The 103,677-nt window shown below is 40.7% G+C and overlaps 6 protein-coding genes and 1 long non-coding RNA gene across 15 annotated transcripts in view; 3 read left to right on the forward strand and 4 right to left on the reverse strand.

The window, feature by feature from the left end:
* The window catches only part of LOC124414636, a 17,543-nt gene extending 13,299 nt beyond the window's left edge, over window positions 1-4,244 (forward strand). The window contains exon 3 of the long non-coding RNA XR_006930048.1: window positions 3,964-4,244. This is a non-coding gene — a long non-coding RNA (uncharacterized LOC124414636). The remainder of the gene's footprint in view (window positions 1-3,963) is intronic.
* A 26,651-nt stretch (window positions 4,245-30,895) lies between these two features.
* On the forward strand, window positions 30,896-68,254 carry LOC124414909 (cilia- and flagella-associated protein 298). Of its 5 annotated transcripts, none has more exons than XM_046896074.1 (6): window positions 30,896-31,034; window positions 31,160-31,309; window positions 31,391-31,476; window positions 31,550-31,720; window positions 31,838-32,053; window positions 67,795-68,254. In XM_046896074.1, the coding sequence occupies exons 1-6, from the start codon at window positions 30,896-30,898 to the stop codon at window positions 67,903-67,905; spliced, it is 873 nt and encodes a 290-aa protein (XP_046752030.1). In that variant the 3' UTR covers window positions 67,906-68,254. The 5 variants fall into 5 exon arrangements, with proteins under 5 accessions (XP_046752030.1, XP_046752027.1, XP_046752028.1 ...); XM_046896071.1 differs by lacking the exons at window positions 30,896-31,034; window positions 31,160-31,309; window positions 31,391-31,476; window positions 31,550-31,720; window positions 31,838-32,053 and adding exons at window positions 60,515-61,010; window positions 61,455-61,800; window positions 62,903-63,196; window positions 63,322-63,515; window positions 63,608-63,927 and having other exon boundaries at window positions 67,776-68,254; XM_046896072.1 differs by lacking the exons at window positions 30,896-31,034; window positions 31,160-31,309; window positions 31,391-31,476; window positions 31,550-31,720; window positions 31,838-32,053 and adding exons at window positions 60,515-61,010; window positions 61,509-61,800; window positions 62,903-63,196; window positions 63,322-63,515; window positions 63,608-63,927 and having other exon boundaries at window positions 67,776-68,254.
* On the reverse strand, window positions 36,619-43,431 carry LOC124414907. Its single transcript, XM_046896067.1, has 5 exons — window positions 43,256-43,431; window positions 42,421-42,631; window positions 39,259-39,713; window positions 38,766-39,063; window positions 36,619-36,982 (listed from the first exon to the last, which is right to left on the reverse strand). Exons 1-5 carry the CDS (start codon window positions 43,396-43,398, stop codon window positions 36,704-36,706), a joined length of 1,386 nt encoding a protein of 461 aa, XP_046752023.1. The 5' UTR covers window positions 43,399-43,431; the 3' UTR covers window positions 36,619-36,703.
* Window positions 48,937-51,336, reverse strand: LOC124414912 (protein tipE). Of its 2 annotated transcripts, none has more exons than XM_046896078.1 (4): window positions 50,886-51,336; window positions 50,179-50,437; window positions 49,914-50,092; window positions 48,937-49,262 (listed from the first exon to the last, which is right to left on the reverse strand). In XM_046896078.1, exons 1-3 carry the CDS (start codon window positions 51,172-51,174, stop codon window positions 49,921-49,923), a joined length of 720 nt encoding a protein of 239 aa, XP_046752034.1. In that variant the 5' UTR covers window positions 51,175-51,336; the 3' UTR covers window positions 48,937-49,262; window positions 49,914-49,920. The 2 variants fall into 2 exon arrangements, with proteins under 2 accessions (XP_046752034.1, XP_046752033.1); XM_046896077.1 differs by having other exon boundaries at window positions 48,938-49,262; window positions 49,925-50,092; window positions 50,886-51,335.
* LOC124414908 lies at window positions 52,160-54,428 on the reverse strand. Of its 2 annotated transcripts, none has more exons than XM_046896069.1 (2): window positions 52,698-54,428; window positions 52,160-52,390 (listed from the first exon to the last, which is right to left on the reverse strand). In XM_046896069.1, exon 1 carries the CDS (start codon window positions 54,045-54,047, stop codon window positions 52,704-52,706), a length of 1,344 nt encoding a protein of 447 aa, XP_046752025.1. In that variant the 5' UTR covers window positions 54,048-54,428; the 3' UTR covers window positions 52,160-52,390; window positions 52,698-52,703. The 2 variants fall into 2 exon arrangements, with proteins under 2 accessions (XP_046752025.1, XP_046752024.1); XM_046896068.1 differs by having other exon boundaries at window positions 52,694-54,428.
* Window positions 68,255-72,918: 4,664 nt separating the features above from the next.
* Window positions 72,919-85,608, reverse strand: LOC124414904 (hrp65 protein-like). Of its 3 annotated transcripts, XR_006930082.1 has the most exons (11): window positions 85,257-85,607; window positions 84,388-84,525; window positions 83,861-84,079; window positions 83,346-83,647; window positions 82,962-83,257; window positions 82,569-82,759; window positions 82,342-82,468; window positions 81,920-81,939; window positions 73,481-73,529; window positions 73,164-73,257; window positions 72,919-72,941 (listed from the first exon to the last, which is right to left on the reverse strand). XR_006930082.1 is itself a non-coding variant. In XM_046896060.1 (9 exons), the coding sequence occupies exons 1-9, from the start codon at window positions 85,470-85,472 to the stop codon at window positions 78,708-78,710; spliced, it is 1,776 nt and encodes a 591-aa protein (XP_046752016.1). In that variant the 5' UTR covers window positions 85,473-85,608; the 3' UTR covers window positions 77,241-78,707. The 3 variants fall into 3 exon arrangements, 2 of the variants coding, with proteins under 2 accessions (XP_046752016.1, XP_046752017.1); XM_046896060.1 differs by lacking the exons at window positions 72,919-72,941; window positions 73,164-73,257; window positions 73,481-73,529 and adding an exon at window positions 77,241-78,974 and having other exon boundaries at window positions 85,257-85,608; XM_046896061.1 differs by lacking the exons at window positions 72,919-72,941; window positions 73,164-73,257; window positions 73,481-73,529; window positions 81,920-81,939 and adding an exon at window positions 77,241-78,810 and having other exon boundaries at window positions 82,452-82,468.
* A 4,421-nt stretch (window positions 85,609-90,029) lies between these two features.
* LOC124414911 (protein tipE) lies at window positions 90,030-102,188 on the forward strand. Its single transcript, XM_046896076.1, has 3 exons — window positions 90,030-90,597; window positions 91,592-91,928; window positions 101,864-102,188. Exons 1-3 carry the CDS (start codon window positions 90,105-90,107, stop codon window positions 101,943-101,945), a joined length of 912 nt encoding a protein of 303 aa, XP_046752032.1. The 5' UTR covers window positions 90,030-90,104; the 3' UTR covers window positions 101,946-102,188.
* The last annotated feature ends 1,489 nt before the right edge of the window (window positions 102,189-103,677 follow it).

Here is a 103,677-nt window from a genome sequence, read left to right on the forward strand (position 1 = left end):
CGTCGTCGTCGAAAATCCGTCACCTGAAATATTCTAATCAGCATCCCTCAGTTGTTAATTCGACTTGAAAGTCTTGAGGAGTGACAGCTCGTGAGGAAATTCATCCTTACGAATATTGTCGGTGCTGTTTCCCTTCTTCTATCCATCCTAGCAACGACTCGAATGACTCTTAATTATACACTCGGGATATAGAGGAGGAGGATAAGATGGAAGAGACAGGTGGTGGGCACCTAGCCCCAAGCATACGACTCTGAACCGAAATACGCGCATGACTTTTCACATCGCCACTGTGCAACGCTCTTAAGAGGGCGTGGATGCATGAGAGTGAGTCGATACATCATTAGCGTTTCGATAATTAAAGGAAGGGTAAAAGAACCCCCGGGTCGAAACGATGCGAAGGCTAGATGTGTGGCTGAAACTCCGAGGTGCCCTCAAGAGCGAAGAATCACGAGTACCTACCTACCCACCTACCGCCTCGGCGACTCTTCATCACCGCGCGTTGCCTTCCCTGATTATTATGTCGTTACTATTATTATTATTATCCTCGTCATTTTTATTATTATCTTCATTCTCATACGGTGCGGCGTGTCGTCGTAAGCTTCACTCGGGAAAACTCAAGCCTTGCTTCCAATAACTGCAAGATTTCAAATGCTCTCGGAAATCCTTCGTTCCATGCAGATTTTATAAAAGTATAACCGTATGTAGGACTTTTTATAATGAGACTGTGGGAAACTTCACCCTCATAATTACGATATTTCATACGATATAAAAGTATCAGCGCGCATTGATTAGAACGTCTATCAATTGCCTGATGATAATATTTTTCCTACATTTTACACCGTAATTTCTCAGCTCACAAAGAACACTGAAATACATACGATTCGAAATTTTCGTTAAAAACAATCGTTTTGAATCGAATAGAAAAAAAGTAAAAATGGAAAAACAACCGCTGGATCCATCAGGGGAATATACCTACGAGCTCAGCTTGAACCGGAATTCCATGGGACGAGAAGCACACGGCGACGGATTGAGCTTTTTGCAAGGCTATGCACATATGCGTTTTAAGCCGGGGAACATAATAGACTAGCGTACCGCGAATTGTGCCGGTTTGGTACATAGCCGTGGACCCACACAGAGGGGATGCTGAACGGCGCTGAGAGCCGTTGGGGGTGATGTGTGTGGATGGGTGGACGGGGGTGCGGAGAGCAGCCCGGGAGTTAACAACTCATTTTAATGGCGTTTACTAATTTGAATTTATCCCCCGGCGACCCCCGCCCTTCCCACTCGGTGTTCCTGCCAACGACGTGGTCATAGTTGTGTACAGGTGCGCACTACCCGGGCTGGCCCGTCGACCCGATGCAGGATTATTGTTGGTACACCTCGACCCCCGACAAACTGCACCGGCATCAAACTTCCCTCGAGGTCGCAGAATGGAAATTTCGAGTGCGACAAAAAACTGTGTGGAGAAAAAAAATCCACCCTCCGCAGACAACGTGGAGCACCGATATTGGCAGAGATTTTGAGAATGTTGGTAAGTCTTGGAAATCAATACTTTTTGTCGATTCGATGTCGAGATGGTAGCTTGAAAGTAAGATTCGAGGAAGATCGATGTTTGTAATCTTGATACTTTTTTTAATAAAATCGTCATAGCTCATCCACGTGACAATTTTATGTTGCGACTAACTCGTTAAGAAATAAACGGAACAGTATATTGACAAAAAATAAGCTTGGAAGTAAAACCGGCGAGGAACGGGAGGACACAGATTTTTTAAATCATATTTTTTGTGGAAAAAAGTAATCTATATTTGCTAACAAACATTGGAAAAACCAATTGGATTAGCTTTAATCAAAAGAGAAGGATTTGTATATGAAATTGACTCGATAAATCGAGTCTCTTCTCTGTGCGATCTGCGTGCAGAGTAAATATACCTATTTTGTTTATTCACAGAATATAATTTTATAACTTGCGTTTCATCGTCCTCGTGAACGTAGAAAATTATTTTATGCTTTCAAAAAGTGAATTTCTGCATTTGCCAACGATAAAATTTAAGGCAGACGCGTCAGAACCCAGGACGAGACCGACTCGGCGCCACGCAGCTGATTCCTACGTTTTACTACTTTTACGAGGACTCCCTTTATTTTACGATACACGAGTGCCCAGTCCGTATAAATATCGATGTTGACCTCGAGACACGCGTGTCGCCTCATACCTCCCCTATTTTGGCCAGGGAAAAGAACGTTTAGATCGTAAGATTAGACATGGCCGGTTCTTCCGCACGATCTACACCCTTATATTCGTCCCTTCGTGCCGGTCAAGTACTCGACCATACTTTAATAACAATTTCACCGCATTCAGAGATCTCGTTCTGTGAGTTATTATGTCGCTACAACTCCGTGTAGCCACTCCAATGCTTATCATACAATATCCGATCACCTGTTCCGGCTGTGTTCGGTCTCTATATTAATGATCAAATGTCACAGTAATTACTCTGAATGAAACCGATCGAAAAATATACACGGAATGGGAACGACTCGATTATCTATGCTTGGCTAACCAAACGACCGAAATACGTGTGCAAGATGGCGTTCGAGAATCGAACGTTCCTCCACATTTAAATGTAACTACGCTTCGTAATTATTGTAATTACAATCCGAGCTGCAACGCATCGGTTCTGAATTGAGAAATGAAACAAACTTTATCGAAACTAGAAAAATTCTCAACATTCTCTTGGGATCGGTGGAAAGGTTTGAGAATAATGACGTAGTCGACAGTCGCATCTCTCAAGGGTGGTTTTTGGGTTGGTTCATTTGAGTTCGTTTTCCACGGGAGAAACTCTTCGTAAAAATTGTGCCACCCTGTGCAGATCGGAAAAAAAAGGAAAAAAGATTAACCCTCGCCTCGAGCTCACGACAACTGCAGGGGTGTAAAAGCTAGGAATGGGGCTGTGACGTTGCGATGAACCTCCGGCTCCTTCGTCTTCTTCGTTAGCGGTTTTCGGGGTTAAACGGGAGTCGGCTAATTGGTTGAACGCCTCGGGCAGCCACTTTGCGATATCTGCTCTGGTTCCTCTGTCTCCTTATCTGCAGTCTCATCCCCTGGTCGGATACAGAGAACTTTCCAGAAATATCGACGACAGGGAAATATTACTCTCGCATTTTCATAGTGGCTTTTGTTTTTTTCTTCAAGAAATTCGCGTCGAGTTCCTGTGTATCCGTGTCTCATTCTCAGTAGATCTACGATGTCCGTATGGTTAGCGAGAAACAGTTGTTGAATGAATCATTCTTCCAACTTTTATGTTTTAACGAGACTTACGCTGCGCGTGCCGGCTGGTCGGAACGGAAGGCAACAAAACTGAACGGATGTACAACATTGGAGGAAAGTTCTTTCGGCATTACTCACTGTAATTTGAACAAAGCGATATTAATTCTCATTTCTGCTCTCTTGATGGGGAAGTTTCGCTGTGTTTGGGGTAAAAATCCAACCTTGTGGCACCGAGGCTGTGCCTGTTTGCAAAATGTGAGTGATTATATTCCCGTGCTTTGGTGGATGAATTTTCGCAAGGGAAAACAGGCACTAGTTGTTGTTGCCAAGTTTAATTTGAAAATCATGATCGTGATGATTGCACGAGGCAATTATCCATGGAATGACATCGCGATGTATGGTTTTTATTGATCGTATTAGGACGTACCTACGGTTTACCCCCCTTCCAACAATTATGCTGCTGCTGTAGCTACGGATAAATAAATACGCATATAACTTGCGATGTTATTGCGTATGGTAATAATGATTTCTGAATGAGGATATTGCAATATTCCACGTTATATTATTTGTGAACGACAAATTCTATTTCCCTTTGATGATATTCCATCAACGGCTCTTATTAGCAGCCTGTTCATACCTCCAAACATGATTCACATACGATTATACAAAATTATTACCGAAATATATCTGTGTTGTTTCAGGCCACGATAATATGCGGAATGGATTTGAGGACCTTTGTCATGTTTGCCAATGGACGAATCACTTATTGCGCACAACTGCACAAACAATCATCCCTGGAGCAAGAAGAATGAAACCTGCTTGGACTCAAAAAAATCCACTCAGCTACAGTGAGAGCCTTCGCAGGTCATTCCAACTCTCAAGATAACAGAACAAGTGTCCCTTAAAAGTCTCGCAAAGTGTTCGTGTACAAACATTAACGTTACATAAATCGTATTAAAACGATAGTATTGTTCCACCTTATACAACGCCATGTTTTGAATATTATATATATTATAACGACATATATTGACTATCTGTACATCCGTTAACTGTGAAATAAAGTACCGGATTGCAATACATCCGTGATATTGAATATCGCAATTCTATACTTACTGTACTCTTGAGTTTTTACTACTGTACACACACGTGAAACGATCAACTTGATAGAAGTTGATGGTTCACTGAGTAATTGAACAGAGTTATGATCTGTTGACAATTTCAAACGCCCAAGCTGGCGCTTGACAGAGATCAAGCTATAGCACGTTCCAAAAGGGTGCTGAGGGTAGTACTGGTGGCACCATCCATAGGGGATCCTGAGAGACACCATCCTGATCCTCTTTCTGTCCATGAAGTAGACACGTCGATAATTGGCGGCATTTGCCACCAAGTGAGCAGTAGGTAATCCGAAGTATATTTACTATGGCGAATTGCTACTCTTGAGGTTTACGATGAAGGCATCATGAAATTTGGCTAAAATGAAGCACAGTACCACAAGTGGTACGTGCATGTGATGATATCTGTTTCTGTGGGTAACCTCATAACCAAATCGGTAGAGACAGGGTTCTGCTGGAATTGTTACAGTTTTAACTATCACGCAAGAGCTTCGCACGCTGATAAACATTATCTACAGGAAGTTTGAGTTCCTTTCAGGTCGGTAATTACAGGAAATTCAAAATATCTCAGAATTCGATTGAAAACAAGGACGAACGAGTATAGTCAGACTAATTCAGTCGTTTGATCTTTACATTTACGTCCATATCGACCAAGGTTCATTATGAAGAGCCCCGTTTGAACATCGGGCAATTACCGAAACCAAAATACGCGGAACCTTCCTTTTTGTGATTTTTGCTGTCGAAAGCTGTCTGTTGCAGTATCTATTCGGTTGACCCTGTCCATACTAATGAGGTAACGGAAATTGCGGGAAAAGCATTCAGAGCATCGGAGGACCGATAGCTGATAAGATACAGAGTGAATGCGTAGGAGTTTGACTATTTAGTTAGTTTGGTCGAGGTTAGGTAAAATGGAAACCATACAATTGCAGACAAATGAGGTCCTGCAAAAGTATATTTTACCTGTAGCACGTTCGCAGTCTGGAACTTGACACTATACTTACAGACTACAATGATACCTATCTCATATAACATTTTTCGCACTCTGCTTGAGATGCTGTATGTTGCAGTTTTTTTCCTCATATATAAGACGATTTTCATATTCAGTGTTCAATCAGTTTAGTTGCAGATCTTTTCGCCTTTCACTTAATACTGTTCATTGACGAGCAGAATAATACACTGACAAATGAGGACTTAAACTAGGAATAAAAAACATGAAATAAACCGACGTTGAAGCATTGTAAATATGGGTTTGTGATTAATCTTCCCCACACCTTCGAATACCCGGTGTAACTTTTACAATCTCGAGCTGTGGCTTTCGAACCATTATGGTGCACAGCTTACCGTAGCGCGCAATCTATTCCTCTCGCAAAATTACGTAAGATGAGTGCCCCAGTAAATCGTTTGTAGCATTTCTCGAAGTCGTAGAAATTTTCACAAAAATGGTAAGGGGTTAGCATTACTTGTCTGTGGATGGGGAATCTCTGTCTTGAAATCAATTTCTTTGATTCGTTCTGTACAAATTGGACCCCAAGGAACTTTGGAAACCCATCTCAAGTAGCGTAGGACCATCGTCAGAGGAGTGACATTGACGATCTTCGTTTTTTCGGCCGTAATTTTTTAGGCGTTGCTCGCAGCGTATTGGGACTACGATCAATCGATTTCTCTCGCAAAAATAACGTCAAAATAGTGCCCCAAAGAATTAATTATAGCACTTTTCAAAGTCGTCAAAATTTTCGCCAAAAATCCAAAGGGGTTAGCCTTAGTTTTTTTCTGATTTTTGGAGCCGAAAATTTTCAGTCTTGGAATCGATTTGTATGACCCTTTCTGGAGTAATTGGACCCCAAGGAACTCAAAAAACACACTGAAAAGAGCGTAGGACCAACAGCAGAGAAATGACCATGAAAATGAGCAGTTTTTCGGCCGTAACTTTTCAGGCGTTGCTCGCAGCGTATTGGGACTGCGCTTAATCGATTTCTCTTGCAAAATTACGTCGGAATAGTGCCCTAAAGAATTCATTGTAGCACTCCTCAAAGTCGTCGAAATTTTCGCCAAAAATCCAAAGGGGTTAGCCTTAGTTTTTTTCTGATTTTTGGAGCCGAAAATTTTTAGTCTTGGAATCGATTTGTATGACCCTTTCTGGAGTGATTGGACCCCAAGGAACTCAAAAAACACACTGAAAAGAGCGTGGGACCAACAGCAGAGAAATGACGATGAAAGGGAGCAGTTTTTCGGCCGTAACTTTTCAGGCGTTGCTCGCAGCGTATTGGGACTGCGCTTAATCGATTTCTCGCGCAAAATTACGTCGGAATAGTGCCCTAAAGAATTCATTGTAGCACTTTTCAAAGTCGTCGAAATTTTCGCCAAAAATCCAAAGGGGTTAGCCTTAGTTTTTTTCTGATTTTTGGAGCCGAAAATTTTTAGTCTTGGAATCGATTTGTATGACCCTTTCTGGAGTAATTGGACCCCAAGGAACTCAAAAAACACACTGAAAAGAGCGTGGGACCAACAGCAGAGGAATGACGATGAAAATGAGCAGTTTTTCGGCAGTAACTTTTCAGGCGTTGCTCGCAGCGTATTGGGACTGCGCTTAATCGATTTCTCTCGCAAAATTACTTCGGAATAGTGCCCTAAAGAATTCATTGTAGCACTTCTCAACGTCGTCGAAATTTTCGCCTAAAATCCAAAGGGGTTAGCCTTAGTTTTTTTCTGATTTTTGGAGCCGAAAATTTTCAGTCTTGGAATCGATTTGTATGACCCTTTCTGGAGTATTTGGACCCCAAGGAACTCAAAAAACACACTGAAAAGAGCGTGGGACCAACAGCAGAGAAATGACGATGAAAATGAGCAGTTTTTCTGCCGTAACTTTTCAGGCGTTGCTCGCAGCGTTTTGGGACTGCGCTTAATCGATTTCTCTTGCAAAATTACGTCGGAATAGTGCCCTAAAGAATTCATTGTAGCACTTCTCAAAGTCGTCGAAATTTTCGCCTAAAATCCAAAGGGGTTAGCCTTAGTTTTTTTCTGATTTTTGGAGCCGAAAATTTTCAGTCTTGGAATCGATTTGTATGACCCTTTCTGGAGTATTTGGACCCCAAGGAACTCAAAAAACACACTGAAAAGAGCGTGGGACCAACAGCAGAGAAATGACGATGAAAATGAGCAGTTTTTCGGCCGTAACTTTTCAGGCGTTGCTCGCAGCGTATTGGGACTGCGCTTAATCGATTTCTCGCGCAAAATTACGTCGGAATAGTGCCCTAAAGAATTCATTGTAGCACTTTTCAGAGTCGTCGAAATTTTCGCCAAAAATCCAAAGGGGTTAGCCTTAGTTTTTTTCTGATTTTTGGAGCCGAAAATTTTTAGTCTTGGAATCGATTTGTATGACCCTTTCTGGAGTAATTGGACCCCAAGGAACTCAAAAAACACACTGAAAAGAGCGTGGGACCAACAGCAGAGAAATGACGATGAAAATGAGCAGTTTTTCGGCCGTAACTTTTCAGGCGTTGCTCGCAGCGTTTTGGGACTGCGCTTAATCGATTTCTCTTGCAAAATTACGTCGGAATAGTGCCCTAAAGAATTCATTGTAGCACTTCTCAACGTCGTCGAAATTTTCGCCTAAAATCCAAAGGGGTTAGCCTTAGTTTTTTTCTGATTTTTGGAGCCGAAAATTTTCAGTCTTGGAATCGATTTGTATGACCCTTTCTGGAGTATTTGGACCCCAAGGAACTCAAAAAACACACTGAAAAGAGCGTGGGACCAACAGCAGAGAAATGACGATGAAAATGAGCAGTTTTTCTGCCGTAACTTTTCAGGCGTTGCTCGCAGCGTTTTGGGACTGCGCTTAATCGATTTCTCTTGCAAAATTACGTCGGAATAGTGCCCTAAAGAATTCATTGTAGCACTTCTCAAAGTCGTCGAAATTTTCGCCTAAAATCCAAAGGGGTTAGCCTTAGTTTTTTTCTGATTTTTGGAGCCGAAAATTTTCAGTCTTGGAATCGATTTGTATGACCCTTTCTGGAGTATTTGGACCCCAAGGAACTCAAAAAACACACTGAAAAGAGCGTGGGACCAACAGCAGAGAAATGACGATGAAAATGAGCAGTTTTTCGGCCGTAACTTTTCAGGCGTTGCTCGCAGCGTATTGGGACTGCGCTTAATCGATTTCTCGCGCAAAATTACGTCGGAATAGTACCCTAAAGAATTCATTGTAGCACTTTCTAAAGTCGTCGAAATTTTCGCCAAAAATCCAAAGGGGTTAGCCTTAGTTTTTTTCTGATTTTTGGAGCCGAAAATTTTTAGTCTTGGAATCGATTTGTATGACCCTTTCTGAAGTAATTGGACCCCAAGGAACTCAAAAAACACACTGAAAAGAGCGTGGGACCAACAGCAGAGAAATGACGATGAAAATGAGCAGTTTTTCGGCCGTAACTTTTCAGGCGTTGCTCGCAGCGTATTGGGACTGCGCTTAATCGATTTCTCGCGCAAAATTACGTCGGAATAGTGCCCTAAAGAATTCATTGTAGCACTTTTCAGAGTCGTCGAAATTTTCGCCAAAAATCCAAAGGGGTTAGCCTTAGTTTTTTTCTGATTTTTGGAGCCGAAAATTTTTAGTCTTGGAATCGATTTGTATGACCCTTTCTGGAGTAATTGGACCCCAAGGAACTCAAAAAACACACTGAAAAGAGCGTGGGACCAACAGCAGAGAAATGACGATGAAAATGAGCAGTTTTTCGGCCGTAACTTTTCAGGCGTTGCTCGCAGCGTATTGGGACTGCGCTTAATCGATTTCTCTTGCAAAATTACGTCGGAATAGTGCCCTAAAGAATTCATTGTAGCACTTCTCAAAGTCGTCGAAATTTTCGCCAAAAATCCAAAGGGGTTAGCCTTAGTTTTTTTCTGATTTTTGGAGCCGAAAATTTTTAGTCCTGGAATCGATTTGTATGACCCTTTCTGGAGTAATTGGACCCCAAGGAACTCAAAAATCACACTGAAAAGAGCGTGGGACCAACAGCAGAGAAATGACGATGAAAATGAGCAGTTTTTCGGCCGTAACTTTTCAGGCGTTGCTTGCAGCGTATTGGGACTGCGCTTAATCGATTTCTCGCGCAAAATTACGTCGAAATAGTGCCCTAAAGAATTCATTGTAGCACTTTTCAAAGTCGTCAAAATTTTCGCCAAAAATCCAAAGGGGTTAGCCTTAGTTTTTTCCTGATTTTTGGAGCTGAAAATTTTCAGTCTTGGAATCGATTTGTATGACCCTTTCTGGAGTAATTGGACCCCAAGGAACTCAAAAAACACACTGAAAAGAGCGTGGGACCAACAGCAGAGAAATGACGATGAAAATGAGCAGTTTTTCGGCCGTAACTTTTCAGGCGTTGCTCGCAGCGTTTTGGGACTGCGCTTAATCGATTTCTCGCGCAAAATTACGTCGGAATAGTGCCCTAAAGAATTCATTGTAGCACTTCCCAAAGTCGTCGAAATTTTCGCCAAAAATCCAAAGGGGTTAGCCTCAGTTTTTTTCTGATTTTTGGAGCCGAAAATTTTTAGTCTTGAAATCGATTTGTATGACCTTTTCTGAAGTAATTGGACCCCAAGGAACTCAAAAAACACACTGAAAAGAGCGTAAGACCAACAGCAGAGAAATGACGATGAAAATGAGCAGTTTTTCGGCCGTAACTTTTCAGGCGTTGCTCGCAGCGTATTGGAACTGCGCTTAATCGATTTCTCGCGCAAAATTACGTCGGAATAGTGCCCTAAAGAATTCATTGTAGCACTTTTCAGAGTCGTCGAAATTTTCGCCAAAAATCCAAAGGGGTTAGCCTTAGTTTTTTTCTGATTTTTGGAGCCGAAAATTTTTAGTCTTGGAATCGATTTGTATGACCCTTTCTGGAGTAATTGGACCCCAAGGAACTCAAAAAACACACTGAAAAGAGCGTGGGACCAACAGCAGAGAAATGACGATGAAAATGAGCAGTTTTTCGGCCGTAACTTTTCAGGCGTTGCTCGCAGCGTATTGGGACTGCGCTTAATCGATTTCTCGCGCAAAATTACGTCGGAATAGTGCCCTAAAGAATTCATTGTAGCACTTTCTAAAGTCGTCGAAATTCTTGCCAAAAATCCGAAGGGGTTAGCCTTAGTTTTTTTCTGATTTTTGGAGCCGAAAATTTTCAGTCTTGGAATCGATTTGTATGACCCTTTCTGGAGTAATTGGACCCCAAGGAACTCAAAAAACACACTGAAAAGAGCGTGGGACCAACAGCAGAGAAATGACGATGAAAATGAGCAGTTTTTCGGCCGTAACTTTTCAGGCGTTGCTCGCAGCGTATTGGGACTGCGCTTAATCGATTTCTCGCGCAAAATTACGTCGGAATAGTACCCTAAAGAATTCATTGTAGCACTTTCTAAAGTCGTCGAAATTTTCGCCAAAAATCCAAAGGGGTTAGCCTTAGTTTTTTTCTGATTTTTGGAGCCGAAAATTTTTAGTCTTGGAATCGATTTGTATGACCCTTTCTGAAGTAATTGGACCCCAAGGAACTCAAAAAACACACTGAAAAGAGCGTGGGACCAACAGCAGAGAAATGACGATGAAAATGAGCAGTTTTTCGGCCGTAACTTTTCAGGCGTTGCTCGCAGCGTTTTGGGACTGCGCTTAATCGATTTCTCTTGCAAAATTACGTCGGAATAGTGCCCTAAAGAATTCATTGTAGCACTTCCCAAAGTCGTCGAAATTTTCGCCAAAAATCCAAAGGGGTTAGCCTCAGTTTTTTTCTGATTTTTGGAGCCGAAAATTTTTAGTCTTGGAATCGATTTGTATGACCCTTTCTGAAGTAATTGGACCCCAAGGAACTCAAAAAACACACTGAAAAGAGCGTGGGACCAACAGCAGAGAAATGACGATGAAAATGAGCAGTTTTTCGGCCGTAACTTTTCAGGCGTTGCTCGCAGCGTATTGGGACTGCGCTTAATCGATTTCTCGCGCAAAATTACGTCGGAATAAGGCCCTAAAGAATTCATTGTAGCACTTTTCAGAGTCGTCGAAATTTTCGCCAAAAATCCAAAGGGGTTAGCCTTAGTTTTTTTCTGATTTTTGGAGCCGAAAATTTTTAGTCTTGGAATCGATTTGTATGACCCTTTCTGGAGTAATTGGACCCCAAGGAACTCAAAAAACACACTGAAAAGAGCGTGGGACCAACAGCAGAGAAATGACGATGAAAATGAGCAGTTTTTCGGCCGTCACTTTTCAGGCGTTGCTCGCAGCGTTTTGGGACTGCGCTTAATCGATTTCTCTTGCAAAATTACGTCGGAATAGTGCCCTAAAGAATTCATTGTAGCACTTCTCAAAGTCGTCGAAATTTTCGCCTAAAATCCAAAGGGGTTAGCCTTAGTTTTTTTCTGATTTTTGGAGCCGAAAATTTTCAGTCTTGGAATCGATTTGTATGACCCTTTCTGGAGTATTTGGACCCCAAGGAACTCAAAAAACACACTGAAAAGAGCGTGGGACCAACAGCAGAGAAATGACGATGAAAATGAGCAGTTTTTCGGCCGTAACTTTTCAGGCGTTGCTCGCAGCGTATTGGGACTGCGCTTAATCGATTTCTCGCGCAAAATTACGTCGGAATAGTACCCTAAAGAATTCATTGTAGCACTTTCTAAAGTCGTCGAAATTTTCGCCAAAAATCCAAAGGGGTTAGCCTTAGTTTTTTTCTGATTTTTGGAGCCGAAAATTTTTAGTCTTGGAATCGATTTGTATGACCCTTTCTGAAGTAATTGGACCCCAAGGAACTCAAAAAACACACTGAAAAGAGCGTGGGACCAACAGCAGAGAAATGACGATGAAAATGAGCAGTTTTTCGGCCGTAACTTTTCAGGCGTTGCTCGCAGCGTATTGGGACTGCGCTTAATCGATTTCTCGCGCAAAATTACGTCGGAATAGTGCCCTAAAGAATTCATTGTAGCACTTTTCAGAGTCGTCGAAATTTTCGCCAAAAATCCAAAGGGGTTAGCCTTAGTTTTTTTCTGATTTTTGGAGCCGAAAATTTTTAGTCTTGGAATCGATTTGTATGACCCTTTCTGGAGTAATTGGACCCCAAGGAACTCAAAAAACACACTGAAAAGAGCGTGGGACCAACAGCAGAGAAATGACGATGAAAATGAGCAGTTTTTCGGCCGTAACTTTTCAGGCGTTGCTCGCAGCGTATTGGGACTGCGCTTAATCGATTTCTCTTGCAAAATTACGTCGGAATAGTGCCCTAAAGAATTCATTGTAGCACTTCTCAAAGTCGTCGAAATTTTGGCCAAAAATCCAAAGGGGTTAGCCTTAGTTTTTTTCTGATTTTTGGAGCCGAAAATTTTTAGTCCTGGAATCGATTTGTATGACCCTTTCTGGAGTAATTGGACCCCAAGGAACTCAAAAATCACACTGAAAAGAGCGTGGGACCAACAGCAGAGAAATGACGATGAAAATGAGCAGTTTTTCGGCCGTAACTTTTCAGGCGTTGCTTGCAGCGTATTGGGACTGCGCTTAATCGATTTCTCGCGCAAAATTACGTCGAAATAGTGCCCTAAAGAATTCATTGTAGCACTTTTCAAAGTCGTCAAAATTTTCGCCAAAAATCCAAAGGGGTTAGCCTTAGTTTTTTCCTGATTTTTGGAGCTGAAAATTGTCAGTCTTGGAATCGATTTGTATGACCCTTTCTGGAGTAATTGGACCCCAAGGAACTCAAAAAACACACTGAAAAGAGCGTGGGACCAACAGCAGAGAAATGACGATGAAAATGAGCAGTTTTTCGGCCGTAACTTTTCAGGCGTTGCTCGCAGCGTTTTGGGACTGCGCTTAATCGATTTCTCGCGCAAAATTACGTCGGAATAGTGCCCTAAAGAATTCATTGTAGCACTTCCCAAAGTCGTCGAAATTTTCGCCAAAAATCCAAAGGGGTTAGCCTCAGTTTTTTTCTGATTTTTGGAGCCGAAAATTTTTAGTCTTGAAATCGATTTGTATGACCTTTTCTGAAGTAATTGGACCCCAAGGAACTCAAAAAACACACTGAAAAGAGCGTAAGACCAACAGCAGAGAAATGACGATGAAAATGAGCAGTTTTTCGGCCGTAACTTTTCAGGCGTTGCTCGCAGCGTATTGGAACTGCGCTTAATCGATTTCTCGCGCAAAATTACGTCGGAATAGTGCCCTAAAGAATTCATTGTAGCACTTTTCAGAGTCGTCGAAATTTTCGCCAAAAATCCAAAGGGGTTAGCCTTAGTTTTTTTCTGATTTTTGGAGCCGAAAATTTTTAGTCTTGGAATCGATTTGTATGACCCTTTCTGGAGTAATTGGACCCCAAGGAACTCAAAAAACACACTGAAAAGAGCGTGGGACCAACAGCAGAGAAATGACGATGAAAATGAGCAGTTTTTCGGCCGTAACTTTTCAGGCGTTGCTCGCAGCGTATTGGGACTGCGCTTAATCGATTTCTCGCGCAAAATTACGTCGGAATAGTGCCCTAAAGAATTCATTGTAGCACTTTCTAAAGTCGTCGAAATTCTTGCCAAAAATCCGAAGGGGTTAGCCTTAGTTTTTTTCTGATTTTTGGAGCCGAAAATTTTTAGTCTTGGAATCGATTTGTATGACCCTTTCCGGAGTAATTGGACCCCAAGGAACTCAAAAAACACACTGAAAAGAGCGTGGGAACAACAGCAGAGAAATGACGATGAAAATGAGCAGTTTTTCGGCCGTAACTTTTCAGGCGTTGCTCGCAGCGTATTGGGACTGCGCTTAATCGATTTCTCGCGCGAAATTACGTCGGAATAGTGCCCTAAAGAATTCATTGTAGCACTTTCTAAAGTCGTCGAAATTCTTGCCAAAAATCCGAAGGGGTTAGACTTGGTTTTTTTCTGATTTTTGGAGCCGAAAATTTTCAGTCTTGGAATCGATTTGTATGACCCTTTCTGGAGTAATTGGACCCCAAGGAACTCAAAAAACACACTAAAAAGAGCGTGGGACCAACAGCAGAGAAATGACGATGAAAATGAGCAGTTTTTCGGCCGTAACTTTTCAGGCGTTGCTCGCAGCGTATTGGGACTGCGCTTAATCGATTTCTCGCGCAAAATTACGTCGGAATAGTACCCTAAAGAATTCATTGTAGCACTTTCTAAAGTCGTCGAAATTTTCGCCAAAAATCCAAAGGGGTTAGCCTTAGTTTTTTTCTGATTTTTGGAGCCGAAAATTTTTAGTCTTGAAATCGATTTGTATGACCCTTTCTGAAGTAATTGGACCCCAAGGAACTCAAAAAACACACTGAAAAGAGCGTGGGACCAACAGCAGAGAAATGACGATGAAAATGAGCAGTTTTTCGGCCGTAACTTTTCAGGCGTTGCTCGCAGCGTTTTGGGACTGCGCTTAATCGATTTCTCTTGCAAAATTACGTCGGAATAGTGCCCTAAAGAATTCATTGTAGCACTTCCCAAAGTCGTCGAAATTTTCGCCAAAAATCCAAAGGGGTTAGCCTCAGTTTTTTTCTGATTTTTGGAGCCGAAAATTTTTAGTCTTGGAATCGATTTGTATGACCCTTTCTGAAGTAATTGGACCCCAAGGAACTCAAAAAACACACTGAAAAGAGCGTGGGACCAACAGCAGAGAAATGACGATGAAAATGAGCAGTTTTTCGGCCGTAACTTTTCAGGCGTTGCTCGCAGCGTATTGGGACTGCGCTTAATCGATTTCTCGCGCAAAATTACGTCGGAATAAGGCCCTAAAGAATTCATTGTAGCACTTTTCAGAGTCGTCGAAATTTTCGCCAAAAATCCAAAGGGGTTAGCCTTAGTTTTTTTCTGATTTTTGGAGCCGAAAATTTTTAGTCTTGGAATCGATTTGTATGACCCTTTCTGGAGTAATTGGACCCCAAGGAACTCAAAAAACACACTGAAAAGAGCGTGGGACCAACAGCAGAGAAATGACGATGAAAATGAGCAGTTTTTCGGCCGTCACTTTTCAGGCGTTGCTCGCAGCGTTTTGGGACTGCGCTTAATCGATTTCTCTTGCAAAATTACGTCGGAATAGTGCCCTAAAGAATTCATTGTAGCACTTCTCAAAGTCGTCGAAATTTTCGCCTAAAATCCAAAGGGGTTAGCCTTAGTTTTTTTCTGATTTTTGGAGCCGAAAATTTTCAGTCTTGGAATCGATTTGTATGACCCTTTCTGGAGTATTTGGACCCCAAGGAACTCAAAAAACACACTGAAAAGAGCGTGGGACCAACAGCAGAGAAATGACGATGAAAATGAGCAGTTTTTCGGCCGTAACTTTTCAGGCGTTGCTCGCAGCGTTTTGGGACTGCGCTTAATCGATTTCTCTTGCAAAATTACGTCGGAATAGTGCCCTCAAGAATTGATTGTAGCACTTCCCAAAGTCGTCGAAATTTTCGCCAAAAATCCAAAGGGGTTAGCCTTAGTTTTTTTCTGATTTTTGGAGCCGAAAATTTTTAGTCTTGGAATCGATTTGTATGACCCTTTCCGGAGTAATTGGACCCCAAGGAACTCAAAAAACACACTGAAAAGAGCGTGGGAACAACAGCAGAGAAATGACGATAAAAATGAGCAGTTTTTCGGCCGTAACTTTTCAGGCGTTGCTCGCAGCGTATTGGGACTGCGCTGAATCGATTTCTCGCGCAAAATTACGTCGGAATAGTGCCCTAAAGAATTCATTGTAGCACTTTTCAAAGTCGTCGAAATTTTCGCCAAAAATCCAAAGGGGTTAGCCTTAGTTTTTTTCTGATTTTTGGAGCCGAAAATTTTCAGTCTTGGAATCGATTTGTATGACCCTTTCTGGAGTATTTGGACCCCAAGGAACTCAAAAAACACACTGAAAAGAGCGTGGGACCAACAGCAGAGAAATGACGATGAAAATGAGCAGTTTTTCGGCCGTAACTTTTCAGGCGTTGCTCGCAGCGTTTTGGGACTGCGCTTAATCGATTTCTCTTGCAAAATTACGTCGGAATAGTGCCCTCAAGAATTGATTGTAGCACTTCCCAAAGTCGTCGAAATTTTCGCCAAAAATCCAAAGGGGTTAGCCTTAGTTTTTTTCTGATTTTTGGAGCCGAAAATTTTTAGTCTTGGAATCGATTTGTATGACCCTTTCCGGAGTAATTGGACCCCAAGGAACTCAAAAAACACACTGAAAAGAGCGTGGGAACAACAGCAGAGAAATGACGATAAAAATGAGCAGTTTTTCGGCCGTAACTTTTCAGGCGTTGCTCGCAGCGTATTGGGACTGCGCTTAATCGATTTCTCGCGCAAAATTACGTCGGAATAGTGCCCTAAAGAATTCATTGTAGCACTTTTCAAAGTCGTCGAAATTTTCGCCAAAAATCCAAAGGGGTTAGCCTTAGTTTTTTTCAGATTTTTGGAGCCGAAAATTTTCAGTCTTGGAATCGATTTGTATGACCCTTTCTGGAGTATTTGGACCCCAAGGAACTCAAAAAACACACTGAAAAGAGCGTGGGACCAACAGCAGAGAAATGACGATGAAAATGAGCAGTTTTTCGGCCGTAACTTTTCAGGCGTTGCTCGCAGCGTTTTAGGACTGCGCTTAATCGATTTCTCTTGCAAAATTACGTCGGAATAGTGCCCTCAAGAATTGATTGTAGCACTTCCCAAAGTCGTCGAAATTTTCGCCAAAAATCCAAAGGGGTTAGCCTTAGTTTTTTTCTGATTTTTGGAGCCGAAAATTTTTAGTCTTGGAATCGATTTGTATGACCCTTTCTAGAGTAATTGGACCCCAAGGAACTCAAAAAACACACTGAAAAGAGCGTGGGACCAACAGCAGAGAAATGACGATGAAAATGAGCAGTTTTTCGGCCGTAACTTTTCAGGCGTTGCTCGCAGCGTATTGGGACTGTGCTTAATCGATTTCTCGCGCAAAATTACTTCGGAATAGTGCCCTAAAGAATTCATTGTAGCACTTCTCAAAGTCGTCGAAATTTTCGCCAAAAATCCAAAGGGGTTAGCCTTAGTTTTTTTCTGATTTTTGGAGCCGAAAATTTTTAGTCTTGGAATCGATTTGTATGACCCTTTCTGGAGTAATTGGACCCCGAGGAACTCAAAAAACACACTGAAAAGAGCGTGGGACCAACAGCAGAGAAATGACGATGAAAATGAGCAGTTTTTCGGCCGTAACTTTTCAGGCGTTGCTCGCAGCGTATTGGGACTGTGCTTAATCGATTTCTCGCGCAAAATTACGTCGGAATAGTGCCCTAAAGAATTCATTGTTGCACTTTCTGAAGTCGTCGAAATTTTCGCCAAAAATCCAAAGGGGTTAGCCCTAGTTTTTTTCTGATTTTTGGAGCCGAAAATTTTCAGTCTTGGAATCGATTTGTATGACCCTTTCTGGAGTAATTGGACCCCAAGGAACTCAAAAAACACACTGAAAAGAGCGTGGGACCAACAGCAGAGAAATGACGATGAAAATGAGCAGTTTTTCGGCCGTAACTTTTCAGGCGTTGCTCGCAGCGTATTGGGACTGCGCTTAATCGATTTCTCTCGCAAAATTACTTCGGAATAGTGCCCTAAAGAATTCATTGTAGCACTTCTCAAAGTCGTCGAAATTTTCGCCAAAAATCCAAAGGGGTTAGCCTTAGTTTTTTTCTGATTTTTAGAGCCGAAAATTTTTAGTCTTGGAATCGATTTGTATGACCCTTTCTGGAGTAATTGGACCCCAAGGAACTCAAAAAACACACTGAAAAGAGCGTGGGACCAACAGCAGAGAAATGACGATGAAAATGAGCAGTTTTTCGGCCGTAACTTTTCAGGCGTTGCTCGCAGCGTATTGGGACTGCGCTTAATCGATTTCTCGCGCAAAATTACGTCGGAATAGTGCCCTAAAGAATTCATTGTAGCACTTTTCAAAGTCGTCGAAATTTTCGCCAAAAATCCAAAGGGGTTAGCCTTAGTTTTTTTCTGATTTTTGGAGCCGAAAATTTTCAGTCTTGGAATCGATTTGTATGACCCTTTCTGGAGTATTTGGACCCCAAGGAACTCAAAAAACACACTAAAAAGAGCGTGGGACCAACAGCAGAGAAATGACGATGAAAATGAGCAGTTTTTCGGCCGTAACTTTTCAGGCGTTGCTCGCAGCGTATTGGGACTGCGCTTAATCGATTTCTCGCGCAAAATTACGTCGGAATAGTACCCTAAAGAATTCATTGTAGCACTTTCTGAAGTCGTCGAAATTTTCGCCAAAAATCCAAAGGGGTTAGCCTTAGTTTTTTTTCTGATTTTTGAAGCCGAAAATTTTTAGTCTTGGAATCGATTTGTATGACCCTTTCTGAAGTAATTGGACCCCAAGGAACTCAAAAAACACACTGAAAAGAGCGTGGGACCAACAGCAGAGAAATGACGATGAAAATGAGCAGTTTTTCGGCCGTAACTTTTCAGGCGTTGCTCGCAGCGTTTTGGGACTGCGCTTAATCGATTTCTCTTGCAAAATTACGTCGGAATAGTGCCCTAAAGAATTCATTGTAGCACTTCCCAAAGTCGTCGAAATTTTCGCCAAAAATCCAAAGGGGTTAGCCTCAGTTTTTTTCTGATTTTTGGAGCCGAAAATTTTTAGTCTTGGAATCGATTTGTATGACCCTTTCTGAAGTAATTGGACCCCAAGGAACTCAAAAAACACACTGAAAAGAGCGTGGGACCAACAGCAGAGAAATGACGATGAAAATGAGCAGTTTTTCGGCCGTAACTTTTCAGGCGTTGCTCGCAGCGTATTGGGACTGCGCTTAATCGATTTCTCGCGCAAAATTACGTCGGAATAGTGCCCTAAAGAATTCATTGTAGCACTTTTCAGAGTCGTCGAAATTTTCGCCAAAAATCCAAAGGGGTTAGCCTTAGTTTTTTTCTGATTTTTGGAGCCGAAAATTTTTAGTCTTGGAATCGATTTGTATGACCCTTTCTGGAGTAATTGGACCCCAAGGAACTCAAAAAACACACTGAAAAGAGCGTGGGACCAACAGCAGAGAAATGACGATGAAAATGAGCAGTTTTTCGGCCGTAACTTTTCAGGCGTTGCTCGCAGCGTATTGGGACTGCGCTTAATCGATTTCTCGCGCAAAATTACGTCCGAATAGTGCCCTCAAGAATTCATTGTAGCACTTTTCAAAGTCGTCGAAATTTTCGCCAAAAATCCAAAGGGGTTAGCCTTAGTTTTTTTCTGATTTTTGGAGCCGAAAATTTTCAGTCTTGGAATCGATTTGTATGACCCTATCTGGAGTATTTGGACCCCAAGGAACTCAAAAAACACACTGAAAAGAGCGTGGGACCAACAGCAGAGAAATGACGATGAAAATGAGCAGTTTTTCGGCCGTAACTTTTCAGGCGTTGCTCGCAGCGTTTTAGGACTGCGCTTAATCGATTTCTCTTGCAAAATTACGTCGGAATAGTGCCCTCAAGAATTGATTGTAGCACTTCCCAAAGTCGTCGAAATTTTCGCCAAAAATCCAAAGGGGTTAGCCTCAGTTTTTTTCTGATTTTTGGAGCCGAAAATTTTTAGTCTTGGAATCGATTTGTATGACCTTTTCTAGAGTAATTGGACCCCAAGGAACTCAAAAAACACACTGAAAAGAGCGTGGGACCAACAGCAGAGAAATGACGATGAAAATGAGCAGTTTTTCGGCCGTAACTTTTCAGGCGTTGCTCGCAGCGTATTGGGACTGTGCTTAATCGATTTCTCGCGCAAAATTACTTCGGAATAGTGCCCTAAAGAATTCATTGTAGCACTTCTCAAAGTCGTCGAAATTTTCGCCAAAAATCCAAAGGGGTTAGCCTTAGTTTTTTTCTGATTTTTGGAGCCGAAAATTTTTAGTCTTGGAATCGATTTGTATGACCCTTTCTAGAGTAATTGGACCCCAAGGAACTCAAAAAACACACTGAAAAGAGCGTGGGACCAACAGCAGAGAAATGACGATGAAAATGAGCAGTTTTTCGGCCGTAACTTTTCAGGCGTTGCTCGCAGCGTATTGGGACTGCGCTTAATCGATTTCTCGCGCAAAATTACGTCGGAATAGTGCCCTAAAGAATTCATTGTAGCACTTTTCAGAGTCGTCGAAATTTTCGCCAAAAATCCAAAGGGGTTAGCCTTAGTTTTTTTCTGATTTTTGGAGCCGAAAATTTTTAGTCTTGGAATCGATTTGTATGACCCTTTCTGGAGTAATTGGACCCCAAGAAACTCAAAAAACACACTGAAAAGAGCGTGGGACCAACAGCAGAGAAATGACGATGAAAATGAGCAGTTTTTCGGCCGTAACTTTTCAGGCGTTGCTCGCAGCGTATTGGGACTGCGCTTAATCGATTTCTCGCGCAAAATTACGTCGGAATAGTGCCCTAAAGAATTCATTGTAGCACTTTTCAAAGTCGTCGAAATTTTCGCCAAAAATCCAAAGGGGTTAGCCTTAGTTTTTTTCTGATTTTTGGAGCCGAAAATTTTCAGTCTTGGAATCGATTTGTATGACCCTATCTGGAGTATTTGGACCCCAAGGAACTCAAAAAACACACTGAAAAGAGCGTGGGACCAACAGCAGAGAAATGACGATGAAAATGAGCAGTTTTTCGGCCGTAACTTTTCAGGCGTTGCTCGCAGCGTTTTAGGACTGCGCTTAATCGATTTCTCTTGCAAAATTACGTCGGAATAGTGCCCTCAAGAATTGTTTGTAGCACTTTCCAAAGTCGTCGAAATTTTCGCCAAAAATCCAAAGGGGTTAGCCTTAGTTTTTTTCTGATTTTTGGAGCCGAAAATTTTTAGTCTTGGAATCGATTTGTATGACCCTTTCTAGAGTAATTGGACCCCAAGGAACTCAAAAAACACACTGAAAAGAGCGTGGGACCAACAGCAGAGAAATGACGATGAAAATGAGCAGTTTTTCGGCCGTAACTTTTCAGGCGTTGCTCGCAGCGTTTTGGGACTGCGCTTAATCGATTTCTCTTGCAAAATTACGTCGGAATAGTGCCCTCAAGAATCGATTGTAGCACTTCCCAAAGTCGTCGAAATTTTCGCCAAAAATCCAAAGGGGTTAGCCTTAGTTTTTTTCTGATTTTTGGAGCCGAAAATTTTTAGTCTTGGAATCGATTTGTATGACCCTTTCTAGAGTAATTGGACCCCAAGGAACTTAAAAAACACACTGAAAAGAGCGTGGGACCAACAGCAGAGAAATGACGATGAAAATGAGCAGTTTTTCGGCCGTAACTTTTCAGGCGTTGCTCGCAGCGTTTTGGGACTGCGCTTAATCGATTTCTCTTGCAAAATTACGTCGGAATAGTGCCCTCAAGAATTGATTGTAGCACTTCCCAAAGTCGTCGAAATTTTCGCCAAAAATCCAAAGGGGTTAGCCTTAGTTTTTTTCTGATTTTTGGAGCCGAAAATTTTTAGTCTTGGAATCGATTTGTATGACCCTTTCTGGAGTAATTGGACCCCAAGGAACTCAAAAAACACACTGAAGAGAGCGTGGGAACAACAGCAGAGAAATGACGATGAAAATGAGCAGTTTTTCGGCCGTAACTTTTCAGGCGTTGCTCGCAGCGTATTGGGACTGCGCTTAATCGATTTCTCGCGCAAAATTACGTCGGAATAGTGCCCTGAAGAATTTATTGTAGCACTTTTCAAAGTCGTCGAAATTATCGCCAAAAATCCAAAGGGGTTAGCCTTAGTTTTTTTCTGATTTTTGGAGCCGAAAATTTTTAGTCTTGGAATCGATTTGTATGACCCTTTCTGGAGTAATTGGACCCCAAGGAACTCAAAAAACACACTGAAAAGAGCGTGGGACCAACAGCAGAGAAATGACGATGAAAATGAGCAGTTTTTCGGACGTAACTTTTCAGGCGTTGCTCGCAGCGTATTGGGACTGCGCTTAATCGATTTCTCGCGCAAAATTACGTCGGAATAGTGCCCTAAAGAATTCATTGTAGCACTTCCCAAAGTCGTCGAAATTTTCGCCAAAAATCCAAAGGGGTTAGCCTCAGTTTTTTTCTGATTTTTGGAGCCGAAAATTTTTAGTCTTGGAATCGATTTGTATGACCCTTTCTGAAGTAATTGGACCCCAAGGAACTCAAAAAACACACTGAAAAGAGCGTGGGACCAACAGCAGAGAAATGACGATGAAAATGAGCAGTTTTTCGGCCGTAACTTTTCAGGCGTTGCTCGCAGCGTTTTAGGACTGCGCTTAATCGATTTCTCTTGCAAAATTACGTCGGAATAGTGCCCTCAAGAATTGTTTGTAGCACTTTCCAAAGTCGTCGAAATTTTCGCCAAAAATCCAAAGGGGTTAGCCTTAGTTTTTTTCTGATTTTTGGAGCCGAAAATTTTTAGTCTTGGAATCGATTTGTATGACCCTTTCCAGAGTAATTGGACCCCAAGGAACTCAAAAAACACACTGAAAAGAGCGTGGGACCAACAGCAGAGAAATGACGATGAAAATGAGCAGTTTTTCGGCCGTAACTTTTCAGGCGTTGCTCGCAGCGTTTTGGGACTGCGCTTAATCGATTTCTCTTGCAAAATTACGTCGGAATAGTGCCCTCAAGAATCGATTGTAGCACTTCCCAAAGTCGTCGAAATTTTCGCCAAAAATCCAAAGGGGTTAGCCTTAGTTTTTTTCTGATTTTTGGAGCCGAAAATTTTTAGTCTTGGAATCGATTTGTATGACCCTTTCTAGAGTAATTGGACCCCAAGGAACTCAAAAAACACACTGAAAAGAGCGTGGGACCAACAGCAGAGAAATGACGATGAAAATGAGCAGTTTTTCGGCCGTAACTTTTCAGGCGTTGCTCGCAGCGTTTTGGGACTGCGCTTAATCGATTTCTCTTGCAAAATTACGTCGGAATAGTGCCCTCAAGAATTGATTGTAGCACTTCCCAAAGTCGTCGAAATTTTCGCCAAAAATCCAAAGGGGTTAGCCTTAGTTTTTTTCTGATTTTTGGAGCCGAAAATTTTTAGTCTTGGAATCGATTTGTATGACCCTTTCTGGAGTAATTGGACCCCAAGGAACTCAAAAAACACACTGAAAAGAGCGTGGGAACAACAGCAGAGAAATGACGATGAAAATGAGCAGTTTTTCGGCCGTAACTTTTCAGGCGTTGCTCGCAGCGTATTGGGACTGCGCTTAATCGATTTCTCGCGCAAAATTACGTCGGAATAGTGCCCTGAAGAATTTATTGTAGCACTTTTCAAAGTCGTCGAAATTATCGCCAAAAATCCAAAGGGGTTAGCCTTAGTTTTTTTCTGATTTTTGGAGCCGAAAATTTTTAGTCTTGGAATCGATTTGTATGACCCTTTCTGGAGTAATTGGACCCCAAGGAACTCAAAAAACACACTGAAAAGAGCGTGGGACCAACAGCAGAGAAATGACGATGAAAATGAGCAGTTTTTCGGCCGTAACTTTTCAGGCGTTGCTCGCAGCGTATTGGGACTGCGCTTAATCGATTTCTCGCCCAAAATTACGTCGGAATAGTGCCCTAAAGAATTCATTGTAGCACTTTTCAAAGTCGTCGAAATTTTCGCCAAAAATCCAAAGGGGTTAGCCTTAGTTTTTTTCTGATTTTTGGAGCCGAAAATTTTCAGTCTTGGAATCGATTTGTATGACCCTTTCTGGAGTATTTGGACCCCAAGGAACTCAAAAAACACACTGAAAAGAGCGTGGGACCAACAGCAGAGAAATGACGATAAAAATGAGCAGTTTTTCGGCCGTAACTTTTCAGGCGTTGCTCGCAGCGTATTGGGACTGCGCTTAATCGATTTCTTGCGCAAAATTACGTCGGAATAGTACCCTAAAGAATTCATTGTAGCACTTTCTGAAGTCGTCGAAATTTTCGCCAAAAATCCAAAGGGGTTAGCCTTAGTTTTTTTCTGATTTTTGAAGCCGAAAATTTTTAGTCTTGGAATCGATTTGTATGACCCTTTCTGAAGTAATTGGACCCCAAGGAACTCAAAAAACACACTGAAAAGAGCGTGGGACCAACAGCAGAGAAATGACGATGAAAATGAGCAGTTTTTCGGCCGTAACTTTTCAGGCGTTGCTCGCAGCGTTTTGGGACTGCGCTTAATCGATTTCTCTTGCAAAATTACGTCGGAATAGTGCCCTAAAGAATTCATTGTAGCACTTCCCAAAGTCGTCGAAATTTTCGCCAAAAATCCAAAGGGGTTAGCCTCAGTTTTTTTCTGATTTTTGGAGCCGAAAATTTTTAGTCTTGGAATCGATTTGTATGACCCTTTCTGAAGTAATTGGACCCCAAGGAACTCAAAAAACACACTGAAAAGAGCGTGGGACCAACAGCAGAGAAATGACGATGAAAATGAGCAGTTTTTCGGCCGTAACTTTTCAGGCGTTGCTCGCAGCGTATTGGGACTGCGCTTAATCGATTTCTCGCGCAAAATTACGTCGGAATAGTGCCCTAAAGAATTCATTGTAGCACTTTTCAGAGTCGTCGAAATTTTCGCCAAAAATCCAAAGGGGTTAGCCTTAGTTTTTTTCTGATTTTTGGAGCCGAAAATTTTTAGTCTTGGAATCGATTTGTATGACCCTTTCTGGAGTAATTGGACCCCAAGGAACTCAAAAAACACACTGAAAAGAGCGTGGGACCAACAGCAGAGAAATGACGATGAAAATGAGCAGTTTTTCGGCCGTAACTTTTCAGGCGTTGCTCGCAGCGTATTGGGACTGCGCTTAATCGATTTCTCGCGCAAAATTACGTCCGAATAGTGCCCTCAAGAATTCATTGTAGCACTTTTCAAAGTCGTCGAAATTTTCGCCAAAAATCCAAAGGGGTTAGCCTTAGTTTTTTTCTGATTTTTGGAGCCGAAAATTTTCAGTCTTGGAATCGATTTGTATGACCCTATCTGGAGTATTTGGACCCCAAGGAACTCAAAAAACACACTGAAAAGAGCGTGGGACCAACAGCAGAGAAATGACGATGAAAATGAGCAGTTTTTCGGCCGTAACTTTTCAGGCGTTGCTCGCAGCGTTTTAGGACTGCGCTTAATCGATTTCTCTTGCAAAATTACGTCGGAATAGTGCCCTCAAGAATTGATTGTAGCACTTCCCAAAGTCGTCGAAATTTTCGCCAAAAATCCAAAGGGGTTAGCCTTAGTTTTTTTCTGATTTTTGGAGCCGAAAATTTTTAGTCTTGGAATCGATTTGTATGACCTTTTCTAGAGTAATTGGACCCCAAGGAACTCAAAAAACACACTGAAAAGAGCGTGGGACCAACAGCAGAGAAATGACGATGAAAATGAGCAGTTTTTCGGCCGTAACTTTTCAGGCGTTGCTCGCAGCGTATTGGGACTGTGCTTAATCGATTTCTCGCGCAAAATTACTTCGGAATAGTGCCCTAAAGAATTCATTGTAGCACTTCTCAAAGTCGTCGAAATTTTCGCCAAAAATCCAAAGGGGTTAGCCTTAGTTTTTTTCTGATTTTTGGAGCCGAAAATTTTCAGTCTTGGAATCGATTTGTATGACCCTATCTGGAGTATTTGGACCCCAAGGAACTCAAAAAACACACTGAAAAGAGCGTGGGACCAACAGCAGAGAAATGACGATGAAAATGAGCAGTTTTTCGGCCGTAACTTTTCAGGCGTTGCTCGCAGCGTTTTAGGACTGCGCTTAATCGATTTCTCTTGCAAAATTACGTCGGAATAGTGCCCTCAAGAATTGTTTGTAGCACTTTCCAAAGTCGTCGAAATTTTCGCCAAAAATCCAAAGGGGTTAGCCTTAGTTTTTTTCTGATTTTTGGAGCCGAAAATTTTTAGTCTTGGAATCGATTTGTATGACCCTTTCTAGAGTAATTGGACCCCAAGGAACTCAAAAAACACACTGAAAAGAGCGTGGGACCAACAGCAGAGAAATGACGATGAAAATGAGCAGTTTTTCGGCCGTAACTTTTCAGGCGTTGCTCGCAGCGTTTTGGGACTGCGCTTAATCGATTTCTCTTGCAAAATTACGTCGGAATAGTGCCCTCAAGAATCGATTGTAGCACTTCCCAAAGTCGTCGAAATTTTCGCCAAAAATCCAAAGGGGTTAGCCTTAGTTTTTTTCTGATTTTTGGAGCCGAAAATTTTTAGTCTTGGAATCGATTTGTATGACCCTTTCTAGAGTAATTGGACCCCAAGGAACTCAAAAAACACACTGAAAAGAGCGTGGGACCAACAGCAGAGAAATGACGATGAAAATGAGCAGTTTTTCGGCCGTAACTTTTCAGGCGTTGCTCGCAGCGTTTTGGGACTGCGCTTAATCGATTTCTCTTGCAAAATTACGTCGGAATAGTGCCCTCAAGAATCGATTGTAGCACTTCCCAAAGTCGTCGAAATTTTCGCCAAAAATCCAAAGGGGTTAGCCTTAGTTTTTTTCTGATTTTTGGAGCCGAAAATTTTTAGTCTTAGAATCGATTTGTATGACCCTTTCTAGAGTAATTGGACCCCAAGGAACTCAAAAAACACACTGAAAAGAGCGTGGGACCAACAGCAGAGAAATGACGATGAAAATGAGCAGTTTTTCGGCCGTAACTTTTCAGGCGTTGCTCGCAGCGTTTTGGGACTGCGCTTAATCGATTTCTCTTGCAAAATTACGTCGGAATAGTGCCCTCAAGAATTGATTGTAGCACTTCCCAAAGTCGTCGAAATTTTCGCCAAAAATCCAAAGGGGTTAGCCTTAGTTTTTTTCTGATTTTTGGAGCCGAAAATTTTTAGTCTTGGAATCGATTTGTATGACCCTTTCTGGAGTAATTGGACCCCAAGGAACTCAAAAAACACACTGAAAAGAGCGTGGGAACAACAGCAGAGAAATGACGATGAAAATGAGCAGTTTTTCGGCCGTAACTTTTCAGGCGTTGCTCGCAGCGTATTGGGACTGCGCTTAATCGATTTCTCGCGCAAAATTACGTCGGAATAGTGCCCTGAAGAATTTATTGTAGCACTTTTCAAAGTCGTCGAAATTATCGCCAAAAATCCAAAGGGGTTAGCCTTAGTTTTTTTCTGATTTTTGGAGCCGAAAATTTTTAGTCTTGGAATCGATTTGTATGACCCTTTCTGGAGTAATTGGACCCCAAGGAACTCAAAAAACACACTGAAAAGAGCGTGGGACCAACAGCAGAGAAATGACGATGAAAATGAGCAGTTTTTCGGCCGTAACTTTTCAGGCGTTGCTCGCAGCGTATTGGGACTGCGCTTAATCGATTTCTCGCCCAAAATTACGTCGGAATAGTGCCCTAAAGAATTCATTGTAGCACTTTTCAAAGTCGTCGAAATTTTCGCCAAAAATCCAAAGGGGTTAGCCTTAGTTTTTTTCTGATTTTTGGAGCCGAAAATTTTCAGTCTTGGAATCGATTTGTATGACCCTTTCTGGAGTATTTGGACCCCAAGGAACTCAAAAAACACACTGAAAAGAGCGTGGGACCAACAGCAGAGAAATGACGATGAAAATGAGCAGTTTTTTGGCCGTAACTTTTCAGGCGTTGCTCGCAGCGTATTGGGACTGCGCTTAATCGATTTCTCGCCCAAAATTACGTCGGAATAGTGCCCTAAAGAATTCATTGTAGCACTTTTCAAAGTCGTCGAAATTTTCGCCAAAAATCCAAAGGGGTTAGCCTTAGTTTTTTTCTGATTTTTGGAGCCGAAAATTTTCAGTCTTGGAATCGATTTGTATGACCCTTTCTGGAGTATTTGGACCCCAAGGAACTCAAAAAACACACTGAAAAGAGCGTGGGACCAACAGCAGAGAAATGACGATGAAAATGAGCAGTTTTTCGGCCGTAACTTTTCAGGCGTTGCTCGCAGCGTTTTGGGACTGCGCTTAATCGATTTCTCTTGCAAAATTACGTCGGAATAGTGCCCTCAAGAATTGATTGTAGCACTTCCCAAAGTCGTCGAAATTTTCGCCAAAAATCCAAAGGGGTTAGCCTTAGTTTTTTTCTGATTTTTGGAGCCGAAAATTTTTAGTCTTGGAATCGATTTGTATGACCCTTTCTGGAGTAATTGGACCCCAAGGAACTCAAAAAACACACTGAAAAGAGCGTGGGAACAACAGCAGAGAAATGACGATGAAAATGAGCAGTTTTTCGGCCGTAACTTTTCAGGCGTTGCTCGCAGCGTATTGGGACTGCGCTGAATCGATTTCTCGCGCAAAATTACGTCGGAATAGTGCCCTAAAGAATTCATTGTAGCACTTTTCAAAGTCGTCGAAATTTTCGCCAAAAATCCAAAAGGGTTAGCCTTAGTTTTTTTCTGATTTTTGGAGCCGAAAATTTTCAGTCTTGGAATCGATTTGTATGACCCTTTCTGGAGTATTTGGACCCCAAGGAACTCAAAAAACACACTGAAAAGAGCGTGGGACCAACAGCAGAGAAATGACGATGAAAATGAGCAGTTTTTCGGCCGTAACTTTTCAGGCGTTGCTCGCAGTGTTTTGGGACTGCGCTTAATCGATTTCTCGCGCAAAATTACGTCGGAATAGTGCCTTAAAGAATTCATTGTCGCACTTTTCAAAGTCGTCGAAATTTTCGCCAAAAATCCAAAGGGGTTAGCCTTAGTTTTTTTCTGATTTTTGGAGCCGAAAATTTTTAGTCTTGGAATCGATTTGTATGACCCTTTCTGGAGTAATTGGACCCCAAGGAACTCAAAAAACACACTGAAAAGAGCGTGGGACCAACAGCAGAGAAATGACGATGAAAATGAGCAGTTTTTCGGCCGTAACTTTTCAGGCGTTGCTCGCAGCGTATTGGGACTGCGCTTAATCGATTTCTCGCGCAAAATTACGTCGGAATAGTGCCCTAAAGAATTCATTGTAGCACTTTCTAAAGTCGTCGAAATTTTCGCCAAAAATCCAAAGGGGTTAGCCTTAGTTTTTTTCTGATTTTTGGAGCCGAAAATTTTCAGTCTTGAAATCGATTTGTATGACCCTTTCTGGAGTAATTGGACCCCAAGGAACTCAAAAAACACACTGAAAAGAGCGTGGGACCAACAGCAGAGAAATGACGATGAAAATGAGCAGTTTTTCGGCCGTAACTTTTCAGGCGTTGCTCGCAGCGTTTTGGGACTGCGCTTAATCGATTTCTCTTGCAAAATTACGTCGGAATAGTGCCCTAAAGAATTCATTGTAGCACTTCCCAAAGTCGTCGAAATTTTCGCCAAAAATCCAAAGGGGTTAGCCTTAGTTTTTTTCTGATTTTTGGAGCCGAAAATTTTTAGTCTTGGAATCGATTTGTATGACCCTTTCTGGAGTAATTGGACCCCAAGGAACTCAAAAAACACACTGAAAAGAGCGTGGGACCAACAGCAGAGAAATGACGATGAAAATGAGCAGTTTTTCGGCCGTAACTTTTCAGGCGTTGCTCGCAGCGTATTGGGACTGCGCTCAATCGATTTCTCTTGCAAAATTTCGTCGGAATAGTGCCCTAAAGAATTCAATGTAGCACTTTTCAAAGTCGTCGAAAGTTTTGCCTCAAATACAACGGGGTTAGCTACACCATTTTCTGTGGTTAAGAACTCTTGATCTTGGAACTGTTTTGTAAGACCCTTCCACGACTTATCGGACCTTTTGGCACGCAGAAAACACATACTCAAGAGCGTAGGTCGAATAGCTGACATAATACCAAGAGAACATGGGAATTTTGATTCCATCATACAGTTTCATCCAGGTTACATAAAATAGCTGCAGTACAATTTCATTCTCATGTCATCCTTTCGATGTATATTGCATTTGTTTATTCACGCAAGACAAAACTTAAAACATACAAACTACAATAGTACCCATTCAATATAATATTTTCTATATTCTGATTATCATGATACACATTGCACAATTCAATTCTTTCTCAATGTTTACTTAGTTTTGTCGCATTTCTTGCGCTCACTTCCTTACTCTATGACTATTCCGGAACCGTTCAAAGTACCATACACTGGCGCATGAACATCTGCACTAGAATCAAGTTCTACCGAATGAACTGATACTGAAACTTCGTAACAATGAATTCATGCTCCTGTTTTTTCACCTATTCGAATATCTTATGCGATCTTTATGTATATGGTTTTCGGTCCCAACTTTCAATGCTCCGTCCACAGTGAGTCAAGAATGTGCGCAATCGATTTCTCACGCAGAATCCTTCTTTCCTCACATACTTCACCAACTTGACCTCTTCAGTCTCACCGTCACCTATTCTCTAGCATCTCAGATTACTGTGAATTTTTGACTCCTTTGTTCCATGTTACTATAAATCCTGCTCTCAGGCATCTCACCGCACAAAATAAAACTCGCTTGTTTGATCAATGAGCCCTGGTCGCCATAGTTACGTGTATCATCCGTACACACGTTTCACTGCATACTGGCGTTCACTCAGTTGTTTACTTCAATTCTTTATGCGTATAAAATTGACGTTAGCTTGAAGTTGACGGATCTGTGAATTAACCATTAAAGTGTCCGTTATCACGATCATTTGTGTCCCATTTTATTGTCGGAGGAATAAGATAAATTGAATATTCACCTTGCTTATCCATTTCTTCTTCATCCGTGAAATGGTTCGACTGCATGTAAAGAAAGGAGATGAAACTCAATTTTTGTTCGACACTAGCGTCGAAACTAGTGTTGATGAAGTGATTAGCGATGTTACGATCATCTACAACGGTCGTTTAAAAGTCTCCAGAATTTGCTATGGTAAAAATGTTTCATAATAACTCTAAAATACAAGTATCATGAATTCTATAATAATGGATCCGTATGGAGCTCAGTAGAGTTAACAGATCATATATTACACAATTTCTATTTAATCGTTTAAACAGAAATCGAAGAATTGATCAAGCATGGCACTATGCTGCCACACGATATGATGGGCCTGACTGACGAGCAAGTCGAGGAACTCAGGCTGAGAGACGAGTGGGGAGAGAAGTGCTGCCCTATGGGTGGCTGGACCATGAACAAGGACGTGGTGGGTGAGTATCGGAGAATTCCTCTTTCACCTCCGAATCACCGTCCAAGTTCGAAGGTCAGTTAGTTGAAATCCTCTTCCGCAGGTCGTAGGAACGGCAGACAACCAAACGAGAAAATGCAGGAAGTCTTGAAGAAGACGATCGACGAAGCTCGTGCGATGACTTCAAAGGTTCGTTTGTAACTGATCTAAGCATACAGGTTCATTAGTGCACAATTAACAAATCCTCAACCATTACCGACAGAAACTAGTGCAACAGGATATATTAGTCACTCAAAAGACGGTCCAGACAGCTCTGGACAATCTGCGAGGTGCCGTCACAATCGTTTACCCAATGGGACTGCCGCCGCACGATGTAATCCGGCAAGAATTTGAAAACACCGAGGATCTGAGTGGTACTCAAGCCTCCCTCGAGGTAAGCCATAAAACTGATAAGCCTTCGGTGTGGCTGGATTACACTTTACTAGGTTTCAGGACAACGGCATGGTCATTTAGCCCATTTAATCCAAGCACTCTTCTCTCACTCCACAAGGTAATGGACGTGAATATGGCCCAACTCTGGTTCTCAGGCAAAGAGATGCTGCGGGGTAAGAAGGTGAAGGACTATCTTGGCCGGAACGAGAAGACCAAGGTTATCGTAAAGCTGCATAAAAGAGGCTCTGGAAAGCCGGGAAGGGAACCAATCATGTCTGAAGATGAACGGAAGATGCTTATGCTGCACGCTTATAAACGCCAGGAACAATTCAAGGTATTCACTTATATTGTCAGACCATTATCCCTCTGCGATGGTTTCGTCCGTACCAACTGCGGGTGAAGCAAGCAAAGTACAGGGGTTGATAGCGCGGCATATAGGGGTAAACGTGAATCCCAACTTACGGTAACACATCAGGTTTTACATTCCAACAGTAGATTGTTGGTTTACCTGCATGGTAAGCGGTGATCGATCTCCGATTAGTCCGTGTGTCACTTTATTGATTACTGTATACCGCAAGCTGTCAATAGTGCTTGTTGGTAACCAACGTCGCCTTTCTATTCGTTCTGACTTTATCCTTTGCGAGGAAGCAAGAACAATGATCATTTTCATATTGAACGCCGCTTACGATGGCCAGAAAGAGGATGCACGGGATTGATCTACCGCTGACCTAAGCATCAGAAGATTGTTTCTAATCAGTGCTAAATGCGATAGAGAAAATGGGCAAGTAGTAATTGCCAAAACTTGAATTCCACAAGTCGACGAAAGGTTGCAATCATATCCGAGGTGGAGTCCAGGTGAAAATTGCACCCGACTGACCTTACGGTGACCTTCCGCCCTTCTGCGTCTGTTGCGCCTTGCAATCAATACTTACATATGGAGACGGTATAGTCTGAAAGGCGAAGGGTTGTGAGTATAGCTGCGCGTTTCAGGGTGCCCGTAACAAATCCAAGAAAAACAACTGTATCTGCATTAATAAGCCGTCCTGGAATTTGCAGAGGGTGAAGTGAGGGTATAGGTTGTCTTCTAGCCCGAAGAAAACAAAAAAAAAACAATAAAAAACAAGGGAATCTAGAGTTGAAAAAAATCGACGATTCTTAACCATGATGCTCCACGTAAACAAGAGAGATCGACCACCCTTGGGTTTGCTTCATTCGCAAAAGCCCATCGAAAGTCAAACAGGATTACAACATTCTCGACGATGGGGTGAGGAAAGTAGATCTGTCAGGGAAAAATCACCCCCACATATAAATCTTCTTTCATTTTTCCCCTTTTCATCAAGCCCACCGTTTTTTCGATACCATCGTGTGGTTTCCAAAGGCGAAAATGTCTTTCCAGAAAAACACTGAAGGATCCATTCCTCGAGACCAATTTGTCGGATTTGGTTCAGTCTACCGGATTTCAGACAAAACTCTTAGCAATGAATCCGATGACTTTTCTACTTCGTTGGATCTTAATTGGTGATTAGCGATGCTCTGTTCAGCACGGGTTGTAATTCAAGTTCACTGAGTTACCTGGCACGACGTGGTTTCGCGTGATTAGAGGGCGTTCACCAACAACAAGAAGAATAGTCTGAGGAGTCTTATCGACGGTTCAGCCAAGTTTTATAGTTTCGTGCTTCGTGATGCCGAATAATTACCCCTAGACTCTGCGGAACATCGTCTCTCAAGTTGAACCAAAACAACGCTGCGTTATCAGTGCAAAATTGTTTCCACAACTCGGCGAACGAAACCCAAAGCAAAGAATAAATTGAATAAAGCATGCGGGACTCTTTATGCGGATAATCGTATTCATCACACGCCTGAATGAATCTAAATTCGATGGAATGCTTATTCCGCACAAAGATCAATGAAGAACTTGTGTGATACGTGGATTCCAGAACCAGCTGTTTCGCACTGTTGCGCTTATCGCAAACCACGCGACTCGTTCGAAATAGCTTCTCGGCATTTGGCAGAGATGCCAACCGACTGATATTCGTCTGTACATACCGAGTTTGACCTTTCCTCATAATTCATGCAAGGAGTGCATTACGGTAAAAGCTTCGTAAGGCTTCCAGCCGACGTTACTTCGTTTTTCTCCCTTGTCGAAAAATTCTTTACCAAAGTGAGCGGGGTTCAGATCGAGTTACAAAACACCGTAGCTCTCTGAAACCTGATAGCTACTCATCAGATTCTGATCTCCGCCGCGATTTTCGCGAACGCGCGACAGAACCGTACCGTAAATTTCTACCACATTGCTTGCATTATTTATGGGAATTTACAGTGTGGCAAAGTGATATCGTTTCGCGAATACCTAAATGATATGTAAAATAATATTTTCTTATAATAAGACCACAGAGGGAGAAGTTTATTGGTACCTTTCGGGGATATCTGCGCGTTTGCAACGCACGTACTAATGCTCCGTGTCACGCGATTCAAACGCTTATTTTAGGGCTCATACGTATACAATATTATTACGGGATCACCACTAGACTGTCGAAAATGCAAGGCTCTATTTACCCCCAGAGGATTGTGCGATAAAATTTTTACTCATCGGCGAATAGCGACACAATTAAATTTGAGTAAATTTATTTTCATTCGTATGGACGCGGGGGTTTTTCACCCCCGACAGATATCCATAGTAGGTATACATAAACTTCATACGGTGTACACTTATATAAAACACAGTATTGCAATACATTATATTATACGGTCATGGTATGTATATGTATATGTATAATAAGTATTGTATATGTAGAGATGGAACTGCTCAGATTCATGTGTAGGTATATCTGTGTGTGAGTGTGGATGTGTAGTAGACAGTAAATATAACATCGAATTATCGTTAATAATTAGCGTTGTATAGACAGACGCAGAGCTCAGCATGAACAAACGAGAAGGCACATATAGTATATAGAGTATAAAGCGTTATGGTTTTTAGTACTTGTAAGGTAATGGAACAATTCACCATCACTTTCAAACTTTCAATGGTTTACATATGAATAAAAATTATCAATTATGGATAGTAAGCTGATAAAATATTAGACGTGGTACAACTTTTCTTATTCGTGACTAATTTTGCCACGTTCGATTTTCTAGGAACTGAAAATCGACATGTTTATACTCAGCATGCTTATTAATCAACGTTTTTTTCTATCCTCTGTTGTTTCCTTCTATAATTTCTAATTTTTTTTTTTTTTTTTTTTTTTTTTCTAATAACTAAACGGAATTTCTACTCCCGCAAAATATATTTAATAATATATCTAAATTTATGGATACGTAGATTCGATGAAAAACATTAATGATAAACAATATTCTTTTGCTTGTTTCTTCTACAGCATGATGTATGTACATCAATTCGCGTCAGTGATTGCAATATATCATATATATATGTATATATATATATATATGTATATCATATATCTTCCTGAAATATGCTTTGTTATACGTTACTAGCGTAATATATGTATTAGATGTGTAACGAATACACGGCGACACGTTATTTATATATTGTTATTATGATATAATAATTAGATTCATTCTTTTATATATGTATATGTATGTATATATGTATATAGGTACAGTTTGCGTATGGAACGGAGTTGTACAATTTTTTGCAGATGTCGAACAGCTGTCCGACTCACAATCAGTTTTATCAACTAGCGATATATGAGAAAAAAATACGTTTTTCATTTCATTTTTATGAATCAATAAATTTTTAAACCGACACACTAAAGTTTCAAAAAGATCTAATCATGTGCTGATACTTTTAAAAAACAAGCCACACCACATAGAGGCAGTTATTTTAGAAAATAAACACCACTACGTACTAATACACTTACTTATATTTGTATGGAGGAAATTTTATACGCTCTAGAAAATCTTGAGTTGAGATTTTTTTTTCTTTTCTTGACTCAAAACTGTATAGACCGGTAAATAAGATTCTACGATTAATTATTTTCGACAAACTTTCGCATACATTAATATAATAACCAGAAAAGAAACTCTTCTCCTTGAACTTATATTCTTTTAATCGTTTATTTTTTCTACTCATTAATTCTTTTCATCAAGGCAATTTAATATTTTGTAGAATAATTCTTGTACTGCAAGGATTTTACATATCGTTTCATTAGTTTCAATTCATTTCTGTTCCCGTTAACTGTGCAAATTGTAGTCTGCACGATATAGTAAAAAAAGAGTATGGCATAAATAGTATTTCTATTTTTGTTCTTTGACGAGACGAACGGTTTGAAAAAACACAAAAAAATGAAGTAAGACATTACAAAAATGTATGTATAAAGATTCATGTATGTAAATATCATGATATATATATGTATGTGTCTATGTATGTATGTATGTATATCATATATATTAGAGTCACATGTATACGTGTGAATACTTTTTTTTTTGTCATGTTTATCAGCAGTACAGTGAAGGCAATGTAGATTGAAAAAAGAAAATCTCAATCATCTTGGCCCCTTAATGGGTTTTAGTAGGCTAAGCTTTTTGCGTCATACATCAGCAGTCGCGTCGCCTTACATTCGCAATGAAATTCCCTTACCAACCTAATTCCGATCTACCTTCAACCCTATGAAGACTATAATCACACGTGATTATGTACTAGGCGTGTCCAACCCACAAGAGGTGGGCGTCTGATCTGTCCATTATTCAACTTTGCATACCACCTACATAGCTGGTGGAAGCTTCACCAAGTCCTCCGTCGACTTGCTACTTCCAATCATTCACTTCGAAGAGGAAAGTTCTTCAGATCCTGATCAAAACAGCTGTGCTCGAAATCGGGGGCGGCAGTTCGAGTCCCATGAGGCCCAGGTTCGTTGGCTCCCTAAATGACGTTACGCGACACTCAAAAGGAGTCTTCAGTCTCGAGGTCGACTAGCGGCAACCGTTCGTAAACAGCCGGAAGGCCCTGGGGACTCGATTTACTCTGCTAAAGAGCCAGAGCCCGGATTTCATTCTCATTTTCGAATCCATCCGGAGATCCTGGCGTCCCCTCGACCAGACCCTCGTCCTCGCTCTCCTTGTCCTGGGCCTTCGTGCAGTACCTGCATCGCATCTTGGCGTCGTCACCCACCCTAACCGACCTTGTTATTATCACTAAGGTGGTCAGACTGACGACGAAGAATATCGAGGGCACTATTATCGCGATAAGAAGTTCCGTCCGAGTTTTATCCAGGTCGAAACGCGCCACCACGAAGAACGAGTCGTTCTGAAATTCATACGAGAGTTCGTCAACTTTTCTGCCCATTTTCAACTTCTCGTTTCTCTGTTTTCAGAGAAGAAAAGAAGTTATTGTGATCACATCGAAAATTAAAAGTTGACTTTTCACTAGAGTTTAAAGAATCACTTCCAATGATTTTCAGATGGACTGCTATCCACACATACCGACGATATCTCGAGAATGACAGACCGAATTTTAATGATTTTGATCTTAATCGACCCGGCTTTTCCAAACTTAGAACTGATTCCTAAAATTGAAGCCTCAAATTTTAGGGTGCCAAATGAGCGATGTTTGTGCGTTGCGCAACTGAAGTAGTACCAACAATATGAAACCGTATAATGAACGAGAATCGATCCGGCGTTAAGGGTCGGTTAAATTCCCGCACTCTGCAACCCTTTTACCCCCGTGTTGGACGGCGGAGCATTTTAAAATTTAAGAGGATCGCAGTACGTACGTATACCTATAGAGCATGCCGTGAGTTTATCCAAGATAAAGGGATGAAGTATAGTTACGGGGTTAAAGCGACGTTCTGCCAGTGAATAAATCTTAGATCCCGCGTGTTTTGTGTGAACGAGAAGCAAACAAGTATAAAATGCGCAACTTTTCTCCTTCTCGTTCTGCCACGCAATATTAGTACAAGCCAATAAAAGGAACGACACGATCGAGGGACGGAGTCATAAATCGAAGCAGATAGAGGAAGAAGGTACGTCGAATTTCACGGGGCTTCCGACGTTTCTGCGATCACGAAAACACGCGGTTTTGTCCACAAAAATGATCTCGTAAATACGGAAGAAAGAATTATTGCCAAAAGTAGCAGACACTCGGTTGTAATAACTCGATTTGGCGAATCCTGAGGTCGAAACTCCGTAAGGAGCTCTCGCCTTAAATTGAATACCGCAATTCAGGAGTTTAAGGAGTTTGATCCGGTTGAGCTAACGCAGAAGTTGTATCGCGCGCTTTACAAGTTGGAAAATTGAATTTGTCAAATTGGAAAAGGGGAGACGAGGTGGTATTCCTGGTGCGGTTTCTCCCCCTCGCGCGTTTTTATATCTCGATTCCTTCGAGGGGATTCCGCGAATTCCGCTGCGCATAAGGAAGAATACAAATGTGGGATATAAAGACTGGAGAGACGACACGATCGATCGTTTTCGCTTTTATCTCGCTGCAAGTGGTCAAGTCCAAGGTCAACCACCCGGAAAAAGGGAGCGGAAAATATCGGGAAACCGACGAGGACGTTTATGAGTCACCGGCGCCGACTCTCTGGATAATCCAAGCTCGCTTTCATCCCCATTCTTCAAAGTAGCGAAATCTTCCCGCGGCCATTCGCTCTCCCTTTTATATCCTCCGTAGATTACGTCACGCGGATTTCCCCGCGGAAGAAAATCCAATCTAGTCTCGCTGAATCACCTCGATGAACACAGAATCCATGCTCTCCACCCTGAACCTTGTCGATGCAATACATCTAACACGTTTGTCTTCTGCTTTTCAGGTAAGCCCGTGATGTTCGAAATCGAGGAAACGAGTTCCGGACTGGTGAGTGAATTTTCAATCCAATAAAAAGCGGCAGGAAAAAATGACTCCCAGTTTCGAGATCTGTACACGCGATCGATTTTTCCCGATAACTTGTAGCTCTTGAAATTTAGGGACGATTGCTTTTCCCGTACCCTTAAGATGAGCAAAGTTTCTCATAAAAAATGGAAAGAAGTTTTCTTTGACGAACTTTCTGAGAATTATCTGTCTTACGAACGTCTTTCGTCGGCTTTCTACTGACCTTGTTATAGTAGCAGGGGTACCTGCTCTGGGCAGTTTTGTTGTCACCGTCCCTCCCATTGGTCAGTAAAAAATCCCGACACTCTCCTCTCAGCGTGTTCACGCACCCTTCCAAATTTATGTAGAGCCTCGAGCTGTTGTAGATGGTCAACGATCTCTGGGAGGGAACATAAGAGTCCTCAGGATCGACTTGGCGACCAAGGTTCGCCTCGTAGATGTCCAGGAAGGTGGTGAAGTTCACGTAGGGATGAGGGATCTTCTCCTCGTCGATCAGAGACCCGTTCACGCAGTCCTCGGTCCTGAAACACAGAGTTTTGGCGATTCCTTTTACGTGCGAAGACTCTGGACACACGAGAATGAGTATGAAAACACGAGATTCTCTTCGAGCTGATCTATGTTTCAAAGCTCATCAACGACGAAGGGGAATCCTGAAAGGTCGTCGACTCGGGTGTCGAAAGGAGGAGGAAAAAGAAGGAGGGTGAAAAATGGCTGACCTGATAGCATCCCCTTGCTTCGTGACGGTCAGGCAACTGGCGATGATCGAGCCACTGTCCTCGTCCCAGAATTTAACGGGTTCCTCGAGCACGGTGCCTGGCAAATTGCCGTTGGCTCGATTGAGGGCTTTGGCGCTGGAGCAGCGGGCCGTGAAGAGGTTGTCGTCCTGCATGAGGAAGACGTTGACACCAACGGTAGTTATTTTCGGGCAGTACCTGTCGCAGGAGAATGGCTTTTTGATTTTGGTGCACCGGGAGTGTTGGCAGCTGAAGAAGCCGTTCAACTTCATGTTGTCCTTCTCGCTGTCGACCAGGATCCCGTCAGCCTTGTGGTGGCAGAGCATCAGCTCGCTCATGTTTGCACAGTGGCCCAAACTGCAATTGAACACACCGGAAAGCGAGCCGCATTCGCTACCGTTGTTACAGTTGTATCGCTTCAGGTTCGCCGTGTTTACCTGGAAGGTGAAAAGCGAATGCAGGAAAACGCAAATCCCATTATTCGACTCCAACGCGGGAGCTAATCCCATTTTCCGATACACCGGCGATTAAGCGATAAATCCTTCCGTCTGATCAAATTACACGCAAATTGCACTCTCTCCTGTAGCTATGGCGAATTGGCTATACGTGTACCTACTCGTATTTATGGGGCAAAATTTTCACCCTTGGAAATTAAACCAACCCTTCAAATTATTCCCGCTTCAAGGTGAGAAAACACGAAACTACAACGAAATTGGATCGATTTACTTCGGAAGGATCGACATGGCAGGGGTGATAGAGCTTAATCCTGATCTGACAAAGCGACGTCGCGTCGTCTTCTCAGGAGTCGGGCTCAGCCTGTGACGTGAAATCAATTCGTCAAGAACGAGACAGGAATTTCAGGCACTGGCGCCCGGCTCAACTTGGTACACCGTTTCCCTAATTAAAGACGACGTTTATTCATTCCTTGCGTACGGTTTCTCGTTACACGGGTACGTGATATACACGCTGATTAGACGGGCTAGACACGGTGGCTACAATTTTGGTAAAATAAAATTTTCCCACTCTTCCTGTAAAAAAATTCAAAATTCTCGATTTTTGACTAAAAGCTCGTGCACCTTGAATGTACAAATTTGGATCTAGAAAATATATGGTATTGCTTCGTTTCACACGAATAGTTGAAAATCAAATAACCTCAGTTTCGAAAGTTAGCTCAACTGAATTGAAAAAAAAAAACGCGTTTGCGAGTTTTGAAAAATTAAGATCGCCATTTTTGCATCGTGCGTACGCGTATCGATCCAATGGAATTTAATTACCCGATGCCGCTGTCATTAGCTAATAAACCAACACACGCGCCAACTACTCGTACGAGGCTGTTGAAACATTAATATCTTGTATGGTGGAATTACCAGAGGTCAAGGGAAAACTCGGAGACGAAAGCTCAGCTTTATTTTGGGGGTGAATCACCAGGGAAAAGCGGAATGGCCTGTGTTTTCCGACTCTGCATTGAACTTTTCCACTTCCGGGTACGACGCTTAACCACGTGTCAAGGTCTCGGACTGCGGATAAAATGCCGCCCTTCACTTCCGCGTCACGTAAAATAATCCACCCTTCTCCCGTGACATCCCACTTTTCGCAAATCTCGTTTATTGCCATTTTTTCCTACCCGCGGTGGTTCCATACCGTAATCATGACGATTTTCGATCGAGGTTTTCGTCCTGAATTTCAACACGACGTGAAATTTTGTCAATTCTAAGCTTACAGCTGTTGAATAAATTTCACTGCTAGAAGAAAAAAAACTGTCATTTCAGAATGTTCGTTTTTTATCGTCGACCAAAAAACTGTTACATTTTTCGCCGTGAAACGAGAGTCACCACGGGGTGCTCGTTTAGTTTAAAAGCACCTCTGACGTACGCCGACGACACTAAAAGACTCGTTTGAAAAGTCCATGCCGTTAAACTACAAATAAAGTTTGTCAACGACTGGCATATTTCGAATAAAGCAGGCACCAACAATTCGAGACTGTCGTTATTTTTTTTTTCGAGGGGTTGATTTTATCTTTGGATAGTGTGACACGAGACTCCCCACATTTCGCGGTATAAAATTCGTCTAAAAGGGATGACGAACTCCGTTGGCAAACACGTCGTTCCTCCGTCACCGCGAGCATCGAATTGCACGCAGGATACCTAAACACACATCTAGGGTGAATGAAAAAGTTTCAGCAAAGGTAAATCCGGCGAAAGTAACTCTGAACTCCCTCCATGAGATATTGCGATAAACGAATAACCAAGTTACGACGTGCGGGAATTTCAAAGTAATAACGAATATCATTATTTCTGGATATCCCCGAACCAGATTCACACAAGCAAGTAAAGAAAGCGGATTTAAAAGGGCGGAAAATTAATTGTACTGTAGTCAAGTGGATTAAGCTCCGTAATTGAGTTGGAGAAGGATTCGGGCTAAATCTTTGTGTTCTACTCTCCGCAGGAAGATTAGTTTGTTCCACACTTTTCCTTTTTTCTCATTTTTTTCATCCCTTATTCCGTAGACTCCCGAGTCCCAATCTCGTCTCGGTCAACCCTTTGAGTCACACTTTATTGAGCTGAATCAACTTTTATAATAAGATAGTATTCCATGGTTTTTGGAATCAATGATTACGAAATTGGAATCAGGTTTTGATAATTCGAGATGGCGAATCCAATATGACGACGATAATTTCAAATTCAATCGAATCCGGTCAAAAAAGACTGTCGCAGGGGTTTTTGGGGTTACTGATTAGATTCGAGATACTGAATTTCTGGAATCTGATTTCAGATTTGTAATCAACGACCTCAAAAACCTCTGAACAAAGTTTTTCTCTGGATTCGATGAAATTTGAAATTTTCGTTCGCAATATTAGATCCCGTACCTCGAATTTTTGAAATCTGATTTCTAATCCGTAATCAGCAACCCCAAAAACTTGTAATTTATATAAAAAAAACGGGTATAAAATAGGTGGTAACAATACTTGACTTGACTCCAGCAGCTTGTAAGCTTCTTTTGATGCGTTAAGGGAATCGCATACAAAAAGGCAATGAAAATTCTGTCACCCCCTTTTGCGTTTCAATAACGAGAGATAAAGCTACCCCAAGAAGACGACCCTTAACGGTTTAAGTAAAAATTTAGTGATTAATCGGTCAATCTTACCTGCGGACAAGAGATGCTGGAGGTTCTGGTACAGTTTTGGAAAACGGCGTTGGTTCCGTTCCTCCTTACGGTGGCGTGAATTTGGGGACAAAAACCAGTCGTCTTTGTCAGACACCATTCGCCGCAGCTGGCCCAGGCACAGTAATTCACCAGAGTTGTATTCACCGTTTGACACATTACCGGATCCGGTTCTATACCCGCGTTAAAAGCCCTGGAACAGGAATTGCGAAGATCACAAACCGGCATGCAGGGCTTAACACGCGCTCCCAGGAGAAAAGCCACCTGTTTTCTCTCAGGACTCGAATAACCAGTAGCCGGATACAACTTTGTGCGATTAATTTTCATCCGCGCTACGAGGGGTGGAAACCAGACCAGAAACCCGCCGCTGAGCGAGAAATTCTACATTTTAAGTGATTTTCATCGAGGTGGAGCATCGAATTTGAGAAACTTTTTTACCCCAGGTTTTTACAAAAATTTTCTTTTTCATTTTGTTATTTTTTTTTTTTTGTTTTCGTTTTGGATTTTTCAAAGCTACTCTCAGCGGACGTGAGAAGCTAATTACATTAAGCCCTGTAGGGTAAATTCATTCGCGAAGCAGGTATAACAAGCGATGTTACGATAATACGAGAGAATAAAAGTGTGTCAGGTAATATGGTGGGTCGATAATGATTATGCAATGCACACACGCAGGATAGCATCGTGGTTATATATTTTCGATTCCAATTTGAAATATGGTGGGAAAAATGAGAGAAAACGAAGAGGGAATAAAAATAAACGCACTCAAGCACAAGGGCGATCGGAGCGTTATGGATTAGCGTTGTTATGGCGCACCAACCTGTGCGATGGCATGTAGATTGCAACACTGAGGTAAACCAGAGCGACGCAACTTATGACGATGGTAAACTGACAGAGGCAGATACTTCCGCAGATACGACGATCCTGTTCAGGGATTAATCGTGGCTTGTACTTGCGACCCATTATTGAAGTTTTTGAGAGTTCTCACGCGAAAAAAATTGTGGACTAAACTCGACCCCAATTTATATTAAAAACAAAAATAATAAAAAAAACTTGATTAAAATTTCAATTTCAAGTTTTTGGTTTTCGGAAGTTTCAATATTCCGGCTAATAAAACGATCAGTCTTTAACGGGGGTTGAATTTCTGCGCTTTATTTTGAGGAGTATGAAAATACCGCGCGATCACCGAAACTAGGGGATTATTAAATTCTTGATCGAGTTGCAAGAAGTGGGAGGAAATTTAACCGCTCCTCGTCGCTTGAATGGAGTTTCGAACCACGTGTTGAATTTATTTCATACTTCTTTCTTCGCTTCTTGACCTGCGGATATTACTTTGCGACGCAAACATACCGAAACCACTCCCTCGCGGTGTTTTACGAAAATACAAACAACCGCACCCTCCTTTCACCCTTCGTCATCATTGCTGCAGTTACTCGCAAGATCAATTCTCGGGACTTATGCGATCGAATTTACGTCGAAGTATATAAAGTCGAGTGAACGATACGCACTTTCGCTAATTAGTTAGAAGTTGTTCTTGTTTTTTTTTGGGGAGGGATTGGAGGCAATTTTATTACGGATATACCCAAAGGGAGGATTCAATATCTTAATTGTATATGTTTTACAAAACGCGTAGTGTTATTTAGAGTTTCACGAGCGTGTAAGCCGTGCGTATTATCTAATTTAGATTTATCTATTTTTTTGTTTGTTTGTTTGTTTTTATCGTGTATAGAAATACTTATACCAATCAGGTTGACACTTTGATTTGTTAATAATTGAATTTTGTGCGCGAGATTTTATGATCGTTACATAAGTAAACCGGGTTAAATATGGTTAAAAATCTATTAAGTACGATTTGGCAGTTGTTGTTCGTCTTGTTCCGTTTAATATTATTTATTATATTACTTTGACTATCGACATCTTTCCCAAGCAAACACGAGGTATGTATGTTACGATTCACTCTCCCACGGTCGGAGAGAATCGTGAATCGTCATCGACGTCGACGTGATCATTCTTTTAGACGTTGAAAAAAATCCTCGATTCACAGACAACCCTTCTCCCTCCCTCATTCCCGTCCATTTTAACCAAAATCGTGGGGACACATGTCGGATCCGACTTGTAGAAAGCGCGCGCGCTCTACGCCGAAGGGGAAACGCGAGTGATCCGCACCTATTCGCGCCCTCACGACTCTGCGGACTGTTTGAAAACAAGCCGAGCCGCCCAGGAACGCGGGTGCGAACGCTCTGCCACGAAAACGAGTTTGCGCAAAGCGGGTAGCCGCCCCGTCGACGAGCGCGACATCTGCCGGTGAATTTGGAAGGACTAAGACTGGCCGATGTGACCGACTGTCGATAAGGAAGAATTATACATGCAGGCCCAAATTAGGAAGATCTTAAGCTCGAATTATTCCCGAGTAATTGACCTCAGTCACATGCTTTTCCACTGAATGTTTTTGCCTGAACTTTATTACTCGCGGGTTTTTGGGATTGCTAATCACGATCTGAAGTCAGCGTTTGATCATTTTTAAATACGAGATGGCGGAGACAATATGGCAGGTGTGAAATCGAAAAAAAGGATTTTGATCATTTTTAATTACAAGATGGCGGATATAATATGGCCGGTGTAAAATCGAAAAAAGGATTTTAATCATTTTTAGATACAAAATGGCGGAGAGAATATAGTCGGTATAAATTCGAAAAAAAAACTATCAAAATCTGATGATTCTGGCCGAAACTTGTTATTTCTATATTTTAATAGTCATACGAAGTGATGAAGATCATTTGAAATTGAAAATAAACTGTGATAAGGCTAGAACGTGGAAATTTTTTAGAACGCTGAACATCCCACTGTAACTTAGAGGGTTAGTTATAGGAAATAAAGGAACGCAAAGGGGATTTTCATATTTATAATTTTTTGTCGAGGGTAAAATTCCCGTGTAGATATATTGCAGGCTGTTTCGAATTATTGATCGGTCCACGGCATAAAATATGCAATAAAAGTCGGCTGCCCGAGTTGCCATTTTGAATAAATCAACCGCTTCGTTCTATTCACATTTTTCATATTTATTTATTTCTATTTTTCTAAGATATTTAACTGTAGCCATATTTTTATAAAATTGGAGGGTGATTATCGGACGAATTGAAACGCAACGGTGAATATTTATTTGCGGTAAACGGAAAGAAGATTTTTCTTTTATTTTTATATCATCGTAATAATTTCTTTTCCAATCTCCATATATTATTATGTATATATACATCTGTATTTCGTTTTTGACAAGTCTTACAATAAGATTCATTATCATTATGGTATATTTACACTATAATCGCGGATGTTATCGGAATTGATCGCATTTTTTTAGTATTTTATTTTATTTTTTTTATTTTACATCATGTATATATATATTGTATAATGAATTAACGTATTAGTGTAGATGTGTTGTATGTACAAATCCTTTTTTGTTTCATTAGCTTTAAAAATTTCCTCACGAAGCGGTGAACATTTTTTTGGTGAAACATTATCGATATATGTATGTATATATTATAATGTAATTATTACTATTATTGTACATCTCAATAATAGATTGAAGAAGTATAAAGCCAAAATCTTCGTCTACAAGCAGGTCATCAGATTTTCTCTCACTAATCGATTAATAGTATATTGACGTGTTTTTTGTAATCAATTTTTGTTGCGTGTTGATCTATCATTTAAGTTAAACGAATTAATTGAAAAAAAAATTTAGTTTTTAGTTTATAAGTATCGTTTGCAAAAAACAAAAAAAATAAAAATAACAATTAAAAAAATTCTCGCTACAAATGCAGTTTGCTATTATTATTAATATTATACCGTTTCGAAATTTGAGCTATTTTGAGAATACTTTGTATTATTGAATGCGTATAGCAATATATTATCTCGGATTCACACCTCGCGTTAGCAACTTTAATTTGCATATAACAGTAATATGTGACTATTGTTATTACCGAGCGCATGCATTTTTTTTCTCCTTCTTCTTCTTCTTCTTCAAATTTTCTTTGCTATATTTTCAAACTATTCTCCATTGAGTATTATATTACCGTGTACCGAAGACAGAGAATTGATTAATTAATTAAGTGTAATATATATCGATAACCTGTAATTTTATTGGCACTAAGCTGCGATATAATAACAATGTACGATTATCTACGACAAGTATTTGGAAAAAGTACTGACATTCAATTGTTTTACGATTGCGCAATTAAAACTCAGATGAAAAATAATATTCTCTCAGATTGTCGGGGTTTACGTAAAAATTTCAATGATTACTTTTTCTCTCATCGATCGAAACCCAAAATTTTTTACCAGATGCCATTTATTTTCACCCCTTAGACGCGAGGCCAAGTAGATATTAAGCTGTCAATAAAAGTGTGATTGGAACTTGTTGGTAGTTTAGATAACTAAAAATTCCAAAACGAGAATGTGCGATGTTAATTAATTAATTAATTTATATCCCTTTGCGTTGCGATTTGATTGTTTATGCGTGATTGAGCAAACGTTTTTTCAATCAATTGATTAATCAACTTGTTTTTACAACGTAATGCGTATTTGGACAACTGCCAGTACTTTGAATACAATCAAGACTAAGAATTTTAAAGAATGTTTAGTTTACGATAATTATACGTATTATAATAATTACGTTACCTTGAATGGGGGAAAAGTGATAAAAATTATTATATCAGCAAGCTTTTTATACATACATACATACGTACATAAGAGGAATGAGAAGTCGAGTGCAAAATGCGTGAGTAATCGGCTTACAAGGAAAAAACAATATTCCCTTTTCTCTCGTTTCGTATTACCGAAGTCCGAAATCGAAAGAAGAGAATTATTCGCTTGAAAAATACTCTTACTGCGTATAGCGAGGAGGTTCAATATTTCACAACCATTCTAGATGAATGGGGCAAGATACGTTCTTCGCATGCTTCGAACTGACGCAAATAATACATATTGAGCGTTCCACACCGAATCAGACGGTTTGAAAAATTTTGATTTTTGATATTATTTAGTATTCCTCAAAAGAGCTCTTCTCGTAAATTTTGAAATTTTTCTTATAAGTAGTTAAGAAAATATCAAATTTTCAAAAAAATCGCGTTTTTTTGTTCATTACTTTCTCAATAATGGTACAAATTGAAGTTTTTTTTTCTCTAATTCTTTGTGTTTAGATGTCCCTTACAGAAACAATACAAAAAAAAAAAATTTCAAAATGTTTTTCATCAAGATTTTTGAGTTTGAAATTTCAAATCGGATTTTTGAAAATTTCATAACACGTAATCAAAAAAATCTCAAAATTTACCAGAAAGTCTCTTTTAAGAGATACTAAAAATTATGAAAAAATTGAGGAAATCAGAAATCAAAATTTTTCAAACCGTCCGGTTTGGCGTGGAACGCCCCATATTCACCAAATGTGGATATTTATATAACATTTTTATCTTGTTCAATAAAATCTCAACATATTTATTACTATTTAACCTCCGTAACTTATATATATTCGAACGATAAACAACGTATAATATTATCATAGCCATCCGGCTCGAAGCGCGCATAGAATATTTCGCGAGTCCCGCTGACAAAAATTATTAACTAAACAATATTCCTACATCTATAATATATGGATATTCACGTTCGTAGTAAACGTGTTTTTGCACCATCATCCACAATAACGACAATCATGGCATGCATTGCAATGCCCGTGTAAAAAAATTTATTTTTTCTCAACAATTTTTATAGTTAAATTTTTTTAATAATAAGATTATTATTAATATTATTACTAATATTATTATTCACAGGCAATGAACTTATGTTCATGTATATATATATATATTATATCTCAGAGACCTGATTCACGGTTCACCTTTTGAAATTTAATACGTCCGTAAGAAACGTGTTTTGATAAAATTTTCTCATGCGCGAAAGAATCGTCTTTACTCGGTTTCATATCATTCTATATTTTCTCCATGCCTCAAATTTATGTTTGCAAAAATTGGCGATACTGTGCAACTCTAAGCCTCCGATACTATAATAATATCCGTTAAAAATCGTGCGGAATGATTTTATTTCTAACTACAAGACTCGAAAAGCTTGTTTTTCGACGTAATAGTTTCTATGCAATTCGATAAACTCTGTACGCGTCAGTTTCTTTCAATAATTTATATTGATATTAATATTTAACAGAATAAAAATGGAATGGGTAGGCGTAGTCGTAGTCGAGTATATTATTGTAGTTTTTATACAAACACTAGTTGAAGTAATATTTTTATTCCTTCACTTTCCTTCCCTACACGAAGGATTATCTAGATCGCGTTTTACGATTCGATATAATTTACATTTAAGAATTAATTGGAATACTGGTAGATGATTGAGTCCGAACTCACTACGTCCGCAGTCAAACTTGCTTTATTATAAAAAATTTATCGCAATATTTATCGTATAGGAGAGAATAAAAAAAAAAAAAAAAAAACGGAGACTTATCGAAAAACTATGAAGTGTAAGGAATTGACAATTACCAAGTAATTATTTTCGTGATTAGTAGAATTCGAAAATTAGTAGGTAAGAGAGAAAAATGTTTTTCCTACGCGTCGAAGACAATTCGCGATAAACGTTAATTATTATGAACCTGAGCACAATCGTCGCGCAGATTTGCGGGCTTAGCATTGAATCGAAAGCGAAGTTTACTGTTCATGGAATAAAATCCTCCCTCTGTTCGATGTGACCGGCGTCATTCCCTCGCTGGGGGATGAGCCCTTGGCAGCAGTCAGTACTCCTCCTCGTCTTCCTCGAATTCGTCCTCGGCGAGGATGCTGTATAGGTATTGGCAAAAACTTCACTTTGCCGTTGAGACGATACAAGAACGGAAAAGAAAGGAAATGAACGGAAAAGTAAAATCGACATGCGGATCAATCGCTTCGGATCGCCCGAAGAGATCGATCGAGGAGTAGACGAAGGACGAGATCGAAGTTCCGAATACTTGAAGTAAGGAAATGAAACTGTGTTTGGTTTCGAAGGGACGATTCAAAGTTCCGGAAGTGCGAAGATTGGAAAATTTTGAAATCCGAATAATCGAAATCCTGAATGATCGAAGATTTTTAAAAATTTCATCACTGATCTTTCTTTGTTTTCGATTTTCCATATTTTTACGATTAGAATCCTGGTCATTCTGATTTTCGTTTTTTACATCTTTTACGCCCACTTGTAGAGTAAACTACGCAGACAGCAGAAAACTAAGGGGGTGAAACTTTACTTTTCAAAACTTTGCTCCATCGTAACTGAAATTAATTATCGGAATCTTGAATTTCGGAACTTGGAACTCTCGACTTTCCAAAGTTTCATTTCCTTTCTCCAATTACCGCCAGCGAATAATTCGAGACTTTTTAAATCCGGAACTTGAACCCGACCCCGACGAAAGGAGATATATTAGAACGTCTATAGCCACCGAGGCACTGCATACATACACGCTACTTACTCTTCCTTCCTTGCATACTTGTCGATCAGCGGTCGTCCTGGGCTTCCGCATCTCCGTCCGATCGGCGGGCAGTACCAATAGCAAAGCACGCCGAGTGAGACGGCGAAGAGGAGGATCGGGGCGACGAGAGCCATCACCAGGTGCCTGAGATTCTCATCCCACGAGTACCTGAAGAGCGGGGCAATCGGGGGGTGAGGAAGACGCGATTCGCAATTCGCGGCTAAATCGCCACGCGAATTATCGCAGGATCTCACCTGGCGACGACGGTTTCCGGATGCGTCCGGCTGTAGAAGCACGGGAAGATCTTCCCCATGTTTCCGTACCCGAACTTCCTCGCGAACTCGGAGCAGTTCACCCTCGGCGGGTATCCGCACCCCTCAGTATTGACGAAGAACTTCGTGTCGGCCACGTCCCAGGGGATCAAGCCCGCCGGTTTTGCGAGGAACTCCTCGTACGGCATCCTCGAGTAGTTCACCCTGATCTGGTGGCAGCGGAGAGCAGCGCTGGTGCAACCTGATCGAGAAATCGGAACGAGTTATTTGCGGAGATTTGGGAATTTTGAAAAAATATGTACCGGAAGGACGTCGATTTTATTGACACGTTCAGTCATTGACAAGGATCAGGCAGATAAATGCAACTAGAAATGTTTTACATTCGCGTCGAATCTGACGAATACTACAATTCATCAAGAACTCAAATAGCAATACAAACCCAGTTTTTTATACAGATTCCTACTACCGACACTTACCAGCATCTTACCCAGATTCAAACCCTTCACCGCGATCCACCCCCTGCTGTATACTGACCGAGGGATTGAGTCTGGATAAGATGTCGGTAAGTGTCGGTAATAGAAATCTGTATCCAGAACTGGCCCTGCATAACTACTCACTCAACGCCCGATCATCCCGTGAGAAAATTATAAAGAAAAAAGCGGCAGAGTTCGTCCACCCCTTGTACGCACCCTCCCTGCAGCTGGCCCAGGAGCAGTTCCTCAGGCCCTCGGCGTAGACGTGGTCCGTCGCGACGCAGGCGACGGCGTGCGGCGAGAAGTCGGCAAGTATCGTCGAGATCGCGGGCTCAACGACGAACGGTATGAGGAAAAGGAAGGCGAAGACCGCGAGAATGGCGGTCGTCCCGAGACAGAGGGACGTGTAGAACTTGGCCTTCTCCATGAGACTGGCGACCTCGACCATCGGCAGGACGCCCGTCACACTGGCCGTCGACTTGGCCTCCCCCTCCTGGCTGCCCATGATCACCGTCGCCTCGTCGGATTCAATGATCGAGCCGTTTCCGGGCCGCGAGGACCCCGCGAGATTGTTTGAGGTTATGTTCAGCGTTTCACCCCCGCAAATGGCGGGCTCTTTTCTTCACCGTATTATTCAGACGGTTCAAGTCAGTTTATTTACCTGGCCGATCTTCTATTTTCCGAGGAAACAAGATTACTGATATTCGCACAGCGGGAAGATCGATTTTTTCAATCATCTGGCAGTAAAAACGGCGGAGAGATAGAAAATCAATACGAATCTGCTTTCTCTCGCGGCGTTACGCGTTATTATACGTAATATATGGTGTAGAGATTTTCAATCGTGTTTATAAACTTCAAGAATAATAATAATAATTTTAGCAACAACCATGATAATAATAATAGCAACAATTATTCGAATAAATTCTTCTTCTCTTTATATGCAATACCTGAAAGGTATGTTTATGTGTGCCTGTGTATGTGTATTGAATTTATCATACTTATTACGTGAGATGTGATTAATTTAATTATTGTTGCATCGCTTATGTACAACAAAACTTTTCTTATTCACTTATATTTTACTTAACAACAATTTACCTAATCAATATACATATATATATATGTATATATTTTTTTTATGAAAAAACCGATCATCTATAGGACGTACGGCCGTGCCTTATATGCTTCGTCGTGTCATCGCGTATGCAATGCATTATAAACTCGATTATGATATTATAATTATTACAATATTAGAGTTGAGAATAATTGCGTGCTTTCGAAGTGTGCGGGGATCAGTGCCATTTTGTTTTTTTGTTGTTTTTTTTTTTCAATTATTATTTTGTTTTACTTTTTTTCTTTTTGTTTCTCAACTACCAATTCGCGGTAATATCGTAACTTGAATGGAACCAGTTCAGAGATTGAAATTTTTCTTCTTTTTTTTTTCTTTCTTTCTTTCTTTCAACGAATTTATTCTCCTGTTTTCGTTTTGCAACTGTTTTTTTTTTTGTTTTATTTTATTTTATTTTTTTTTGTCAACTTCTTTAAATTTAACTCGTTATTCGAATATCTTGTTTTTCTGTTCTTAACGATTAGATAATATTATTGTTTTCGTATCAACGGTCAGAATTTCAATCACGCGTTCCCCTCCATATCCACACCTTAATAGTGCCCACGCAGTGAGAAAACCGACTGACGGGCCGGGCTCTCCTCCAGGAGGGGAATGCCTGGAACACAGAAACACGAAATACGAATGCAATTAGTAGAAATAGCGGGGAAGATAAGTGAAATTGTATATCAGCTTGAAACGAAATTTCTCTGACCGGTGCCCTCGCGTGTCTGATTATAAAAGCAGGAACACACGTCATTGCATTCCATTCGCCCCGTTTTTTTTTCCCGAATTCACTGACGACGAACGTAATTTCACCCCCGAGATGATAAAACGAAAGGAATGGTGGCGGGATGGATGAGGTGGAGGAAGGAGGAGAAGGAAGAGAGAAAAAAAAAAAAAAAGAAATGGAAATTCTTACGTGCCGGATCTCAGAGCGCCATAACGGAATCGCCTCCCCCGGCATCGCCCAAATTTCCAGAAGCACTCTTCTCAAGTGAAGTAAGAGCGGCGCCGGGTTTTCCCTTGAACCGCATTTTCGCATCGTCACCGACGACGACGGTTCGCTGACACAGGATCAGGGTGAGGCAGCTGACAATGAAGAGAACACTCGGCAGGATAAAGGCGATGAGGAACTCCTTGTAAGTCCGCTCCAGGTTGAACCTGGACACAACGATCCCGGTGTTCCCCTCGGCGTAGAAACAGGGGAACCGAGCCCTGGCATTGTGGTCGGTACCGTCCTTCCCGTACTCCCTGAGGAACTCCTTGCACTCGTCCCTCAATGTGTTGACGCACCCTTCGAGGTTTATCAGCAGTCTGCTCTCGTTGGCAATGAGGAGGTCCTGCTCGGGTGGCGCCACCTGCCTCGTCTCGTCCAGCGGTTTCGTCGCGAAGACGTTGAGGTAGGACAGGTAGGTGAAGTTGGTCAGGTCGGTGAGCATGCTCTTCTCCAATACGGACCCGTTTATGCAATCCACAGCCTCAACGCCGGTGCTGGTGTTGTAGATCCCATAGCACGAAGCCATCATGACGTCGCCCCGTTCCTCGTTCCAAATCTCCCTTCCCGTGTCCACGTCGATCGCTCGTTCGCACTGACTGAGATAAACCTTGTCCCCGCTGAGGAGTATCATGTTCTTATTCCTCGTCGGGATGTCGACGCAACGCCTGTCGCAGTTGTATGGCGTCCTAATGCGCTCGCAGGTCCCACGATTGCAGCTGAAGAGGCCGTCGATGTCGATACACGTGATCTTGCCGCGTCGCCCGGAGCACTTGAGGGCCGGATCGGTGTCGTGGAACATGCACTCGAAGGCATCGGTGATGTTTATGCACATTCCCATGGTGCAGTTGAAGGTGCCGGTGAGGTTCCTGCACTCGTCTGCTATGCACCGCGACTTCTTGGCGTTCTCCTGGTCGATACCGTAGCAAGTTTTGTTCGCGGTGTTGGTGCAGTTGGCGAGGACGATGCTGGACCCGTTTCGCCTGAGGTTGACGTAGATCTGAATGCAGGCACCGGAGGTCTTGGAGAGGCACCACTCGCCGCAGCTTCCCCAGTCACAGCCGTCCTTGTTGACGGCCCTGGTGGTCGTGCACATAACCGGCACCTCGCTGATGCCCGACTGGAACGCCCTCGTGCTCGGCATGTATATGGCGACGGTCAGGTAGACCAGGGCCACCGACGAGAGGACCGCCGTCATCTGGCAGATGCATATCGTCCCGCATATCCGGCCGTCCTGCGGCGGGATGACGAGGTCCTCGACGGGCACCGGCTTCGGCATCCTGCGGGACTCGCGACGAGGATCCGTTTATCGAATTTTATCGAGTATATTGCGGGCTTCTTCGGGGCGGGAGCGACTCACGCCTCGACACTTTCGCGAGCCATCGAAGCCACTCACCCTCGGCTGGTCGCCTCGAAACTGCCCCGCTCCCTCGCTCCCTCGCCGATATCCTCCTCCAAGCGAACCCCCGAGTCCTCACTCGCTTTACTCTACCAACCCGATCGCGGATCACGCACACCCCTCGCCCTGACACCCCGTGCGCCGACAACCCTCCGCGCACGGATCAATATTACCTGCGCAGTGTTGTGGCATACTGCAGTGACGTCACAGCCACCCCACCGCGTCCCATGCCCTACCTCTTTCACCTAGAAACCACACGGGAGCTTCGAGTCTAAGCCCGATCGTCGATTAACGACCTTTGCAATCTTCAAAATCAAAAGTTATGAATATTCGTTACTGCGGAAAGTCTTCTAATTAGTCAGGATTTCTTTTCCCCCTTTTTCGTACGATCTTGAAATATCTATATAATACACAGGGAATATCTTATATCGTAGGCACGATATCAATTCCCTTTTTATTTACTCCTGAAAAACGGTTTTCATTTTATTTATTTATTCATTTCTTTTTCTTCTTTTTTTTTATCGCGTGTGCCACCGAATCGAACGGTGGTAACCTCCTTCTCCGGTATGCTCTGGATTATTACAGTATCGATCCATGCCAGGTAGAACTTAACTACTTCCACACACGGTATATAAAACTCGGTGGTCGATACGAAACTAATTCCGCACTTTCCAGTACGTAGGGAAAAGTTGTTACCGAGGGTACATTATATGTATATAATTATATACATACTCATACATATATATGTATATATAAGGGGGTCAAATATTTTTATAACAAACGCCGAGGGCTGAGAAGGCTACGTATTTTCTTTTTTTTTTTTTTCTTTTGCAATCAAATAAAACTTAAAACGCGAATAGAGAAAATATGTTCTATATATTCAATGCGGGATCGGTACGAATTGACTTTGACGCATAGAGAAAGTACAGATTGATGGTAACTAGATTCGATTAGGAAATACTATTGCTTCTTAGACTAGCGAAAATATCACTGTTAATTCGAAGAATTTAAATTTGCTAATACGATGCGTCAAACTTGATTCGTACCGATGCAGTAAATACTTATCTAAGCTTACTCACGTTAATATTAAAACGTCACTCACACAACTACACCACGTCAAACGAGCGAACTTTACTTGATTCGAATTTGATTTGACGAAATGAACCGATTGAATTGACCTGTTCTTTGAAAATTCGCCAACGGTTGTCGAACCTTGAAAAGTTATAATCGTGGGTGAAAAATCTCGCGAAACGACCGCGTCCAGACAGATCTGACGTCTGACGAAGAATGAGGCGAGATCGCAAAATTTTCCGCTCTAGAATTGAGCCCTATTGGTGGCAATTTAGTAATTATCATATTACACTGGTTACAACGAAACACCCGGCGACAGGATCTTCCACTTAAATTCCAACCTTGCTACACGGCAGCAGCTCGATTCCTGTTAGCCAAATTAGTAAATGGTTTGGACTCGGGCAACGTCTGAGCCACTTTATACGCTCTCATAAGCCTGACGTACACCTATTAACTTGTTGTTACCGCCATATTAATCCGCCTTCTTCGCGGAACGTGGATTGTCCGTTAAAAAATGATTTACGCCCATGCACGGCGAGGAAGTGAGAAATTAGGTGGATAATTAGGTGGAAAAAATAATGACAGCGACAAAATTTTCTCGGGATGTGATATCACGCTACGCGCGTGTATGTTCGTGAAAATTTACAAAATGGATTTGCAATTTTTGAAAAAAGAAACGAGACTGATTTGCGATAAAGAATTTAAAAGAAGAAAAAACCGAGACGAAAATGAAACAATTTAGCGACACGATTCTCTCATTTCGTATCGATCCAGGTCGCGAACTAACCAGCAGGGCACAACTTCCCGCGGGAGAAAAACTATTACCTACCGAGAATCTCAAAGGAAGATGTCGTCCTTGGCGGTGCGAAAGGTTGGGGAAAAATTTTAGAAACGAGATTTGAAAATACGATCTTGTGTGTAATAATTCGCAAAAGGAGAGGAAGTGAAAGTATAATCGTAACTTAACGATTGTGTCGATTCACGATAAGCGTTTCGTAATCGTAATGAAAAACGAAAAGGCGGGTGAAAAAAATAACGGCGAACTGGCTGAAGAGACGGAACGCGATTAATGAATAAAAGATTGGCACCCTGGCAGGCTGCGGTTTTCTATAATAATAATAATAATGAGAATCGTGAGGTCTCGTCATTAGGTGTCGTTATTGCGTGACGGTCGGTGTTACTCCTGTCATTTGTTAATTATGAACGAGACCAATTAGTGAAATTTAATTCTGTGTACCGGCGTATTACCTTGGAAAATTTATATTGTTGATTTAGTGAGAGAGAGAGAGAGAGAGAGAGAGAATTTATTTGGAGAATTAAATCATACGTATAAACGGAGTAAATTTTTTTTGAACAATTTTCAATCATCGCAAGTGCTAATCAACGCGGTTATAATATCGTTTATCGAATTTGTTCGTTTAAAAAGATAAAAAAATTTATTCGAAATCCGAACACCTTATTTTGCAAGGAATAAACTTTCTTTCGTTTGATTCGAGCGGGTTAAGGGACGATCGATCGGTCTCGTGACCTACGTAACTTTATGCGTATACCGTTTTAGCACGCAATGAATAGAATCGAGCTAGTATTCACCCATCCACACACACATACATACGTAAACAGCCGTAGGACTGGAGGGTTGAGGAATTCAGAATGTCTTCCTTCCCTTGAATGATTGACAATTAATTTGAAAAAATTTTGGCGCCTGCCACTGACATCGATTTAAAACTACACAGAATAATAAAATATAAAAACGAATCGATTATTACAAAAATTGCGGGAAAATAAATACGGTGTTTAAAATTATAAATTGTTTTTTTCAAATCTTTACCGATGAACCAATTCGGCTAAAAAATTTGATCATGGGAATATTAATCAGCCGGGATATGAGGAGGATTACAAACCACGTGAGAATTAATTTTGAGGAAACTCGGTGCGAAACCATCGTCGAAACGTTGATCGTAAATTTTTTCATGACAGAAAAAAAATTTCGTGGATTAAAGACGTTCACGTATCAGTGACAGCGACCACCTGTCAAAATTCTAACATATTGTTTAGACGAGAATTGCACAGACTCCGAGATCACGGACGAGTGATCTGTGCATGAGTTTTAAGTGGTAAAATGATCCTGCGGCACCGGACAGAGAAATATAGGGAGTAAAATGAATTGGCAGGATGTAAAAAAGCGCCAAAAGCAACGTAGTAATAACGTATGATCATATTATCAATTTCTTTACTCACGTCAAGGCGGCTGACAACGAGGGCAGGGTTTAGTCCTGGAAAAAGCTCGCGTTTGCACACACAGTAGCGAAAAGCTCCCGTAAGAGAAACAAATATGGCGGTAACCTGGAGCAACCGAAGCGCCAGCTGGGGGTTGCCGTATTGCAGTATAAAATCAATACACCTGTCACTACGACAAATGCAATGCCAATGTTTCCCCGACTCCAATACCTGCCTAATTCCGATCCCGGGTTCGGGGCTTTTGATGTATGTACGTACACATCGTCCTTACACACGTCGTCCCGAACTGGGAAGTTGTTGAGAGAGGACGACGACGAAGAAGAAGAATAAAAAACAACATTGTTGGATTCTGGTGTTGAATGGGAATCGGGAAATGGGATTTCCTGGTGCTATTAAACCCAGCAGCACCTCCGCTATTGTTACGTAATCTGACATTCTGCTCTGCACGCTTGCCTTTCATGATCGGTATTGTTCTCCAGCCCGTGCACTTTGTGCCTTCGGGAGATAGAAAAATCCAATTACTCCCGCGGGCTACTTGAGACTTTTAATAAACCGATGCACGACTCGATGGGTTTAATAGGCCTCGTAATTAGCCGATTTGTGGGATCAAGTAAAGCGATAACTGGCAACAAAAATTTGCATCGCATGCTTGAGCTTGAGCTTGAGCTTGGTCGTCTAGCTCGACAGGATATCGACGGTATATATATATATATATATATATAGTATATACTTGGGATAAATTCCCTGGTGAATAAAGAAGACGCAGGGTTGCAGGCATCGATGTGCGAGTCATAAATATCGGGAGGATATTTCCAATATCGGTGATACGGCGTATAAACGGAAAGAGAAAAATTTCTGGAAGAGAAAAACTTGCTCTTTTCAATACCCGCAGATAAAGGTACGGGTGTAATCCTTGTTTTTTGCGGAATTAAAGCTCGCTCTGACCAATGAGAATAGGATTCTCGTTCCCTCGTCAGAATCCTAACGAATTCAAGCAGAACGTTGCGATATATTTTTACGAAATAATAATAATAATAGATAGGTACTAGGTTGTTCGGAATGAGAAGAGAAAAGTTTGACCCAATTTTTGACGGGAGCTACGTAAGAACTCGTAAGGAGGTAATTTATTAACGAAGACCTTATCGGAACGTGTCACTTTCCGACTGCGGACGAAGGTAGGTATTCGTTTAAATTATCCGCATCAAGGCATACCTACATGACCCAAATAATTCATACATAACGATCAACGGTATACAACGACGATTGATCCGCAGATCGTTCGGTGTATAAAGCAAAGCTTGGAACGAGCGGAGAAGAAAAATCCAACTCGAGGGGGATTAAACTAATCCATAATCAGCTAAGCGTAAACAAATTTTTCCGCTTGCTCCATCTTGGTACTTGCAATTGAACCGGGGAATAACGAGAGGGGACAAGGCGTTGGGCTCGGTCGGTTCGGGTGGAAAAGCATTTGGCCCACATTTTGGTTGACTGGCTTAAAGCCAACGGCGATTCACTAGCATCTCTCTTCTTGGAACAACCCCAGAAATTGCCTAAGGTCAACTTGCTCTCACTGTCGGCCATTGTGAATTAGGTGTTCGACTCGAAGGTACGAGTGAAGACTTTTCTCAAAGTATAAGCAAGGTAGGAGGTAGTTGCTAGCGGTCGTCAGGACTTCGGGGTTTCAGGGCTTTCGTTAGGGATCATTTGAGCAAGGAGGCAAAGCTTGAACTTAAGGTCCTTTATGGATGATGAGATTCCGGAATTCGAGGCGAGGAGCTTCGCTCGATGTCTCTAGACAGGCCAAGAATTTTAAAAGGAACGACTTGTGGCAGTAACCAACCAAAACCAGACAAGAAGCTCCAACGAGATCTGAATGGAGAGAGTGTGTTTGGCTTTGGGGATGATTCTGCATTGTTTTCGTCCCAGTTAACACTCGGCTTCCGTTTTTTGCCTGGGAGTGTAAGAATAATCTAGCTATCGCCGCAGGGAAAAAGCTCCGAGCTTTACGGAATGTCGAGAATTTGTTGTTTGCCCATTAGACGAAGACTGGAAGAGGGATCCTCGGTTCCGCCGTCTGGTTTCGCGTGTGTAAATTCAGCCAATTAGTAAGGATGAACTTCATGCCTGTAGATAGTGAGAGAAGATCATCTTCAGTGGATGTACTTCCGTTTCGTTTACCTCGTATCATATTTCCGCTAAAGCTCGTGTTGGACCAATGACGAGCTGACTAAATCGTCTTGCGGCGATCCGTTTGAGTTTAAGTTTCGTTTGATGAAAGCCATTGTCTCCCGGTTGCAGGGAGACTGGAACTGAAGAGAGTGAGTCGAGGGTTTGTTAGTGGTGCCCACAAGCCGCAGTATCATTGTTGACGCCAATTTCTCTCGAGCCTCTCTCTTTCGCCGACTGAGTTGAGACTTAAAATTGTAAAGTGCTCTTTGTTCCGAAGCACCAAACCCCTTCTGATTCGAGAACATTCCGTTATCCCCCCCTACCCAGTGGGCCGAGTGGGTGTGTATATGTCAAAGTTATAATCTGCTCACTGCATCCGTGTGCTCCTCTTCACAGAGACCCGGGAACCCCGCGTCGAAGAGCTTTTCACTTATCGATGAATCGGAGATTGGCCGAGAGGCGCTTCTCCTCGTCTCCGATGGAAATCGCCAACCCCTTGGCACAACATCTGTTTACCCTTACAGCAAAAAAACCTTTACACCATTGCAGTTCGGGTTCTCGTTCTTTTGATAATTAATACATGGTTTTCGGTAGGACAGGGGTGTTTTGTCCCTTTTTTCCCTCTTTTTTATGTCCAGAGACATACCGAAAGTAAGGGAAAGGGGTGGAACCACCAGAGTTACGTTTCCTGAGACGGCGGGCAACTCGTTTTGAATGAATAATAAATAGTGATAGGAGGGGGTGCGAGCAAGGGTGGTTTTGAGCTTGCACGGGGGACGCCCTGGACGCGGCGGTCGATGCCGCCAGATGCCGTCGCGGCGCTGGGGTCGGGTTGAAAGTAAGCTCGCCCCAAAAGCCGAAGCCCGAAGCCTGCAGTAGCCCGGCGTCAGCCGCCGCACCAAGGATTACGTAGCAGGGTGTTCTCCTCTAGTCGAGGTTGCCCCCTCGTTAGACAAATAAGCCATACGTACATACGTAATCCTTGACTGACACGCAACTCTCTGCAGGAGCAGAAACCGTTTTTGTTACTATTGTTGTTATATTTTTTTTTACAATACACCTACATGTCGTGAGAAAATCGACCTGAACGGCAATCGGGCTGCTGCACACCGGCATTGACTCGAGTGGACTATTTTTTTTTTTCATCGTCATCAATCGAACGTGTCAAATAATGTGGACAGTGATTGCCGGTGTAGTAAAATAGTGAGCCTCGACTCCCGCGCCTCTTTACCGCTTCCGAAAGCGCCCGGAAAAGGACAGAGGAGGAGTAAAGGAACAAGAAGACAAGGAAGAAGTGACCGGGAAACGAAGTCCTTGCCGAAAGGATGAGAGGGCTTAAAAACGGGGCACCGTGCAGCCCCGGCGGTACCTCGCTCTAGGGGGTTCAGTTACCAACGCGTCAAAGTTTATTCAAGTTTTCGTTAATCCAGCCCTGATCAATCTGCCATCAGCGAATGAGTTTCCAACGTTAGATATCGTGTTCTTATCTTTTCTTTCTCTCTATCTCTCTCTCTCTCTCTCTCTTTCGTTTCATTTTGCTTCTACTTCGACCGCTCTTCGTAAAACAAGCATAAAAGATCCCTCCAGCCATGAGACTAAGCTGGAGTAAGTGCTCGATGAATCCGGACATCCATAACAGTTCATTTCGGTGATGAACATATCGCCGTTGAAGAATTGGATTTTTTAGTTGATCGAGAGGTAATTGCGGCGGGAAAGAAGAAAAACTTTCTTTTTCGCAAAATGAGATATTATATAATATGCAGTTTTTGGTAACTTTATCCCCTTGAAGCGAGGCTAACCGATGTGTAGATAAATTTTTAGCCTTGTATAGTCAAAGATCTACATTCTGTCGTCTGAAAGCAGCTGGATCACAGCTCTCGACAGTCGAAGGAAAACAGGAGAAAGAATTGAGGACAAGCAACACATCGCGAACGCGATCGGTTCTCCAAAATGGCGGATGACAAGGAGAAACAAACGTTCCTGCAGAAGCTACTGTTCTACACGACCGCGTTCTTCATTCTCCTCGGCACCTTCAGCCTCTTCGCCTTCCTCTTCTTGGTCCCATTCGTCATCGACCCTGCCTTCACGACAATCTTCATGCAGTTCGAAACACGGCCTGCCGAGTGTGTCACCATCGACGTAGAGTCACGAAGAGGTGAAGGCTAAGCCATCGCAGCGGTGTTCCACGTTTCGTGTTTCACGTACTCCACGTATCGCACACACTCACTCCCACATCACCACGTCGGCCTTCTCCCGCTATCATTGGATCGTTGTCATTGTCATTCTCGTTGCCGTCGTCGTCGTCGTAGTCGTAATTGAACGGAAGTCTCTCTTTGTTAACAACTGCGCAATGCAACACTATACCCAACTCCTAGACGCTTTACTGCACCACTATGTCACTCTGTGTGCATAATTACCCCCCCCCCCCCTCTCAACCTCCTCGTTATTCGCTATCCAAACGACCACATTCCCAGCACGTTTACCGCATTGCTTAATTTCCATTACGTAATACCTGCATGCCTAGACAGACATAATTTTTATACCGCAGCGAATGTCGCTGGTTTGACCCAAAATCCAAAATCCAAAATCCAAAATACTCCTTAGATTGTCATCATAGTAGATACGGTATAGAGCTTTCTTGTCGTCCCTGTCTGGCATGCTAGTGGTAAAAATGTCCTTCGTGTGTAAGCGTTAATCACTGTCGTTCTTCAGTCGGAATTTCAACGTCGTGCGATATTTTTCCTCGATTGAGCGAACGCGCGTTTTACACGACGACGGTATGGAAAACACTAAAAACTAGATGGTAGTAGGTAGAAGGAATAAGTCAGCCAATTTTTTACACAAACTTTTGTAACACACGCGGTAACTCTGGTCCAATTTCCCTCGTTGAATGGTCAGTTCCGTGAGACTGAGTTTGTGCGCGATGCATTCCTTTTGTTTCATCTATTTCATCTCCGAGTTTTAATTTTTTTAGGTTTCAGTTTATTAACCTACATCCGTGATTTTATGCTGGCAAGTATCCCAGGGGATTTCGTCAGTTTGGCACGCGTACATCTGGCGATAGCCTCGTGCAATTGGAAAGCACTGTTAATCGTCCGTGTCTTTTCTTAATGGCCGCATAAAAGTTAATCCATCAGACGTTGATTCCTCTCGTTGTCCCTTGCGAATTGCCTGATCGTTGTTTGTGTATTCGGTGTCCGAATGATAAACTGCATGAAACAACGGTTGTCGGTATCATCCTCTCACCCACGCTTCAGGTACCCGTAACTGCTCGTGGACATCGTGCAGAGAAGGTTGTACCAAAGAGTTATACGATTGTACACAAATACGGGTGAACTACAAACTTCCGGTGAACGGTACGTCGGAACTAGAGGATGCTCGACTAGACGGGGAGGAGGGCAGGGCGGGAGGAGGTGTCGAGGGCGACGAAGAGGCGAACGTTGCTCGTTCGAGACGTTCCCGGGCTTTGAGGGAATACGAATACGCCGAGGAGGTGATCGAGGATTTCGGCGAGGACGATGATTTTGAGTTGGCCAAGCCCTACCCGACAGGTATATCGTTGATGCAGGTGAAACGGTACGATGTTGTGTGTTAATGACGGCGACCGGAGTTGGCTGACCCGGGGTTCCGGTCGAATAACGCCCACTGACAAACACCTTCGTCTTCGGCTCCGTAGGTTTGATGGGCAACGACTCGGAGTGGTACTTCACCGGAGCGAAGCTATTCCCGAACGTCAAGGGATGCGGCTACCCACCGATGCTCAACTGCAGCGTTTTCTACAAGCAATACTCGATCATAGGGCACAATTTTAGCTGTTACTACTCGAAGGTCGACCCCGGCATCGTCATCAGCGACTTGGACATGTGGCAGGTCACTATACGAGACTCGATTATTACGCTACCTTTCCCGCCGCTTGCGGTCTTCTTCGAACGCCTCCTAACCACACGATAACGATGCACCAGGTCTACATGAACCTCGTCTACGCGATGGCCATTCCGATCCCATCCTTCATTATATCGGTGATTTATCTCACCATCGCCTACTTCAAAATTTACAACGAAGAGGAGGAGGTCCTGGTCGACGGCGAGGAGGTCGACGAGGGCATCGACGTAGACGGCAGCAATGCGACGCCCCTGCCGCCGACGAGCGGAGCTTTGACGCCCGGTAGCGAGGCCTTCAGAGAAGACTTGGCTAGCTTTGGGCATCAGTTGAAAGTCGCGATGGCCGACGACATCAGTAGGGAAAGTCTTGATGGAATACCAAATTCACTTTCCGTCCAAGGGTAAGCGAAGACCAAATGCTCATTCTGAACCCTGAGGAGCTGCTGTTTCCCTTATAGGCAAACGAGGCAGTTTACTCCGATTCCGATCAATCCCAAACGTCACCAACTGCCAATATAACCGTGAAAAATCGCACCAACTATTTGGTCTGATGATCTTTTTATCAAATTCAGTCAGCTTTTTTGCTTTTCCATCACTTGTCTTCGGGCTATAAATAACTGTGGTGAACTCTCCGTTCGAGTGAGCCGGAGAATAAGGGTGATTGATCGTTTCCTAGGGATACATAAGATTAATATCGTATAGATAAAGGGATGGAGGTACGGGATGAGGGCCAGAAAAAAGATAGACATATATCGCACCACGAGATCAAGTACATAAGCTTGCCTGGTAAGCTCCACGTTGACAATGTTTCGTGAAAGCAAAACACTTCGAGGGTATCCTAGCGCGAGCTTCGATGTTTCAACTCGTCGTAATTTCAAAGGCTTCTTCTCCAAGCCTGGTCGCTGTTAACTGAGAGACTAAACGAGCTTTAGCTCGGCATATAAAGGACGGTCCGAATAAAAATCAGCTTGTAAGCTTATATTAATGAGTGAAAATAAAATCCCCACAAAGACTATATCATGAAGCTCGCTCCAGTAGCTATTTAGAGAAGTGTAGGAACATTGCATGGGCGAAGCAGGTGACATTTGTTGAATTGGTTAATGGAATCGAGATCTTCTAAATATAGTAGGTATACATAGAACGCGGTGCAGCTGCACGGGGTGAAAATCTATTTCTCTTCGAGGTCGTCCCGTCGCTCTATCTCTCTCGGGCAAAGGGTCGTTCCAATCGAAAGCTATACGAAGCGTATCGTACGGTGGACTTTCACAAAATTGCGGCCTTCCAATACCCCGGTATAAATTTGGAATATAAATACGCGCATAACACATATTTCCCGCGATTTACATACGAATATATGCAGTACAGAAACGGATAAAATTGATTTCCAGCCGCAAACTAGTGCGCTTATCAATGAAAACTGAGCTTGCTACGTGCATCATCTACAGATAAAGGGAAACATTTAAATACTGAGTTTACGACGAACCAATTGGTCTGGCTCCAGTTGTCGTTAGTGAATTCGAACATCTCAAGTAGCTCGCAAGCTCTCCACCCCCGATCGTCATTTGCCTCTGGCGGTATGGCGTCGCACAGTCTGCAGAAATCCGTCTCTAGTCTGGCTGTATCCGTTTCGCTGGATCATATAAACCGCCGTCATCCACCCCATCCGTATCCTTCACGAGCTCGTAGCCGCGTTGTATGCAGAGAAGTGTGTAGATATCCACGAAGAGACAGCTGGGGCTGTATTCGCTGGCTAGAGAAAAACAACATTCGCTTTTAGGTCGGGGTATTGGGAGAAGTCGAGCGGACGTCCCCCTGCCCTGCTCTGAGAAGCTAGAGGGGCAGGAATAAAGAACCCTCGATGATAATATATTGTGTAAAAAGAAGGCAAACTTGGTTTTTTCAGGCCGAGCATAAGTTTGCGATAAGAGTCGTATGTAGGTGAGCACGCGTAAGATCCGAAGGTGAGTATGCTTGCGACTATCAATACAAGGCTGGTTCTGGATACAGATTCCTGCACCGACATTTTACTGACACTCCCAATGTCGGTACAAGAATCTGTAATTATAACCAACTTTGTATTTAATACTCTTGTGCGAGCCAAAAACGAATATTGCACACGATTCTTCATGTAATAAGAGTATGTTACGCGTTTTTTCACGAAGCACGAAATTGAGGTTAGATTTTTTCGCGTCAGCGCATGCGCGCAGTACGGAATAGATTACTTTTAACTCATAGGACTCTTTTCTGTACTCCGCGCATGCGCATTCGCAGACTTACTCTTTCGTCATCAAACACCTATGAAGAAACGCGTAAAACATTCTCGCGTTACATGAAAGCACATTATCGTGGATAACTCGTGGACACAGGATGGAGTGCGAGGTGGAAAATCCGAGGGTAATGCGCGTAAAAATTACATACACAGGGTGCAATAAGGCACTGCGGTTGTGTGCGACGTTCAAGGTTGAAAGTGCCGCGATATGCGTGAGAAAAGCTTCCGCGGCGAGGAAGGACGCAGGCATCGATTCATCCCTCAGACTAGCAGCCGCCCTGAAACCCGGAGTGACTGTACCTTATAGTACCTTGTACCCTGAAACCGCTGCGGAACAGTCGATCACCCCAATGACGCGGATAAATGAATTTAGCAAATTGTTAGCGATTAATAAGAATGGATGCGCGTTCACGTTGACGCAAACGAGGGAAACAGAGACCCGGTCATTGTAGGTGGCTATTTTTCTGATTCCATAGCCAATCATCAGGCGCTTGTTAACAACGTGAAAAATATTTAAAGGCCAAATTTGTTTACGGCTTGACTCTAAATAGTTCATTTAAAGGGTAGGTCGCTGGATTTAGCTGCCCGTTAGAATCCCACCATACGCAGGACGTCAATTAGCTGCCTCTTGATAATTAATTCAGACACACGTGTACACATGGAAAAGCAAATAACAGCGATTAGTAGCGTGACAAATTGTCAATGCGAATAAATTGCCACGGAGCAATATGGAGAGGCCAGGTATTCGGAACTGCCTATAATTTCGTCATACATCCATGAATACACCATTTCTCGAGGCATACACGATTTCAGTTGTATAAATGAATTACAGTTAATCGATGATCGTGAATTAAGAAAGCCGAAAGTATACGATCCCTCGTTTGGTGAAATTCACCCTATGTCGTCGCCACAATGCCAACGGCAATAATAATATTGCGTAGATTGTGGCGTCGAGGTGAATCCGTGTGGGCCGTTCAGGGGGCCTTCCGTAACCAGCGAGACGGCAAGAGAAGACCCCTCGCCTTTATTACGACAGAACTAGTAGTGTAGGCACGATTATGGCCAGACTGCGAGGCGCCAGCAAATGCGTGCCAACGAAACGCGGCTGCGCGCGACCAGATATTTGCGGTTGCGGCGTGGTGCGTGGTGGGAGTATACACGGTGTGCCTAGGAGTGCGGCTTCTCTCTCGAAAAAAGTCCCTCTCTCGCGCTGGACTAGACTTAAGCAAGATGTATACCAACGGCGCCAAAATACCCTAGATCGGTGGTGATTAATTGTTGCCACCACAACTGTACATGACGGCATTACCGAGGAGGGTAGCGTTTGACAAAAAAATAATTCCCTAACAATATAGGGATTTTTTTAGACAGTTGGTACAAAACTCACTTAAAGGCTTTGACCTCGAAGAAAGGGGCGTGTCGTGGGAATTCTAGGTACATCGTGTATACTCGCACCACGCTAGGAGTGCAGCTTCTTTCTCCAAAAAAGTTTCTCTCTCTCGCGCTGGACTAGACTTAAGCAAGATGTGTACCAACGATGACAAAATACCCTAGATAGGTGGGGATTAATTGTTGTGACGTTGAACCTGCGTGGGAGGAAAATAAGCAGGACTTTAAATAACTCACACCACAACTGTACATGATGGCATTACCGAGGAGGGTAGCGTTTGACAAAAAAATAATTCCCTAACAATATAGGGATTTTTTTAGACAGTTGGTACAAAACTCAGTTAAAAGCTTTGACCTCTAAGAAAGGGGCGTGTCATAGGCGTTCTAGGCACACCATGTATACTCACATTACAGTTTGCGACGTGTCTATGCATACGATACGAAACATGTATGTACACCGTGCAGGCGTAGTTTGTTGTACCCAGAACGTGACGTCATCGGGATCAGATGCGTTGTACTGTCTGTAAAATTGTAAATTACTATCATTTGTGACTGACCAATTCAACGGTACCTTCTAACTCCCTGATGAAGTGATTTCGTTTATTTTCAGAAACTTGAGCAAGACGATGACGACGAGTATCTCAACTCCACCTGGGCCGATGGCGGCAGTTTGAAACGTCATTTCCAAGGTCTGAATAACATTTCGTGGAAGCCCCACTAGGCCCAAAAATACACGGTTGAGTATCCTTAGAGAAGAAACATGATAACATTACATTGCATATACGGAGAAGTGAATAAATTAATTTATACGGATTCTATCGAAATAATAAGAAAATTAACAAAAATAAACAAAAAAAAAAAATCAATCATCATAATTGACGTGCGCGTGTAGAACGGCAAACGGAGCAATACGAATAACGAAAATAAATAATATTATCATATGCATTTCGCACGATGCTAAGGAATTGGCCGGAAAATAAATCATTATAGGTACATACTCGTCGCGACGCCTCAAGTATCGATTACCCGAACACGTAATCCAACCGAGTATACTTGTCGAAATATTACAAAGCTATATAGGGCTAGACAACAGCGCAGAGTGTGTTTCTTATTGCGATAATTTTATTCTTGCCCAAAAATATGCCAGCACATAACCGACGAAATAAATACGACGATATTCGTATGAACATATGAATAATAACGATAACAAGATATACACATATATAAATAAAAATTAGTGACTTTTATTACCTTGATGTATAATAATAACAATAATAATATTATTAATAATAATGAATTAATTTGTCGATTGAAGATTATTACATAATTCTAAACTGAGACTGTGGTGCTATATAAGTTTGCCGTATAATAATGCTAAACGATAAAACGGAGCTGTGGTGTAACTACGCAATTAATTTCACTCGATTATACCAATTGATGTTTGAAAAAGAAATGGATAAACCAAAATCTCGCTGAAGTATCCATCAACAGATTCACTTCTCTTTCTCTTTCTCTCTTATTATCACTGCCTGTTTTTATTACGGCTAAAAGAAAAAAAAAAAAAAAAAAACCAGAAACAAGGATGAAAATTTTTCGATGAAACGCGTCTGTACGACGACTGTTGTGTAACTATTAATATGTATAAATATCCGTCAAACTCAACGCTGAAACGTTGATGTACATTTCCCGTTCTGCTGATCGCCGCCTTTTAAAATAACTAAATTAATCGATTAATCAATAATCAGCTGTCATATACCGCGCGTTAATTAAAAAACATATAAATATAATATTCAATGAGAAATACGGGAAAGAAGATAATTCTTCGTATTGTCGATATTTCTTTTCATAGATTTCTTCACGAATAATCATCGCATAGATTATGAAATTAAATAAGCATTACTACACGTGGTGGTGGTGGTGGTGGTGATAAAACGAAGAAAAAAATACACATAGAATAAAAATTATCGCGCTCTGGTTTACCCTGCGAGCTGAAGATATTACCCTACGAGCTGAAAACATTGAAACTATTATGTCGGTAAAGAAACTTGAAGATCTTCAACACCACCACATTACGCGTTGCATTATAGGTACGATAATACTGTATAATAAAAATAACGCATTTGCATAAATAAATAAAAGAGATAAAGTTGCAAATAATTAATTAAGTATCGAAAACAAAATTTAAATTACGGATAATTAGTTGAACAAAAGAAAAATTAAAAGAAAAAAAAACATATATATATATATATACCGCATACTATAATTGACAAATTTTAAAGAAACTAAATAAAAAAAAAAAAAAAAAAAAAGTATACTTCGCTTGCTGTGTGAACGCGTTATGAGATATTCGCACGACTGTGCGTCGTTACGCTAAGCTGGCCACCAAAAAAACAAATGTACAACACCAATTATTAAATTACATTTACTTAAAGACACGACTACACGCGATTAGTTTAAGAAGATAACAATTTTTAGTTCTACTTAGTTTTCTTTTTACAGCCACGTTATAATGAATTCTGGTTCTGTTCTTTGTTTTATAAAAAAGCAGGTATCTTAAGAAAAAAAAAAGGCAAAAATTTCTACATAAGACAAATGAATTATTTAATGAAATTCTGTTCTCTGTGCTAATCGATAAAGTTATCCAAAAAATTGCTTTATCCTAATTTTTGTTTTTTGTTTTTTGTCATAGCGCAAAACACGACTTACACACAAAAACATACTGATACCACCCGACACACGCTAATAATAATAATAATAATAATAATAATAATAACAATTGATAGTTTAAGAAAACAAAAAATAAATAAATAAATAAAAAAAAGGCATCTTCTAAGATAAATATACGCGCGTAAGAATGTTGCATTTTCAGAAAAGTAATCTTGTGTAAGCCATACAATAAATAATATATATATATATATAATTATACGTTATTATTAACCTACGGGAAATAATTGAATTGTTTTTATGAATTAAGAACAAGTTGTCTGTGATCTACAATAATAAATAATTAAAAACGGAAGGAATGAAGAAGAAAAAAAAAAACGCGAGAATATTGTATAAGTATTACGATTTAAACATAAAAGTAATGCAGAAGAAAAAATTGAATACAAAAATGAACCGACAAGTCATATGTATATATATATATTATATATACATATACATATATGTATAGACATGCATACATATATATATATATATATAATATTATTAACGAAATATAGTATATCTACGCGAAAAATAACGAAATTAGAAAAAAGCATTAAGAATGAGATGAGCATTTTTGAATCACTGCAAGGAATTATATATATACACACATATATATATATATATATAAAAATAAATAAGAATACACATTACGGTCATTAAGAATTGAGGACACAAAGGGCTTAGAAAAAAAAATTTATGAAAATTAGATGAAAAAAAAAAAAAAAAAAAAATTCAACATTGTATAGTTGCTGTTGTTAATAATCTGTGCTACTTTGCAAAGTGATAATTTCGCCGGAAGAATTGGAGAAAAAATAAATAAATAAATAAATAAATACGAACAGAGAAAAGCTTCAACACAACACAAAAAAAGAAAAAAAAAAAAAAAACATAACTATTTAACTAAAATGGGCGCTACCTTCGAACGTTAACATAATAATAACAATAATAATAATAATAATAATAATAATAGATAAGGAACATTAATATACATATAGGTAATAAAATTCAGAGAAATAATAATAATAATAATAATAATAACGATAATTACAAATGCACACGCGCGCGCACACACACGCACACACACCGACACAGCACACGAACAAATGGTTCTCACAGTGGTATAAATATGTAACATTATCAAGCAGCGCGGCTACAATACAGAAAGAAGTAACAATAAATATACAAATAGAAGAACAAACGAACAAAAAGAGATAAAAAAAAAAAAAAGAAAAGAAAAGATGAATAAAAAAAACCTAAACACTAAGATTTATAAAAAAGCGCAAACACCAAAATCGTTCCTTCCACCCGCTCCGGCCGTGTTTTTCGATTGATTTTTTCTCAATTACAAGGATAATTTTTAATTACACACGAATTGAATTTCACACGTATACATATATATACATATTGTATAAATCATATCGACTATTATTATATCTCATCTATGCGCACGTCAAATGCAATTATACATAAATAAAAATAAAAAAAAAATCCATTATAATAATTTACAAATGCAAACGGCATTGTTTTTCACACTCTAAATACATACATATTGTGGTCACGAGTTTCACGAGTTTAACCGATATATGATGTGAGAATAAAATGAGTTGTCGAGTGTTACGGAAAATGCAAGAGAAAAAAAAAAAAAAATAACATTCATTAATAATTTTTATACAATTTGGCACGTAAATACGCGTTAATAAAAAAAAAAAAAAAAGAAATTAATAAATAAATAAATAAAAAATAAAGAAAGGGAAAGGATAAACAACCAACAACATGCATTTCGGCATGATCGCGAATTTATATTTATGTACAACACGTTTTCAATTTATTATATAAGTTATTGATTGTAAAAATTTCGAGCGTTGAAAAGAAAACAAACAAAAGAAAAAAAAAAAAAAAAAAATTTAATTAATTATACACATACATATATATTATATATAGGTATATACCGATTAAATTTCGTGTGTGAAAATGTATTATACTTGGCTTTTTCTGCGGTTAAATAATAAAATGTTGTCAAAGCTTTCACAAGTTGATTATTTCCTACACTTTGTATGCATCAATTGTGTTTTTTTTTTTTTTTTTTTTTTTTTTGTCTCTTTTATGCTTCAATTCAAAGTTTCCAGCTTTTCAGGTGTTCGGAAATCGGGGTTTTGGTAGTTGACGATTAAAGTAGAGAGGATTAGTGAAAATGAGACACGTAATTTCTTTTCAATACTGTAGTTTACGATTAATTTATTCACAGTCAATAATTTATTTCACTTTATTTTCATAAAACACGTGATTACAGGCATTGTAGAAGACATCCTCCATCCCAGCTCCCAGGACATCCTCCACGCAATCATGAATCCTGCGTCCTTTTCTAGCTGTAAAATTATTAACAAATTTTGGAAAACCAGAGTCAAGCGATAGCCGAATCGTAACACTGATCGAATAAAACGTGTCAGTGTACGAACGAAAAGTTGTCATCTTCTCTTCTTCAGGACTCTAGCCAATTTTTCATCATTTTTAAGTACGTCGTGTATTGATCGATACACGAGAAATTCTTCACCGTGAATTTTATTTCAATTAAAATATCGGCGGAAGATAAAATTAAAAAAAAAAAAAACAAGAATAAAAAAATCATCTTACAAGATTCTTGCAGCCTTGCATCGAAGTTCATCACCCATTTTCCTCAGTTACCTGCGACAAAAAGAAAGCAAATAATCGATCAAACAATGTTGAACTAAATCAATCCTACAAATGAGAAAGCTGTTCTCAAATATCGTCAGTACACGTTGGGTATCTTTTTAAGACATCAAAGTAATCAGACCCGAAAGATGCTATCATCATTAAATAAATAAAAGTATAACAAAATATTTACAAGGTGTCCAGTTATTTGTAAAAACGTAATTCCCTGAAAATTCCAGGTTTTACTTGACAAGAATCATTATTTATTCACAGTTTCTTCTCATGTAGACAATAAAAAAATTTCATCTTACCTCCGGAAGAAATTCATTTTGCAAAATCCGAGCAGCCCTGCATCGACGTTCGCATATTTTTCTCAGTCATCTGTAATAAAAAAAAAAAAGCAAATAACCAATCAGACAATGTTGGAATTGGTCATTGAAATGCGAAAATTATTTTGAAATATCGTCAGTACACGTTGGGTATCTTTTTAAGACATCAAAATAATCAGACCCGAAAGATGCTATCATCATAGAAATAAATCGCAACGAAACACATGCGTTTAAACAGTTTTTCTATTTTTTTTTTTTAGAACTTTTCTCTCACCTCGTGCAGAAATTAGATTCCAATTTCTAACGAATTCCGTTCACCAAGTCCCATAATTGAAATTTTCACGAGTCCCAATCGTAGATAACAATTCCTGTAACAGAAGAGACAAAAAAGTTTTTAGAATAACGAACAACATTCGAGATACTTTGAGAGAATTGTTTTCTTCTATTATAGATTCAGAATAATACGTTGGGAAATTGTTTCATCAATGATACTCAGACCCGAAAGATGTTTTCATCATTTTATACCAGATTATGATACTTAAACAGTTAATTTTCAGCAATTATTTTCACTAATTCTCGTTTAATTATTACCTTATATTTGCAGATCGTCAAAGACTCGTCAGCCACCTACAGCTATAATCTGTAATGACAGAAGAAAAAATTATCACGTGATTCTGTAAGAGTAAATTGTTAATCGTGTTAAATCCCCTTTTATAAATATGACTAACAACATTGAATATAAATATTTAACAAAACTTTTGTTGTTTTTTTTTTAAATTTCCTTTAAACGTTAGACAAATGTAGAAAAAAGTTTGCAAACTCTCAGCAGCAAATGTTTCCCTTTAAACCGTCCAACGATTGACGGTAAATTTATTGTTCATAACTATAGTAATCAACTAATTAATATTATTCACAGTCGAAGATAGTAGAAATATGAACACCTTTTTCCACCAGATTCCTTATAATAAACAATAGCAAAATAATCGTTTCTCGATAATTTCCTAATAATTTGTCAACATCGTATGAATGCGGTAAGTTCACTTCGTGGGCGTTTAAATAATGTGAAATACTTGGAAAAACCAGAGACTATAGAATATTAAAAACAGATTATAATAGATTTGCGGCAATATCGTAGAAAAAGTTCAACGCTTAGGCATAAAATTTCACTAAATTACAATATAATCAAGTGTTTCAATAAATAAATTCGTCGCTGTAAATTTTTCACGAACAATAGCAAAAATTACGTATCATAAGTACGCAGAGTTGTTACAAAACTTTTACAATTTTTCTTTGTACAAAAAACAATCAAAAAATGTTTTTTTTTTTTTTTTTTTGTTAACAAAACATCAAAAGACGATTCAACGAAATTATTTTCTCAATAAATCTGTAAAATTAATTAAAATCACAAGAAGATATATATGTATATAAAATTCAGCCAAAGTACTGCAGAAATAATAAATCGTCAATTGCATCGCAGCAAATTTTTTTTTTTTTTTTTTTTTTTCCCCTCATCAATTAACCAACAAGTTTGTAACAACCCTTGTTTTATCCATCGAATAATCAGACTTTTAATAAATCTGAGCACGCAAAGGTACAAAGGGAAGAGGGGGGAGGGGGACTGACATTCGACAACGGTCAGAATCCAGGGGTCCAAGTTTATCGACATCCTAGTCAGTCAGTCACTCACTCAGGCAGGCAGGCAGGCCAGGTTTACGAGAGCTCAACGCGATTGTTCCGCAATTGACACGAACGATTAGTTGCAATCGTTTACAGAACAGGGTACAGAGAATTATTTTTCATTTTTTACAAACAGCATGAAACCATTAATCGCCAGTTTACAGCGTTTGCAACCAATGATAGTATAATAATAATAATAATAATAATAATATCATCAGAACATATAATAACTTCGCAACGAAATACATAAATTAAATAATAATCAGGAAACAAGTTGGGCATAATTTGTTTCACAGATTGCAATTAATATCATTAGGGGAATAAAAAAAAAATAGAATTAATAAAAAAAAAGAAAAAATCAAGAATTTAGAAAACGAACAAAAAAAAAAAGAAACAAAACTTTCACAATTCCACAGATGTGATCTGTACGCGGGATAATAATTTTTGTTTTCCACAGTACAGAAAACCGCGGATCACATCAGACGCGTCATCGTTCAGAGAGAGAAAAAAATTCGATTTAGTAAAAAAAAACAAATAAGTAAATAAAAATGAAAAAAAAAAAAAACAACAACAATTCTCAATCTGAGAAAAGAAGTCATGTTGCGAATAATGAACACACACTCCGTAAGAGTACGTATTATCATTCAGAATATTGCCAGTCGAATAATTGTTCGATTATTATTCTGTTTTAATATATGTTTATACAGTAGGGAAAATAGTTATTTAAATCGTTATAAATTCTAAGTGTAAATTGAAAAAAAAAAAACAAAAAAAAAAAAAAAAAAAAAACAGAAAAATTTCAATCAATCTCCTCAAGTTTTTAGACATGATCGAGACAAAGTGTTTTTTTTTTTTCTTTTCCGTACTGGAGATGACGATTTTCCACATGTTCCCACCCCAAGTGTATAAAGTATAATTTATATAGATATACCTTTTAATAACATTTTCGCAAATGCTACTCACCTCAGTAATAGTGGGGGTTCAATGATTAGTTCATTCAACATAGTAAGAGCCTATATCTTGCGATTGCAGTCTCTCCTCCGCTAAAGAACACTGCCGCGATCAACCATGAATGGATCACATAATAATGTTGAAACTGTAAACATAGGTATCTGGGCACAGAAGTCACGGGTTTTGTCATGGAAAAACACACCAAAGTGTTTTCACCTCAGGGTTTCGGTCAGTTATATAAATCAGTATAGTATACTTCTACTATTCAAATCCAGAGAAAACTTTTCCCATTGCGTAATCGAGTGAAGTTCACAACAACTTGACACACATCAAGATAAGAAAAAAAAAATTAAAAAAAAAAAAAAAAAAAAAAAAAGTTATCCCGAAGTTAAATTATTTCTCAAAAACTGACGGTATAGAAGAAGAAAAAAAGAAAAGGAAAAAATAAATAAACATAATCGATGAATAAAGATAAGAGTTGCAGTAAAGAAATTTCAGTGAAAGAATAATTTCGAGACTGATAAAATTGAATGATTAAATGGAATTTTTTGTTTGTTTTTTGTTTATACAAACATTACCACCCTATAACAGCGATGTTTTTTTTCCACATTGTAGATTTGTTGATTCCTTTATATAAGCCACGTTTGTTAGAAGAAAAATAAAAAAAAAATAAAAAATGTTTGTTTGAATGTCTCCTCTTCTTTGATCGCGTAGGTAGAAACTTTGAAGTTACTTTTTGTTCTTCAAAGTTCGTTAGAGTCCATGATAAATCTTCCGGCGCGTAGATTATTGTAATAATGATAAATTCTGTTGGTGATTTAACGTTAAATTTCATTGATGAGATTTCACGCTTCAGGATATAATTTGCAAATTATTTATGCACGTTTGCAATATAAATATGAAGAGCTTTTATCAAGCTCTTGTAGTTTTTCTAGAATTATAACTTCGCAAACAGACAAATATATACGTGACTCCAGACAAAGTCTGATTTTTTTTTTTTTTTTTTTTTTTGCAACAACGAAAATCACACGCAATATTGTAAAACGTCCATCTGAAGTCACATTGCAGAAATATGCAACAAGCATATATTCGAGTGTTTTCAATCAATTTTGCAATATCAATAAATCGAATTGTCCGAGATTGATTTGCAAACATTGTCGTTGTGAGTAATGAGCAAAAAAATAGATGAACACCGATCCTTTTGGTGACGCACATTTTTTTTTCTTTAACTTTATTAATAAGCTTTTAAATTCAGTTTTTTTGTGAGAGAAAAAAAAACCAGGTCTCGGTATCACAGATCGAATTATCCATGACTTAATATCGATCTCGTGATATAACCAACCGGAAATATTTTCTCTCTGGTTCAGATTTGGGTGTTTTAATTTTCAATCACTATAAATTGTAATTCTTTGTTTTTTTAAACCTATATATATACATATATATTTGTATATATATATATGTATGTGGATAATCGACGAAGGAATAATAACATTATTTCCAATTTATCCTATGGATAAAGTTATTCAATGACCTTCATTCGGATAATCAGTCATTCATCTGATAAAGTTCATTACAGGCAGAGGATTTGACTTCTTTCAAATTTACTATATTCGAATTATTATTATTATTATCATTATATACTTTTTTTTTTTAATCGTTATTTTCGATATACCCGGTCACGGATATCGATCTCAATACTATTTCACCTCGTATTTCTTCATCATCTTCAAATTATTGTAACAAAACATTCAAGTTAGATATCCACATAGTTGATTTCAGTCAAAATTAATACCTCCACACTTACACACTACTAATTGGTAGTTATTATTTGTATAATATATATATAAAGTACAACGTATTAATTAATAATAATACAGTCAAGTCACGTCGATTATCTATATATTCTTCGTGATTGTAAGATCGTAAGATCGTAATGATAAATGAGCCGTTAAATTGAAGCGCTAATACCAGATCAATTTCTCAGCTGATGAATCCGTGGAATGGATTTTTTTTTTTTTTTTTTTACACCCTGATTTCGATCGAACGTTTCTATAAGTAAATTCGACAAAAATCTGGATCTTCCAATTATCGCAAGTGTCGAAATAGAATTTTCATTGAAAAAACGGGTAAAAAAAAAAAAAAAAGAAAAGAAGATGCTGCGGGAAAATCAGCAACAAAGTTGCTTCTTCTTTTCGTTTCTAAAGTTAACGACGATAGCAACGATCGTGTAATCGTTAACACCGCAGAGTGAACGATCGATGTTAGTTCACAAATTTCCTTTTTTCCGTTCAAGCTAGTTTAACAAAGTTACGAGATCTGTGTTGCTAACAATGTAAAAAAAAAAAAAAAAAATAATGTATAAAACGGGAAGCGGTTGAATGACAAAAAAACGTATACGAGATTAAACTTAATAAAAGTATCAAACAGAGTTCCGTCAATATTTTTCTAGTACCTGATAAAGTTCTCGTGTACATCACAATACACGCTCCTGGTTCCAAAGGTAGACAATGAATTAGACACAAGACTAAGAATAATTTCAGAGCATCGACGACGTCGACGGAGACGAAGATTTCCTACGTAGCGATTCGTGCATAGACGACTTAAGTGAAATATTACGATAAAATTTCACCCCCTTGATCCCACCCAGTTTCTTCGATATTTTCAAAAAGTCCGAAGACTCGATTCTCGGTCATAAAAGTCTCAACAACACCTTCTTCCTTGCTGCTTTAAATTCTTCATAATTTATGATATGACGCAGTTTTTCATTTTTGTCAACTTATCTTATCTTTAATGCTGGGTATTAAATTTAAAACATCTTTCGAATTCGAAACTGCATATTTCACTGCACAAGAACAACGCGACGTCAGTTGAAAAAAAAAAAAAAAAAAAAAAAAAATTTCATTTCAAACTGATTCATCAAACGTACGTCGAGAACGAGTGTGTCGCATATTATAATACATGTATAAAAAAAATACGAAACGATGGCGTGTAGTAAAACGTAGGTAAAATTGTTATCGCGGAAAAAAAACGTTCCGTCAACTCTTGGATTTCTGTCGACCTCGTTATCTTCTTCCTTAGCTCCTTCTTCTTTCTTTCTCTTCTTCTTCTTCTTCTTCTTCTCCTTTCCTCTGTCTCTCCGTCGTTAGTGTAATGTTCATACTTTAGGCGATTGCACTTCGTCATTCTCGTATCAATATCGCCTTCGCTTGTTAGGATAATCGTCGGGTCGACCACGGTCGTTTCCTTGCCAGCGGGGATTTCCCCCGCCGCCTCCACCGCCGCCGCCGCCGCCGTTACCACCCCGATTGTTACCGATGTTACCCATGCTTCCCATATCGACCCTCATGTCCATCAAATCCATTATTTGACCACGGTCGTCGCTATAACCGCCTCCACCACCGCCGCCGCGACCCCCACGATCCATGTTATTATACGCGTCTAGGAAAGACTTTGGATCCTGTCACGGAGGAAGGAGATTTTTTCGTTTTTTTGTTTTTTGACAAAAAGAATGTCAAGTCGTGGATTTAAATTACACGAGTTTGAGAAGTTATGATTAAACATAATAATCACGGAATCGAAACGCATAATTTATATCGTGGCATATGATGGAATGGTTTTTGTTTAGTTTTTTTTTTTTGTTTTTTGTGCGTGTGTTTACCGTTAAAACACATTTCATAGTTCATTCACAGGCAGTGACCATCCGTGTTTGACAGCAGCAGAGAGGTTCATCGGTCAATTTCACATAGAAAAGAAATGGGAAAAAACACAATGTTAGAGTTGTTTCTCGACCAATGCGAAATTTAAATAAACTTTCGACAGAATCAGAATATTATTTATCGTGCCTCTAAGATCGTGTCACGTACTTTTAACTAGTCGTGCCACTAATTGAGAAAATATATATATATATATATATATATATATTTTTTTCTTTTTTTTTTTTTTAATTTTCATCTTCGTATCAATTAACTTTTCATCCAACAACTAAAATAATTCACACAGAATCAGAGGACCAAGGAAATGCCTAACACAACCAAATAGCTGTCTATGAGAGTACAAACAATACAAACTGCGATTCAACTAGTGAACGAGGTTGTGTTTTTTTTTTTCTTTCTTTCTTTCTTTTTCTTCATGCCCTCGCGCAAGAAATTTACCAAACCATTCCCTGAAAACTCTTAAAATGAAATCGGGGGTTGATTTAAGAAAAAAAAAAAAAAAAAAAAAAAAAAAGAATGATAGCTTTTTTTTTTTTTTTTTTTTTTTTTGTTGAAATGCGATACGAGCAGCAAAGAAACTTGATCAGGGTCTTCTAAGCAAGCTCTTCGCAAATTCCAAACTTTGAAACCATCATTTTCTTCGGGTGAAAATGTAAAGTGTTGCTTACGAGTGAAACACAAGGCATAGAGGGGGGGAGTAGTTCGCTTTTTCATAAATCAATCAACGCATTGACGACATATGTGGTTTTCGGAGATATACATATATGTATATAGCGAAACGTTGCTGATTTCGTAGCTAAAAGTAGTACCAGTACAAAGGAAACAAAAAAAAAAAAAATGTCAAGTATCAGACGAATTTTTGACATCGTGCAGAGCAGAGACGAGGATCGAAACTCTTTTCACAGCAGTTGGGACGTGGTTAAGCATTTCTTGGTCCACGTACAGTAAAAGACTGATCATGGAATTATTGAGCCTGAGTTCAACGTATTAATGAATATACAAGAATAATTTTGAACCATATCTTATGTACAAAAATAAAATTTGAGTAAACAATGTCTCATAATTCCATGATTTTTGTCTATAAAAGTCTTAAATAACCATCCGAATAGATATAAACAAGATACAGAACTGACTGTCTGCAACCATACGGAGAGGCCAAACGTAGCATTTGCACGGATAGAAATAGCACACATGTTGTCACAAACAGTAATTACTTGTCTGTAATTAGCGTTTGATTTTTGAATATCGTGAACGTGTTTTTTATCATTTATTTTTATTCAAATTTTAGAACATTCACTTTCTCTTTAGCATAATGGACGAGGTTGTGTTCGCGGGTGAGCAACAGTGATTGGTTAATCGGCATCGTCGTTTGAAGTTTTGTTCTTCTGTTACATTTTTTTTTTTTTTTTTTTTTTTTTTACCTAGGATAAATAATGCGCCTGGGATTAAACACATGACGAAAAGATTTAAAAATCACTCAAATTTTAGGTATACGGTTGATTAGTACCTTTCATCGGATCACAACGATCAACAGCGGAGATATAACGGTGGTGAATAGAAATGGTAATCAATGTTTCGAAATAAGTAGATTAACACCATCTACTTTACCATATCAGATGTTTTCCCACCCTAAGATTAAGACTTTTCATTTCCTTCTCAATCGCACGATAGATGATAACGTAGCATGCAAAGTGGAATTGAACAAAAAAAAAAAAAAAAAAAAAAAAGTAATAGCAATGCATAGAAATGTCGTGGATGCGCAAAAATGTTTGCGCATCATTTTTCTTCAATTCGGGGTGTATTTACACAGACGCGCGCTTTTTATATGCCCGATGGCAAGTTTTTTAAACATATTTCTGGAAACCTTAAGACTGCCCTTATTTCCCTTCATCTTAATAATCACGGCCATTAGCAGGCTACGTTTAACGTGGGTAAAAAAAATTAGCGATAATTTGCGGTATAAAAATTTATCATCATCAATTCAATTGCGTCCCGAGGATTTTTACTCATGCCAAGCACATTTGAGCGAGACTCGTCGTTCGGTCTCAAGCGAGATTGACGATTTCGCATTGTGATAGAAATTAATGCTCGGCGACCCCTCCATATGTTTTTAATTGTTAAACATCATTGAAATCGTTGTTAAAGTAACATTATAATCATCAAGTACATTTCATCGAGTTCAATAATCGATCGTGTCTAGAATTTCGTTTTGTTTTCTTGTTGCAGACAATAAGATTCTGTCACACGTCAAAAAAGTCTTACTAATCAGAAATAGAAAAGTATTGTACAAAATTACGCAGTCAGATAATTATTCGCCAGTAAAAATTCGTTGTTCACTTTACTCCGTAAAGTGTCATGCAGAAATATATTTTTCACGAGTGCACGCTTTAGCGGAAAATTACTATGAGAGAAAAAAAAAAAAAGTAAAATAATCTTCGCAATTAATCGACGAAGCTATATCTCGACGCTCGTACAAGATCCAGTTGATACATAAACTGGACTCAAAATCCATCCTCATCTTACGAATCTTTCCGATGTTTCATGTATATTCGATAAAAATCAAAAAATTACACCGGAGACCTAATGAAAAATTTGAAAGAAAAAAAAACAAAAAAAAAAAAAAAACGACTAAGCAAGTGAATTCGAATTCAACTACAAGTACATTTTGTAATCAGAGTCAATACATTACCACTGGCAAGTTGTTTCCGCCTGAAATAGAGAAATCAAAATTGACATTGTTTAATTGGTTCACTTAAGTTTAGATACATTTGCAAGTCTTTCGTTTTTTCGGCTCTAATTTCTTTTACTTATTTTGAATAAAATTGCTGTTCAAGTAATTCAGTTATTAGTGTAAAATAAAATGTGCCCAAACTTTCGGCACACCGCAGAACCATAATTGAGTTTCGCGATGTTTCCTAGCTGGGTTATGATTTTACTATTCCCTGTTTTTATTCAGATAATTTCTGGCACTTGGAATCTTCAATCAGCAAAGAAACAAGCGTGGCGTCAGGGATGTTTTTAACATGACAATTTATTCCTCAAGGAACAGAATTGGAAAAAACTAGATAATGTCAATCATGACCATTCGAGTCAAATTTAAAAAACACTCACCGTCTGGTTGACCAAATCCATCACGGTCATTCACACTGATGGCATCATAATTTTTACCGCCAATGCTGCCAGGACCTCCACCTCCGCCTCCGCCTCCACCACCGCCTCCACCGCGTATGGCTTGTTCCTGTAAAATGAAAATTAATTTGCAATGATTAATAAAACGGATCAACATTTCAAAATTCGTCTACGATTGAAGGGACACTGTTTGTTACAAGTTTGTTTACCTGCATAAAGAGGTTATTCTCTTGCTGTCTTCTGTGTAATTCTTCCTCTTGTCGCCTGATACGTATCGCCATTTCTTCCTGTTGTCTCCTCCGCAGTTCTTCCTCTCGTGTCCTCTGCTCCTCGGCTTGTCTCTCCTTCATCTCCCACTCTCGCTTTTGCCTTTCCCTGTCAGCTTCGCGCATTCGTAACTCTGGCGCAGCAGCAAATAAAATTTCATTAATATGTATTCGCGACTTGTAGAACAGTTATCGAATGGGGACAGTACAGACGATACTCAGAACTTAAAAAGCAGCCAAAATAATTTTATCATACTGATCAAACGGTAATTTTTTTCATCATTGTTACACAATTAGATTTGTTGAAATCCTAACAATTTATTATCATTCACTCACGTTCGCGGAGAAGCTCAGTCTCGTGTTCATATCTAGCAAACTCCATCTGTGCTTCAAGCTTTTCTTCCTCCATGGCCATTTCTCTCTTCAACGCCTCTTCCTTCTGTTTGTAAAGTTCGTGGAGCTGCTTCCACCTTGTGCCGTACTCGTGCTCAAAGCTACCGATCTGTGCAAATCTGGGTCCAACTTCACGAGCTTTGTAAAATTCTTGGTTCTTACGCGGTAAATTTTTGTCCGGATAGCCATCTATATCATCTTGCTGTTCGAAAGGCTCAACAACAACCGGTCGGAGAGAACTGTGATAAAATAAATCAAATTGTTGTATTTCATCGAGCACGTAAGAGAAACGTTAAAAATTTTGCAAATGTATTATGACACACTTACGCAGTAAGGAAGTAGCATCCTTCGCTGCATTTCCTAAGCGCCAGTTGTGCGCCTGGTTTTCTACAATATTCGACTATTCCCTCGCCCATACTTTTTCCACGGTCATCTACAATCACTGTCGCACGTTCAATCTCGCCAAATACGCTGAACGCTCTTTCCAAGAGTTCATTCGACACCCAAGGAGTAAGATTCTTGACCTTAATAGCTGACGAATGCGGAGCAAAGCGTACTTTGATCGCACGACCTTTTCTCATCGAACCATCTAGTTCGTGCTTTGCTTTTTCTGCGTTTGCACGGAAGTCCTACATAATTTAGAAAAGAAGAAATGTCGAATGTTATTATATTTATAAACTACTGAAAACACAGATTTAATTGCATAAAGAATCAAGTCATAGCAATATAATGCAGCCAAATGATTATTATCATTGTAAAATCAAACGGTAATTTTTTTAATCACATGATGCGCCAATAATTTGTATATTTGGCAATTTCAAAAAATTTTTATCATATCTCACCATTCGTAGGAATGCGAAATTCTTCTCGTTGTTTACAAACATCTCCGAAACTTCTCCAAACGCACTGAACATAGTTTGAAGTTCTTCTTCCGTGACGTCATTGGTAAGATTACCAACATACAAGCGATTTCTGCCACTGAATTTTTTCTCCGTCGTATCTTGAGGCGGAAGCTCATGTGTCGGGCCGTTCAAATTTATTATACGTTCCATTAGACGGTCCTGCATCACGAAAATACAACATAGTTGAAATTGTTGCCAATCAGAATAGCGCTCAAAAATGCAAATGGAACTGTTACTTATTTAGCAAATTGTGTCCATACTTTCGGCACACAGATAGACACTGAAAAGTCAAACCATGTTTCCTAGCCGGACTTTCTTTAGTATTCCCTTCCGATAAATCTATGATTTGGCACTACTCGGCAAACATGAAGATTTGCAGTAGCGTGGCGTCAGGGTTTTCGACTTGCAAGTTTAGAAAATGCGTACAAAATTTCATACATTACAAAAATTGGATCAGTAAAACTCACATCTTGTGACCTCCCACCCATCATTCCTCGATCTCCGCCACGTCCGCCTCTTCCTCCACGGCCTGGCCCTCCTCGTCCACTACCAATGTCTGACATTGATACGTCCATACCTCCGTCCATCGAGTCATTCATTTTCACCTGATATGAAAAATAATAAAAGCTTGAACGATTTTCTAAAACTGTTTCAGTTTTTGATTTTCTGCAGATATCTTGAGAATATCAAAGCGATATCGGTGAGATTGGTAAAAAAAAAAATTCATTTTTTTAGGAGAAATCAAAAAAATTACATGCAGGTATTTCAGGGGCTCGAGTATTAAATTGGGAAAGGATACGAGACTACCAAGATGATCAAGGTCTAAACCAGCTTGCGGTGCCGGTCAAATTCCTATACATAGACAAAATGGACTCCCAAAGCGCGTGGCAACGCGGTGGAATGTGTAATCAATGTAAAAAAAAAAACAGGCGATGGTTTATAGATGAAAACGGCATTCTGGGCATGGCTAAAAGATTTTTGGCACTCGCATAAACCTGTTGCACAGATACGAGAGTCTGGAAATATGATATGAGAACCCAAAACGCATATCGTTATGGGCGGAATAAGAGCGTGCAGCTTTACGACGCCATTTTGTGTGTGTCAATCCGTGCGACCGACGCGCAGATAGAGTTCACGGAAAAGAAAATCAATAACCTTGAACAAATTTTTGTACGAAAAATCGGTGTACAGGGTGTATTTACCCGGATTAGAAGCAAAAACGAAAGCCTTTAAGCTTCTTGAGCGATTTACTATCGACTTTTTACATTTTCATTGCTCGATAGCGAAAAACAAAATGTCGCCTTCCGCGACCTTGTGACGAATGCAATAGTTTTACCTGTACATCGTTTCTGGGTCCTGGGCCACCGCCGCCTCCACCTCCACCTCGTCCTCCGGAAAATCGGGATCCTTTTCTACCTCGAGGACCACCGCCGCCGCCGCCACCGCCGCCACGTCCACCGCCTCCAGGTCCACGTTGATTATCGTTCGTGTTTTCGGGCGGTACGTTGTTCGGGGTTTCGGATTTAACACTGGGAGCATCAGCGCCCGACATGATTGCTTCGCAAGGTTAACAGCCGGTTGATGGTGGAAACAACAAAGCTTCGCGTAGTGCGGAGTCAACTCCGTTCTTCTTCGTTCGCGATACGATCCGTCGACACTGAGGTGTAACAACGAAGAGAAACGACAACGCCGACGCGGGACGAGTCTGCCGGCTTTTCCCCCCTCCTTAGCTAAGCTGCGAGCCGCGAAGCATGCCGGGTAGCGTCGTTCTCGATTTCTATTGGCTGTCGGCATCGACGCTCTCGATTTCTATTGGCCGACGATTCCGACGCTGTTACGGAAACTACGTGAGTCGTTTCAAGCTTGTGTTTCACCCGAAATTATCGTCGGACAGATATTTTGAATGAAATATAAATATAAAACGACATTTTTGCGCTGTATTTATTTTATCAATGGGAAGAAGGATCGTCGCGGCTAAATTACTGCGTGGCAACACGTCGCACGGATCTCAACTTCCGCGGCGCCATTTTTTCAAATCCTCGCTAAAACCCGACATCAATTCAACCGGCCTCGATTTCATTTTACTCGACGAATTTGAACTAAGAAACCTTCTTACTCAAAAACTATTTCTAAAAAGCAAGGTTGTTCATGATTTTTTAAACCAGGCAGTTAGAATTAGAATCTGGAATTAATACTTCAGTCATTCCATTACTAGCCTGCATATCTACTTGTTCCGTTTTTCTGAAATTGCTTAAAAAATATCTTATCGCTGTCTTTCAGTATTGACTAAACAGAAATAATTTCAGCATCAAGCGTTTAGTGTCACATAATGATAAAAAAGTAGATATCCGAAGCTTGTAGGAATAAACAAGACGAATATATATTCCTCAGATCTTATTATCAGCCTAAACTGTATATCGAGACCCGATCAGACCGTGACATCTTTAATGCATGTAATCCGAGTGGCGTGCGGGTCCGACAACAGCGAGTATAGCTTGGCATGAACAGCCATCCATATAATCTGTTATTCTTTTGACAACAGATGCAAATACGTGGCCAGAATACAAAAAAAGGTGCGTGAATAGTTGATAATCTTGGTTCTCGCAGCAGGGGTAAAAGCAGTTAACGAGACTGATTATCGACCGGGTAGATTTAAGTGGTGGTGAATTAGGGTCAAAGTTGCGATCCGAAGCGATCAAGCACATGCCCCTAAACTATAACCCATCCATCCATCCCCCGGCGTTTCTTATAGACGCCACTGCAGTTCATTTTGCCGTAGTAGTCGCAGTCGTTAGAGAACTAGTACAGATAAAAATCTCAAGAGAGTTACGTGTGTATCTTATATCTCCTGGCCAAACTCGCTGCTCTGCCATTGTTTCCAGCAGTAGGTCACATCTCAGGAGAGAAAACAGTACGAGAGTCTTTCTTCGAGAAAGGTACATACAGTACCCCTTAGGATTGATGTACCGAAACTATTTTCGGCTGTAATTCTCCGTATTGTTTATTATCATACTGTAACAATTAAGTATGTAGGTACGTACACTTAGGGAATTCCATTTTTAATTTCTTTTTTTTTTTTCTAAGGTGTTACTCGAAATATTTATGACAAATAAACCTGAACGAGATAGAAAAATATTTAGAGCCACTATCAATTATTGTAATATTTTTTATTTATTTTTATGTGTATACCTTACGGACTTATGTGTATATATTAGTTTATTTTTTTCATATCATGGCCCAATTAATCATTCACCAATCAACAGCAAACTGCACCTAACAATTCCGCAGTTGGTTGTTCTCGTCCTTTAGCGGAAAGATTAATCGTTTCGGAGAAATTTGGATAACAGATTTTCCTGCTGAAATAAGAGTATCGCATCACCTTAAGGTCCCTATTTCGTTTTCACAAAATCAAACTAACGTACATACATAATACATAAGTCCGTAAGTTGTATAGAAAAAAAAAAAAAAAAAAAATATTACAATAATTGGTAGCGACCTCTAAACATTTTCCTTCCTCCCCTATTTTATAGTACAATAAAGAGGGTATGTCATATCCCCACACAGCCACGCCTATATCGTTTTTGCACCGCACCCCCGGGAGCTACGTATCTGCGTATAATTAAATATCCCAGAGGGTATTTTTCCACCTGTGAATAAAATCTTTATTCACGTATCGGGAGAACGTGCAGCGATTTTTGCATCAAATGACGTCGAGTTTGAAGAGCTGCGATGACTTCGTATATAAAATACGGTTATACGAATAAAAACGAATCTGAGAAAATTCTTTTTCAGGTAAAAACTGATCTTTATTTTTTCTCGGCACTGGCTTTACGATCTATTATTATTGTTATTATTATTATTATAAAAACGAAGAAGACGGGGAGGAGGGAGGACAATTTGCGTTTATAGGTATATACAAGGTACAAAGCCAAACGGAGTTATACCTGATCGTTTTTGCAGGGGAATGCGAAGGTTCGGGAATGTCACTTCGCAATGCGTCATCTGGTGGAAAAAAATCAAACTAATACAACCAGGCTAACAGCTGAGGGTTAATCGTGTTTTTTCGCGTGTAGATGGTGGAAGAAGTATATCATTGATTACTGTTCACTAATTTATGTGACACGAGTCATTTAAAAGCCGAAGAATTACTATTTGCCACCATCAAACTGAAAAACTTAGGTTATGTGGTGATAAAATGGCGCTGACAACCAGGCTCTGACGTCATAAGGACATTGTCCAATACCAACACAGGAGACGCTGGATAATCCTCGAAATAAGAATTTTTAAATAATTGTTGTTTACGTAGAAAGTGATTGATTGGATAATTCGGAAGGCTGAAAATGAAGAATTCCAATTATAAAGGTGAAAGATTAAGGCACTGTGACAATCATCGACCGCAGTATAGTCGGGTCAGGACTCTGGTATGATGATAAATTTATTAAGATATAAGGCGCGGTGGGAGCCAGGTGAGAATGCGAAGAAGTGGAGGGCTGGCAGACGGCAGCAGCGGGTCGCGAGGCTCAGGAGTGTAAACAAGAGGAGTCCTGGGGGGCGCATGCGCCCGGGGACCCCGCCCTGTCGTGAGGGGAGAAATTTTCGAAGGCTGTAGAGAAAAGTGTCAGTACGCGAATGCACTCGCGACCCGCGGGACGCCGAGTCCTCGTAAAAGGATGATAAATTATTTAAACCAAAGTTATACCCCGTTTGTGTCGTCGCAGTAACGACAATATCGTATCGGAATTACGTACTCCGCAAGTGTGCAGGGAGCGGTTCCCACGGATTGAAAAGTGCAGCGAATGATATTGTTCGAGGAGAGAGAAAGAGTAGAATCGAATTTGGAAAAGCGAAATTTTTCATTCGTATGACTGTGAAGATTGTACGTACCTGTCTGACCGATGGAAAGGTTTCTGTCTGTTGAGAAGAAGAATAAGAAAAAAGTAGAATAAAACAATATATATATATATATATATATATATATATATATATAAAATAAAACAACAATAATCCATGTCGTATCCTGCCAACAGCAACGTATGCGTAGCTTTAAAGTTATATACAGATGATATATTTTTAAAATCAAAATAACGTAGATTTAAAACGAAGAAATGTAACTTGGAGGGAGACAAAGTAGCCGCGTCGAAGTGTCTGCTTTGATATTACAATTCAACCCCGAGCAAAATTCAGGGGAAATCAAGGGGTGACAGTTGAAAGGCAATTCAAGCATGCCGCCGTCGATGAATCGATATTTCAAATACCTGACGAGTTAACGAAAGTTTTTTTACTCGCAATAATTAACCTCCTTAATTAATATCAACGAGATGGAAAACGATCCGAGAACAGGACAAAAAAAATCCCTCCATAAAGCTCTGTAACCGCTTTCGGATAGCTGCGGTATAAAATCGGAACGAAGAGCGAAAAAGGAGGGGAAACAAAATCCACAGGATGACGAGGCAGCGGAAGCCATCCGTGAGAATTATTTTTTAATCAAGTCGCGCCTCCTTCACGTGCACGCGAATACTCACACAATGTGTATATAAGATCTTCGAACATCTTGAAATCCTCTTACCGTTGATTAAAAAACCATAAATCAAATCCTACCCCCCCCCCCCCCCCCCTTTCCCCCTTCCCCAGCGACGTGTTTCATCGCTCTCGTAAATTGACGTTATATCGAATCATGCCCTCGATAATAATTTTTCATCCCGTTTGAATATAACCTACGGATATATATATTTATATATATATAAGTATACAAGTATATATGTATAATCCTCGTGGATCTCTATCAAGTATTGTTAAAATTATGATCGATATGGACGGGTAAAAGGGATCGCATTTTTAAATACGACAAGCGATACTCTTCATCGAGGGATGAGAAATCGAATTGAAGGGAAAGATCGTTGGAGGAATCTAAAGGCCTAATTATGCCTGGCGACCTAATCATAGTAGATCGTAAGAAAACGTCGACCTAATAAAAAAAAAAAAAGAAGAAGAGAATCGAAGGAAAAATAAAAGCAATTAAGCCAAGAGAATTCCCGGCGAAGAGAGGAGAGACTGAGGTGCGAAATCGGAGTCCCTTGATTCAAATGAACGGAAGATACGCGAGGAGTCCTCTGACGGCGGGAAAACGAGCGGCGTCGAGCCGAAATTCGTAGCGGCGCGTTGATAGGAAAAAGGCTGCAGGGTTATGCGTGGCAGCAGCTCGGAGCTTCTGCTTGACTCGAGTGCAGCTCGCGAGAGTGAAAAGTACGATATTCAGCAGCAAGAACTACGACGTCGCAAGCTGTTTGAGCTCGGTTTCGGGGCGTCGCGGCGCCGACCGCCTCGGCGAACCTGCCGTCAGCGGTTCAACTTTTACGCAACCTCGGCTCTGGCCCTCGTGGCGACTTCCGGTGGAGCCGCCCTCCTCTTCCTCGTCCCCCTCTACGTCGATCCTGCGATCAGCACCCTCGCCGCCGACTTTTCACCCCATCCGGTAACCTGCACGACCTCCCGACGCGAGGACCTCGCCGGCCTTTTCAACTGCTCCTGGAGCTCCTGCCGCGAGGGCTGCACCAGCGACGTCTACAGGTGCACCCACATCTACGTCACCTACACACCCTGGACCAATTCCTCCGGGAATTATTCCGCCGAGGAGATCGACGCGGGCACTTCGCCACCCCTCGACCTCGGAACGACAAGTGAGTCTCTTGAAAAAGAGTCGATTTTTATCTTTGACAAAGGACTCGAAGCCCTGCGTTGCAACTTGCATTTACAAATGTGAAAAAAAAAGAATTTTTTTGAAAAATTATTCATCTTGTAGGGTCTTGGGATATTAATTTTTTTATAATATGCACTAAAAAGGTCATTTTCATAAAATAAAACATGTAACAATGTTAATTTTTTTTATATAAAATGCTTGGGACTTGCCTCTCGGCTGGCTGAATGAGGGGTCGCGGGGTGAGAGGATTAAAAAATTAGGGGTGAAACGCGCCACGTGAGCCTGTATAAATTTTGGATAGTTTTTATCCCTAGAGGGTGAACGAATGTAGCGTGGCAGTTGGCGAGACGAAAATGGGGTGGGGGCCAATTTTATACACCGCACACTTTATAAAACGGTCTGATTCAATTAGCGAGAGTGGGCTGTGCAGGCGCTCCTGGAAGTAAGCCAAGTCCGAAACCGAGAGTCAAGGTTCCCGAGATTCGCGGTGGCGAGATCATGGAGGCATGAGGATAGAGTTAGGAAGAAGAAACGTCTGAAAGTGGCCGCCGTGTGGAAAAAGAGAAACAGAGAGAAAATTTCAGACCACGACCATCTTTCTCAGACCGTCTATCCTTGTGCTCTATGGTTTAGATACGACCTGATAACACAGGTCAACAAAGAAGAAATAGTTTTTTTTTTTTTTGTTGAGGTTCTATTGACATAAGTAAATTTCGATTTTTTACATCGAGTAATAACCAAAACCTTTATTCATTATTACTTATAAAGTTTGTTTTTGTCTTTTTTACGTTGGTAAATAAGTAAATTAAAATTTCACGTCTATAAACCGAGACTAAAAATTCATGTTGACCTGTGTAATCAGCCAGACTCATTAAATGTGACACTGTGCAAAAAAAAATCAATAAATAAATAAAAAATAATAACGTGAGAAATTAGATCCTCGAAATTTCATTCCCACTCGTTCATTTTTTCAGCCACGGATCTGGTCGGCGAGGTTGAGGCGATACTGATGGTCAACATAAAGGGATGCGGCTACCCGCCCATAGTCGACTGCGAAAACTTCACCAAAGAGCTCGGCTTCGAGGGATCGAGATTTCCCTGCCACTACAGTCGCGTTAACGGGAGTATAGTGATGGCCGACTACAACCGCGAGGCCCAAATCGCGACGATTATGCACTTCTTCGCCGCACCATTCGTAGTGACTTTGGCCACCAGTGTTGCTCTTTGTGTTATGCATTGTGACTGCAGATGTGCCGCACCTCCGAGACATCCTCAGAGAACGATGCGGAGGCCCAGGATCGACGATCTCAGGTGAGAGAAACAGTCCATCGACGACGACATGCCAGTTTTTCAATTTAACCGGGTGGGGGGATCGAAAATTAAGTAGCGATAAATCGAATCGTTTTAGCACCGTATTCAGGATTCCACTCGTTTCCGACGTCAAAGTAATTTGAAAGGCGCGCTTCGGCTCCTCCTCGACACCCTTAAGGTGCTTGTACAGCCACGTTTTACACCTCGAAAACGCGGCGAGCCAAAAGTCCTGTACCGCTCAAGCGATCAGGATGAAACTTGGGCAATTGATGCCTTGATTTGGCAAAAAGTGGAGCGACTTTTTACTTTTAAAAATTTGGAAAAAAAATTTACAGATCAGTTATCACTCACGGAAATTGGGAAAATTTTCACAGTTGCACCGAAAGGATCGAACTACCCGGTATGATGCCACTCGGTACTGATAAAACACACACTTTGAGCCCAGTTCCATAAGATTTGATGGTAAAATGACGAAATGGCAGCTGATCTGATTTTCTGATTATAGAGAACGTCGACATCTTATTTTGGCGACATTTTTTACCGACAATTCACGCATGCATTACCGGCATGCGTTTAATGTCGGTAAAAAAGGTGGCCAAAACGAGGTGTCGGTGTTCTTTGTAATCGCAAACCAGATTAGCTGCCCTTTCATCATTTTAGCATCAAATCTTATGGGGTTAGGCTCAAAGTGTGTGTTTCATCAGTAGCGAGTGGCATTATACCGGATAGATCGATCCTTTCGGTGCAAATGTAAAAATCGTCCGAATTTCGGTGAGTGATAACCTATGTATAAATTTTTTTTCCGAATTTTCAAAAAGTAAAAAGTCGCTCCACTTTTTGCCAAATCAAGGAATCACTTGCCCAAGTTTCATCCCGATCGCTTGAGCGGTGCAGGACTTTTGGCTCGCCGCGTTTTCGAGGTGTAAAACGCGACTTTATAAGCACCTGAATGACTCCGACCTGCCGAGCATCATGGCGCGGGATAAGGAGCGTTGAGCGTTGAGTTTTCCTCAATAAGGAGAGGTTGTTATTTTTCTGCACGCAGGGCGGTTTATCATCTTTACCGTGTCTGGCATTAGAGTAGGTGGGTACGGGCTCTCTTTCGGGTCGGAAATACCACCGCCGTATATCAGCAGGTATTAAGCTGCAAATCTCGGGGCTTTTATTCCTCTGCACGTAGTGAACTTCCTCGAATATGTGGGGGTCGTTTTCGCACACATCGGTGTACCTACCTAACCTGGAAGGTGGGATTATACCTAGACTGTCCTTGAATTCTGACGGGATCCAGGGCTTTCCGCTGGAATATTCCCACCTCTTATACAAGATTTTGTCAATTAAGTCGTGAAACAAGCATCGAAAATAAACAGGATCTATATATACTAGAGTGTTTAAAAAAATCATGTAATATCATTTTGAACAGTTCAATGGTTAAGGCTTTATGACTTTGAAACGGCTCGCCTTGCGCAAATCTTCGTTCAGACCATTTTTACTAAGCATTCAATACCCTAAAAAATTCCATCTTGTTTATTATTGTACAGTGATCTTTTTACCAGTAATAAAATTCCAAAGTTCAGAAAAAAAATTTTCCATGTTATTTACATCCAAATAGAAAATTAAGAGAATCGCCATCTTTAAATAATAATATTAAGGGCTCATATCTTACCAGGGCGTTTGTCTGACGATTTTTCAATATTCTTTGAAGCGCAGAAAAAAAAAAAAACTAGTCGATTTTCTTTAAACAGATTTGCAATAAGGATCAGTGCTAAGAAATTGTTATTAGGCAGAAATTCGGTGCGGTTTTACCTCAGACAAAAATTCCTCCTTCGATTATAAATCTCGACCGATTATTATCATTTTGGAAAAAATGATTGTATGAAAAAAAAAGAGAGCGAAAAAAAAATTTTACGCGTTGGAAAGAGTGAAAAATGTATATTTTACGAGACGTAGAAATTTTCTCGATCATTATTACGATTATCATCAGACGCGCAGAGACCGTTTATTATTAATTTCTGCAGGGGCGTTTTATTTGTCCCATTGAGAATAATACGCGGTCGCTGCTGTGCAGTTGGCACGATTTAAATGGGAAACGGGTTACCCGAGGCGTGCCTTGGTTATAATTACCGCACCGCACGAGCATAATAATACACAAAGAGACGGATGTCCCTAATACGTCGGAAGATATGACGCCCGCCCATGCAGGTCTGCGTATCATGCATTTATACAAGCGCACGCCAGGTAGGAACGGAATCAAGAATTACTGCACGAGCCGTTCCATCCACCCCCGTTTATAATCTAGCCGCGGAATCTTGGAATTCTAAATTCATAACGCAGCAGGCACATGAACTCGAGGGTAGTAGGTAGGTATAGCGATTGTCACTTTGCAGCGCGTCACCTGGTGAAAAAAAATAAAACTAATGCCACCAAGCTGACAGCTGATCGTTAACCGTGTTTTTTCGCGTATAGATGGTAGAACAGGTATATTATTGATTATGTTTAATTAATTTATGTGACATGAGTCATTTGAAAGACCAAGGATTATGATTTGTCTTCATTAAAATCAAATACTTAGGTTATGTGGTAACAAAATGACGCCGATGATCAGGCTCTGACGTCATTAGGACATTTTCCAATACACGTGAATCTTGCGGGGCTCAAAAGTGAGAAGATAATAACCAACTGCACTGACCCATTTTCATTATCTATCAACTTTTTAAAGAGTATTTTCAAATCCACCCGCAGTCGAGTATGTTTACTTTATTGTTTTAAAAACTGCAGTATTATTGCATGATATCAAGAAATGCATTTCCGTTCCATTCTTCGCATTCCCATGCAGTTGCACGACGAAATCGGGTTCCAGCGTCTGAGGGGTGATCGGAGATCTTTGCAAGGGCGTCTGAAACCCCGCGATTGTAGTTTAATTACTTCTGACATGCGGGCAAGGCTAGTGCGGAAAGTTTTCTCCTTTCTCTCTCACTCTTCTTCCATCCAGGGAACTCGATGAGTTATCGTTCTTCTCGAAACTTGTTGGAGCCAGCCAGCCAGCCAGTAGAATCGTGCAGGGTATCCTGCACGGTTTCAAACGTTGGCATCGCACTCAACCAAGGTTAACAGACTAGGTTCCAGGACACCAAGGTTAGAAACCAAATCATGCCGGCTGCAGTCTTAAACGAATAACAAACAAAAAATACCAAGGATATTTGGAGGTGGTACAACGGATGTTTTCTTCGGTCGGGGAACGTGAAAGGAAATTCCTCAAGAGGGCAGAGGGGGGGGGGGGGGGGGGGGGGGGGGGAGGGGTGGCTGTTTTTATCCATATACGGTGGAAAAAATAAATCTAGGAAAACATGTTTTTCCCAATTTTCCTCGTTGCAATCCCGATTTACCCCCGTTTCTCCATACAACCTCGGCAGCTGCAGCCTTGATTTCCACATGTGCGGAAAAATTGGCATAATATCATCGTGTGGATATATTTCACGTTGTGTTTTGCAGTGGTTTAATACGTATCTTGGCATCGGACAGTGATGCAGATATGTATGTACATCGATATTATATTTGGAAAGACTCAAAGCGTATTGGAATCGGAGTGAAAAGGGGGGTTGGAAGCCGGTCGAGGAGGTTGAAAATTAATATCGCAAAGTGCTGAAGAAAGGCGGTGTAATACGGCTGCAATAAGGGCAGCTGATGTGGTGAAAACCATCCCTCGTATCTAGATATTACAATAAAGCCGGGCTTTTCTAGTGGCGCAATACATCCTACTGGTGTGATATAACATCGGTTAACGTTGTGACGTTGTAACGATCCGTAGTTATTGCATGTACCTATATGTATACCTCTGCCGCTTTGCTTCGGTAAAAAGTTTAACATTCATGATTCAATTATATTACACAACTCTCCCTGGTTCGTGCCTTCTTACGCAACCCCTTCGTACTCGTTCAACATCTCGAGACCCCTTCACCTTCCTTTAGTTTGCTCGTATTGAAAATGATGATGATGACGAAAAATTTTTCCTGCTCCAGCTGTCGATCGTTTTATAATTTTGATAATTATTAGAAAGTTAACAGAACCAAAAATGTAGAAGCTTTCGACAATCCATTCATCGTAGTTGGTTGTTGTATAATTTTCATCTCAAGGGAAATTTGAAAGAAAAAAAAGAAGTTTTGTAAAAAGTGATTAAATTGAATTGAATTATTCAGCCGTTCGATTTTATGTTCGTAATTATTCGCACGTAATAACTTTTTCTCAATTTCGTCAATTATAGCCGCGAATTAACGACTGCAGCAATAAGTGATACTGAAAATCGATGTTAAGGGATGTTCGTATTTTTGAGAAAACGCCTGCAGCCACGGAGTCGGGATGATTATTTTTTCATTAAAAGAGAAAGGGCGATAAAAAGTGGAAACGAAACAGAAGAACGTTGAGCTTTTAACGACTCCGATTTCGTCGATGAAGTCGGTGTCGCGGGCTGGTTCGCTAATGGCGTCGATGGATGGTAAATTTGAATATCCCCCTTGGCTAGACGACGGACGTGAGAATGAATGACGTCTATAACGACGAAGCGCGGTGCCCACGATTCCACTCTTAGCTGACAGTAAAAAAACAAAAAAAAGAAAATAAAAAAATAAAAAAAACGAAAAGGAATAAAAATGTCGAAAGTGAGGCGGGAAAAAGCAGCTGCAACTGCACGAGGCCTGGGGTGCCTCGATCATACAACCCGTAACAAGATTCGTCGACTTAACTTTCCATTCAATTAACCACGTGATTGACACGCACTGGCTTCGATGTAATTCCATTACCGATTAACCAAGGGTGGTGCGCACTTGTTAGCTGTCACAGTTATTTGACCCCGGTGTCTGTTTGCGCTCCCGGTGCTCGCATCCCACCCCCGAGGTCTTCCGCAACACCGAGTAAGACGAAAGAATTAGAAGAGCGAGAGAGAGAGAGAGAGAGAGATAGGCGAAGAAAAGAAAGAAAGAGGTATAAAAATAGAGAAAAACTTGCCCTGTCGCGTGTCGCGTGTCAGCAGTGAATCGATATATCGGTCGAAAGCTCTTCATCCTAAAGGCCAGAGCTTCGCTAAGCTCAGCTGGCGGTTTGCCATCGCTCCCTCCATCCCTCCTTTCCACTCGCCGACCGAAAGAAATACTGCAATTTCATCGTGGGCGGGTGCATTACGGCCTGCATAAGGGGCTGCAAAAATACACTGGGATCGGAGAAAAACGCGCTCAAGTTTGCCGTAATCCTTAGAGAGCTTCGGTAGGTTCACTTCGATGCTGTGAAATCCTCCTTATATCCTGCAGGTCTATCTGTTGATCCAGATCTGACGATTAGAGAAGCACTTATAACGGGAATATGCGTCGGGTGTACACCGGGTTTCCGATCAATACGTGACCTGAATTCCTTACTCGACATTATCGACGCTTCTCTATGGGCTGGTAATTAATAGTCACTTCTTGTATCCGTTCGCGCCCCCGATGCAGTCTGTTGGAATGAAATTCAAGGAGAGTGAGTGTAAGCGGAAACGGCAACATTGCTCAATGCAACTGGATTGAATCGAATTAACACGTACCTAAAATACTTGATGCACAAGTTTGCCTAGAGGTACGAAAATGCTGGTTTTGAAAACAGATTTTCTTACCGACATCTTACCGACACGGCTTATCCACTCTGGTCGAAAATGAAATTCGAACGATCGAGACAAAAGAAAATAGACTTCGGCCTACTTTCGATTTCCATTTTTTTGCTCTCAGTGTTTTTAATTTGACACGAGAGAGGCAATGCAGGTTTCGAACACAGATTCCCTTACCGACATCTTACCGACGCTGCTTACCTGCTTTATTCAAAAATGAAATTCGAACTACCGATAAAATAGAGAATAGATTTCGTTGCCAGTGTCTGACACAAGAGAGGATTAAAAGTCTATGTGATGATGGACCCTCCGGATGCTCGAACACGTGGCTTACAAGCCAACGTCGATCGAGGTAAAGGTACGCTGATTTGCATGAAGTGGCGAGAGCCGTTTGCGAGAATAAATTTAAAAAGTGATATGAAATTATGGTAATTCCTTAAAAGTTTCGCTCGGTCTTCTCCAGCTTTATGCGCGTCTGCTTCAAGTGCGGCGCGGCTATCCGTTCCGCAAGCGCATGGCGCCATCGGCTAGAACCAGTTTCCGAAAAGTTCTCGTTACGCCCGTAGTCTGCAGTCTTGCAAAGTATAGTTTAACGATGTTAGCGCCACCTTCTCCTACGTGCGCCTCCGATCAAAGTTTCTACGTTATGTAAAGTAGAAAAGCTCACGAGAACAAGCAAAAGATAAAAAGGCATTCGCTAAATTTTCGTAATTTCCGTTCAATCTTTAGATCTCTCTTTCTCCTTTCGTGCCAGCCAGCCAAGTTGAATAAATAAAGTGCAATAATTACATCCAAACGTGAAAATGGCGAGAATATTTCCCACTTTGCGATCTCTTTTGTTTCTGTGAATCGCCGCCCTTCCGCTGCAATAGACGCTGCTTCAATCCGTCCGACACCTCGACTGCACTGTGCATGCACAGCTGCAATGTGGGGTGCTTTTGTTCCACTGCTTTTGACGCTTTGCCGTCTACACGAAGCTTTGAAGCGTCTATTGCAGCTTCAATTGCGGAATGGAAAAAGGCGAGAGAGAGAACGCAGCGAGGAATTGATTCAAAAAATTTCCACTTGGGACGCCAGTCGCTGCAAGGGTGGCAAAATTTGTATTCACAAGAGTCGAGTGTCGTTGACAGGATTTTCCTTTGTCATCGCGTTCAAGTCGAGACTCCGTCCGTGCCAAAGTAGACGTTCGAAAAATCATTGTCTAGGGATTCTCATTGTATCGGCTAATTCAGCCTTCTTCAAGCCGCGACTTTTTTGCGAACCGGATAAAGAAAGACTAAAAAAAAAAAAAAAAAATGGAGCTGCTGTTCCCAGAGAATAGCCAATCACCGTTGCGCACGTTATATTCCAGACACGCGGATCAGCTTTTGTTTGGGAATTCGGGAAGCGCTGCAGTTCGCGTCGCCTCGGTTCGCGAATGCAATTATTATTCCGCATGATGACCGGAGGGGGTGGTTTGGAATCGACGAACCCGTCTATGCAGGTGGCCGAAAATATACGACACCCCCTCCATATCGATCAACTCACCCACCCTCCCTTCGGTTTCGTGACTTTCGGCTGTTCCCCCGCATGCCTGAGTTCGGACGCGTTTCGCCCGCAGCGTGACCGAAACGGGGTTGCGTGACCCCGCGGACTTCGGACAAGGGTCAAGTCTCGCTCGCGACTCGGGTCATCTTCAGGGTGATTCGGAGCCGAAGGAGTAAATGGTACCCGCAGTACCTACAACCAGATTTCACGGAATTTCAGCCGTTCGGAATCCGCTAATGAATCATAACGGATGAATGATTTAGGCGTTTCCCTTAGCGCCAGAATCCACAATCACTCTTCACTATTCGGTCCAATTCACAGGCGCCATGTGCATAAATATTCAAAGATATCAAGATTGGATTTCAATTTGAACGAATGAGTTGAACGCCTCGTACAACTGGACTAGATAGTAACACGTGATAGCCGCAATTCATCCCCATTGATAAAAGTGTGCGTTAAAAGAGGTACATACGAGCATTTGCATGAAAGAGTCCGATCGTGGAAAGATTGAAGATCATGAGTGGTTTCGGTCTTCATTTCATCTGTCCTAACTAGCAGTGGTTCCTTTTTTTTTTTTACCCTACATACGGGATACGACCTTCTATAAATCCCGCATGTAAAGTGGCATACGTGCGAGGGACTATCGTGTGAATTATAATTGGGTGTGTTGGGTTTAAAACGGCTCACCCAGCGCGGTGCACGGCGGAAACGTAATTGCTGTAGAATGTATGTACCTGCATACCTCGTCCCTCGCAGAGACAGACACACATAACGACGAGGGTAGCGTGGCTTTAAATTAAATTAATTGTAAAAAGAGGGAAACAACTCGTGAGTCTGTCCATTTCGACCTTGACCTCTTCCACGGTTGATATTGTTCCGACCGAAAACAGAAGAGAAAAGAGAAACCCAAGAAGAGAAGAGAAGAAGAAGAAGAAGAAGAAGAAGAATGGAAAGGGAGGAAGCGGGCGGAAATTTAACGAGAGGCATCCTTTCCGTCCTCGGGGAAGAATCGCCGTTTCAACGACGCTCGTTAAAACTCGGTCTGTTCCATTTTCAAAAATTTCTATTCAGGTAGGCATGCAAACGACTGTCACGTGTCAGATGTCTCAAGGCTCGGGGAATCCCCGCGCGGTCCGAATCGATTTCGCATCTCGTCCAATTTGACTCGACGGGGGCACGAAGGGGGTTGGAATTAATGTTAGGCATGTAAACAGAAATAGAAACGTCCCCTTTTCCTCTCTGCTTACTTTGATTTCTGGTGCTGTTTTCCTCTCCTCTACCAAATTGATGATTCACTCAAGCAGGAGGACGGGGATTAAACGGCGACCTTTCATAATGCCAGACTAAATGCGAGGACTCCCCTTATGGATCGTAGTTTTTTGTCGGGGCTGGGGTTCGCAGCGTTTTAATCCCCGAAAGGCCCTTCATATTAGTCTCACGACATAAATGTACGACTTAAGTAGTAATACAAGACCGCTGCTGCGTACAGATTCCTACTACCGACACTTACCGACATCCCCCTCCCCAGACTCAAACCCTTTTCCGCTATGACGTCACAGTGTTTAAGCTCTGCCGTACCGGCTGAAGGAAAAATACCATTTTCAATCGAAGGTCAACATCGCACTGTTTTACCAACAATTTTTATCGGTTGAAGTTCTCGCGAGGAAGGGTTTGAGTCTGGGGGATATGTCGGTAAGTATCTTTAGTAGGAGTCTGTGCGCAGAACCGGCCTTGTACTGACTACTGACATGTACGAAGTACCCTGAATTCTCAATCGGAGTTCCATCTTCTTATCCACCCGCGGCAAACTCTCAACATTTACTCGATAATTAATCAGAAGCTCTGTGATTCAAGTGAATTTTTATGAAAATCCCGACCGCCTGCGGAAAAATTTCAAAGAATTACGTCACAGCATGTAATCGAGCGCTTCCATCGTTATACCCACGAGCATAAATTTCTCTACCAAAAAATACCAAGTCTATCAAGCACGTGTATTATTAAACGTCCCGCGGATATAAGCAAAGCAAGCGTATATTATGTAACTTATATACGTTGTATAATCAACTCCACGGATTTCTTGCAAAAACTATCCTGGCACAATGGTGTCATTGTTGAAACCTTGAGGGTATTACATACCTCGGGGCTCTCGTCTCTGTTACTCTCTAGCTTTGAAAAGTCGGATAGAATTTGGGTCACGAGAATTGGTCTTTCAATTTATCTTCCCGTGATACCTCACGGGTACAATGATTTCTGACCGTCGATCTTGAATCGAAAGAAGTTCCAGTGCTTCCATTTCTAGTAAAATTCTACTCTTCTAGTACGTTTCACTCGTTTCCACTACGCTTTATCCTTTCTTCGTACATTTAGCGACATGAATTTTACATTTTCAATTACCAGATAACCATTCGATACACTTTGAAGAAATTTTCAGGATCGCCATTATACGTACATAAAAAAATATTGCGAAGGAATGGCAAAACTAATTCCAACCAGTAGTAACAAAATAATCCAAAAGACCCGTGAAGCTGATCAGAATCCTGACGAACGAAAGCGTCAGCCTCAAGGCGTAAAAGAGCGCAATTAATATCCGTCCTTTCACGGCTTCGTGGATTCGAGCTTCCACGCCTTTCCACTCCACATCCTGGCCAATTCGGCTAATGGAAAATAAGGAGAAAAAGGTACCGGCCATGACGTGCCGTCGGGATCGAAGCGTTTTGCCATTCCTCCCCTCCTTTTTTAAAAAGTTAGGTTTCGATTTTAATTTTTTCATTCTCGATTTCAGCGATCATTCGATAAGCAACAGGGTCGATCGACGGGGTCACGTGCCCCACTGCGAATGCGGGGACGTCACGAGGCCCTTATGACGTCACGAGGAGACGGCGGAAAGCGTCCTGCCGACCTCGCAGTCAGACCTCTAAGACGAGGTCCAAGGACCTCCACCCCGTCCTTTCCGCCTCTCTAGGATTCCACCGACGTTTCTACGTACATACGGAGAATTTCACCTGCCCGCGTCGACGCCTGTACGATTGAAGATTTTTCGTTTCCGGTTTGTTTTACTAACGTTAATTGTAATACACTTGCCTTTTCCTATATAATTTTGCCAGTCGGAATTAGATTTGACAGATGATATCACTTGGACGTAAAATTAATTCAACGATGCGGAAAAAACGCTTTCCACGTCAATACTGAATCTACGGTTTTATTTTTTCTCTCTCTCTTTTTTTTTTTTGCTGTTTTCTTTTCTCAAGGTACTAATTTCGCTTGTTGGTAACTGGTTTTTCATTTGATTTCAGACTGTCCTAATTCGTGAAAATTTTTCATCGTTAATTACAAAGGATGAAAAATGATCGACAAAGTCGCTGCAGTTGTATTTTTCCCTATTATTTATAAAATTTCGGTATCACACGAAACCTTTCGCGAGATAAAATCCGCAAGCATGGAACTTAGCTCGGAGATAAACTATCGAGGATTTTGAGAACGAAACAAACAAGAAAAGCTAAAATAAACTGAACTAAAATCTCTGCAGCGACTTGCGATGTAGAGTTTCACAAAACTTGATCTCATCCCTTCGCTGTTATAGGTGCTTGAGAAACGAAAATAATTTTTCTCGTGGATACGTGGAAAGCCTTATTATTCTTTTTTATTTCATTACTATTATTGTAATTGTTATTATTATTGAACGCGTAAGGGAGATGTATAATATACAATAATATACATATATACACACACATATATTATATTGTTACATAATAATGTTGTGCAAGAATCGCGTATAGTGATGAGTATAATGAAATAAAATAAATTGTTGAAACATATGTTAAGAGGTAAACAATAGCCGTCTATATAAATAATACGTATATAAACCGTAAGTTAACGATAGTTATAGAACGTAAAAGCCTACGAGGGGATTGATTGACTCATCGAAGCCGCGTAGAAAGAAGATTGGAGCAATATAATAATAATAATAATAATAATAACAACAACAACAACAATAATAATAACGATAACAACATAGCTACGGTGTATAAAAAATAGCTCTGTATTCTATACTGTATCTCTATATCTAATATATAAATATTATTATAGTGTAGAGGTGTATGGGCTGTGTCTCGACTGACGATGGACCAAATCGATACAGTTTTTTTTATAGGAATTGCGAGTTAGAGGAAAAATTTAAACGAGAAAAAAAAAAAAAAAAAAAAAAAAAATGACAAACAAATAAATAAATAAATAAGCAAAGGGAAAATAAATTGAAGAGAGAAAAATTTGACTTTTTTTTTTCTTAAACGTTTTTTTTTTATCTAATTTTCTATCAACCCGAGAAATTAAGGGAGCGAAGTTCTTCTTACTTTTCGATGATTTAATTACTGGGAAAGTGCAGGAATCAGCTCGTTGCGTTTGGTACATAGGTACGGTTTTTTTTTTTTTTCATTCCCGTGCGATCTTGATTCTCAGTAAAACGTCGGTAAACCGAATTCGTTCTTGAATAAAAAAATATCTACCATCCACGCGAGTTTATATAATATTGATGAGAATTACGGAGAAGAAGGGTTGTAGAAGAAGAAGATAGAGGGTTGAATTTATCCCAACGTTTTG

Source organism: Diprion similis, chromosome 14 (genome assembly GCF_021155765.1).
Source record: "Diprion similis isolate iyDipSimi1 chromosome 14, iyDipSimi1.1, whole genome shotgun sequence".
Lineage (NCBI taxonomy): Eukaryota > Metazoa > Arthropoda > Insecta > Hymenoptera > Diprionidae > Diprion > Diprion similis.

Coding starts and splice junctions, on each gene's coding strand:
- LOC124414907 (XM_046896067.1), bottom strand. CDS start 43,398: ATGGGTCGCAAGTACAAGCCACGATTAATCCCTGAACAGGATCGTCGT. Junction 39,064..39,258: donor AAGCAAGGGGATGCTATCAG/GTCAGCCATTTT, acceptor TCTGTGTTTCAG/GACCGAGGACTGCGTGAACG. Junction 36,983..38,765: donor ACCCCTGCTACTATAACAAG/GTCAGTAGAAAG, acceptor TATGAATTTCAG/AACGACTCGTTCTTCGTGGT.
- LOC124414912 (XM_046896077.1), bottom strand. CDS start 51,174: ATGGGCAGCCAGGAGGGGGAGGCCAAGTCGACGGCCAGTGTGACGGGC. Junction 50,093..50,178: donor CCGGAAACCGTCGTCGCCAG/GTGAGATCCTGC, acceptor CCCGCTCTTCAG/GTACTCGTGGGATGAGAATC. Junction 49,263..49,924: donor AAGTATGCAAGGAAGGAAGA/GTAAGTAGCGTG, acceptor ATACCTATACAG/CATCCTCGCCGAGGACGAAT.
- LOC124414908 (XM_046896069.1), bottom strand. CDS start 54,047: ATGCCGAAGCCGGTGCCCGTCGAGGACCTCGTCATCCCGCCGCAGGAC.
- LOC124414909 (XM_046896071.1), top strand. CDS start 61,596: ATGGCGGATGACAAGGAGAAACAAACGTTCCTGCAGAAGCTACTGTTC. Junction 61,801..62,902: donor CGACGTAGAGTCACGAAGAG/GTGAAGGCTAAG, acceptor CCCACGCTTCAG/GTACCCGTAACTGCTCGTGG. Junction 63,516..63,607: donor GCGACTTGGACATGTGGCAG/GTCACTATACGA, acceptor ACGATGCACCAG/GTCTACATGAACCTCGTCTA.
- LOC124414904 (XM_046896060.1), bottom strand. CDS start 85,472: ATGTCGGGCGCTGATGCTCCCAGTGTTAAATCCGAAACCCCGAACAAC. Junction 83,258..83,345: donor GGATGCTACTTCCTTACTGC/GTAAGTGTGTCA, acceptor ATTTTATCACAG/TTCTCTCCGACCGGTTGTTG. Junction 78,975..81,919: donor GCGGAAACAACTTGCCAGTG/GTAATGTATTGA, acceptor CCTCCGTGACAG/GATCCAAAGTCTTTCCTAGA.
- LOC124414911 (XM_046896076.1), top strand. CDS start 90,105: ATGCGTGGCAGCAGCTCGGAGCTTCTGCTTGACTCGAGTGCAGCTCGC. Junction 90,598..91,591: donor CCTCGACCTCGGAACGACAA/GTGAGTCTCTTG, acceptor TCATTTTTTCAG/CCACGGATCTGGTCGGCGAG. Junction 91,929..101,863: donor CCCAGGATCGACGATCTCAG/GTGAGAGAAACA, acceptor TCTCGATTTCAG/CGATCATTCGATAAGCAACA.